The sequence below is a fragment of the Malus domestica genome, chromosome 03 (genome assembly GCF_042453785.1).
Source record: "Malus domestica chromosome 03, GDT2T_hap1".
Taxonomy (NCBI): domain Eukaryota; kingdom Viridiplantae; phylum Streptophyta; class Magnoliopsida; order Rosales; family Rosaceae; genus Malus; species Malus domestica.
The window spans coordinates 27,239,743-27,383,557 of record NC_091663.1 but is presented as its reverse complement, the minus strand read 5'-3'; the positions used below and the strand labels follow the sequence as shown (position 1 = coordinate 27,383,557).

Here is a 143,815-nt window from a genome sequence, read left to right as displayed (position 1 = left end):
GAGTGATTTCTGATTCTGAGGTTCGGGAGATAAATCCAATTTTTTTTTCTTCTAATTATCCTCCGATTTTAGAGTGATTTCAGTTACCTAACTTCGATCAATCACGATTCTGCGGATTTATTGTGATTATTTTTTATTTTTCTTCTGATTATCCTCCTATTTTAGTATCAAACGTATCCGAAATGTAGGATACTTGTATCTGGACAATACGATACGCGTATCTTATTAGTTCGATACGTATCTCTTCATTCCGATACGTATCGGGCGTGTATCCACACGTATCCTTCGCGTATCCGTATCCTCAGAGTGTCCGATACGGGATACATAGGTTTTCTCCCGTGTCCATGCATCGTACCCTTGATAACAGGACGCTTTCAATATTAAAACTCTAACAAGAAAAAGATCAGGATTTAATTCAAAGATTAAATTCTTCAACCTTATCGGTTATGTACTTACGTAAAGAATTCGGGTCATAAATTTCTATGGGTCAAATAATTTTCTACTGTTTGAACAAGTCACTGTAGCTGGAGCCTGGCGCATGCGAAAAATCTCATCACTGATCGTCCATATTGACCTTCAGAAGTCATGGCTTCAACAGTTCGCAGACATAATATAAAAATCCAGATAAATGAACGCAGATAATATTTTTCTCGTGTTGGAAAACGCAGGTAAACGTGCTTTCTTTTAAACTGCAGACCATGACCTGGTCTTTAAACTAGGACTTCAAAATTCAATTTGTTTACGAATTTTAACCCTTTACTATTCTCATGAGCAGGTACGTAGACACCATATCCCTTCCTCCCTTCCTCTATATAAACCCCATGCAATATTCCAGGAAGAGACAACTTAATTATCTCGATCGATATCAAAATTCCCAAGTTATGGCAATGAAATATTCAAGATCTTTGCTCTTTGGTGTGCTGCTACTCATTGGCTTTGCATCGACAAATAGCAAAGCTGCTAATACGGATCCACCTGTTTATTGCGAATTCCTCAATCGCAACAGTTTTGAACCAGGGTTCATATTTGGCACAGGTTCTGCATCTTATCAGGTCAATATATATATGTATTATATATATATCTTCTGGGATTATTTACCATTTTATTGGTACATTTTATACATGCAGTTAGCATCCATGCATGAATTATAATGTTGACATCTTCCTTGCGTGTGTGGTAGTACACTTACGAATATGCATGTATGTATATTTCAGTATGAAGGTGCAGTAAAAGAAGATGGAAGAGGACCAAGCATATGGGATACCTACACCCACAAACATCCAGGTCTGTGATTTAATCAATTGGTAATATGAAAACTTTAGCAACTTCATTTCAAAGGTGTGTAATTAGCACCTCATTCTTTTCTTCATGAGGACAAGTATACCTAACAAAACTCCAACCCCTCTGATAACCATGCACTTTGTTGGGAGACAAATAGTACGTGGTCATGTGATATGTACAATATATGTATATACTTCATCAATACGCACGCACATGAAGTACTTTGCATACGATATGGATTTCACCATTATGTTTTTGAATAAGTGCAGAAAAAATCGCTGATGGCAGTAACGGAGACGTTGCTATTGATCAATATCACCGCTATAAGGTCTAGAATCTCATAACTTTATTATCTTGATCGTTTATACTTGAAGGGCACATGTTAACATATTAAATTGGAGCCTTTATAAAAAGCACAATATAATGAGATCCTCAATATTTAATTTAAACTTTTTTCTTATTATGATATATATCCTTTTGTCATTCTAGGAAGATGTGGGGATTATGAAGGATATGGAGTTGGATGCTTACCGATTCTCTATTTCATGGTCCAGATTATTACCAAGTAAGTTGCTCCACATCCTCATATTTGGTTGGGACCAATGTCAATATATATTGTGCATAAGAATTATTTGTCCTACGAGAAAATTATTCTCTTTATATACTTTTAACTAAATTAATGTGATCGAGTTATCTAGTGTATAACCCTTATTTTTCTTGTTATTTTTGTTCTAATTAGATGGAACGTTAAGTGGTGGCGTTAACAGAAAAGGAATTGATTATTACGACAATCTCATCGATGAACTCCTACGCAATGGTTAATCATCCTACCTTAAACAATTATTACATGAATTTTTAGAACATCATTCAATCAGACTTTTAATTTGATTTTACTGATCATGTATATATAGGATTAAAGCCATTTGTGACACTCTTTCATGGGGATGTTCCCCAAGCTTTAGAAGATGAATATGGTGGTTTCTTAAGCCCTCGTATTGTGTAAGTGAACAAAATTTATTCTCTCAGTGATAATTTGATAAAATGAATACTGATATTCGTAACATAAATGTGTATCTACAGCGATCATTTTAAAGACTATGCGGAACTTTGTTATAAGGAATTTGGTGATCGAGTCAAGCACTGGTTCACGGAAAATGAGCCATATACTTTTAGTTACATGGGTTATGCTGTTGGTGCTCAAGTACCGGGACGCTGCTCTTCTTGGCAAAACCTAAACTGCACCGGTGGAGATTCAGCCATTGAACCATACTTGGTGGCACACCACCTTCTTCTTGCTCATGGAGCAGCTGTAGAATTGTACAAGAATAGATATCAGGTTCAATAACTTTTGTTCTTTTTTTTTTGGGGTCAGATTATTGGCTCCTAATTGAGAATTCTATATGAATCATTATTATTGAGTTGTAATACAAGAGGGAATACTCTCTGTAGTGAGATAATCTAAAGGTTGTATCTTTTTCCATAGCTCCTATTTGTTCAACCAAAATTCGTATTTTTGTGTAGGCAACTCAAAAAGGCTTGATAGGGATAACATTGGTGTCAGACTGGTATGAGCCTGCTTCGGATTCAAAGCAAGATAAAGATGCTGCCTTACGATCTTTGGATTTTATGTTTGGATGGCAAGTGTCTTATTAAATTATATATCAACCCAATTACATGTTTACTTACGAATTGAAACATTGATACTACCTAGCTAGCAGTACTCTTTATATATAATAATATAATTAGGCTAATATCCGGAATTGTCATGTTTTGTAGGTTTTTGGACCCATTAACAAGTGGTGACTATCCACACACCATGCGATCAATTGTTGGGAAAAGATTGCCCAAATTCACAAAAGAACAATCCAAGTTGCTAAACGGATCATTTGATTTTCTTGGAATAAATTATTATACTGCTAGATACACAAGTAGTGCACCCAACAACAATTCACTACCGGCAAGCTACGTAACAGATTCTCGAGCTGATCTTACAAGTGAGTGCAAAAGGAAACTTAGTTTGAATAGCTTAAGTTCTTTGTACTTCTTTGCCTAGTTTAACTTCTTAATTACTTTAATTATATTCTAATATTTACACCAATTGTATTCTAATGTTTTTAAATATTGTGGCAGCTGAGCTTAATGGAGTACTCATTGGTCCACAGGTAAATATCAAATTTATCATTTTGAGGTATTTGCATTTGGAGGAGTAGTTTTTTTTTTCCCCAATATTTATGTATTATCTTCAAATGGTGTTGCAGGCTGCTTCAGATTGGTTATATGTATATCCAAAAGGAATTCACGATCTTGTGCTTTACACAAAGGAAAAATATAATGATCCACTCATTTATATTACTGAGAATGGTATGTAATACAAACTTTTAAGCCTTGATTAATTGCAAAAGTTTCACATATTTATAGTGGTGTAAAATGAAACTACACGTTTTCTTTTAGTTTTAGAGAAAGAAACTAAATTTAATTTTTTTGTGTAATAATATGTACATAGGTGTATCAGAGTTGAATAATCCAGAACTATCACTTGAAGAGGCCCTTCATGATACCAGTAGAATTGACTACTACTATCGTCACCTGTGTTACCTTCAAGCGGCGATCAAGTAAGTAGTTATTAAAAAAATGATTAAGGCTATATACTGCCTAGCCTTCTTATGTTATGGTTATTTAATCATTATATTGACCTAACCAATTTGTACATTTGTGTGTGTGTGTGCAGAAATGGCGCGAAAGTGAAGGGATACTTTGCATGGACATTGTTAGACGACTTTGAATGGACTGCCGGATACACTGTCCGATTTGGTTTAAACTACGTGGATTATAAAGATGGCCTGAAAAGATACCCAAAACTCTCAGCACACTGGTTCAAAAATTTTCTTAAGAAGAATAAATTCAAAGAAAGCTACAGTTCATTATAAACATTTAAGTGGATAATTTTTTTATTTTTTTATGTATTTATATTCCAATTCCTTATGCATTTGTATTTCCTTGCAATAATGTAAACATTCTTTGAGATTCAATAATTCAATAAAAAGCTATAAGTGCTGTGAATGCTACAATAAAACCTCTCTCTATAAACGAATAACTTATTTGTAGTCATAAAAAGTTTTAGTCCATGTGTGGGTTTAGGAATAAATTTTACATTGTAATAAGTTATCATTTTAATAGGTCCTGTTGTAAGGAAACCCAGTTCGACATAGTAGTAATTGTTAATAGGGAACTTTAACGAAAAACTCCTGGTACTGTTCACTTTAACAAAAAACCACAATTTTACACTAAAAAGTCAATCCTTGTACTATTCAATTTACCTTTTATTTTGTCGTTATCGTTAAAGCTCAAAGTTTTTAAGCACTTTTTATTAGTTTTCCTTTGTTAATAAGGACAATAATAAGCTATGCCACAAATAAAATTTTAAGATGGAATAATTTTATTTTATTTATTTATTATTTTTTTTGGAGATAATACTACAGCTTTGAGCTTGCAGGTACGTATGTAAAACCTTGTCAATATCTTCTTGTTGAAGTCAAAATATTTCTAACTCCTCATGAGAATCATCTTTCCCTTCTTTCCTAATTGTATTAACGATTATTTTTTCAATTAAAGCGTGATCAACTTTTTACACAACTGAACACAAATGTTTTCAGTTAGCTGACTTTGCATATGACTTTGGGTTACATGACAATTTTGATAGAAGAAAAGAAAAAGTGTACGCTTGAATTGGTCGAGGATTGTATTGTACATATTTTTAAAACTTTTGCTACGTATTATAAACACCTATTTTTAATTCTTTGTTGAACATAAGGATTCTAATAGATTTTAATATATTCCACCTGTTTAACACAATTTTAAACTGATGGCACACGCGGGCTCAATTGCTTGTAAGAGACTATTTACAAATAATGTTGATGCACAAAATAAGTGAGACTATGGAACGACGTATGGTGTCAAGTTTGTCACCTTCACAAAGTTATTCCCGTCACCTAGTGAGGATAATATGTAAAGATATAGAGGGTAGATGAGTTCTTATTAATAGTGAAGAGTTTACACAATACACACGTTCAAGCATGAAATTGGTTCCAAGTGAAATATCCTGGAATTAAAATTCTATATACGCTTGACTGGCTAGTCATCAACACTAGTCAACTAAAATTCTATATATGCTTGACTGGCTATCCATCACCAACCCGTATGATTTGAGACAACATGTGGAGTTCGCACATGCAATTGTTGTAGCCATGGTGAATAATTGTTCTACTGCTGAGTGGCGTTCTAGGAAATATGTGCACGATTGTATCAAGAAGGTGGTGATGGATGAATTATTAGTAATTATGCTGTTGATGGATCAATAATTAATTTTGTGAATTTTTTTTGTTATATGTTGGAATGAATTATTTGCATATATGTGTAACATTGTAAGTATACTCTTGATGATGATACGAACAAAGAGTTGATGAAGTTGATGGAGGCGGCGTTGGAGGGAGGTTACAACCGGTGGCGCTACGACGTTAAGCAGAGTGGAGCACCATCGAAATAGTAGTTTTAAATTTTTGTTTTTGAGGACACTATTTAAATTTAAGGTTTTTTTTTTCTATAAGTTATTTATTTGGACTCAATTAGGCTTTAATTCCTGTTTGAGTTTTTAAATAATTGAATAGATTAACTCAATTAGGTTGTGCATTTCATGAGGAGAAAGAAGAAAGCCAATTTTTTTGCAAAATGACTTGTCCAAAACGACTTCGGTTTGAGCCAAGTCATTAAAAAAATTTAAAACCTCACTCACGAGTCACATGAGAACCCTCACACGATAGAGCAATCAACTTATTCAGCATTCAGAACCTTCACTTTACCAATAATATCTAATCGTCTGCCGCTCGGCCCGCTTCTATTCCTTACGGCATCGATCAACTCTTTGCTGCACTTTAGTTTCTGTTCACTATTGCACCGACGGGCGGGGCGACGAGTCGACGACATCTTTGGTGAAAATCTACATTTTTTCTCCGTGTAAAGCTCTGGTCTGGACTCTGGAGGCTAGCCGCTGGTCCTCTTCTTCTTGGTCGAAAAGGTTTGTAGTTTGTACTCTCTTTGAATCTGTCCATTAAATAATTTTGCCATCCTGTTATGATGCTGCACCTACTGATGGTGCATCAATGATGCTACACCTACTGATGCTGCATATGAATAGCATGCTTTCAGCCTAGTTGCAATTTTTACTCAAATTTTAACTGTTCTACAGTTCAAATGGATAGAGGCACATAGAGTTTTATAGTCTTATAGACCAGGCAATTAGCACTTGTTTTTTTTTTATTTGGAGCTTTTATATTGGGACCATCCTAAGTTAAAATCTTTGATCCACCACTGATCCTATATGACATTGATTATTTGTGTATAGTAGATCAGTTTAAAGTTTTGTTTCTGCCAAACTTGAATTGGGTTTAGAATTAGGGTTTTTAAATTTCGTTTTAAATTTAAGTAGAAATTATTATGCATGTGTACGGTAATTTAAATCTTTGTAATCTAACAAATTTATTTCCAATTTTGTAGATGTAATAGCTCATTAGAACCCGGAAGGCGATGAGTTTTACACCTTGATCGACGACTACACCTACTACTGCCGCCATTGCTTCGGCAGAGATGGACCATAGGTCAATGAATCCGGTTGACCCAGTTGGTCCTCCAGTCCTACTGGCACCGGCATATTCGACTTCTGGTGCTACCTGTTAGCGCCCGACGTGCTTACCGGTGCCCCCGCACTCCATACCAGATGTCGCCAACGGGATCCACAACCAATGCCTCCGGTACACAGCTAGGTATACTATCCTAATTTACTACCTCATTCCCATGTTAACTTAGTTTTGTTATTTTAGGTTCAGTTTGTTAAGTTATGTCATTTAAGGATTAAAAAGTTATCATATATATATATATATATTGTTTATTGTTGTCATCGTTCCGAACCTATTATTAAACTGTTGTGATCATTGTGTTGGATATGTATATTGTTTATGTTATTTTTAGGGTTTTGGGAAAAGTTTTCATTATATGGAGGTTATGCAGAAATTTTAGTATGATTTGTTATTAGATTTGGGTTAACGTTAATTTTTCATTTCTTTGCAGCCAAGAAAAACACCTGGGGACCTTGTCGGCAATTGAAGACGGCGAAGGTCACCCGGGTGACCAATGATCGTATCACAATCGGATATGATGAGCGACATCGGACAACACCAACGACGGAGTAGCATAGTGCATTGGCCCATGACATTGGGCACGTCATGCGGACCTTTTGCCCTATGCAGTGGAAGTCTTGGAAGGCGATGCCAGAGAAGGTGAAGAACACGGTGCGCAATCATTTGTTAGTAAGTATTTTTGCCTTTTTAATGCTTTTCATCTAAAATTTATATATTTATATTTATTAATGTCTTTTATTAATAATACTTTCATAATATTTGTTACATGTAGACAAACTACAATTTGGATGACATCAACGAGGACATGTTGACGTACCTCAATCGGCTATACTCCGAACGCTACAAGTTGTGGAAGAGTGACTTGCACCAGTATTTCGAGATGTTTAGTGATCCGCAGGTCGCTCTCGAGGAGGGTTGCCCGAACGAGCTCGAAGACCGACAAGATAATTGGGATTGACTTTGCGGTCATTTTCAGGAGCCGGGCTATGTGGTGCGTTTTTAATTAGGACTTCTTTCATGTTACTTTTTAAAATTTTTACTAATGTTTATTATGATTTTTTTAAATTTTTTATGTTCTTTAAATATTACGACTAATATGTTTATTTTGTGTATAACAGAAGAAGGCGAAGGCGAACAAGGGCAATCGGGAGAAGAAGACTCTTTTCCACCATTCGGGTTTAAGGCCTTTCTCATATAGGATGTAGGTGTGGCAGAAGGTATATATTACAGTTTTTATTTCCAATTTTAAAATGTCGCTAATAATGTTTTTTGTTTGTTTTCGTACTAACATTTTCCTTATCTTTTCTATTTCAGGAGGGTTCAAAATTCCCGGAGATCGATGTCTTTGCTAACGTTTATGTTCGGCCTGAGATGAGTTGACCGAGTTACTTCTTGCAAGTAATTTCTTATGCATTAAAGATTTATACTAATGATTTCAAATTGTTTTCTATTAATAATCCATGTTTTTTTCATAGGCGACTATGGTGGAGAAGGGTTAGTCGCTTCAGGAGTTCGCCTCCCAACTTCCCCAGGACACGCCAATCGATCTGTGGATCCCTCTGAAGATGCGGGGTTTCACATCCTTACAGAGACGTTCAACCACACTTTTGGTCGGACGCAAGGGACATATTGTCGGGGGATGGGAAATGCCAGGTGGAGGGAGAGTAGAGCATCTTCATCCTTGCAGTCGAAGGGCGAGGTTATGGCTTTGACGCAGGAAGTCGCTAGCATGAGGAGTGAGCTTGCATCGTACATGTCTTACATGTGAATGCTTGTACAAGCCCTTAGTTCCTCCGGGATCCGTCTCCCCAGTTTTTTTGCACCACGACCGTCAGAGCCCCTCCACACCGTGCATACACAGCAATCAGGCCCGTCGACCTTCGACCCCGTCCCTAACCCCACCTTCTTCTAGCAGCAAGATTACCAAGCACCTCTAAATGACTTGCGTATAGATTATTCCTTATTTTTTTCATAGTTTTTGTTCCCTCTTTCTTTTTAAACTTTGTATTTGTTTGTACATTTTTATTTATATTATAAAAAAATTGTTTTTTATTCATTAATTTGTTTTTTTTTCTTCTGAATTGTATGAAATATATATTTTTAATAATATTCCTTTTATTCTATTTATTATTATTATTTTTTATTAAAAATTACACTTGCGCGACGCATACTTGTCGTCGTGTAAAACCACGCGCGTGTTACATGTTTCGTCGTGCAAAGATTTTCGAGACGAATTTTAGACGTCTCCAGAAATTCTCATCACAAAACACTTGTACCCTTTTATATCATGCGACGAAAGCCTTTGTCCGTATACCTTTCGCGCAACGAATGTGGACTTCTTCGTCGCACGAGGTCTTTTTTCACGACCTTTGCGCAAGGATCATGTTTACCTTTATCATGTTCTATATAAAAACAACTCTTCATGCCGTAAGGATTATGTTGATCTTTATCTAGACTACTCCTTTTGCTATTGGACTTCAAATATTTTCTTTCCTACAAACCTCACCTAATTAAAGGAATCCCACCTTCCTCTCCTCTCTTGATTTATTGTATTCTCTCAAATGCTATTATAATTTCATCTCTCATATGCCAAAGGAAAATCAAGTTGTTCGTACGATCCAAGTATTGTGAGTGTACGCTTAAGATGATTATAGGTTGTTGTATCCTGGATGGTAGGGCGCCATAACCTGCTACACTGAGACATTGTCTTAGAGGGGCAAAATCTACTCTTAAGGACAGTGACTACACACCTCAACCTAAAATCTTGTTCTAATTGAGGATCGACGAAGAACGTTCTCTACCTACAGAAGTTAAGTATTTTATTTTATTTGGTTTATTTTATTTAATAAATTGAGGTGATAAAATTGTGATATACTAACATTATTTTATGTGATTTGTTGTAGGAGAAGTAGCATCCTTATCAAAAATATTTCCAACAAGTTCAAACCCTGTCGGCTCCTTAATCTAACATCTAATCTAACAAATCTATCGTTTGACCAAAAAAAAAATCTCAGGATTTTTTTTGAAGTTTAAGTTCGCAAAGTTTCTAATGGATGGTCACGATTATAACATCTAAATGGTGTAGATTGTGCCACATGTCTTGTTTTATAATTGATTTAATTTGATCATGTGCAACTCATGTGTGCCGTTGTTATTGAGGTGTGATGCCTAGAAACAGCTATATCACACGCTCCTCATGCTTTCTTTTTAACATATTTTAGAGAGAGAGAGAGAGAGAATCCAATGTAGATATATTCTTGAGAGATTACATTGGTGACCATCTTTCTTCCATTTCTCTACAATTCGACGATCACATTCTCAGTGATTTCATGAGTTAAATCCTATTGGAAATCGAGTTCATCACCCCTAAACACACTAACATGGCCTTAGAGCTAGGTTCGAATTGAATGAGGGGCATGATCTGAGAAATGTTCTTTGAGCTTTCAACCAAGAGCTCAAATAAATTGAAGAACAAAATGTCTGGATCTGGAGCTGATATTCAAGCTCTGATTTTCAATAGTGTCAACTATGTATTTTTGTGTGTCAAATGATGACTATCTTCAAGTCTCACAATCTCTTGGGTTGTGCTGAAAATGGCTATGAACTTCCCTCAGATGAGAAGCAAATGGTTGAGAAGTAGCTGATTGTTGCTCAGGATCTTATTTCCAGAGATGCAAAAGCCCTGAGGTTAATTCAAAGTACAGTGAGTGACGGAATTTTTTTCAGGATTGCGAATCAAGAGACATTTAACAAAGCTTGGGATGTGTTGAAGCAGGAATACAAAGGCGATTATCAGGTCATGGCAATGAAATTACAAGGTATTCGTCTTGATTTTGAGAATGCTAGAATGAGTAATGGTGAATCTCTATTTGATTATTGGACTAGATAGTTTGCTTTGGTGAGTCAAATGAAAATGCACGGAGAGGATTTGTTAAATAAAATTATGGTAGAGAAGTTGTACATTAGCCTCACTCCTACTTAGGTTACTATTGTATCTTTTATTGAGGGTACAAAGAAAATCAGTGAGATTGATCCAACTGAGTCTACAACAACACCCAAAGGTTTTGAGCAAAGATGAATGAGACATGCTGAAGATGGAGAGGTGAATGAAAGAGCATTTAGTAGCCTAAGTATTCAACCAAAACAGAACTCACAAGTTGGTGGTTATAAAGGCAATAAGCCTTGGAAGAATAAGTAGTAGAAGAAACACTATGTGAAACAAAATGAGAAGCCAAATGTGATTGTAAAGAACTATGGTAGTAAAGGAGATTGCAAGATTTGTGCAAATTTACATTTTGGTGAATGCTGGTTTAAATCCAAAGTGTCACAAATGTGATACGTTTGGGCATATTGCCAAAGATTGTAGGAGTAAAATGGTCAAACAGGTTCATTATGTCAAGGAGGGGGGAAAAGGCACTAGTATGTTCTTTGCTTGCGATTTCGCAACAACTATCAAGAATGAACATGTCTGGTATATAGATAATGGATACAACAATCACATGACTTTACATGAATCAATGTTGATTGATGAAGACAGAAATGTGACTACATGACTTTTTTCTTTTTAAACAACCGATATTATCTATACACTAAGGGGGATGAGGTGTGCTTATCTTCACAATGGGCTAACAATAATGAGGTACAAATTCACCTTTGGCCAGAATCAAATCTAAGACCTCTCACTGACAAGCAAGGTTCTAAAAAACGTTAGGCTTTAGTCGGGCGTCGGGCTGGAGCCTAGCGCCTAGGCGGCTAGGCGGTTTAGGTGCCTTGGCAGACTAGGTGGATTTAAGTAAATCTATTATGTTTCGTGTAAATAAGTGTCCCGTTTGCACTTAAAATATATATAATTTCATCATAAACTACAAAATAGAATGACATATAATTATGAAGTATTGGAACATAATGAAAACATGCGGAACAAGCATGTAATATGTGTTCATTTAACTATTCAACAAGTCTCTTCCAATTAATTGAAAAAAGTAAAATAGAAAATGAAAGTTATCTATTTTCTGTTTAAGTAGTCGCAACCTAAGCGGGTGCCTAGGCAAGTTTGGACGGGTTAGGCAGGTGCCTAGGTAGTCTAGGTGGGTGCCTCATCAGGTCTAGACACCCTTTCTTAATTTTCAAATGCCTAGGCATTAATCGGGGAGGCGGCTAGCACTAGATTGTAGTACTAAGTGGCACTACATGGCTTAAGATGGGAAACATACAGATATTACAAGCTGTTGCAAAAGGAACCTTGGTGATTGAAACCAAAAATAGTACAAGGCATATCAAAGAGGTTATGCTTGTTCCTGATTTAGATAAAAACTTGCTAAGTGTAGGCCAAATGTTAGAGCATGAATATTTCTTATTGTTTAGAGATGATAAAGTTGAAATATTTAAAGATAGAAGCCTTGAAAGACAAGTGGTCGCAATACAAATGACAGGAAACATATGTTTTCCTCTTATCATGAAGGATATAATGCCATCTGCATTGAAAGCAATAGCTGAAGAAGACTCTTGAGAGTGGCACAAAAGATTTGGTCACTTGAATTTTCAGAGTTTGCATATGTTGGCTGATAAGGAAATGGTATTATGCCTGTCTAAATTGAAGAAATCAAATGTTGTCTATGAATGATGCATTGTAGGAAAATATCACTGAGAGGCATTCAGTAAGGAGATGACTTGGAGAGCAAATAAGTCATTGGAGTTGATACACTCTGATGTATGTAGTCCTATGCAGGTCGCTACACTTGGTGGAAATAGACACTTTCTGATATTTATTGATGACCATACCAGAATGTGCTGACTATATTTCTTGAAGCCTAAGTCAGGCGTATTATGTGTATTTAAAAGCTTTAAAGCTATGGTTCAGCTTGAAAGTGGTTTTCAAATTAAAAAATCAAGACGTGACTGAGGAGGAGAATATACTTCTCTAGAGTTTCAAAGCTTCTGTGATGATCTAGGCCTTGAAAGGCAACTGATAGTGGCTTATTCGCCTAAACAAAATGGTGTTGCTGAGAGGAAGAACATGATCTTTATTGAAATAGCTAAAGGCATGTTACTTGATAAGAATCTACCTTATGATTTTTGGGGAAAAGCTTCTAACACTGCAATATATCTTCTAAATAGATGTCAACTAAAGCTTTGCAGAACAAGAATCCATTTGATGCATTTAGTGGTAGAAAGCAAAGAATAAAACATCTCAGAGTGTTTGGCTGCATTTGTTACAATCATGTTCCTGGACAACTGAGATAAAACTGGATAAAACTTTTGTGAAAGAGATCTCTGTTGGTTATGCGAAGTTGTGAAGGGTTACAAAGTTTGTAACTTAGCAATCAAGAAGGTTTTTGTGTCAAACAATGTTATATTTGATGGAGAAGGTGTATGGGACTAGAAAGCTGAAAATGCAATTGCCATGACATTTTCAGTGAATTTGAACCTGATTGAGAAGGAACAAAAATAATCCCATGAACAAGGTGTATGGCTGGTCACCCTCCTATAAATACCCCACGTATCCCACTAAAATGCTAAGCCATTTGCTACCCAAAAACTCCCAAAACTGAATAACAACACATACAATAACCGAAATCCGGAGTGAGTATGCTAGCAATATAGTTTTCCTGCTACTAATTTCTAGAAAGGCTTAGGACTATAAATTCGTATTACCTCTTCGAAACACATGAATTGAAAGTAACATCCTACATGTCACAGTCATACCACATGGTGTGCTCTAATTTGTGGAGTTTAAAAAAGGGAAACGAGTGAAGACTGAAGAGGTATAATTTATTTATTTTTAGTTAAACACCTAAATGGCGTTGTTTTGTTGGTTTTCCAGGGAATAAAAAAGAAACGTTGAGCGCAACAGCAACAAAGTTAGGTGCTAGTTGGACACCTGATTGGGCACTAGCGCCTAGGTGAGGCATAGGCGGACTAGACAGATTTAAGTAAATTATTATATATTATATAAATAAGTGTCTAATTACAATGAAAAAATTATACTTAAATTAGGAGTTTGGGTTTATTTAGCATACAACATATAAAAGTATTAGAATTTTTGCTTTAATTAGTGTCTTAGTAATTTGATGGTATGAGATGAAAATTCAAGTGATTACTAGTCTGTAGTGCTTTAAGAAATATTTTTGAGAAGTCTTATGAAAATTATTATAAATTTTAAAAGAATTAATGGTGTTAAACATGTGAATAAGGGATAATTTGCTATTGTTGTGCTTTGAAAAAAAATGCTTCTGCTGCGTTTTGAGAATAAATAACTGTAAAATAAAGTGTTGAGTGCTTGCTTTACCTTTTTGATAAAAGTGCTTTTAATAAATAAAAATAATATCTTAAATGACTAAACATGATATGAATATGTTAAATGACTAAACATGATATGATATTTAATGTGAGATAATAATTGTCAAAGAGAATTATGTAAGGACAATAATTGTAATTTTTTAAAATATATGGGGATGCACTTGTTATTTGAAAACTTTATTAAATAGACACCGATTATTATATTTTGAAATAAAAAGGCATTGCTTTTAGAAACATGGTAGACTTTTCCTTTCTATACTTTTTTACAATCATTGCCAACAGATATTTTATAAAAAATATTTCTTTTTTGTTTTGTCAAACACATTTAATATTTTAAATTTTTTAATAAGCTATATTTTTAAAAAAAAAAACATCACAATTTTTTTGTGATGTAGACATGCAAGTGGTAACTGATGTAATATATTTGGTGTAGACATGCAAGTGCTAAAAAGCGTAGGCTGAGTGATGTAGACATGCTAATGGTTGTAATATTTCTGGCGCCACACCTCCCGATTTTTTTGTCGGCATATATATATATATCACCTCCCAATTCATAAGGAGCCCTTTAGTGAATAGTATTGAAGGTGGCAGAAGCTCATAGGATGACAACTAAAGAAGACAAAAATGTTACTTTGTCACGAGGGAGAGAGAAAATGAGTCTCTCTGCATCATCTTTTTCGTTGGGACATGGAGGCTCCTCTTCCTTCAGCAAACCAAACCTCATTTCCGATAGAACCAGAGGTGTGGCAGCACAGAAAATCAGACTCCTGGGCTTCTTTTCCGGCTAGAGGAGGGGCGGCTGTCCTCTTAGCGCCATAATAGGTTCGCTACGATGCATGGACACGGACACAGATGCGAGGATAAAACACGATACGACACGGGGATACGTCAAATTTCTATAACCGAGAACACGATACGTCAGGAATACGACAATTAAAAAATATAAATAAATAAATATATCTAAAACATTATAAAATAAGCATTCAAATATATATGAGATAAAAAACACATCATGAAAGCATATACATAAACTTATTATAAACTAAACATTGATACCACTACACAATAATATATTATAATATGTAAAATACAATAATATTATAATAATACAAAAAGTTAAAAAGAGAAAAGCAACAGGCTTCATCAGATTCGAAGGATTCATCAAATTCGAATGGATTATGGGATGGGTAGTGGTATGAGTATTATAATATATTATTGTGGGTATGGGTAAGCCTGGCAAACGGGTCGGGTCAGTCGTGTTCGTGTAACACCTGTTATCTTAACGGGTCGTGTCGTGTCACACCTGTTATCTTAACGGACGGGTCCTTAATAGGTCGAGTCACTTTACCCAACGGGTAAAGTGACCCGACCCGTTATGACCCGTTAAGAAAAATATTTTTTTTCTTAAATTTGCACATACCACACATTGTCACATAAATATTACTTCGAAACATTAAAACACAATTGTCGCTTAAATACTACATCTACACTTGAAAATAAGAGCCTCATAAAAAATACATCCATACACTACTAATCTATTACAAATATTAAATGTGCAAGGATATGCAAAATGAAAGCGTTTTTGTTTTCAAGGTTGTAAAGCTTTTCTCAAAAGTTTAAACATTGCTAATGAAACTCAAAGCTTAATGAAAGTGACCCACTAGTGTGTTTATTCGTACTTTCATTAAGTATAACATAAGATTTTGTGGTATCCACTAGTGTAAATATTTTAAATTGAAGATCGAATTCAATCACTGTATTCATATAGGGTCAAGGAGTGTAGTTGTAAAAAACCATCAAAATCGGAGTTAAAATAACCATTAAATTGTGATTTTTCGTTTATAACCTTCGAAAAGTTTTGTCCCGTTACTTAATCTTTGAATGTTTGTTTTTTGCAATTTTTGGCGTATGCGATCTCGAACCATATACAAACAAGTATGATGGTTAGATCGTTGAAACTAGTTTCGTAGAATGCGTATCTCATCAAAACAATAGATTAACTAACACTTAAAAGTTTATTCTTACTTTCATTAAGTATAACATAAGATTTTGTGATATCCACTAGTGTAAATATTTTAAATTGAAGATCGAATTCATTCATTGTATTCATATAGGGTCAAGGAGTGTAGCTGTAAAAAATCATCAAAATCGGAGTTAAAATAACCGTTAAATCGTGATTTTTTGTTTATAACCGTCTAAAAGTTTTGTCTCGTTACTTGATCTCTGAATGTTTGTTTTGCAATTTTTGGCATATGCAATCTCGAAGTATATACAAACATGTTTAACGGTTGGATCGTTGAAACTAGTTTCGTAGAATGCGTATCCCATCAAAACAATAGATTCACTAGCACTTAAGAGTTTATTCATACTTTCATCAAGTATAACATAAGATTTTGTGGTATCCACTAGTGTAAATATTTTAAATTGAAGATCGAATTCATTCATTGTATTTATATAGGGTCAAGGAGTGTAGCTGTAAAAATCATCAAAATCGAATTAAAATAACCTTTAAATCGTAATTTTTCGTTTATAACCGTCGAAAAGTTGTCCTTTTACTTGATCTCTGAATGTTTGTTTTTTTGAATTTTTGGCATATGTGATCTCGAAGCACATACAAACAAGTTTGACGGTTGGATCATTGAAACTAGTTTCACAAAATGCGTATCTCATCAAAACAATAGATTCACTAAAACTTAAGAGTTTATTCATACTTTCATCAAGTATAACATAAGATTTTGTGGTATCTACTAGTGTAAATATTTTAAATTGAAGATCGAATTCATTCATTGTATTCATATAGGGTCAAGAAGTGTAGATGTAAAAAATCATCAAAATCGGAGTTAAAATAACCGTTAAATCGTGATTTTTCGTTTATAACCGTAAAAACGTTTTGTCCTGTTACTTGATCTCTGAATATTTTTTTTTTTACAATTTTTGGCGTATGCGATCTTGAAGTATATACAAACATGTTTGACGGTTAGATCGTTGAAACTAGTTTCGTAGAATGCGTATCCCATCAAAATAATAGATTCACTAACACTTAAGAGTTTATTCATACTTTCATCAAGTATAACATAAGATTTTGTGGTATCCACTAGTGTAAATATTTTAAATTGAAGATCGAAATCATTCATTGTATTCATATAGGGTCAAGGAGTGTAGACGTAAAAAATCATCAAAATCAGAGTTAAAATAACCGTTAAATTGTGATTTTTCGTTTATAACCGCGAAAAGTTTTGTCTCGTTAGTTGATATCTGAATGTTTGTTTTTTGCAATTTTTGACGTATGCGATCTTGAAGTATATACAAACAAGTTTGACGGTTAGATCGTTGAAACTAGTTCGTAAAATGCGTATCTCATCAAAACAATAGATTCACTAATACTTAAGAGTTTATTCTTATTTTCATTAAGTATAACATAAGATTTTGTGGTATCCACTAGTGTAAATATTTTAAATTGAAGATCGAATTTATTCATTGTATTCATATAGGGTCAAGGAGTGTAGCTGTAAAAAATTATCAAAATTGGAGTTAAAATAACCGTTAAATCGTGATTTTCCGTTTATAACCGTCTAAAAGTTTTGTCTCGTTACTTGATCTTTGAATGTTTGTTTTTTGCAATTTTTGGCGCATGTGATCTCGAAGTATATACAAACATGTTTGACGGTTGGATCGTTGAAACTAGTTTCGTAGAATGCGTATCCCATCAAAACAATAGATTCTCTAACACTTAAGAGTTTATTCATACTTTCATCAAGTATAACATAAGATTTTGTGGTATCCACTAGTGTAAATATTTTAAATTGAAGATCGAATTCATTCATTGTATTTATATAGGGTCAAGGAGTGTAGCTGTAAAAATCATCAAAATCGAATTAAAATAACCTTTAAATCGTAATTTTTCGTTTATAACCGTCGGAAAGTTTTATCTCGTTACTTGATTTGTGAATGTTTTTTTTTGTAATTTTTTGCTGATGTGATCTCGAAGCATATACAAACAAGTTTGACGGTTGGATCATTGAAATTAGTTTTGTATAATTCGTATCCCATGAAATTCAATGGTGTGTGTGTGTGTGTGTGTATATTTATTTATTTATTAAGTAGATTTAAATCTATTTATTTTGTATGTATAATTATTATAGTTTTTAGGGGTATAAAATTTAATATATATATATATATATATGTATAACTATTATAGTTAATTTAATATATATATATATATATATATAATTATTATAGTTTTTAGTGGTATAAAATTGTTAAATTATTAAATATAATTATTATAGTATTTTTTTAGGGTTATAAAATTATAAAATTAATATTTTGCTTATCGTGTATCGTGTTACCCACGTGTATACCCGAACCAACCCGTTATCTTAACAGGTGCTTATCGGGTTACCCGATAACGACCCGTTTCGTTATCGTGTCGACCCGAACACCTGTTAATTTCGTGTCGTGTCGTGTCGGGTCGGGTTATGGGTAGTGATATACATATTATATTAGTTTTTCAACTTTCGAAAAGAAAAACTGCAAAAGGCTTTATATCAGATTAAGCTTTCAATTTCAGACTTTCGGTTTCACTGTTTCAGAGATGGGTTTCGGTTTCACAGTTTAACTATAAACAAAGTGAAACTGAAAACGAAAGCTCACCACTCACTCACCAGGAGTTGTAGACAGAGACGAAGAAGACGACGGAGCAGTTGCAGACGGAGAAGATAGAGACGACGGAGATGACGGAACTGTTGCAGATGACGGTCTGATTCGTGAAAGTCTCCCAAGTAGAGTGATTTCTGATTCTGAGGTTCGGGAGATAAATCCAATTTTTTTTTCTTCTAATTATCCTCCGATTTTAGAGTGATTTCAGTTACCTAACTTCGATCAATCACGATTCTGCGGATTTATTGTGATTATTTTTTATTTTTCTTCTGATTATCCTCCTATTTTAGTATCAAACGTATCCGAAATGTAGGATACTTGTATCTGGACAATACGATACGCGTATCTTATCAGTTCGATACGTATCTCTTCATTCCGATACGTATCGGGCGTGTATCCACACGTATCCTTCGCGTATCAGTATCCTCAGAGTATCCGATACGGGATACGGAGGTTTTCTCCCGTGTCCATGCATCGTACCCATGATAACAGGACGCTTTCAATATTAAAACTCTAACAACAAGAAAAAGATCAGGATTTAATTGAAAGATTAAATTTTTCAACCTTATCGGTTATGTACTTACGTAAAGAATTCGGGTCATAAATTTCTATGGGTCAAATAATTTTCTACTGTTTGAACAAGTCACTGTAGCTGAGCCTGGCGCATGCGAAAAATCTCATCACTGATCGTCCATATTGACCTTCAGAAGTCATGGCTTCAACAGTTCGCAGACATAATATAAAAATCCAGATAAATGAACGCAGATAATATTTTTCTCTTGTTGGAAAACGCAGGTAAACGTGCTTTCTTTTAAACTGCAGACCATGACCTGGTCTTTAAACTAGGACTTCAAAATTCAATTTGTTTACGAATTTTAACCCTTTACTATTCTCATGAGCAGGTACGTAGACACCATATCCCTTCCTCCCTTCCTCTATATAAACCCCATGCAATATTCCAGGAAGAGACAACTTAATTATCTCGATCGATATCAAAATTCCCAAGTTATGGCAATGAAATATTCAAGATCTTTGCTCTTTGGTGTGCTGCTACTCATTGGCTTTGCATCGACAAATAGCAAAGCTGCTAATACGGATCCACCTGTTTATTGCGAATTCCTCAATCGCAACAGTTTTGAACCAGGGTTCATATTTGGCACAGGTTCTGCATCTTATCAGGTCAATATATATATGTATTATATATATATCTTCTGGGATTATTTACCATTTTATTGGTACATTTTATACATGCAGTTAGCATCCATGCATGAATTATAATGTTGACATCTTCCTTGCGTGTGTGGTAGTACACTTACGAATATGCATGTATGTATATTTCAGTATGAAGGTGCAGTAAAAGAAGATGGAAGAGGACCAAGCATATGGGATACCTACACCCACAAACATCCAGGTCTGTGATTTAATCAATTGGTAATATGAAAACTTTAGCAACTTCATTTCAAAGGTGTGTAATTAGCACCTCATTCTTTTCTTCATGAGGACAAGTATACCTAACAAAACTCCAACCCCTCTGATAACCATGCACTTTGTTGGGAGACAAATAGTACGTGGTCATGTGATATGTACAATATATGTATATACTTCATCAATACGCACGCACATGAAGTACTTTGCATACGATATGGATTTCACCATTATGTTTTTTAATAAGTGCAGAAAAAATCGCTGATGGCAGTAACGGAGACGTTGCTATTGATCAATATCACCGCTATAAGGTCTAGAATCTCATAACTTTATTATCTTGACCGTTTATACTTGAAGGGCACATGTTAACATATTAAATTGGAGCCTTACAATATAATGAGATCCTCAATATTTAATTTTAAACTTTTTTCTTATTATGATATATATCCTTTTGTCATTCTAGGAAGATGTGGGGATTATGAAGGATATGGAGTTGGATGCTTACCGATTCTCTATTTCATGGTCCAGATTATTACCAAGTAAGTTGCTCCACATCCTCATATTTGGTTGGGACCAATGTCAATATATATTGTGCATAAGAATTATTTGTCCTACGAGAAAATTATTCACTTTATATACTTTTAACTAAATTAATGTGATCGAGTTATCTAGTGTATAACCCTTATTTTTCTTGTTATTTTTGTTCTAATTAGATGGAACGTTAAGTGGTGGCGTTAACAGAAAAGGAATTGATTATTACGACAATCTCATCGATGAACTCCTACGCAATGGTTAATCATCCTACCTTAAACAATTATTACATGAATTTTTAGAACATCATTCAATCAGACTTTTAATTTGATTTTACTGATCATGTATATATAGGATTAAAGCCATTTGTGACACTCTTTCATGGGGATGTTCCCCAAGCTTTAGAAGATGAATATGGTGGTTTCTTAAGCCCTCGTATTGTGTAAGTGAACAAAATTTATTCTCTCAGTGATAATTTGATAAAATGCATACTGATATTCGTAACATAAATGTGTATCTACAGCGATCATTTTAAAGACTATGCGGAACTTTGTTATAAGGAATTTGGTGATCGAGTCAAGCACTGGTTCACGGAAAATGAGCCATATACTTTTAGTTACATGGGTTATGCTGTTGGTACTCAAGTACCGGGACGCTGCTCTTCTTGGCAAAACCTAAACTGCACCGGTGGAGATTCAGCCATTGAACCATACTTGGTGGCACACCACCTTCTTCTTGCTCATGGAGCAGCTGTAGAATTGTACAAGAATAGATATCAGGTTCAATAACTTTTGTTCTTTTTTTTTTTGGGGTCAGATTATTGGCTCCTAATTGAGAATTCTATATGAATCATTATTATTGAGTTGTAATACAAGAGGGGATACTCTCTGTAGTGAGATAATCTAAAGGTTGTATCTTTTTCCATAGCTCCTATTTGTTCAACCAAAATTCGTATTTTTGTGTAGGCAACTCAAAAAGGCTTGATAGGGATAACATTGGTGTCAGACTGGTTTGAGCCTGCTTCGGATTCAAAGCAAGATAAAGATGCTGCCTTACGATCTTTGGATTTTATGTTTGGATGGCAAGTGTCTTATTAAATTATATATCAACCCAATTACATGTTTACTTATGAATTGAAACATTGATACTACCTAGCTAGCAGTACTCTTTATATATAATAATATAATTAGGCTAATATCCGGAATTGTCATGTTTTGTAGGTTTTTGGACCCATTAACAAGTGGTGACTATCCACACACCATGCGATCAATTGTTGGGAAAAGATTGCCCAAATTCACAAAAGAACAATCCAAGTTGCTAAACGGATCATTTGATTTTCTTGGAATAAATTATTATACTGCTAGATACACAAGTAGTGCACCCAACAACAATTCACTACCGGCAAGCTACGTAACAGATTCTCGAGCTGATCTTACAAGTGAGTGCAAAAGGAAACTTAGTTTGAATAGCTTAAGTTCTTTGTACTTCTTTGCCTAGTTTAACTTCTTAATTACTTTAATTATATTCTAATATTTACACCAATTGTATTCTAATGTTTTTAAATATTGTGGCAGCTGAGCTTAATGGAGTACTCATTGGTCCACAGGTAAATATCAAATTTATCATTTTGAGGTATTTGCATTTGGAGGAGTAGTTTTTTTTTTCCCCAATATTTATGTATTATCTTCAAATGGTGTTGCAGGCTGCTTCAGATTGGTTATATGTATATCCAAAAGGAATTCACGATCTTGTGCTTTACACAAAGGAAAAATATAATGATCCACTCATTTATATTACTGAGAATGGTATGTAATACAAACTTTTAAGCCTTGATTAATTGCAAAAGTTTCACATATTTATAGTGGTGTAAAATGAAACTACACGTTTTCTTTTAGTTTTAGAGGAAGAAACTAAATTTAATTTTTTTTGTGTAATAATATGTACATAGGTGTATCAGAGTTGAATAATCCAGAACTATCACTTGAAGAGGCCCTTCATGATACCAGTAGAATTGACTACTACTATCGTCACCTGTGTTACCTTCAAGCGGCGATCAAGTAAGTAGTTATTAACAAAATGATTAAGGCTATATACTGCCTAGCCTTCTTATGTTATGGTTATTTAATCATTATATTGACCTAACCAATTTGTACATTTGTGTGTGTGTGTGCAGAAATGGCGCGAAAGTGAAGGGATACTTTGCATGGACATTGTTAGACGACTTTGAATGGACTGCCGGATACACTGTCCGATTTGGTTTAAACTACGTGGATTATAAAGATGGCCTGAAAAGATACCCAAAACTCTCAGCACACTGGTTCAAAAATTTTCTTAAGAAGAATAAATTCAAAGAAAGCTACAGTTCATTATAAACATTTAAGTGGATAATTTTTTTATTTTTTTATGTATTTATATTTCAATTCCTTATGCATTTGTATTTCCTTGCAATAATGTAAACATTCTTTGAGATTCAATAATTCAATAAAAAGCTATAAGTGCTGTGAATGCTACAATAAAACCTCTCTCTATAAACGAACAACTTATTTGTAGTCATAAAAAGTTTTAGTCCATGTTTGGGTTTAGGAATAAATTTCACATTGTAATAAGTTATCATTTTAATAGGTCATGTTGTAAGGAAACTCAGTTCGACATAGTAGTAATTGTTAATAGGGAACTTTAACGAAAAACTCCTGGTATTGTTCACTTTAACAAAAAACCACAATTTTACACTAAAAAGTCAATCATGATACTATTCACTTTACCTTTTATTTTGTCGTTATCGTTAAAGCTCAAAGTTTTTAAGCACTTTTTTATTAGTTTTCCTTTGTTAATAAGGACAATAATAAGCTACGCCACAAATAAAATTTTAAGATGGAATAATTTTATTTTATTTATTTATTATTTTTTTTGGAGATAATACTACAGCTTTGAGCTTGCAGGTACGTATGTAAAACCTTGTCAATATCTTCTTGTTGAAGTCAAAATATTTCTAACTCCTCATGAGAATCATCTTTCCCTTCTTTCCTAATTGTATTAACGATTATTTTTTCAATTATAGCGTGATCAACTTTTTACACAACTGAACACAAATGTTTTCAGTTAGCTGACTTTGCATATGACTTTGGGTTACATGACAATTTTGATAGAAGAAAAGAAAAAGTGTACGCTTGAATTGGTCGAGGATTGTATTGTACATATTTTTAAAACTTTTGCTACGTATTATAAACACCTATTTTTAATTCTTTGTTGAACATAAGGATTCTAATAGATTTTAATATATTCCACCTGTTTAACACAATTTTAAAACTGATGGCACACGCGGGCTCAATTGCTTGTAAGAGACTATTTACAAATAATGTTGATGCACAAAATAAGTGAGACTATGGAACGACGTATGGTGTCAAGTTTGTCACCTTCACAAAGTTATTCCCGTCACCTAGTGAGGATAATATGTAAAGATATAGAGGGTAGATGAGTTCTTATTAATAGTGAAGAGATTACACAATACACACGTTCAAGCATGAAATTGGTTCCAAGTGAAATATCCTGGAATTAAAATTCTATATACGCTTGACTGGCTACATTTTTTCTCCGTGTAAAGCTCTGGTCTGGACTCTGGAGGCTAGCCGCTGGTCCTCTTCTTCTTGGTCCAAAAGGTTTGTAGTTTGTACTCTCTTTGAATCTGTCCATTAAATAATTTTGCCATCCTGTTATGATGCTGCACCTACTGATGGTGCATCAATGATGCTACACCTACTGATGCTGCATATGAATAGCATGCTTTCAGCCTAGTTGCAATTTTTACTCAAATTTTAACTGTTCTACAGTTCAAATGGATAAAGGCACATGGAGTTTAATAGTCTTATAGACCAGGCAATTAGCACTTGTTTTTTTTTTATTTGGAGCTTTTATATTGGGACCTCCTAAGTTAAAATCTTTGATCCACCGCTGATCCTATTTGACATTGATTAGTTTGTGTATAGTAGATCAGTTTAAAGTTTTGTTTCTACCAAACTTGAATTGGGTTTAGAATTAGGGTTTTTAAATTTCGTTTTAAATTTAAGTAGAAATTATTATGCATGTGTACGGTAATTTAAATCTTTGTAATCTAACAAATTTATTTCCAATTTTGTAGATGTAATAGCTCATTAGAACCTGGAAGGTGATGAGTTTTACACCTTGATCGACGACTACACCTACTACTGCTGCCACTGCTTCGGCAGAGATGGACCATAGGTCAATGAATCCGGTTGACCCAGTTGGTCCTCCAGTCCTACTGGCACCGGCATATTTGACTTCTTCGGTGGTGCTACCTGTTAGCGCCCGACGTGCTCACCGGTGCCCCCGCACTCCATACCAGATGTCGCCAACGGGATCCACAACCAATGCCTCCGGTACACAGCTAGGTATACTATCCTAATTTACTACCTCATTCACATTTTAACTTAGTTTTGTTATTTTAGGTTCAGTTTGTTAAGTTATGTCATTTAAGGATTAAAAAGTTATCATATATATATATATATATATTGTTTATTGTTGTCATCGTTCCGAACCTATTATTAAACTGTTGTGATCATTGTGTTGGATATGTATATTGTTTATGTTATTTTTAGGGTTTTGGGAAATGTTTTCATTATATGGAGGTTATGCAGAAATTTTAGTATGATTTGTTATTAGTTTTGGGTTAACGTTAATTTTTCATTTCTTTGCAGCCAAGAAAAACACCTGGGGACCTTGTTGGCAATTGAAGACAGCAAAGGTCACCCGGGTGACCAATGATCGTATCACAATCGGATATGATGAGCGACATCGGACAACACCAACGACGGAGTAGCATAGTGCATTAGCCCATGACATTGGGCACGTCGTGCGGACCTTTTGCCCTATGCAGTGGAAGTCTTGGAAGGCGATGCCAGAGAAGGTGAAGAACACGGTGCGCAATCATTTGTTAGTAAGTATTTTTGCCTTTTTAATGCTTTTCATCTAAAATTTATATATTTATATTTATTATTGTCTTTTATTAATAATACTTTCATAATATTTGTTACATGTAGACAAACTACAATTTGGATGACATCAACGAGGACATGTTGACGTACCTCAATCGGCTATACTCCGAACGCTACAAGTTGTGGAAGAGTGACTTGCACCAGTATTTCGAGATGTTTAGTGATCCGCAGGTCACTCTCTAGGAGGGTTGCCCGAACGAGCTTGAAGACCGACAAGAAAATTGGGATTGACTTTGCGGTCATTTTCAGGAGCCGGGCTATGTGGTGCGTTTTTAATTAGGACTTCTTTCATGTTACTTTTTAAAATTTTTACTAATGTTTATTATGATTTTTTTAAAATTTTTATGTTCTTTAAGTATTACGACTAATATGTTTATTTTGTGTATAACAGAAGAAGGCGAAGGCGAACAAGGGCAATCGGGAGAAGAAGACTCTTTTCCACCATTCGGGTTTAAGGCCTTTCTCATATAGGATGTAGGCGTGGCAGAAGGTATATATTACAGCTTTTATTTCCAATTTTAAAATGTCGCTAATAATATTTTTTGTTTGTTTTCGTACTAACATTTTCCTTATCTTTTTCTATTTCAGGAGGGTTCAAAATTCCCGGAGATCGATGTCTTTGCTAACGTTTATGTTCGGCCTGGGATGAGTTGACCGAGTTACTTCTTGCAAGTAATTTCTTATGCATTAAAGATTTATACTAATGATTTCAAATTGTTTTCTATTAATAATCCATGTTTTTTTCATAGGCGACTATGGTGGAGAAGGGTTAGTCGCTTCAGGAGTTCGCCTCCCAGCTTCCCCAGGACACGCCAATCGATCTGTGGATCCCTCTGAAGATGCGGGGTTTCACATCCTTACAGAGACGTTCAACCACACTTTTGGTCGGACGCAAGGGACATATTGTCGGGGGATGGGAAATGCCAGGTGGCGGGAGAGTAGAGCATCTTCATCCTTGCAGTCGAAGGGCGAGGTTATGGCTTTGACGCAGGAAGTCGCTAGCATGAGGAGTGAGCTTGCATCGTACATGTCTTAAATGTGAATGCTTGTACAAGCCCTTAGTTCCTCCGGGATTCGTCTCCCCAGTTTTTTTGCACCACGACCGTCAGAGCCCCTCCACACCGTGCATACACAGCAATCAGGCCCGTCGACCTTCGACTCCGTCCCTAACCCCACCTTCTTCTAGCAGCAAGATTACCAAGCACCTCTAAATGACTTGCTTATAGATTATTCCTTAATTTTTTTCCATAGTTTTTGTTCCCTCTTTCTTTTTAAACTTTGTATTTGTTTATACATTTTTATTTATATTATAAAAAAATTGTTTTTTATTCATTAATTTGTTTTTTTTTTCTGAATTGTATGATATTATATTTTTAATAATATTCCTTTTATTTATTTATTTTTTATTAAAAATTACACTTGCGCGATGCAGACCTGTCGTCGCGTAAAACCACGCGCATGTTACATGTTTCGTCGCGCAAAGATTTTCGAGACGAATTTTAGACGTCTCCAAAAATTCTCATCACAAAGCACACTTGTACCCTTTTATATCATGTGACTAAAACCTTTGTTCGTATACCTTTCGCGCAACGAATGTGCACTTCTTCGTCGCACGAGGTCTTTTTTCATGACCTTTGCGCAAGGATCATGTTTACCTTTATCATGTTCTATATAAAACAACTCTTCATGCCGTAAGGATTATGTTGATCTTTACCTAGACTACTCCTTTTGCTATTGGACTTCAAATATTTTCTTTACTACAAACCTCACCTAATTAAAGGAATCCCACCTTCCTCTCCTCTCTTGATTTATTGTATTATCTCAAATGCTATTATAATTTCATCTCTCATATGCCAAAGGAAAATCAAGTTGTTCGTACGATCCAAGTATTGTGAGTGTACGCTTACGATGATTATAGGTTGTTGTATCCTGGATGGTAGGGCGCCATAACCTGCTACACCGAGACGTTGTCTTAGAGGGGCAAAATCTACTCTTAAGGACAGTGACTACACACCTCAACCTAAAATCTTGTTCTAATTGAGGATCGACGAAGAACGTTCTCTACCTACAAAAGTTAAGTATTTTATTTTATTTGGTTTATTTTATTTAATAAATTGAGGTGATAAAATTGTGATATACTAATATTATTTTATGTGATTTGTTGTAGGAGAAGTAGCATCCTTATCGAAAATAATTCCAACAAGTTCAAACCCTGTCGGCCCCTTAATCTAACATCTAATCTAACAAATCTATCGTTTGACCAAAAAAAAAATCTCAGGATTTTTTTTGAAGTTTAAGTTCGCAAAGTTTCTAATGGATGGTCACAATTATAACATCTAAATGGTGTAGATTGTGCCACATGTCTTGTTTTATAATTGATTTAATTTGATCATGTGCAACTTATGTGTGCCGTTGTTATTGAGGTGTGATGCCTAGTAACAGCTATAACACATGCTCCTCATGCTTTCTTTTTAACATATTTTAGAGAGAGAGAGAGAGAGAATCCAATGTAGATATATTCTTGAGAGATTACATTGGTGACCATCTTTCTTCCATTTCTCTACAATTCGGCGATCACATTCTCAGTGATTTCATGAGTTAAATCCTATTGGAAATCGAGTTCATCACCCCTAAACACACTAACATGGCCTCAAAGCTAGGTTCGAATTGAATCAAGGGGCATGATCTGAGAAATGTTCTTTGAGCTTTCAACCAAGAGCTCAAATAAATTGAAGAAAAAAATGTCTAGATCTGGAGCTGATATTCAAACTCTGATCTTCAATAGTGTTAACTATGAATTTTTGTGTGTCAAATGATGACTATCTACTGATTGTTGCTCAGGATCTTATTTCCAGAGATGCAAAAGCCCTGAGGTTAATTCAAAGTACATTGAGTGACAAATTTTTTTTCAGGATTGCAAATCAGGAGACATTTAACAAAGCTTGGAATGTGTTGAAGCAAGAATACAAAGGCGATTATCAGGTCATGGCAATGAAATTACAAGGTATTCGTCTTGATTTTGAGAACGCTAGAATGAGTAATGGTGAATCTCTATTTGATTATTTGACTAGATTGTTTGCTTTGGTGAGTCAAATGAAAATGCATGGAGAGGATTTGTTATTTGATTAGATTGTTTGCTTTGGTGAATCTCTATTTGATTATTTGACTAGCGGGTGCCTAGGTAAGTCTGGACGGGTTAGGCGGGTGCCTGGGTAGTCAAGGTGGGTGCCTCATCAGGTCTAGGCACCCGCTTAGGTTGTGACTACTTAAACAGAAAATAGATAACTTTCATTTTCTATTTTACTTTTTTTTCAATAAATTGGAAGAGACTTGTTGAATAATTTAATGAACACACATTACATGCTTGTTCCGCATGTTTTCATTATGTTCCAATACTTCATAATTATATGTCATTCTATTTTGTAGTTTATGATGAAATTATATTTATTTTAAGTGCAAACGGGACACTTATTTACACGAAACATAATAGATTTACTTAAATCCACCTAGTTTGCCTAGGCGCCTAGACCGCCTAGCCGCCTAGGTGCTAGGCTCTAGCCCGACGCTCGAGTAGAGCCTATCATTTTTTAGAACCTTGCTTGTAAGTGAGAGGTCTTAGATTTGATTCTCGCCAAAGGTGAATTTGAACCTCATTATTGTTAGCCCATTGTGAAGTTAAGCACACCTCATCCCCCTTAGTGTATAGATAATATCGGTTGTTTTTTTTTTAAAAAAAAAAAGTCATGTAGTCACATTTTTGTCTTCATCAATCAACATTGACTCATGTAAAGTCATGTGATTGCTGTATCCATTATCTATATACCAGACATGTTCATTCTTGACAGTTGTTGCGGAATCGCAAGCAAAGAACATACTAGTGCCTTTTCCCCCCTCCTTGACATAATGAACCAGTTTGACCATTTTACTCCTACAATCTTTGGCAATATGCCCAAACTTATCACATTTGTGACACTTTGGATTTAAACCAGCATTCACCAAAATGTAAATTGGCACAAATCTTGCAATCTCCTTTACTACAATTATTCTTTACAATCACATTTGGCTTCTCATTTTGTTTCACATAGTGTTTCTTCTACTACTTATTCTTCCAAGGCTTCTTGCCTTTATAACCACCAACTTGTGAGTTCTCTTTTGGCTGAATACTTAGGCTACTAAATGCTCTTTCATTCACCTTTCCATCTTCAGCATGTCTCATTCATCTTTGCTCAAAACCTTTGGGTGTTGTCGTAGACTCAGTTGGATCAATCTCACTGATTTTCTTTGTACCCTCAATAAAAGATACAATAGTAACATAAGTAGGAGTTAGGCTAATTTACAGCTTCTCTACCATAATTTTATTTAACAAATCCTCTTTGTGCATTTTCATTTGACTCACCAAAGCAAACAATCTAGTCAAATAATCAAACAGAGATTCACCATTACTCATTCTAGCATTCTCAAAATGAAGACGAATACCTTGTAATTTCATTGCCATGACCTGATAATCGCCTTTGTATTCATTCTTCAACACATCCCAAGCTTTGTTAAATGTCTCTTGATTTGCAATCCTGAAAAAAATTTCATCACTCATTGTACTTTGAATTAACCTCAGGGCTTTTGCATCTCTGGAAATAAGATCCTGAGCAACAATCAGCTACTTCCCATCCATTTGCTTCTCATCTCAGGGAAGTTCATAACCATTTTTAGCACAACCCAAGAGATTGTGAGACTTGAAGATAGTCATCATTCGACACACAAAAATTCATACTTGACACTATTGAAGATCAGCTCCAGATCCAGACATTTTGTTCTTTAATTTATTTGAGCTCTTGGTTGAAAGCTCAAAGAACATTTCTCAGATCATGCCCCTTGATTCAATTCAAACCTAGCTTTGAGGCCATGTTAGTGTGTTTAGGGGTGATGAACTCGATTTCCAGTAGGATTTAACTTATGAAATCACAGAGAATGTGATCGCCGAATTGTAGAGAAATGGAAGAAAGAAGGTCACTAGTGTAATCTCTCAAGAATATATCTACATTGGATTCTCTCTCTCTCTCTAAAATCTGTTAAAAAGAAAGCATGAGGAGCGTGTGATATGGCTGTTTCTAGGAATCACACCTCAATAACAACGGCACACATAAATTGCACATGATCAAATTAAATCAGTTATTAAACAAGACATATGGCACAATCTACACCATTTAGATGTTATAATCGTGACCATCCATTAGAAACTTTGCGAACTTAAACTTCAAAAAAAAATCCTAAGATTTTTTTTTTTGGTCAAACGATAGATTTGTTAGATTAGATGTTAGATTAAGGAGCCGACATGGTTTGAACTTGTTGGAAATATTTGCGAGAATGATGCTACTTCTCCTACAACAAATCACATAAAATAATATTAGTATATCACAAATTTATCACCTCAATTTATTAAATAAAATAAACCAAATAAAATAAAATACTTAACTTTTGTAGGTAGAGAACGTTCTTCGTCGATCCTCAATTAGAACAAGATTTTAGGTTGAGGTGTGTAGTCACTGTCTTGAAGAGTAGATTTTGCCCCTCTAAGGCAATGTCTCAGTGTAGCAGATTAGGATACAACAACCTATAATCATCGTATGCGTACACTCGCAATACTTGGATCGTACGAACAACTTGATTTTCCTTTGGCATATGAGAGATGAAATTATAATAGCATTTGAGAGAATACAATAAATCAAGAGAGGAGAGGAAGGTGGGATTCCTTTAATTAGGTGAGGTTTGTAGGAAAGAAAATATTTGAAGTCCAGTAGCATAAGGAGTAGTCTAGGTAAAGATCAACATAATCCTTACGGCATGAAGAGTTGTTTTTATATAGAACATGATAAAGGTAAACATGATCCTTGCGCAAAGGTCGTGAAAAAAGACCTCGTGCGACGAAGAAGTGCACATTCGTTGCGCGAAAGGTATACGGACAAAGGCTTTCGTCGCATGATATAAAAGGGTACAGGTGTGCTTTGTGGCGAGAATTTCTAGAGACGTCTAAAATTCGTCTCGAAAATCTTTGTGCGACAAAACATGTAACAAGCGCATGGTTTTGCGCGATGACATGTCTACATCGTGCAAGTGTAATTTTTAATAAAAAATAATAATAATAAATAGAATAAAAGGAATATTATTAAAAATATATATTTCATACAATTCAGAAAAAAAGAAAAAAGAAATTAATGAATAAAAAACAATTTTTTTATAATATAAATCAAAATGTACAAACAAATACAAAGTTTAAAAAGAAAGAGGGAACAAAAACTATGAAAAAAATAAGGAATAATCTATAAGCAAGTTATTTAGAGGTGCTTGGTAATCTTGTTGTTAGAAGAAGGTGGGGTTAGGACGGGGTTGGAGGTCGACGGACCTGATTGCTGTGTATGCACGGTGTGGAAGGGCTCTGATGGTGGTGGTGCAGAAAAACTGGGGAGACGGATCCCGGAGGAACTGAGGGCTTGTACAAGCATTGACATTTAAGACATGTACGATGCGAGCTCACTCCTCATGCGAGTGACTTTCTGCGTGAAAATCGTAACCTCGCCCTTTGACTGCGAGGATGAAGATGCTCTACTCTCCCGCCACCTGGCATTTCCCATCCCCCGACAATATGTCCCCTGCGTCTGACCAAAAGTGTGGTTGAAAGTCTCTGTAAGGATGTGAAACCCCACATCTTCAGGGGGATCCACAGATTTGATTGGCGTGTCCAGGGGAAGCTAGGAGGTGAACTCCTGAAGTGACTAACCCATCTCCACCATAGTCGCCTGTGAAAAAAACATGGATTATTAATAGAAAACAATTTGAAATAATTAGTATAAATCTTTAATGCATAAGAAATTACTTACAAGAAGTGACTCGGTCAACTCATCCCAGGCCGAACATAAACGTTAGCAAAGACGTCGATCTCCGGGAATTTTGAACCCTCCTGAAATAGAAAAAGATAAGGAAAATGTTAGTACGAAAACAAACAAAAAACATTACTAGCGACATTTTAAAATTGGAAATAAAAGCTGTAATATATACCTTCCGCCACGCCTCCATCCTATATGAGAAAGGCCTTGAACCTGAATGGTGGAAAAGAGTCTTCTTCTCCCGATTGCCCTTGTTCGCCTTCGCCTTCTTCTGTTATACACAAAATAAACATATTAGTTGTAATATTTAAAGAACATAAAAAATTAAAAAAAAATTCATAATAAACATTAGTAAAAATTTTAAAAAGTAACATGAAAGAAGTCATAATTAAAAACGCACCACATAGCCCGGCTCCTGAAAATGACCGCAAAGCCAATCCCAATTATCTTGTCGGTCTTCTAGCTCGTTCGGGACACCCTCCTCGAGAGCGACCTGCGGATTACTAAACATCTCGAAATACTGGTGCAAGTCACTCTTCCACTGCTTGTAGCGTTCAGAGTATAGTCGATTGAGGCAAGCCAACATGTCCTCGTTGATGTCATCCAAATTGTAGTAATAAAAGACATTAATATTACGAAAGTATTAGTAATAAAAGACATTAATAAATATAAATATATAAATTTTAAATGAAAAGAATTAAAAAGGAAAAAATACTTACTAACAAATGATTACGCACCGTGTTCTTCACCTTCTCCGGCATCGCCTTCCAAGCCTTCCACCGCATAGGGCAAAAGGTCCGCATGACGTGCCCAATGTCATGGGCGAATGCACTATGCTACTCCGTCGTTGGTGTTGTCCGATGTCGCTCATCATATCTGATTGTGATACAATCGTTGGTCATCCGGGTGACCTTCGCCGTCTTCAATTGCCGACAAGGTCCTCGGGTGTTTTTCTTGGCTGCAAAGAAATGAAAAATTAACGTTAACCTAAAACCAATAACAAATCATACTAAAATTTCTATATAACCTCCCTATAATGAAAACATTTCTTAAAACCCTGAAAATAATATAAACAATATACGTATCCAACACAATGATCACAACAATTTAATAATAGGTTCGGAACGATGACAACAATAAACAATATATATACACATACACACACACACACACACATATATATATATATATATGATAACTTTTTAATCCTTAAATGACATAACTTAACAAACTGAACCTAAAATAACAAAACTAAGTTAACATGGGAATGAGGGAGTAAATTAGGATAGTATACCTAGCTGTGTACCGGAGGCATTGGTTGTGGATCTAGATGGCGACATCTGGTCTGGAGTGTCGGGGCACCGGTGAGCACGTCGGGCGCTAACAGGTAGCACCACCGAAGAAGTCGAATATGCCAATGCCTGTAGGACTGGAGGACCAACTGGGTCAAACGGATTCATTGACCTATGGTCCATCTCTGCCGAAGCAGTGGTGGCAGAAGTAGGTGTAGTCGTCGATCAAGGTGTAGAAGTCATCGCCTTCCGGGTTCTAATGAGCTATTGCATCTACAAAATTGGAAATAAATTTGTTAGATTACAAAGATTTAAATTACCGTACACATGCATAATAATTTCTACTTAAATTTAAAACGAAATTTAAAAACCCTAATTCTAAAGCCAATTCAAGTTTGGCAGAAACAAAACTTTAAATTGATCTACTATACACAAATTAATCAATGTCAGATAGGATCAGTGGTGGATCCAAGATTTTAACTTAGGATTGTCCCAATATAAAAGCTCCAAATAAAAAAAAAACAAGTGCTAATTGCCTAGTCTATAAGACTATAAAACTTCATGTGCCTCTATCCATTTGAACTGTAGAACAGCGAAAATTTGAGTAAAAATTGCAACTAGGCTGAAAGCATGCTATTCATATGCAACATCAGTAGGTGTAGCATCATTGATGCAGCTTCATTGATGCACCATCAGTAGGTGCAACATCACAACAGGATGGCAAAATTATTTAATGGACAGAGTCAAAGAGAGTACAAACTACAAACCTCTTCGACCAAGAAGAAGAGACCAGAGGCTAGCCACCAGAGTCTAGACCAGAGCTTTACACGGAGAAAAACTGCAGATTTTCACCAGGGATGTCGTCGACTTGTCGCCCCGCCTGTTGGTGCAATAGTGAATAGAAACTAAAATGCAGCAGAGAGTTGATCGATGCCATAAGGACCAGAAGCGGGCCGAGTGGCAGACGATTAGGTATTATTAGTAAAGTGAAGGTTCTGAATGCTGAAGGAGTTGATTGCTCTAGTGTAAGGGTTCTCATGTGACTCGTGAGTGAGGTTTTAAATTTTTTTAATGACTTGGCTCAAAACGAAGTCGTTTTGGACAAGTCATTTTGAAAAAAATTTGGCTTTCTTCTTTCTCCTCCTAAAATGCATAGCCTAATTGAGTCTAAATACATAACTTATAAAAAAAAAACCTTAAATTTATATAGTGTCCTCAAAAACAGAAATTTAAAACTACTATTTCGATGGTGCTCAATTCTGATTGACGTCATAGCGCCACCGGTTGTAACCTCCCTCCAACGCCGCCTCCATCAACTTCATCAACTCTTCGTTCATATCATCATCAAGAGTATACTTACACTGTTACACATATTTGCAAATAATTAATTCCAACATATAATAAAAAAAATTCACAAAATTAATTATTGATCCATCAACAACATAATTACTAATAATTCATCCATCACCACCTTCTTGACACTGTCGGGCACATATTTCCAAGAACACCACTCAGCAGTAGAACAATTATTTCCCATGGCTACAACAATCGCATGCGCGAACTCCACATGTTGTCTCAAATCATACGAGTTGGCGGGCACGCTCTCATCCTAGTTTTTATCCTCCATCACAGCACGAACATAATTTTGAAGAATAATGATAGTAAAATGGCATATATATATAGGAAGGTTAGGGACTTTGCGGGACAAATGACATATATATAGGAAGGTTAGGGACTTTGCACGACAAATGCTTTGTCGCGCAAACATCTACGCTAAATACAATATTGATTCCTCTGATTCACATGCACTGAATTGTTGGGAAAAACTGACAATGACTTGCATGACGAATCCTTCGTCCCATAAAGATTCACCCTTCGTCGCGCATGTTTTTTGCACCAAAAAATTGCTCGCGATTTTTCTTATTGACTTTGCGCGATAAGTGTATTGTTTTCGTCAGGCAAAGTTTGTTTGCGCGACAAAGTTAAGCGTCGCGAAAAGCTGACCTTTCTTGTGCCACTAATATCCTCTTCCATCGTGCAAAACTATCTTGCGCGATGATTTTTTCGTTGTCGCGCAAGTAGTTTTTTCTACTAGTGAAGTATATTGATGTGGCCATCTCCATCATAACTGCTTACATATTTTGTAGTAAACTTTTCTCTCCGTTGTATGTCTCTACAGGTTTTTTATCTACATGCAATTGGCTTGCGACAAGCCTTTCCAACACCAGTCTTTAGAGGGAACTTAACCTCAAGGTAATAACCATGCTGAAAAATGCTTGGACTCGGAAGTTATTTGAACACTTTATATAACTGACATAGCTTCCAAAGCATTTCATTAATTTCTGATCTGTATGAGAGACCGCTGCTACTTATGATAGAGATTTGCATTATCATTATCGCTAATTTCTTTATAATTGATAGAATCACAAATTTATTACAATGGGATTCGAAATTCTCCATGTACACTTCAGGTTGGCAAACTGTCTACTGGTGACTCTAATGTCCCCACAGGATAAAGCATCAATGGTTGCAAATATGCTACCATTAAAGGTATGGAGGTAATCTTTTAACTAAACCACGTTGCTTTCTTCGTAGCATATTAGATATTGCTATCCCTACTTTTTCATGCGAAGGTTAATGGACTGTCACCTACTTGCATATTTGAAATCTAATCTATTTTGTAAATAACCTGGTAAATTAGTATGGTGATATGGATAATCATGACAGTGCTCTTGTATTTTGCAATCCTCGTTACGTTGGAACATTAATGAAGGGAGGGACGTTGAATCAAGAGACCAATCATAACACAAAATGTGTCAACATCAGAATAAAACTCGTAGAGTACCATATCAATCGCGAAAGGGAACCAAAGACTCTCCTCAACTATAAAAGACGACCATTCTCCTACAGTTAATTCCTAACCGCATAGGGCAAAAGGTCTGCCCAACGTGCCCAATGTCATGGGCCAATGCACTATGCTACTCCATCGTTGGTGCTATCTGATGTCGCTCATCATATCCGATTGTGATATGATCGTTGGTCACCCGGGTGACCTTCGTCGTCTTCAATTGTTGATAAGGTCCCCGGGTGTTTTTCTTGGCTGCAAAGAAATGAAAAATTAATGTTAGCCCAAAACTAATAACAAATCACACTAAAATTTCTGCATAACCTCCTATAATGAAAACATTTCCCAAAACCCTGAAAATAACATAAACAATATACGTATCCAACACAATGATCACAACAGTTTAATAATAGGTTCGGAACAATGACAACAATAAACAATATATATATACATATATATATATATATATATATATATATATGATAACTTTTTAATCCTTAAATGACATAACTAAACAAACTGAACCTAAAATAACAAAACTAAGTTAACATGGGAATGAGGGAGTAAATTGGATAGTATACCTAGCTGTGTACCGGAGGCATTGGTTGTGGATCCCGATGCGACATCTGGTCTGGAGTGCAAGGGCACCGATGAGCACGTCGAGCGCTAACAGGTAGCACCACCGAAGAAGTCGAATATGCCGATGCCTGTAGGACTGGAGGACCAACTGGGTCAACCGGATTCATTGACCTTTGGTCCATCTCTGCCGAAGCAGTGGCGGCAGTAGTAGGTGTAGTCGTCAATCAAGGTGTAAAAGTCATCGCCTTCTGGGTTCTAATAAGGTATTACATCTACAAAATTGGAAATAAATTTGTTAGATTACAAAGATTTAAATTACTGTACACATGCATAATAATTTCTACTTAAATTTAAAACGAAATTTAAAAACCCTAATTCTAAAGCCAATTCAAGTTTGGCAGAAACAAAACTTTAAACTGATCTACTATACACAAACTAATCAATGTCAGATAGGATCAGTGGCGGATCCAAGATTTTAACTTAGGATGGTCCCAATATAAAAGCTCCAAATAAAAAAATACAAGTGCTAATTGCCTAGTCTTTAAGACTATAAAACTCTATATGCCTCTATCCATTTGAACTGTAGAACAATTAAAATTCGAGTAAAAATTGCATCTAGGCTGAAAGCATGCTATTCATCTGCAGCATCACTGATGCAGCTTCAGTAGGTGTAGCATCACTGATACAGCTTCATTGATGCACCATCAGTAGGTGCAGCATCAGTAGATGCAGCATCACAACAGTATGGCAAAATTATTTAATGGATAAAGTCAAAGAAAGTACAAACTACAAACCTCTTTGACCAAGAGGAAGAGGATCAGCGGCTAGCCTCTAGAGTCAAGACCAGAGGTTTACACGGAGAAAAAATGCAAATTTTCACCAGAGATGTCGTCGAGTCGTCACCCGGCCCATCGGTGCAATAGTGAACAGAAACTAAAGTGCAGCAGAGAGTTGATCGATGCCGTAAGGAACAGAAGCGGGCCGAGCGGCAGATGATTAGTTATTATTGCTAAAGTAAAGGTTCTGAATGTTGAAGGAGTTGATTGCTCTATCATGCGAGGGTTCTCATGTGACTCGTGAGTGAGGTTTTAAATTTTTTTAATGATTGGCTCAAAACGAAGTCGTTTTGGACAAGTCATTTTGAAAACAAATTGGCTTTCTTCTTTCTCCTCTTGAAATGCACAGCCTAATTGAGTTAATCTATTCAATTATTTAAAAACTCAAATAGGAATTAAAGCCTATTTCGATGGTGCTCCATTCTGCTCGACGTCATAGCACCACCAGTTGTAACCTCCTTCCAACGCCGTCTCCATCAACTTCATCAACTCTTCGTTCGTATCATCATGAAGAGTATACTTACACTATTACATATATATGCAAATAATTAATTCCGACATATAACATAAAAAATTCACAAAATTAATTATTGATCCATCAACAGCATAATTACTAATAATTCATCCATCACCACCTTCTTGACACTGTCGGGCACATATTTCCAAGAACACCACTCAGCAGTAGGACAATTATTCCCCATGGCTACAACAATCGCATGCGCGAACTCCACATGTTGTCTCAAATCATATGGGTTGGCGGGCACGCTCTCGTCCTAGTTTTTTTCCTCCATCACAGCACGAACATAACTATGAAGAATAATGATAGTAGAATGGCATATATATAGGAAGGTTAGGGACTTTGCACGACAAATGCTTTGTCGCGCAAACATCTATGCTAAATACAGTATTGATTCCTCTGATTCACATGCACTTAATTGTCGGGAAAAAATGACAGTGACTTGCGTGACGAATCCTTCGTCACGTAAAGATTCACCCTTCGTCGCACATGTTTTTCACACCAAAAAATTGCTCGTGATTTTTCTTACTGACATTGCGTGAAAAGTGTATTGTTTTCGTTGGGCAAAGTTTGTGCGACAAAGTTATGCGTCGCGCAAAGCTGACCTTTCTTGTGCGACTAATATCCTCTTCCATTGCGCAAAACTATCTTGCACGATGATTTTTTCGTTGTCGCGCAAGTAGTTTTTTCTACTAGTGAAGTATATTGATGTGGCCATTTCCATCATAATTGCTTACATATTTTGTAGTAAACTTTTCTCTCCGTTGTATGTCTCTACAGGTTTTTTATCTACATGCAATTGGCTTGCGACAAGCCTTTTCAACACCAGTCTTTAGAGGGAACTTAACCTCAAGTTAATAACCATGCTGAAAAATGCTTGGACTCGGAACTAAACCACGTCGTAGCTTTCTTTGTAGCATATTAGATCTTGGTATACCTACTTTTTCATGCGAAGGTTAATGGACTGTCACTTATTTGCTTATTTGAAATCTAATCTATTGTGTAAATAACCTGGTAAATTGGTATGGTGATATGGATAATCATGACAGTGCTCTTGTATTTTGCAATCCTCGTTACGTTGGAACATTAAAGAATGGAGGGACGTTGAATCAAGAGACCAATCATAACACAAAATGTGTCAACATCAGAATAAAACTCGTAGAGTACTATATCAACCGCAAAAGGGAACTGAAGACTTTCCTCAACTATAAAAGACGACCGTTCTCCTACAATTAATTCCTAATGCCATTATTGTATTTAAACTCGTCATTAGAACTCACTCATAATGATTGTGCTTTGTGAAGTCTAGTTTTATTGTTTGGCTTCCCTTGTTAAATGTAATCAATTGTACCACACATATTCTCGTTATATTTAGGGTTGAATTGCAACTTTTGGGATCATGATGCTGGAAATATCACTGCAAGAGCTTAACTTCTCTCATCAAAGGTTTGTTCATTCATATGTATTTCATGTCATTATTTCCAGTTCATTTTGTCTAGTGGTTCTGTGTTGTTAAAACTTCTCGTTGCTATCACGCGAGCTAGGCACATACTTTAAGACAACCCACATGAGCCATATGACTACTTTTTATTGAAAATGGTTTTTCAGCCTTAGATTTTTCCAGTTTGCTTGTACACATGACACGTGGTTTTTTTTGTCCTCCGTCTTGTCTAAAACAAAGCCCACTATAAAAAATTAATCTAGGGTTCTTTTCAACTTGGCTAGGAGATTTATATTTTTCTGATTATCCAGATCATTGCATATGAGGGTAGGCATTGTTTTCGTGATTTTGATCTTTGTTTTAGGTCAAGCTTTTCTAGTTTCAAATCTTTGAGCTGACTACTTTTTGGATTCACATTAGTTTCATCTTTCAAGGGTTTGACTGGTGAAACTTACTAGCCATCAACTTCATCATATCATTTGCATAAGTTGATTTGATTTTGGTGCCATAAGATGAAGAGCTCAGGAGGAGCTACCACTTCCTGAAGACCGAAGGAATCCAGCTCGTGAAAAGGAAGGTTGCACAAGGGTACAAGTTGCTCCATAGATTAGGAACTAGGAATTGAGCTTGTGTGGTTACATTGTAAGAATGTTGATTTCACTAGTGGATTGGACTCAGTGGAAAGTCTCCAGTTTTTAACCCTAGAGTGAAATTTTTCTAGCCAAAAACATCATGTGTGTACTATTGCTTTCCTTGGATTTATTTCTTACATCTTGTATATGATAGATGTTCATCTTGACTTGCATATAGACTTGTCCATGCATCTAAGCTAATCAAGGTTTGCATTTATAATAGACTGGACCTCAGTTAACTAGGGACATTTCTGTAAACCTAGTTTTTAAATTGATTATTTCCGTTGCTGGTTAATTGACAAACGTGATCTTAGTTGACTAGTGTTGATGACTAGCAAGTCAAGCATATATAGAATTTTAATTACATGATATTTCACTTGGAACCGATTTCATGCTTGAACATGTGTATGGTGTAAACTCTTCACTATTAATAAGAACTCATCTACCCTCTATATCTTTACATATTATCCTCACTAGGTGACGGGAGTAACTTTGCGAAGGTGACAAACTTGACACTTTACGTCGTTCCATAGTCTCACTTATTTTGAGCATCAACATTATTTGTAAATAGTCTCTTACAAGCAATTGAACCCGCGTGATGCCATCAGTTTTAAAACTGTGTGAAAAAGGTGGAATATATTAAAATCTATTAGCATCCTTATGTTCAACAAAGAATTAAAAATAGGTGTTTATAATACATAGCAAAAGTTTTAAAAATCTTTAATTATTCTTTCTAAGTAAATTTGACAAATATGTACAATACAATCTTCGACCAATTCAAGTGCACACTTTTTCTTTTCTTCTATCAAAATTGTCACGTAACCCAAAGTCATATGCAAAGCCAGCTAACTGAAAACATTTGTGTTCAATTGTGTAAAAAGTTGAGTACGCTTTAATTGAAAAAATAATCATTAATACAATTAGGCAAGAAGGGAAAGATGATTCTCCTGAGGAGTTAGAAATATTTTGACTTCAACAAGAAGATATTGACAAGGTTTTACATACGTACCTGCAAACTCAAAGCTGTAGTATTATCTCCAAAAAAATAATAAATAAATAAAATAAAATTCTTCCATCTTAAAATTTTATTTGTGGCGTAGCTTATTATTGTCCTTATTAACAAAGGAAAACTAATAAAAAGAGCTTGAAAACTTTGAGCTTTAACGATAACGACAAAATAAAGATAAAGTGAATAGTACCAAGATTGACTTTTTAGTGTAAAATTGTGGTTTTTTTATTAAAGTGAACAGTACCAGGAGTTTTTCGTTAAAGTTCCCTATTAACAATTACTACTATGTCAAACTGAGTTTCCTTACAACAGGACCTATTAAAATGATAACTTATTACAGTGTGAAATTTATTCCTAAACCCAAACAGACCAAAACTTTTTACAACTACAAATAAGTTATTCGTTTATAGAGAGAGGTTTTATTGTAGCATTCATAGCACTTATAGCTTTTTATTGAATTATTGAATCTCAAAGAATGTTTACATTATTGCAAGGAAATACAAATGCATAAGGAATTGAAATATAAATACATAAAAAAAAATTATCCACTTAAATGTTTATAATGAATTGTAGCTTTCTTTGAATTTATTCTTCTTAAGCAAATTTTTGAACCAATGTGTTGAGAGTTTTGGGTATCTTTTCAGCCCATCTTTATAATCCACGTAGTTTAAACCAAATTGGACAGTGTATCCAGAAGTCCATTCAAAGTTGTCTAACAATGTCCATGCAAAGTATCCCTTTACTTTCGCGCCATTTCTGCACACACACACACAAATGTACAAATGGGTTAGGTCAATATAATGATTAAATAACCATAACATAAGAAGGCTAGGCAGTATATTGCCTTAATCATTTTGTTAATAACTACTTACTTGATCGCCGCTTAAAGGTAACACAGGTGACAATAGTAGTAGTCAATTCTACTGGTATCATGAAGGGCCTCTTCAAGTGATAGTTCTGGATTATTCAACTCTAATACACCTATGTACATATTATTACACAAAAAAAATTAAATTTAGTTTCTTCCTCTAAAACTAAAAGAAAACGTGTAGTTTCATTTACACCACTATAAATATGTGAAACTTTTGCAATTAATCAAGGCTTAAAAGTTTGTATTACATACCATTCTCAGTAATATAAATGAGTGGATCATTATATTTTTCCTTTGTGTAAAGCACAAGATCATGAATTCCTTTTGGATATACATATAACCAATCTGACGCAGCCTGCAACACCATTTGAAGATAATACGTAAATGTTGGGGAAAAAAAAAACTACTCCTCCAAATGCAAATAGCTCAAAATGATAAATTTGATATTTACCTGTGGACCAATGAGTACTCCATTAAGCTCAGCTGCCACAATATTTACAAACCTTAGAATACAATTGGTGCAAATACTAGAATATAATTAAAGTAATTAAGAAGTTAAACTAGGCAAAGAAGTACAAAGAACATAAGCTATTCAAACTAAGTTTCCTTTTGCACTCACTTGTAAGATCAGCTCGAGAATCTGTTACGTAGCTTGCCGGTAGTGAATTGTTCTTGGGTGCACTACTTGTGTATCTAGCAGTATAACAATTTATTCCAAGAAAATCAAATAATCCGTTTAGCAACTTGGATTGTTCTTTTGTGAATTTGGGCAATCTTTTCCCAACAATTGGTCGCATGGTGTGTGGATAGTCACCACTTGTTAATGGGTCCAAAAACCTACAAAACATGACAATTCCGGATATTAGCCTAATTATATTATTATATATAAACAGTACTGCTAGCTAGGTAGTATCAATGTTTCAATTCATAAGTAAACATGTAATTGGGTTGATATATAATTTAATAAGACACTTGCCATGCAAACATAAAATCCAAAGATCGTAAGGCAGCATCTTTATCTTGCTTTGAATCCGAAGCAGACTCAAATCAGTTTGACACCAATGAATCCGAAGCCATTGACCCAAAAAAAAAAAGAACAAAAGTTATTGAACCTGATATTTATTCTTGTACAATTCTACAGCTGCTCCATGAGCAAGAAGAAGGTGGTGTGCCACCAAGTATGGTTCAATGGCTGAATCTCCACCGGTGCAGTTTAGGTTTTGCCAAGAAGAGCAGCATCCCGGTACTTGAGTCCCAACAGCATAACCCATGTAACTAAAAGTATATGGCTCATTTTCCGTGAACCAGTGCTTGACTCGATCACCAAATTCCTTATAACAAAGTTCCGCATAGTCTTTAAAATGATTGCTGTAGATACACATTTATGTTACGAATATCAGTATGCATTTTATCAAATTATCACTGAGAGAATAAATTTTGTTCACTTACACAATACGAGGGCTTAAGAAACCACCATATTCATCTTCTAAAGCTTGGGGAACATCCCCATGAAAGAGTGTCACAAATGGCTTTAATCCTATATATACATGATCAGTAAAATCAAATTAAAAGTCTGATTGAATGGTGTTCTAAAAATTCATGTAATTATTGTTTAAGGTAGGATGATTAACACTAGTAAAAAAAAACACTTTGCGCGACGTACGTATATTCGTCGTGCAAGGTCAAAAATCGTTGCGCAAGGGTTTGCGCGATGCAACCTTCGTCGCGCGCTAACTATCGCGCCAAGGCAGTGACGCTAGGGTTTGTGATAGGAGCATATTTATGCGCCTTAGTTTATCTTGTTCTTGTGCATTTATAGTGTTTTTCCTTAGTAAAGTAGTCTTTTAAGCTAGTTTTATGTGTTTTCAGGTTCTAAGGACAAAGGATGCATTTTGGAGCCTTTTGAAGCAAAAGTGGGCTAAAATGGAGTTCATGCATACGAAGCACAAGGGGTGGACGAATTTGAAGGATTGATGAAGCTAGGAAGGCATTTCAAAGTTGAAGAATTGAAGATACAAAGTTTCCTAGTTGAAGTAGGAAAGGGCTTAAACGAAGGATTCCTAAATGAAGAAGGATTCCTAATCAATGTAGGAGTCCTAATTGAAGATGGATTCCTAGACGAATGAAGTTTCCTACTCAAGCAAGGGTTCCTATGTGAAGAAGAAGAGTTAAAGTCAAAAATCAGCTCAAGATAAGGAACCTTATCCAAAACCTCATCCATAACCTTATCTTAGCTTATCTTATCCAAACCAACCTTATCCTATCCTATCTTATCCTAATCCTAAACTATCCACATTCTAGCCACTTAGGAGGGTTTCTAACTAGATTAAGATGCTTAAAATGGGATTTCTAGAAGACCTAATCTTATCCTACATAAATGGCGCCTAGAACCTTTCTAGAAGCCCCTAAAAATATGCCTTGCATTATCTTCTAGAACCCTAGCCTTTGTGCCGAATTTTCTACCCTATTTCCCTTGGGATTTTGGTTTCTAGAAGCCTTATCATTTCACACTCTTTGTGCTGCACCTTATCTCCCATTCCTTTTGGGTTTTTGACTTGTTTTCCTAGTAGGATTGTATGTTATTATCCTATGCAGTTTAGGTCTTTTAAACCTTGTCCTTTGCTACCTAGGAGAGGGATTTTCTGCCTATATATACAACTCATTGCTGCACCCTTTAAGGCACCACCTCTCATACAAATTCATTCACTCTACAAATTCGTCCAAATACTTCTCCACACCTTTGCCGCACCATCCCCTTCCCCTAAACACTACTACATCCATCCATAACCCTTCTCCACCATCCATAACCCCAAAGAACCTGTCCAAAGTCCTTTGCCGCACCAAGGAGGAGGAGAAGGAAGCTTGGAAGTTCATGCAATTCAAGTTCACGCCGTTGGAATTTCTAGGTGTTTCCTTTCCTTTAATTTCAATGTTTAAACTTATTACTCTTTGTTTTGTGCGTATGAGGAACTAAACCCCCCCTTGGCTAGGGGGGGATTCGAAATACATGTTTATGCTTGCGTTATGATTTGATTACGTCTAATTGCGTTTCATAAGTTGTGAATTCAATTTACTTATCTACGTAAATTACATTGATTTGTGTGTGTTGGTTGAGAGTGCACGCTTAATTATCATGCATAAATTGAATGCTAGGATATAAGGAAATTTCACCTAATCGTTATGGACTTATATTCACAAGTAGTAAAGGTTGATGATCTCAATCGCGTTAAGTAAATTCTTGGCATAAGTTTCATGCACTCATAGTAACAAGTGCTTCGTCAATGCTTATGGTTTTCATAGAACTTAATGATTCTTGCTTGTATCTCTATTATGCAATCATGTAGGGGACTTGTGGGGAATGTTTTGGGTTGTCGTATGCAATCATCCAATTCAATAACGTTAGGAAAATCTGAAGGTTAATTTAAGCGGACCTAATTAACTTGGGGCGTTGAGAGTTCATGGTTTATTGAAAAGCAATTGGAAATCGTTTTATATGCAAGTATAACATGTGTGGAGATGAACCCCTTAGCTAGCCTTCCATCCACCCATTTAAATCAATTTCGTTTTTACAATCTGTTCTAATTTACAAAGTTTGTTTTGTTTTTAAATTCGTCCAAAACCAATCCCCCTTTGTTTTAAAGTGTCAAATTAGTTAGTAAGTGTTTTACTTTGTGTTTTTAAGTGTTTTGATTCAAGTTAAAACCCAAATTCGTCCAATTTGGTGCTTAGTGTCCAAAACTGCCCAGATTGTGTTTTTAAGGCAGTTTTGAGTGTTTTGGGGCTGTTTTGAGTCTTTTGGTTTGTTTTGGTGTTTTAAGGTTTAGTTTTGCATTCTTTGAGTCTAGTTTAGTATTTTTAAACTTGTTTTTACGTATTTGAGTCAATTCCAAGTGATTTTGCAATCCTTCCTAATCCCCGGTCTAGAACGATCCCTACTTACATACATTGCTACAATTGATAAAAAGAGGGTTTAATTTGAGTGCTTATATATTTCACATCAGTTTGCGCGACGAAGAAATAATATGCGTCGCGCAAAGACACTTTGCGCGACGCACATCCTAGGGCGTGCGTCGCGTAAACTCTTTTTTTTTTTTTAGTGAAAAATATTCATTTTTTTTAATTTTTCTGAAAAATACTTTTTTTTAAAATTTTTGATAAATATTGTAATTAAATTCTAAAGAATAATTAATTAACCAAGCAAAAGTATTTAATTATAAAATATATGAAAATGTACATACAAGATGTCCGAACAAAAAGAAAAAAAAAACTACAAGTGAACTAGGTTTAATACATCAAGCTACTGGGTATCGACAAGGCGAGGTGGCTCTGAGGTCGAAGGTGGAGCAAGATAAGATGCTGGTAGCGAGATTTGGAGGCCGGACATCTGTATGGCTTGTACAAGTTCTTGCACCCTCCCGCTAAAAAGGACAATTATCTCGAATAACAGCACCACAGCTACTAGCAACGTCGTTATGCTGCTGTGAGGTAGCCGCTCCACAATGTCACGGGTCATATGCAATCTTGATCTTGGAGTTGGTCTAACGTACGCCCTGTAACTCCTTCAGCATTCGACTAGGCCCCCTGGTGTTTTTTTTAGCTGGCCAAAAATACTTAAATTGTGAAAACCCTAAGCTTAAATTTGTATAAAAAATTCGACTCTGGATGCCGAGGAAGTCTGATTAGAAGGCTCCGGGTCGCGACGACGTCGGTGAGGCCGCCGTGCACTGAGCGACTCAACGGACACTGATGACGTCAATGAGACGGGCACCTGAGACACCGTAGAAGTAGCCTCAGCAAGGGGTGTAGGCTCCCTAATCAATGGAGCACTCACAGGTGGAGCAGTAGATGTTGATAATGCGGGAGGCACATTGGTCACACTCCAACGACGAGTGATCAACTGCGACATCTATACACTTTTTGAACCATAAAAATATAACATTACAAACTATTCATTTCTTGAAAAAGAAATAACATGAATATAAAAATAATAATAAAATAAAACTAACATGAGGAAATTAAAGTTACTTTTGCATATCCATGAGCCATTACAAAGAAATAATTGCAGCATTATGAAGTAATAGCTTTTGCTAAATTTGATCATTTACCCTTTAAGGAAAAACAAGTTAAATTTGCTATTTGCAAGCTAAATCCTTCATCTCACGCTCACGAAATTAATGATAGAATAAGCTTATGTACTCTTGGAAGAGAAAGTGAAATGAAAGACCTCTGTGTTTTTCTTTTTCCTAACATGAATTGCCAACAGACAACGACATAAACCATGAACAAATTATTCAACTTACAACCTAATATTCTACAGCCGGCCAATCACTCTTACCATACTATCCTTCCATCTGCAAGCATTTACATCTCCAATCACTCTTATAATCACATCAGCTAGGGTCCGAAATTATAATCACATCAGCTAGGGTTTTGAAACAATAAAAGTGAATATATTCTTGCGCCATGAAGTAAAGACACAGGAAAACCAAATGTACAGAAACACATGTTGGACTTCATTACTCTTATCACCCCTACCAATATCAGATCACTATCCAATGCTCAATTCACATCCAAATGTCCAATTTCCTCAAACAAAAAAATATATGATTTAAGCAAATAACCTCCAAACAAGATTCACTTTAATCAATATCGAATTTCCTCAATCACCTAAACCTTCCTTCCTCCCTAGTCCAGCAAATAATTGTTAATTAAATATCTTTTGCAGTTTTCGGTTGAAGGTTTTTCGTTTTTTAGCCAGTAACAGATTAAGATTTACTATCGCTGATTTACGGTTTATCACTTTGAAGTTCAAGTATGAGAGCTACATCAAGTCATCTAAAAAGCTTTACAAAAACTGTGTAAAATGCAAAGAAACCCATGCTCCTGAATTCATACTTTTTACAGAGTAAAATGCCAGAGTCTAGAGTCTCAAACCTTTAACCAGAAGACTGTTCCGACTTGGAATTGCTAACGAAGCAATCTGTTGAATCATTTGGATGAGGAAAGTGTTGGTAAATTGATCGAGAAACTACCATTTGAAAGAAAAACTACCATGTTGATTTAAAACTTACCCAATTAGTTAACATGTTGATTCAAAACCCACATATATAATCAACATAAGCAGACATGTATCGCTAAGCGGAAGCTGAATTAAAAAGGAAACAACCAGAGTAAAATTCCAAGAGGTATTTGGAACAAGAAGCGGAGATTGAAAATAGATATGCCACTAGGTCACCCAACAAAAAAATACGAACCACATAGAATCCTAATACATTATTATAACTACTGTATAGATATGCTAACATATGTGCGGATTTAGAACAAGAAGCGGGTTTTTGTGATTACATGCCTCTAAAAACAGTTTCACTCACTAGACATGCAAATTGACTAAAACTAGTTATCTATATATGTGTGCTCAGGTGTGCTCACATCACATAATAGCTGCAATGCAAACCAACTCATGGAGGCATGAAATTTCTCATGGATGACAGTAGAAGATGAATGATGCCAAGTTTATGATATGCAAGACAAGCGACAATTTGTAGTTGAATGATTAGAAAGCTAAGTGAAAGAAGCTTGTTTCTTACCAGTCTTCTTGGAAAACTTATAGCCTTTGCACTGACATAGGTACGTGGGGTGGGCACCAAGTGGTTCCTCAGGCGTTCCATGTGTCTCCTGAGCCAACAAAAATGTACAAAAAAATTTGTATCAATACGAAATTAATACTCTATTTTTCCCATTGAAACAACAAACCTTAATTAGTTATCACACAACCATCAACATTGCTTACAATTCCCAAGTCATTGAAAATTCTTACATAGCATATTGCTTCTGTTACAAGCTTTATGCCTTCATCCCCTCTGCATCAAAGTAAATACCCAGAAATCTAAATGGGGACGTCACTGACTCACTACTAATAACCATATAAAAGAATACTATTATAGGCATAAAATATGCAAACACTATCAAAATGCTATTAAAGGCATAAAATACTATTTGATAGCATTTTTAAGAAAAAAAATGCTACAAATGAATGCTATTACCTATTAAAGAGGGTTCGTGGTGTAGTGATAAACACACGGTGGCTCAATTCGAACTCCCCAACGATGTCCCCGCCACCAATTCATTGGTGCCACGATGAGGGAAGTCATACCACCTACTCCTAAACTGTAGAAAACTATCCAGAAATTCATGCAACGATTTATCACTAGCCACTGACAAGAATGGGGCGGCAGCAACACAAAAACTATAGAAAACCTTAATGTATATTTCATTGTTTCAAACAGTTTACAAGATTAAGCATAAATAGAAGAATAATCAGGAAAGAGAGAGGAGAGTAGGGGACAATGGCAGCTAAGCAAGTCAGCTAAGCAAGCATGAGAGTATGATGGAGTATGATGACCTCTACACTCTCTAACACATGCTTTACAGCTTATTAACAAGCTTTACACCGAAGAGGGAATAACACAGCTCACTAAACCCTAGCTAAACACAGCTTTACAGCTATTAGGGTTTAAAGAATATTCAATAATATTCAATACTCCCCCTCAAGCTGGATCGAGAGATTTTCTGGATCCAAGCTTGAAGAGGATACGATCAAGTTGAGAAGAAGGAAGGGGCTTGGTGAACACATCGGCTAGTTGATCACTGGAGCGAACAAATGCAGTTTGTAACAGCTTGGATTGGACTTGGTTGCGGACGAAATGACAGTCAACCTCGATATGCTTTGTTCGTTCATGAAAGACGGGGTTGGCAGCAATATGCATCGCTGCTTGATTGTCACAGTGGAGGAGAATTGGCTTGGAAGAGATGATGTCAAGATCATGTAGCAAACTCTTTAGCCAAATTAGTTCGCATGCAGTAGATGCCATTGCACGGTACTCAGCTTCTGCGCTGGACCGAGCTACAACAGATTGCTTTTTGCTCTTCCACGTGACGAGGTTACCACCTACAAGAGTGCAGTAACCAGTTGTGGACTTGCGATCAAGGACGTTGCCTGCCCAATCAGAGTCTGTGTATCCTTCAATGGTGAAGTGTCCGTTGTTTTGCATGAAAATCCCGGTAGACATTGAGCTTTTTAAGTATCGAAGGATCCTTTTAACTAGTTGCAGATGATGAGATGTGGGAGAATGCATGAACTGGCTGACAAAGCTAACAGCATAAGCAATGTCAGGTCGAGTTATAGTCAAATAGATAAGTTTTCCTACCAACCTTTGATACTCCGATGCATTTTCAAGCTGGATGCCTGAGGTTTCATGCTTGAAATTTGTTGGTAGAGGTGTTTTAGCAGGTTTGCAATGCATCATATTGGCTTCTTCTAAAAGATCGAGAACGTACTTTTGTTGATTTAGAAACAACCCTGTTGGAGATTGATCCATTTCGATTCTGAGAAAGTATCTAAGTCTGCCGAGATCTTTGATTGAGAATGTTGAATGTAAGGTGGCTTTGAGAGCATTGATTTCTTCTGGATTATCTCATGTGACAATGAGATCATCAACATAAACAAGTACCACCAATCTTCCATGTGTGCCAAGCCTAGTGAACATTGAAGAATCTGCATTGCTTCGTTTAAAACCGGATGACATAAGGACAGAGCTTAGTTTTGAGTACCAAGCCCTTGGAGATTGCTTGAGACCATAAATGGCCTTGTGAAGCTTGCATACTACTCCTTGTTCCTTCTCTCGTTCATGACCAGGTGGTAGGCGCATGTACACTTCTTCTTCCAACTCTCCATGAAGAAAAGCGTTTTTTACATCCATTTGATGTAGAGACCATTGTGAATTGATAGCCACCGAAAGAAGAACTCTAACTGTGTTCATCTTTGCCACCGGGGCAAAGGTTTCTTTGTAATCTACCCCGTAGGTTTGCGTGAAGCCCCTTGCAACTAACCTTGCCTTGTGCCGCTGGATGGTTCCATCTGAGTTAAATTTTGTCTTGTAAATCCATCTTGCCCCAACCACACGTTGATCTTTTGGCAGAGAAATAATGCTCCAAGTTTTAGTTTCTTCGAGTGCCTTCAGTTCCTCAAGCATAGCACATCTCCATACAGGAGATTGGTTTGCCTCTTCGAAGGATCGAGGCTCCGAGTGTTGAGATAACTTAGTGACAAATGCTGCATGAGATGGGGAGGTCTTGCTATGGTAAACCATTTGTCCAATAGGATATCTAGGCATGTAGATTTCAAAATCATCAAGCCTGGCTGGAGGTTGTCTGTTTCGAGAAGGATTCCTCCGTGGAGGAGTAGGTTGTTCAAGGGGCTCTCTCCTTTCGTGGAGGACTTCTTCATTATTTGCTTCCATATTTTCATGAGCTAGCTCTATCTCAATTGCTTCATTGTGCGGTGTTGACAGTCTTAGATCATCAAGGACGAGAGGAGTGGGAAACACTTCATATGAGAGCTCCCCTTGAGGTTCATCATCATGCTTCTGAAGAAGAAGTGTGTCTCATCAAACCGTACATCCCTGGATACAAACACCTTTCTGGTTTTAAAATCATAGCATTTGTATCCATTTTGGGAAGTTGAGTAGCCTACGAATGCACACTTGATAGCCCTTGGATCAAGTTTATCTCGGTGAATAGTTTGAATATGCACATAGCACACACATCCAAACACACGGAGATGACTTATGTCAATATCTCTCCCCTTGAGAATTTGACAAGGAGATTTAAACTTCAAGATTCTGCTAGGAAGTCGATTTATGATGTATGCAGCGGTTTGTATAGCTTGAGACCAGAACTTCTTTGGAAGGTTTGCTTGTAACATTAGTGACCGTGTTTTCTCAAGCAAATCTCGGTTCTTCCTTTCTGAAATGCCATTTTGTTGTGGTGTTCCTACACAACTAGTTTGTTGCAAGATTCCATGCTCACTTAAGTAAGTTGTCATGATTTTGGAAGTATACTCAAAGCCATTATCAGACCTTAAGATGCCAATATTAGAGTTAAAATGATTTTGAACTAAGTTATGAAAATTTTTGAAACACTGGAAAGCTTCGTGCTTGAATTTAAGTAAATACACAAAGGTAGTTCTAGAGAAATCATCAATGAAAGATATAAAGAATCTGTAGCCATGAAAAGACTCTAAGGTTGCAGGTCCCCAAATGTCGGAATGGACAATTTCAAAAACTTTGGTAGCTCTAGAGAGAGAATGGGGAAAGGGTAACCTGGTGGACTTAGATTTTTGACAAACTTCACAATCTGAAATCTCTTTACAGAAACTAGGAAAAATAAAAGACATAACATGGGAAGAAGGATGAGCTAATCTCATGTGCCACAGCTGCTCCTTGTTTACTGTGTTTGAGTTTACGTAGAAACCTTTTGGAAAACTTGAAGAGAAGTTGACATAGTACAGTCCATTGAGGAAGAAACCTTTACCAATCGTTTCCTTCGAAACTCGGTCCTGGAAAATCACACAGTGAGTGGAAAAAATTGCAAGACAATTTAGCAATTGTGTTATTCTTCCTACTGACAACAACTTGAAAGGAAAGGAAAGGACATGCATGACAAGGGATTCCTTTTTACTTGAGAAGATTTTGAGTTTTCCTATGCCTACTATACTAAATTTGGTGCCATTAGCTACGGAGACAAAAGAAGGAGTGGAGAAGTTTTGAAAATCATTTAGTAAAGATGCATCGTTAGTCATGTGATCAGAAGCTTCTGAGTCGACTATCCAAAAACCACGGCTACTACTAAGATCCAATGCAGTGGAAATAGTTGCAACAATACCTGGCACATCATTTTGTGACATTGAGCTTGATTGTTCGAGGAAGCCAGCAAACTTGCCGAGCATGGCTGCAGGATTTTCATGATTTGTTGTCCCTTGTTTCTGTTGCAAGAAGTTAGCAAATTCATTTATGAGAGTAATGGGACTAGAGGAAGAGTTCATCACATTTTTGGAGACATTGTCGCAAACAAGGTTTCCTTGAGGAGTGTAGGCAGGCTTCATTTGGTTTCTTGGTGCTCTTCCATCATCATTGAACTTGGGTTTAAGTTCTGGATGAAGAATCCAGCACTTTTCTTTTATGTGTCCAATGCCTGGACGACCTATTTTCACACAGTGAGAACACTTTAAGTCTGGTCGTTTTCCCTTGTATGGTCTGAACGAGGTGAAGGCTCTTGCTTCTGATGGCCTAAGATCTGATTCTCCAACGACAACGACTGCATTCATGACCTTCTTCCTTATTTCTTCGCGTTGAATAACGTTGCAGACCATCTGGAAGGTGGGAAGTTCAGGTGTCATCAGGAGATGACTTTTAAGGTCCTCATATTCTGGTCCGATGCTGGCAAGCAACTGGAACACTTTGTCTTCTTCAGCACTCTTTAAAAGAATGGTTGTGTCCATGGTATGAGGTCTGTAGAGATCCAATTCATTCCATTTGGCCTTCAAGTTGCCAAGATGTTGAACAAAAGAGATATTTCCCTGTTGTAATTCTGTAAGATCTTTCTTCAGCTGGAAGACTCGCGCAGCATTGTTTAGATCTCCATACATGTCTCGTACAGAAATCCAAAGGTGGTGAGATGATACTGAATAACTGAAAATCTCAGCCATCTTTGGTTCCATAGAATTCAACAGCCAAGACATGATAAGTTGATCTTGGGACACCCATGCTGCATAATCTTGTGAAGTTGTTTCGGGCATGATATCATCCTTTTGAATGAACTGGAGCTTTCCACGTCCTCCAAGAGCGAGAGAAATAGCTCGTGACCAAGGCAGATAGTTGAATTCGTTTAGGAGCACTGAGCTCAAACGTTGAATTGGGTTGGTATCCATAGTTTCGTTTTTTGAAACTTTCTCTGATGATGTTGCCATAATGGCTTTAACTGGTTTGAATTTGGTAGGATTTCGGAAGAACACAGATGCAGGTCCACGAGGGATCACTGCTCTGATACCATATAGAAAACCTTAATGTATATTTCATTGTTTCAAACAGTTTACAAGATTAAGCATAAATAGAAGAATAATCGGGAAAGAGAGAGGAGAGTAGGGGACAATGGCAGCTAAGCAAGTCAGCTAAGCAAGCATGAGAGTATGATGGAGTATGATGACCTCTACACTCTCTAACACATGCTTTACAGCTTATTAACAAGCTTTACACCGAAGAGGGAATAACACAGCTCACTAAACCCTAGCTAAACACAGCTTTACAGCTATTAGGGTTTAAAGAATATTCAATAATATTCAATAAAAACAGTGAAAATATTATCAAGAAATTGATTATTCAGTGTGAAGTTTCCAGCTTTTGCAAGTCAAGATGTAAATTCATAGCAGTAATTTTACCTTGTCGCAGAAACCTTAGGCTTAACTTCAGCATGCCAGAAAGCTCTCGGTTAAGAAGATCCACCACTCTCCGCAACTCCAGGGCGTTCAATCCGCCTTCGTCGACGCCGAGCCCAATCACCATCGCCTCATCCTGGGGCAAGTAATTTACAAAATTGCCACCCTGAGCTCTACAGCGGGATAAGTTTCAGCATTGAATTGTGGCTTGGAGATTCGCGTGGCGGCCCGTCGTTAGAACAAAAGGGAGAGAGACAACCGACAGAGTAACGATGGTGGTTGGATTCGAGATTGTGAAGAGGAAAGAGAGAGGTAGAGGATGAGCGAGAGGGAAGATTTGGGGTTCACGGGAAAGAGAGAGGGAGAGATGAGCGAGAGGGAAGAGAAAGAGGGGTTCAAGATTTGGGGTCCAAACTACAAAAATTGAAAAAACAGCGCCTATTTTTCACTATTGCAGTGCCAAAATTATCACAACTAGCGCGACGCAAGGATACAATTTGACGTCGCGCAAAGTGGTTTTGCGTGACGATACTATTAAGGCGTCGCGCAAGTTAGTTTTTTTTTTTTTAAATTATTATAAAAATTACTGAAAATGTGACTTTTCTTCTTTTAAATTCAAAATTTTTTTTACATAAACCCCACAATAATATATTTTTCTAACAAAAACCCACAATAATTTTGTTTACATATATCATTCAATTTCTTAAGTGTTATAAGTACAAAATAAATTAATTAAAATATACTTAGTAAACATATATATCATTCAATTTCTTAAGTGTTATACGCATTGTATATCCAACCATCAAACTTGTTTGTATATGCTTCAAAATCGCATATGCCAAAAATTGCAAAAAGTCGGAGATCAAGTAACGAGACAAAACTTCTCAACAGATATAAACGAAAAATCACGATTTAACGGTTATTTTAACTCCAATTTTGATGATTTTTTACAGCTACACTCCTTGATCCTATATGAATACATTAAAGTAATTCCATCGTCAATTTAAAATATTTACACAAGTGGATACCAGAAAATCTTATGTTATAGTTGATGAAAGTATTAATAAACATGCAGAGATCAAGTAACAGAATAAAACGTTTCGACGATTATAAACGACAAAGCACAATTTAACGGTTATTTTAACTCTGATTTTGATGATTTTTTACAGTTACACTCCTTGATCCTATATGAATACAATAACCTCATTCGATCGTCAATTTAAAATATTTACACAAGTGGCTACCACAAAATCTTATGTTATATTTAATGAAAGTATAAATAAACTCCAAGTGTTAGTGAATCTAACGTTTTTATGGGATACGAATTGTATGAAATTTGTTTCAAAGATCCAACTGTCAAACTTGTTTGTATATGCTTCGAGATCGCATACGCCAAAAATCGTAAAAAACAAACATGCAGAGATCAAGTAACGGGACAAACCTTTTCGACTGCTATAAACAAAAAATCACGATTTAATGGTTATTTTAACTTCGATTTTGATGATTTTTTACCGCTACACTCTTTAACCCTATACGAATACAATGAACTAATTCGATCGTCAATTTAAAACATTTACACTTGAATACCATAAAAGAAAAAGGCAATGCAAGAACCCCAAAAGAAAAGCAAAAGGACTTTGCGATTTTTGACGGTTGGATTGTTGAAACTAATTTCGTACAATGCGTTTCCCATCAAATTCAATGGTATATGTATTTACTAAGTAGATTTTAATTATTTAATTTTGTACCCATAAACAAAAGGCCAAAAAAAATAAAAAATAAAAAATAGACTTTGCGCGACTTAGGTGCAACTGCGTCGCGCAAAGCTGTTTTGCACGACGCAAGTGCACCTGCGTCGCGCAAAGTTGGCAAAAAATTGTTTGTTTGGCGCCAAGATCTTGCGCGACGAACAAAACGTCGCGCAAAATGACTTTGAGCGACGCTGAAGTTTTTACGTCGCGCAAAGATATTTTGAGCGACGCCAATCTACGTCGCGCAAAGTGTCGTCGCATAAAATGACTTTGCGCGACGTTTTGTGTTTTGCGTCGCGCAAACATACTTTGCGCGACAAAATTTGCTCCGTCGCGCAAGATTACTCGCGCAAACGTGTTTTTCTACTAGTGTAACCATTGCGTAGGAGTTCATCAATGAGATTGTTGTAATAACCAATTCCTTTTCTGTTAACCCCACTACTTAACGTTCCATCTTATTAGAACAAAAATAACAAGAAAAATAAGGGTTATACAATAGATAACTCGATCACATTAATTTAGTTAAAAGTACATAAAGAGAATAATTTTCTCGTAGGACAAATAATTCTTATGCACAATATATATTGACATTGGTCCCAACCAAATATGAGGATGTGGAGCAACTTACTTGGTAATAATCTGGACCATGAAATAGAGAATCGGTAAGCATCCAACTCCATATCCTTCATAATCCCCACATCTTCCTAAAATGACAAAAGGATATATATCATAATAAGAAAAAAGTTTAAAATTAAATATTGAGTATCTCATTATATTGTGCTTTTTGTAAAGGCTCCAATTTAATATGTTAACATGTGCCCTTCAAGTATAAACGGTCAAGAGAATAAAGTTGATGGGTGTCATGCTTGAGCACACCACTTCAAACTTCTTCAAATGCTTGTTTGGATCTTCCATGGATAGCCCATGGTATTTGGGAATATGATGCAGCAAGCTTGACTTCAACTCAAACTCATCGGTCTTTCCTTGGGCAGCCACGGGGTATTGAATGCAAAGGGGCACGACATTGTCCAATCCTGAGGCTGAAAGTTCTTTGATTGTTCGATTGTTCGCAAACATGTCTTGTTCCTCCTCTTTCTTTTCTTCAAATTCGGATTCAGAACTAGAACTAGGTAGACTTCGTTCTGGATGTCTCCTCTTTCTTCTCAACGTTCGTTCAAAGTCGTCGTCAAACTCCAATATATGCTCACGAACAGGTTGAGAACTACGAGTCATAAACGAGTACCTAAAAACAATAAAACAAAACAAGGTCAGAAACTAGGAGCAATAACACACGAATTAAACCCTCTTATTGACAATTGTATTAAAAATGTAAGTAGGGATCGTTCTGAACCGAGGATTAGGAAGGATTGCTAATCTATTTAAAACTGACTTTAAAACACAAAACTAGGCTCAAAAACTCTTAACTAGACTTATATGACTCAAAGCAAGCTAAACAACTCAAAACAGCACAAAACAATCAAATAGACTCAAACTAGACACTATAGAGTGATTTGGACGAAAATTGATTTAAACTTGACTCAAAACACTTAAAAACACAAACTAAGACAGATTCTAACTAATTTGATACAATAAAGTAAAGGGGGGTTAGGTTTTGGATGAATTTAAAGTAAAATAAGTAACTAAAGACTTAAGACAGATTTTTGACGAATTTGGGAAAAAGTATGGGTGATTAGCTAGCTAGAAGGTCCTTACATTGAAATCAAAAGATAGATTACACCTAAGAATGATCCAGCAATCAAAACTTGAATAGCAAGCATTCCAAGGGTCCTCATTCTTCTCTTTGTTGCGGCACAAGGGATGGGTGAAGGTTTGGATGGTGTATTGTATGAAAGATTGTGTATTTAGAATGGGATGTGTTGATGGATGAAAGCTGCGACCAAGAGTGTTTCTGAGTGTATTTGTGATGAAGAATGATTGGTGTTAATGGATGGAATATGGCTGAAAAGCATGAATGGTAGACAATGGATGTAGGGTGGTGTGGATGATTGATGAATCCCCCCAAATGGTACGGCAAAAAGTACTTTAAATAGAGATAGAAGAAAGCATGGCAGAGGTTAAGTAGGAGTGCAGTAGATACTAGGGGGAAAGGGAAAAAAGGATATGCAGCAAGGGGACATGGATGGAGTGTACGACAAAAGAAAGTGTGAAAGGTTGTTGTGACACAAAGTGAAAGGTTAGGGGACAAGGATGGAGACATATGGCAAAGGAAAGAGTGAAAGGTTGTTGTGACATAAAGTGAAAGGTTGCTGCAACAAGGGAACATGGGTGGAGTGCATGGCAAAGGAAAGTGTGAAAGGTTGGTTGTGTGACAAGGAAAAGGGAAGGAAAGTGGAAAGGTGGTGGAATGGCGCAGCAATGAGATAATGAAGGGGATAAGGATAATGTGCACGGAAAGGCAAGGGAAAGGTAAGTTGATGCATCCTTTGTGGCAGGGATTGTCCTTCTAAAAACATGTAATTAAGTGTCCTAAAGTATTTAGAACACCCCTTTGCAGCTGGAACATAGGTGATTTAGGATTAGGAAAGGTTTAAGACAAAACAAGGAAACTTTGGCTAACATTCCTTCTTTCTTGGGTGTATCTTTAACTTCCTTTTCTTGAATTAATTTATTCATAACTTCAGCATAATCCTAGCCTCTTTTGGTCTTCAATTTCATCCATCCACCTTGCTTCATGCATGTGATATCCATTCCAAACCCAAAAATGCTCCAAAATGCACCCAAAAAACACTTTCTTGCAACTTTAGCCCATTGGACCTACAAACACACGAAAATAGCTTAAAATACTAAAATAACTATGAACTAACAACATAAATGCAAGAAAACAAGCTAATCAAGTCGCATAAATATGCTCCTATCAACTTGTGCATCCAGTTTATAAGTGTCGAAGGTCTGGTCCTATTGACATTGATCCCGAAATGAGCAAAATCCAACCAGTTAAGCTTTTCCAAAATCTGATCACCGGACCATTCTCTAGGTCTGAGTTGATGCTCTTTTTCCCTGTCAAACTCTTTATCCTTTTCCCGCCACTTGTGGTCTCATGGTAACCATCTTTGATGACCAAGGTAGCAAACTTTTTCGGTGTGCCAACTAGATGTTACATCTTCCTTGCATACATAGCCTGCCATATAACCCCTAGTGCTCCACCTAGAAACCATTGCATATGCAGTGAAATCATTCACATTCCACATCACTGCTGCCCGCAAAGTGAAAACCTTGCCAATACACTTATCGTATATGCGCACACCATGTGTCTATAAATCCTTTAGCTCATCCACCAACAGCCGTAAGTATACATTGATTGACCTACCAGGATCCTCAGTTATTAATAGTCATCATCATGTATTCTTGTTTCATACATTTCCATGGTGGCAAATTATACGAAAATCGGCCAGATACTGTGGTGTTGGTACCTCGAACAGATTGAATTCGTCAGTGGCAAGTCCCAATCTAACGTTCCGAGGATTAGCAAAAAAACCAGGGAACGTTCGATCGAACTCTTTCCATGCTTCACCATCTACAGGATGCCTTAGGACATTGTTATCTACTCGCTTTTCGTTATGCCATCTCATGTCAGTGGCAGTATGCGTAAACATATACAACCGCTGCAACCCAGGCTTCAAAGGTAAATAACGCATGACTTTTTGTGGGATCTTCATCGATCTATTCTGAGATGTCATTTTGAACCTCGACTTATTGCATATAGGGCATTTATCCAACGCTTCATTCTCCTTATAGGATAATACACAATTGTTTTTGCAAGTGTGAATTTTTTTCATAACCCAATACGAAACCATTCAACACCTTTTGAGCGTTTCTATGGTCTTTCATCAAACAATTGTCCTTTGGTAGCATTCTCTTGAAAAACCCCCAAAAAATAATCAAAACACTGGTTCGACATACGATACTTTATTTTCCCGTGCATTAGTTCTATAATAGCTGTGAGAACGGAAAATCCCTCACACCCCGGGTATAACTCTTGGTTGGCATTTTTTTAATAATTTTTCATATTCTTCGAATTCTCCCCTATCCATTGTTGTAGGCACGTCATCTTCCACTTCCTGATTGGTATTTGTCGATGCAAATGGAAAAGGTTCATTTAAGATTTCCATGACTTATTCATTAGGATCCATATTAGGTTCAACATTGCCTACTGTTGTCACGTTTAAAGACGAAGCATTGAGTAATTGTTCCCCGTGATGATTCCAAATATTATAGGTCTTCACCATTCCATTCCTTACTAAATGAAATCGAACAATTTCAAAAGTTTCCCTTAACGTGTTGTTACACCTCCTACAAGGATACCGAATTCTAGTTGCACCCGTGTTGTGTGTACGTGCAAATAATAAAATCCTCAATTTCGTTCAAGTATTTGTTGGCGCATCAGTTCGGGTTATGCATCCACGTTCTGTCTATCATTCCTGCAACCACAATAACAGTGCAACAATCACAACAACATCTACATGATTTTCTCACCTTATGCCTCCGGTAAAGGTCCTATACCATTCAGGAATGCAAAATTATGTTACTTAATTTACAGCTACTTCGGATTAGATTTCGATGTGGAGAAATTTCGCCAACATCTCCTTACATTTCTTCAAGTGCACGACTTAGATATGAAATACCTATGTGCCACCCAAAGAACGTACGGAGATGACACCGAAATTCCCATGATCGAAACTTAATCCTTTAACCGTAAACTACGTGGCGTAACTTTGCATTCCTAAACTGTCCAAATAATGGGACAATTCAAGAATCAATTGGACCGCAATCATGTTTTCGCATCCATGCATGACATCCAACTAATCCTCAAATGGGAAACTAAGTTTTACTAAAAAAACAAGTACGAAGTTAATTACAATTAACTCCGTACATTCCAACACATATTTGTATGTCAAATACAAATTTGTACATATACAATTCAACATTAAACATAATTATAACATAAAAATTAATATAATTTAACAACTTAATATAAACAAATTTCACAACATAATATCCCTATACACAACGAAGAAAATACCTTCCAAATCGTTATCCACCGCACGCTAGTCACACACAATATCCCTATACACAACGAATTTTGCGGTGTTAGTATGAAGTGATATTGATAATTTTAAATGAAAATAAGAAAAATATAACCCTTACCAAACACAACGAAATACGTCAATCAACCTAGAGATTTAGATGGACGAAGTTTTAGAGGAAGAAATTGCGAGAAAATGGGACCGACGGATCCCAAATTGAAGAAAAATGAAGGGAAAAATTGCAAGGGAGAAATCTGCATAAAACTGCATTTTTCTCCCTCTGCAACTAATGTCAGGTTATCAAGATTACTTTTGGAAGAACCACTTTGTGCGACGAACATAATTCGTCGCTCAAGTTTCCTTCTATCGATGAAACATTATGTTCGTCGCGCAAGTATCCTTTTTTTTTTTTTTTTTGCAAAATTCTCTTTTTCATTTCCTTTATAATTTAATAATGTAATCTATTTGCGCGTCAAACACTATATTCATCGCGCAAGTTACTTTTTTTTTTCGATTTTCTTTCTTAATGTAAATTTGATTCTATCCAATTAAAATTATCAAACCAAATTATATATTACCAAAACATTTATTAAAACTAATTTATTAACCAAAATATATATTATAACTAATGTCAACTTGTGCGCACTCTGCAGCCCGTTGTACATCGAACTTCCACTTCGGAACTACTTCTTGAAAAGCTCATCCACATACTTCCGCTGTTTCTCATCGGTTTCATCAACATCCTAAACAACCTGTAATGGCAATAAAATTAAATTAAATATCGCAAAAATATTATTTTTAAACAAAACAATTACACATTCTTTAATATAAACTTATTGATAATTGTTGCACCATGAAGTTCTTCATGTCCACAGGCACCATTTTCCAAGAGTTAAACTTGATACAACACTTCTTCCGCACCAATCCCCCTATATCGCAAATAAGTTCGCCGTAAGCTTCAGCCGATCTTTTGTCAGCAAACGCTTACATCAGTACCTCTATAATGTCACCACAGCTTTCTTCATTTTTTTCCTACCACAAAAATTAAAAATGTAATAGCCTATTAAAACAATAATTTCAACCATATCAAATGTAAAACAATTAACTCAACAATAATTTTTTTTTTTACCTTTCCCTTCACGAGAGCCTTCTTCCTCCCAACCTTTCGTTGACTCTAAAGCCGAATCTTCCATCATTTGATATAAAACATTTGCAAAATTATATATACTAAAACTCAGTTGATGAACACTGTTCATTAACAGTGATTTTACGTTTTAGCCCCTGTTTTTCTGTTTGTTTGCCCTTTTATTTTTCGATCTTAACAGTAAAATGACAGTTTTGCCCGTTCTTTCCACGCGTCAGTCATCGTTGAGCTCTTCACTTCAAGAGTCTTCTTTTAGGTTTAGCCTTTTCTTTGTACTGGTGATTCTCTGATTTCGTCTCTTCGTCTCGCCCTCTGTTTTTTCTCAAATCCTCCATTCCTCTCAAATATTCCGTTCTTTTTTTCACAAAATATTCAGGAGAAAGTTCCTGATTTTCGTGTTTTAAGGGATATAATGATTTGGTGTTGTTTATCTCAAACAGCGGGCTTGCAGGTAAAATGTTAAGCTTTATGTCCAAAGCGATCTTTCTCTGCATGCTGACTGTGTGTTGATTTGAAGTGGTGGTTTAGTGAATGGGTGCTTCTTATTTTTGGCCTTTCTCTATTATCATATATGTTTCTCTATTCTCAGGTATCAGATCATTCGAAACAAAAACATTTTAACTTTATTTTTGCAAGTTAATGTTGGGTTTGAGTCCAACACGATATACACTTGAACAGAGTAGAGTAGAAGACAGTATGCAAACATGATTTAGGACACAGTTTACCTAATTGTAAACACTCTGAAATATTATTAGTTATGAACATCCAATTTGAATCCCCCACATGCTAAATTAGGTACTATTAAATTAGTTTTATGTCTTTTTTTTATTTGAAAGCTGCTTCTTATTTCTCCGTCTTTATTAAGATTCTGGGGTGTGCTTTGGATTTGCTACATATGGTCATATTTTTTGTCATTGGCTTTTTGTTCTGCTTAGTTTTTTTTAATTGAGTGTTTTATCTGGTATTTCATTTTGTTTTGTTTATTTGTTTCCTTTTTATGTTTAAATGTTTTTTGTTCTTTCTAAATTTGGGCTTCTGGGAAATTCTTGCTCACTGTTTGGATTCCAAGAAAATTTAGGTGATGTCCAGTAATATTCACATCCTGAAAACTCAGTGAAAATAGATACCAATTTATGTGCAGCTGAAAATTTTGTTATCTGATTCTGTTCTAAATAACATGATTTATTTGTTTTTTAAAATTTTAATTATTTCGTATTTATTTTGTGATTGCAGATGTTTAAATGATGGAGAGGTTCGCAAAGCTGTTACTCGGAGGAGACATGTCTGGATGAGGGAAAGGTGTCTACACTGCCCTTGCTATCTCAAATGCCATCACCAATCTCTCTGGTTAGTCACATTCCTCTTGGAATATGCATATTCTTATGTGATGTTGGCTGATACCTTGGTGAATCAACTTAATAAAAAATGTGAGATGGGCAAATTGAAAAGTCTACATTCTTCTAATATGCATCCTTTAACATATGTCAGTTTTAATTATTGATGAGCAATTGAAAATTTAGTTTTTCTTCTCATGGTACACTTACATTGGTAGTTCAACATATGTTTGTTTTTAACAGATCTTATTAAATGCATTTGAGAATCGATTGAAGAAACTATTCAGTTCTTTTAGCAATTAAGAACAAGGTAAACATAGTTGTAAATATGTGTAAATGAGATAGGAATTTTGATGAATTTATGTTTTTTCCTCTGTTTTTCAGTGTTTTCAGGCATTGAAGCTAAATATGGAGAGGGTTTTGAGACTTTTAGACCTATTGGACCTCTCAAGGTTTGTGTGGTAAGGAGTTTATGGAGTTATACGTATAGTAGGCATTATATTTTATGTTCTATTGAATTTAATTTAATGGTTATACTTTATGCTAACTCCGCCGTGTAAGTTTATCTTACATTGCCGGTCCCAAGCCCGGATAAAGGAGGAGGGGGAGGGCGTCAGGTAGTCGACAGCCGGCACTCCATGATTACGTCGAATCCTTATGAAAATGAATCCAGAATGAAATCGCGCTAAAGCTAGGGCGTCACCCGTAAGTGGCGCGTTGTGTGGCCCGAGCACAGTGATAAGTGAGCAAGGGTCACTGTATCTCCATCGGCACCCGGATGCAGTGTTAAATGAGCAAGGGGGCTATAGAAACTTCTTTTCGAACGACTCCACTCAAAGTTGTTTGGGAGCATATGCTCCTATCAACTTTACACGGGACACACAAAAGAAGTACTTTGATCCTATTAGACAGGGAAGGGTGAAGAAGCTAGGACAGAAGGGTAGAGTTCAAGAGAGCAAAATGCGTTTAGGAACGTGGAATATAGGAACCTTGACGGGAAAATCTATGGAAGTAGTAGAAGTTATGGTGAGGAGAAGGATAAATATTATGTGCCTACAAGAAACTAAGTGGGTTGGTCGTAAGGCAAAGGATCTAGAAAACTCAGGGTTTAAACTATGGTATTCGGGCACAAATAGAACGAGAAACGGTGTTGGCATCATCGTAGACAAGACCTTGACACAAGATGTTGTAGATGTCAAGAGGGTAGGAGATAGAATCATGGCAATCAAGATTGTAATAGGACAAGAACTTATCAATGTGATTAGTGCGTACGCACCTCAAGTAGGGTTGGATACGAGTTCGAAGGAGAAATTTTGGGAAGACCTTGGAGACTTGGTGCAAGGAATTGCCCAGACGGAGAAATTATTTATAGGAGGAGATTTAAATGGACACGTGGGCAGGGAGACAGGCAACTATGGAGGTTTTCATGGTGGCCATGGTTTTGGGGAGAGAAACAAGGATGGGGAAGCTATCTTGGATTTTGCAATGGCATATGATCTCTTCTTAGCCAACACCTTCTTTAAGAAGAGAGAAGAACATGTGATCACCTACAAGAGTGGGTCGTCAAAAACACAAATAGATTTTCTTCTAATGAGGAAAGGGGATCGTATAACTTGTAAGGATTGCAAAGTTATACCAGGAGAGAGCATGGCTAATCAACATCGCTTGTTGGTGATGGATGTACATATCAAAAGAGTGAGAAAAAAGAACAAGACTTGGAAGTGCCCAAGGACTAGATGGTGGAATCTAAAAGAAGAAAAACAAGCTATTTTCAAAGAGAAAGTAATCACCCAGTGTGTGTGGGATAGAGAGGGGGAAGCTAACCAAATGTGGGATTCCATGGCTAGTTGTATCCGAAAAGTAGCAAAAGAGGTATTAGGAGAGTCCAAGGGCTTTGCCCCACACCAAAAGGAATTTTGGTGGTGGAATGAAGAGGTACAAACAAAGGTGAAGGCTAAGAAGGAATGTTGTAAAGCCTTATACAAGGATAGGACCGATGAAAATGGTGAAATATATAGAAAAGCGAAGCAAAAGGCGAAGAAAGCTGTGAGAGAAGCTAAGTTAGCGGCTTATGACGATATGTATAAGCGACTAGATACCAAAGAAGGAGAGTTGGATATCTATAAACTAGCTAGAGCAAGGGAAAAGAAGACAAGGGACCTAAACCAAGTGAGGTGCATCAAGGATGAGGATGGAAAGGTTCTTGCTAGAGAAAATGCGGTTAAAGACAGATGGAAAGTTTATTTTCATAATCTTTTCAATGAAGGACATGAAATGAGTGCTTCTTTAGGGGAGTTGAGTAACTCAGAAGAGTGTAGAAACTACTCTTTTTATCGTAGAATCCGGAAGGAAGAAGTGGTTGTAGCTTTGAAGAAGATGAAGCATAGAAAAGCAGTAGGCCCAGACGATATACCAATCGAAGTGTGGAAAGTCTTGGGAGAGACAGGTATAACATGGCTCACTGACCTTTTCAATAGGATTTTGAAAACGAAGAAGATGCCAAATGAGTGGCGAATGAGCACTTTGGTGCCTATCTACAAGAATAAGGGCGATGTACAAAATTGCATGAACTATAGGGGTATTAAGCTAATGAGTCATACAATGAAGCTCTGGGAAAGAGTCATTGAGCATAGATTGAGGCAAGAGACACGGGTTTCGGACAACCAATTCGGGTTCATGCCAGGGCGCTCAACCATGGAGGCAATCTATCTCTTACGAAGATTGATGGAAAGATATAGAGATGGGAAAAAGGATTTACACATGGTCTTTATAGATTTGAAAAAAACGTATGATAGGGTCCCAAGAGACATTCTTTGGAGGATTTTAGAGAAGAAAGGAGTACGAGTAGCATATATCCAAGCTATACAGGATATGTATGAAGGAGCAAAGACTGCCGTAAGAACTCATGAAGGACAAACCGAAAGCTTTCCCATAACTGTAGGATTACATCAAGGCTCATCCTTAAGTCCTTACCTTTTTGCGTTGGTAATGGATGAGATAACAGGACATATTCAAGATGATATTCCTTGGTGTATGCTTTTCGCAGACAATATAGTGTTGATAGATGAAACTCAGGAATGGGTAAATGCAAAGCTTAACCTTTGGAGAGAAGTGTTGGAATCTAAAGTTCTTCGCCTAAGCCGATCAAAGACAGGATATATGGAGTGCAAGTTCAGTGCAAATGGAGGCCAAAACGAGTTAGGGGTGAGGATCGGAGATCAAGAAATACCAAAGAGCGACCGTTTTCGTTACCTAGGATCTATCTTGCAAAAGAACGAAGAATTAGATGGAGATCTCAACCATAGAATACAAGCTGGATGGATGAAGTGAAAGAGTGCATCCGGCGTGTTGTGTGATCGCCGTATGCCACTGAAGCTCAAGGGAAAATTTTATAGGACGGCCATAAGGCCGGCGATGCTGTATGGCACAGAATGTTGGGCGGTGAAGCATCAACACGTACACAAAATGGGTGTAGCGGAGATGAGGATGCTTCGTTGGATGTGTGGGCACACGAGAAAGGATAAGATTAGGAATGAGGATATCCGGGGTAAAGTAGGAGTAGCCGAAATTGAAGGAAAGATGAGAGAAAATCGGTTACTGTGGTTTGGACATGTGCAAAGAAGGCCTACTGACGCTTCGATTAGAAGATGCGACTATGGGACAGAGGTTCAGGGCCGAAGGGGTAGAGGAAGACCTAGGAAAACTTTGGAAGAGACCCTAAGAAAAGACTTAGAGTACTTGGATCTAACGGAGGACATGACACATGACAGAACACAATGACGTTCTAAGATTCATATAGCCGATCCCACTCAGTGATTTGGATTTTCCAAGTCTCCAACCGAGAAGTTTTCCTCACTCGGGAAATTAAGGGCACACTACCTCAACCTACATGCTCCACTCACAAAGCTTCAACATACAAGCTTCAACAAAAGAAAATTCAAAGAACTTAGCGAAGAAGGCTTTGGTGTATTTAACACAATACGTTGAAATGAAGGAAAACTTATTTATTGATATCCCCGATAAGTTACAAATATGTACATATACTTGAGTCAAAATAAACAAACAAGAGGGAGCCTTCACAAAGGTTGCTTAGGAGAAGTCTCAACAGTCGGTAAAGCCCTAGAAAGAGAAGGCACTAGAGGGGGATCATTCGGAGCCTCAGTACTGGACAGAACCCTAGAAGGAGGAGGCATCAGAGGTTGATCATTTGGAGCTTCATTACGCGGTACAGCCCCAGAAGACGAAGGCAATAAATGCCTTTAGAACAAACCCACAAATCTCTGATGATCCAGTAAAACCTGACCATCAGATTCCTTCATCTGGTCAAGCTTCCTCTTCATGTTTGTAGCATAGTCATGTGCGAGCCGGTGCAACTGTTTATTCTCATGCTTGAGCCCTCTAATCTCCTGTTTGAGACTCATCACTTCAGCCGCCAATGATTCAACTTGGCGGGTTCGAGCAAATAGGCGTTGGGCCATATTAGACACAGAACCTGCACACTGAACACTGAGAGCCAGAGAATCCTTAACAGCCAACTCATCAGACCGTTTGGAAAGTAGTCTGTTATCTTTGGGAGTGAGAAGGTTCCTGGCCACTATCGCAGCGGTCATATCATTCTTCATCATGGAATCCCCAACGGTAAGAGGACCAGTAGGGGAGACGAATGATGGGCGCCATATGTTGTCTGGAGAAGGCGGGGCTGCCTCTTCAACAAGGTTCAAGTTAAAACGACGGTCGGAGGGGCCAGACATTTTCAAAGGTGTTGAAGAGAGAAGAGGTTGGACAAATCAAGATCTTAGAAGTGCAAGAATTGAGCTTCTACTGGTGGATATTCAAGTGTGCTTTGGAGCTTCTACTGGTGGCCGATCTCAGAAATCGAAGAGGCTTGCTTTCTCAAAAGCTGGGCTGCTCAGAGACCACGAGGGCCGATCTCAGAAATCGAAGAAGCACCTACTTTTCCAGCCTTGTCAGCACCTGTCACACGCACACTCAGCTTTGCGGAAATTACGGGCATTCTGTCGAAGATTTCTGGCGAAGTAGAAAGAACATGAATCGTACTATTCAATCACCCACTTCCCACACGCAACAGTAGCTTATGGGTACCACAGATAACTTTGCCAAAGTTCTCTGACAAAGTTGAGACACGTGAAGCTTGCAGCTCCCACTACATCGCTCTGACCAAGAAGGGTAAAAGAATAGCAAAGAAACAACACTAACAAAGTTTAGACACATAAATTTTGAAGGTCTAGCTACCATATTATTATCCACAAGGGTAAAGGAACAGTACCACTGCTGGATAATTGGAAAGTCCCGGTGTGTCAACCTCTGTGCTTCGTGGCAAGGTAGACTAGCAAACATGCCCAACCTTTACTCACATTCGAGAAAACACTCCCAACAAGATTGCTTGCTCCAAAATCGAAGAGGCACCGCCCTCCGAATCTCGAGAGCCAGACTCCCAACATGATTACTTTCTCAAAAATCGAAGAGAGGGTAAAGGAACAGTACCACTGCTGGATAATTGGAAAGTCCCTGTGTGTCAACCTCTGTGCTACGTGGCAAGGTAGACTAGCAAACATGCCCAACCTTTACTCACATTCGAGAAAACACTCCCAACAAGATTGCTTGCTCCAAAATCGAAGAGGCACCGCCCTTCGAATCTCGAGAGCCAGACTCCCAACATGATTACTTTCTCAAAAATCGAAGAGACACCGCTATCCGAATCTCGAGAGCCAGACCCCCAGCAGGATTGCTTTCTCAAAAATCGAAAGGGCATCGTTCTCCGAATCTCGAGAGCCAGATCCCCGACAGGATTGCTTGTTCGAAAACCAAAGAGGCACCACTTTCCCAACTTCAAGAGCTGGATCTCCTTGGATAAAGCTTGTCTGTAATCTTCACACGCAACATCAGCTTTCCAGATACCACAGACCACTTTTTCAAAGTGCTCTGACAGAGTTAAAACATGTGAAGCTGGCAGCTCCCACTACCGTGCTATGACCAAGCAGGGTAAAGGAATAGCATTATTACTTGATGTTAGGGAGACTCCTATATATGTCGACCTCCATCCCCAACGGACAGGCAGACCTGCAAAAATGCTCAACCCTTCCTCTTATCTGAGAGGGCACTCCCAAAGAAGCCTTTCGAAATATTCAGCTTTCTTTCCCCCCGATAATACCTCTGTAAACAAGCTATACTAGAGCAAGAATATCTCATATCATCAGGGTTAAAAGCAAGAGTATCCCATATCATGCTTTTTTCCTGTCTTTTCCTTTGGCCTTGTTCTTACCTGCAAGACAAGGAGAAAGAGAGCAATCAGTCAGCACTTGGAATCAAGCTTCCAGCCAGGAACTGACTGCCTGGAACCCCTTACCTGATTACTTACCTGGCATTGCTCTCGAGTACTCATCTTCAACATCTTATGCTTCCAGGGAAGATACCGCATCTGCCTGAGGAACAGATAGGGCAAGTGAGAAGGATACAAGGAAGCATGTGGAGACAAGCGTACCAGCACACGTGCCGATACATCCACTACTCTGTCAAAAGCAAAAGTATCCCATATCAGCAGGGTCGAACGTACTCTAGATTGTTGGAAATGTGCCCTAAAACCAATCATATGATGATACTTTACGGACATTTCAAATGTTAAACTAATCTAGTTTAACATATAAAGGGCAAAGATTATTGTTTGAGCCGTCTCATATAAATGTTATATGCTTAAACGATAAAGTCCAAGGAATATGTGATTGGGAGAATGCAATCTAATGAAGTTAGATTAATGAGACCATTCTTTCGTAGACACATCCTAAATGTTCCTGATCATAGGATTACCAATTGGGCATTGACAGTCCGTTAAGATCAGTACGTACTGTGTCTTCTCTCAGGGAGAGTGACTAGTCTCGAGTCATTGGTGTGTGTGACATCAAGACAAGTACGTAGGTGCTCAATAAGAGAATGAGTTCACTGAACGTGATCAACGAAGAGTTCTTATATTCCATGTCACATGAGAACTCATGGTTGGGATAATGCAAAGTAGTCCTTTGACCTGAGGCATCACAGTTGTCTTGTGGTTAAGTCCTTAATCTTTGATTATGTCTAATTCACCCCCTAGGGGTGTCACGGCATCGTTGGGGTTAAGCCACTTAGCTATGGAGACAAGTAAGTGCGCAACAAGGGATCTCTAACCTTCAAACAGTTGAGGGAGAATACTCTATGATATGATTTGGAATCTCTGGCCAGAGTATGAATGAGATTGGGGAATGCGTTCCAAATCACATTCAAGGAAATCATATAAGCAAACGATTCACATTGGATAGTAGACATGAGTAAATAAACTATCATACCAAACAATGTGGTCAAGAGTATTAGATTAGAGAAGGACCGTATTGCATTTGTAATCCCGAACTGAATAGGTTCTCTAACCTCTTCTGATTAGCTTGGGTAACCATGACATGCTGCTAGGCGTCAACCATGGTTTGTGGAAGCCCTATACGTGTATAACCACTAAAGGGAGAATTGAAAATTGTTTCAATTCACAATCGATGTAAAATTGTTTTAATCGCCCACTGCCTCGCTAAAAGGAACCTAATGGATCGCACACCATAAAAGGTAGAGATTGAAGATTAAACGGAAATGAGTAAGAATGATTAAATGGTTTAATCATTTATTTATGGCAAGGATTAATTAATATGTTAATTAATCAAACGAATAAGTTCGTTAAAGACTTCGGGATAGTTTTGGACCTTAAGGCCCAATGGGCTTCGAACGTCAAGCCCATTAACTTAAGTTGTATGACAATTTAATGAATAAAGATTCATTAAGGCCCAAAAGCCCAAAACTCCCTAAATGGCCGGCCATATGTGTATGAATTAGGGTTTTGGTTGTTTAGGTCACTTAAAGAAGTGACTATATAAATGACTTTATAGCCAAATATTCATTAATGTGATTAAGGGTTTATTTTGGGTGAAAATGGGTGAGAATTGTCTCTCCATTTTCTCTCTAAAGAGGCCAACACCTTGGAGGGTACATCTAGCAATCCTACTACTCCAAGGTCACTCATTTCTTCTACAATCAAACCTTGGTGAAGAGACTTACAGGTTCTCAATTTTGGGAACTTGGAGAACCTATTCTTCCATCCAAATCCATGGATCTAAGAAGCAAGGATTGAAGGCCCTATCTCTTTGGGTGATTAGCCTTTGCTTATGCAAAGAGGAATCTACAAAGGTAATAATTTCAACTCACTTTGTTTTGAGTTGATTATTGGTTCACCAATCTACTAGGCTTTGAATTTCATGGTAATGTTTTGTTTTTGAGTGCATGCAAGCATGATTCCGCCTTTAATTGTTAATTGCATGTTATATGATGTTGCTCAAATGAACATGTTTTTCAAAATAAATCCTTCATAGATTTGATGGACTTGTTTTGACCCTCAAATTCTTCAGTCGGCCTTATACTCTGGAGGAAACCAGAAAACCCTCCAGCCCAGTTCAAGAATAAGCCTGTGGAAAGTTACTTCTTCAAAAGCAAAAGTATCCCATATCATCTCTTCTCATTTTTCTTCTCTTTATCCTTCATGCTGCCTGCAAGATAGGGAGAATGTGAACAATCAGCCGAAGCTCTGATTGCTTACCTTGTCTGTCACCTCTTTCAGCAGATCCCCTAACTCGGCGACTTGGGGGACTCCTACTACATGGTTTGTATCGCGCTTGACCAACAAGTAAGCTTCAAGTGAAATTGATACATTACCTTGTGCATCTCCACCAGTTACAGATACCACCCTTGGATGGAGGAAAAGTACTTCTAGAGAAGATGCCACATCTACCTATGAGACAGATGAGGCAAGTCAAGACGATACCACACACCGGTACTTAGAAGTTTCGTGGTTACGAGATCATTCTCCCACAATATTTCCTAATGTCATTTGTACTAAATCATTCACTTGTACTCACTAAAGTAGAGCTTGAACCTATGTACTTGTGTAAACCCTTCACAATTAATGAGAATTCCTCTATTCCGTGGACGTAGCCAATCTGGGTGAACCACGTACATCTTGTGTTTGCTTTCCTATCTCTATCCATTTATATACTTATCCATACTAATGACCGGAGCAATCTAGCGAAGATCACAAAATTATTTTAATTATGTGGTGACCGTTTTCACTACCTAGGATCTATCTTGCAAGAGAACGGAGAATTAGATGGAGATCTCAACCATAGAATACAAGCTGGATGGATGAAGTGTAAGAGTGCATCCGGCGTGTTGTGTGACCGTCGTAGGCCACTGAAGCTCAAGGGAAAATTTTATAGGACGGCAATAAGGCCAGCGATGTTGTATGGCACAGAATGTTGGGCGGTGAAGCATCAACACGTACACAAAATGGGTGTAACGGAGATGAGGATGCTTCGTGCGATGTATGGGCACACGAGAAAGGATAAGATTGGGAATGAGGATATCCGAGGTAAAGTAGGAGTAGCCAAAATTGAAGGAAATATGAGAGAAAATCGGTTCCGGTGGTTTGGACATGTGCAAAGAAGGCCTACTGACGCTCCGGTTCGAAAATGTGACTACGGGACAGAGGTTCAGGGCCGAAGGGGTAGAGGAAGACCTAGGAAAACTTTGGAAGAGACCCTAAGAAAAGACTTGAGTACTTGGATTTAACGGAGGACATGACACAAAACCGAGCGCAATAGCGTTCTAGGATTCATATAGCCGACCCCACTTAGTGGGAAAAGGCTTTGTTGTTGTTGTTGTTGTGTGGTTATACTTTATGCTCCTATGAGTTATTATTGTTATGTTTACTCTGAGTAGGATTTGTTGAACGACAAACTGCAAGGAGGTTTTCTTAAACGAATATGATATGCTATGAAACCGAATGAAGCTTACGGTCTTCTATTCTCTTTTGTTAATTTCGTGGTAAGTTTCTATAACACTGATTAGTTATGTCTTCGAGGTTCTAATGGCTAGAAATGCTAATGTAATGAACTATGGAATATTGTAATAGTTTATGGTCAATGTGATCCCATATCTGTTTGATTGAAATATTGTTCTATAACAGGTTTAAACTTTGTTTTTCCAATACCTTATCACAAAATAATTCCACCTTGGACAAATTACAAGGTATGCTGCAACATGTGCTTTGATTAATTGCATTCAAATTGATACTGCATAAGAATGCATTTGAACATGTTGAATTTCACGCCCGCAGCATCGCGCGGGCAATATTGCTAGTATAATAAGGTTCTGAAACTGTGTTTATATAAAACTCGACACACTTTGAGCGACGAATCCTTGGTTACGCTAGGTTGTTATAACTGCCCGCTGTAAATGCAAGCATTTAATGTGTGACTGATAGTCTGACCGTGTTTTGTGAGACGATTACAGTTGTTCGTCACGCAAACTAATTAAAATCTTAAGTAATTACAAACAAATATTTAGTTATAATATTTATTCTACAAATAATTGAAACCTTAAATAAATTGAATTAATCCATTCAATTATTTAAAAACTCAAACAGGAATTAAAGCCTAATTAAGTCCAAATACATAACTTATAAAAAAATAAAAAATAAAAAAACCTTAAATTTAAATAGTGTCCTCAAAAACATAAATTTAAAACTACTATTTTGATGGTGCTCCATTCTGCTCGACGTCATGACCCCACCGGTTGTAACCTCCCTCCAACGCAGCCTCCTTCAACTTCATCAACTTTTCGTTCTTATCATCATCAAGAGTATACTTACACTGTTACATATATATGCAAATAATTAATTCCAACATATAACAAAAAAAATTCACAAAATTAATCCTTAATCCATCAACAGCATACTTACTAATTCATCCATCACGACCTTCTTGACATTGTCAGGCACATATGTCCAAGAACGCCACTTAGCAGTAGGACAATTATTCCCCATGGCTACAGCAATCGCATGCGCGAACTCCACATGTTGTCTCAAATCATATGGGTTGGCGGGCACACTCTCATCCCAGTTTTTATCCTCCATCACAGCATGAACAGAATTGTGAAGAATAAGGATAGATGAAGGGCATATTTATAGGAAGGTTAGGGACTTTACACGACGAATACTTTGTCACGCAAACATCTACACTAAATACAACATTGATTCCTCTGATTCACATGCACTGAATTGTCGGGGAAAACTGACATTAACTTGCGTGACGAATCCTTCGTCACGTAAAGATTCACCCTTCGTCGTGCATGTTTTTTGCACCAAAAAATTACTCATGGTTTTACTAACTGACTTTTCGCGACAAGTGTATAGTTTTCATATAGCAAAGTTTGTTTACGCAACAAAGTTATGCATCGTGCAAAGCTAACATTTCTTGTGCGACTAATATCCTCTTCCATCGCGCAAAACTATCTTGCGCAACGATTTTTTCGTTGTCATGCAAACATTTGTCGCACAAGTAGTTTTCTCTACTAGTGAAGAATATTGATGTGGCCATTTCCATCATAACTGCTTACATATTTTGTTGTAAACTTTTCTCTCCGTTGTATGTCTCTTCAGATTTTTGATCTACATGCAATTGGCTTGCGACAAGCCTTTTCAACACCAGTCTTCAAAGGGAACTTAACCTCAAGGTAATAACGATACTGAAAAATGCTTGGACTCGGAAGTTATTTGAACAGTTTATATAACTGATATAGCTTCCATATGATTTCATTAATTTCTGATCTGTATGAGAGACTGCTTCCACTTACGATAGAGATTTGCGTTATCATTATCGCTAATTTCTTTAGAATTGATAGAATCATAAATTTGTTACACTTCAGGTTGGCAAACTGTCTCCTGGTGACTCTAATGTCCCCACAGGATAAAGCATCAATGGTTGCAAGGGATGCTACCGTTAAAGGTATGGAGGTAATCTTTTAACTAAACCACACCGTTGCTTTCTTCGTAGCATATTAGATCTTGGTATCCCTACTCTTTCATGCGAAGGTTAATGGACTGTCACCTATTTGCATATTTGAAATCTGATCTATTGTGTAAATAACATGGTAAATTGGTATGGTGATATGGATAATCATGACAGTGCTCTTGTATTTTGCAGTCGTCGTTACGTTGGAACATTAAAGAAGGGAGGGACGTTGAATTAAGAAAAATGATTGAAGAATTGTTATTTTACAGGTTCATAGGTTATTTATCACTGTCATATTCCCCAAAGTTTATGTTTTGGACCGTTTAAATAGTTCGAGTTAACTGTAGTTGTGATCTTGTCAATTTTGGCCCATATTATATGGATTCGAAGGGAACAACAAGATTTACAAAAGTAAATGAGCATAATCGAAATTAGGCAAAGTAATCTCATCTAAATAGATAAAATTGAGATTTAAGAGCTTTATGAAAATTTAATATTTGTTGTTTGTACCATACTTCATCACTCACGAAACTAGCGAGCACAGGTCAACTCCGTACCTTCAAGGGCCCAATGAAGAATTCAAGTAGAGGCACCCATGCAGAAGCACATGAGTTCCTCTCCAATCAAGAGACCAATCACAACGCAAAATGTGACAACATCAGAATAAAACTCCTAGAGACCCATATCAATCGCGAAAGGGAGCCGAAGACTTTCCTCAACTATAAAAGAATACCGTTCTCCTACAATTAATTCCTAATGTCATTATTGTACTTAAACTCATCATTAGAACTCACTCATAATGATTGTGCTTTGTGAAGTCTAGTTTTATTGTTTGGCTTACCTTGTTAAATGTAATCAATTGTACCACACATGTTCTCCTTAGATTTAGGGTTAAATTGCAACTTTTGGGATCATGCTGCTGGAAATATTACTTCAAAAGCTTAACTTCTCTCATCAAGGGTTTGTTCATTCATATGTATTTCATGTCATTATTTCCAGTTCATTCTGTCTAGTGGTTCTGTGTCGTCAAAACTTCTCATTGCTATCACACGAGCTGGGCACACACTTTAAGACAACCCACATAAGCCATTTGACTGCTTTTTACCAAAAATGGTTTTTCAGCTTTAGATTTTTCCAATTTGTATTTACACATGACAAGTGGTTTTTCTTGTCCCCCGTCTTGTCTAAAACAAAGCCCACTATAAAAATTTAATCTAGGGTTCTTTTCAATTTGGCTAGGAGATTTATATTTTTCTGATTTTCCAGGTCGGCATATTAGGGTAGCATAGTTTTCGTCATTTTGATCTTTGTTTTAGGTCAAGCTTTTCTAGTTTCAAATCTTTGAGCTGACCGCTTTTTGGATTCACGTTAGTTTCATCTTTCAACTGTTTGACTGCTGAAATTGACTAGCCATCAACTTCATCATAACATCATTTGCATAAGTTGATTTGATTTCGGTGCCATAAGATGAAGAGCTCATGAGGAGCTGCCATTTCTTGAAGACCGAAGGAATCCATCTCGTGAAAGGGAAGGTTGCCCAAAGGTACAAGTTGCTTCATAGATTAGGAACTAGGAATTGAGCGTGTGTGGTTACATTGTAAGAATCTTGATTTCACTAGTGGATTGGACTCAGTGGACAGTCCCCTGTTTTTAACCCTAGATGTGATTTTTTTCCGGCCAAAAACATCTTGTGTGTATTATTGCCTTCCTTGGATTTATTTCTTACATCTTGTATATGATACATGATCATCTTGACTTGCATATAGACTTGTCCATACATCTAAGCTTATCAAGGTTTGCATTTATACTAGACTGGACCTCAGTTAACTAGGGACACTTCTCTAAACCTAGTATTTAAATTGATTATTTCCGCTACTGGTTAACTGACAAACGTGATCTTAGTTGACTGGTGTTGATGGCTAGCCAGTCAAGCATATATAGAATTTTAATTACAGGATATTCCACTTGGAACCAATTTCATGCTTGAACATGTGTATTGTGTAAACTCTTCACTATGAATAAGAACTCATCTACCTTCGTGGATGTAACCCAACTTAAGGTGAATCAAGTACATCTTGTGTTTGCTTCCCTACCTCTATATCTTTACATATTATCCTCACTAGGTGACTAGAGTAACTTTGTGAAGGTGATGAACTTGACACTTTACGTCGTTTCAAAGTCTCACTTATTTTGTGAATCAACATTATTTGTAAACAGTCTCTTACAAGCAATTGAGCCCACGTGATGCCATGAGTTTTAAAATTGTGTTAAACAGTTCGAATATATTAAAATTATTAGCATCCTTATGCTCAACAAAGAATGAAAAATAGGTGTTTATAATACATAGCAAAAGTATTAAAACTCTTAAATTCTTCTTTCTAAGTAAATTTGACAAATATGTACAATACAATCTTCGACCAATTCAAGCGTACACCTTTTCTTTTCTTCTATCAAAATTGTCATGTAACCCAAAGTCATATGCAAAGTCAGATAACTGAAAACATTTGTGTTCAGTTGTGCAAAAAGTTGAGTACGCTTTAATTGAAAAAATAATCATTAATACAATTAGGAAAGAAGGGAAAGATGATTCTCCTGAGGAGATAGAAATATTTTGAATTCAACAAGAAGATATTAACAAGGTTTTACATATGTACCTGCGAGCTCAAACCTATAGTATCATCTCCAAAAAAAAAAAACAAAAATTATTCCATCGTAAAATTTTATTTGTGGCTTGGCTTATTATTGTCCTTATTAACAAAGGAAAACTAATGAAAATAGCTTGAAAACTTTTAGCTTTAATGATAAGGACAAAATAAAAGGTAAAGTGAATAGTACCAGGATTGACTTTTTAGTGTAAAATTGTGGTTTTTTGTTAAAGTGAACAATACCGGGAGTTTTTCGTTAAAGTTCTCTATTAACAATTACTACTATGTCGAACTGAGTTTCATTACAACAGGACCTATTAAAATGATAACTTATTACACTGAGAAATTTATTCCTAAACCCAAACAAGGACCAAAACTTTTTATGACTACAAATAAGTTATTCCTTTATGGCTAATTATACAAAATAGTCCATGAGATTTGCATGATCAATAGAAATGGTCCCTGAGATTGAAAATAAATAGAAATGGTCCCTGAGATTGAAAATCAATAGAAATGGTCCCTAATATTGTCCACCATCCATGATTTTGGTCATTCTATTAAAAGCTCTTTGGGCAATTTTCAAAGCTTCGTAACTCAATCGATTGTTAACCAAATTCGACCCATAATATATCAAAATGAAGATAAGAAAGTGTAGAACACGATTATACCTATGTGGAATCCCAATGATTGACAGCGATGGCCGGAAAATAGCGTGAAAGGTGACTGGTCTGCGGGAAAACTGGAAAACTCGCCGGAAACTGGGTAAACTTAAAACATTCATAACTTCTTCAATACTCAACGAAATCGAGTGATTCAAAAACAAAAATCATACTTCCAGATGAGACAAAGAGAATGGAATCTTTTTTCTTTTTTTTTACTGCTAAATGGCCGTGGTTTGGCCGGAAAATGGCTCGAAAGTGTCTAACTCGAAAGTGTCAATTTTACATTGGGATCGTTCAGTTTGTTAATATTTATTTGAAGATCATCTAAACAAAAAGAATTATTCGAATTTGAGATCGTTTAGTCATCTAAATATATGAATCATATCGACGGTGTAGATACCAAGTAAAATATTTATAATGAACTATTCATTCTATTGATACATTTAAATGATTAAACAGTCTTCAATTTGAACAGTGTTTTGTATATATGATATCCAAATTGAGATTAAGAATAGGTAGGACTTGTGATTATGTGAAAAGTAAGATAATGTACACAACTCTTCGATCGATCTCATCTTAATTTGAAATGGTCAAATATCCTTGACTTTTCCACAACAACAACAACAACAACAAAGCCTTTTCCCACTAAGTGGGATCGGCTATATGAATCCTAAAACGCCATTGCGCTCGGTTTTGTGTCATGTCCTCCATTAGATCCAAGTACTCTAAGTCTTTTCTTAGAGTCTATTCCAAAGTTTTCCTAGGTCTTCCTCTACCCCTTCGGCCCTGAACCTCTATCCAGTAATGACATCTTCGAACCGGAGCGTCAGTAGGCCTTCTTTGCACATGTCCAAATCACCGGAACCGATTTTCTCTCATCTTTCCTTCAATTTCGGCTACTCCTACTTTACCTCGGATATCCTCATTCCCAATCTTATCCTTTCTCGTGTGCCCACACATCCCACGAAGCATCCTCATCTCCGCCACACCCATTTTTTGTACGTGTTGATGCTTCACCGCCCAACATTCTGTGTCATACAACATCGTTGGCCTTATTGCCGTCCTATAAAATTTTCCCTTGAGCTTCTCTTGCACGATAGATCTTAGGTAGCGAAAACGGTCGCTTTTCGTGATCTTCGCTAGATTGCTCCGATCATTAGTATGGATAAGTATATAAATGGATAGAGATAGGAAAGCGAACACAAGATTTACGTCACCCAGATTGGCTACGTCCACGGAATAGAGGAGTTCTCATTAATTGTGAAGGGTTTACACAAGTACATAGGTTTAAGCTCTCCTTTAGTGAGTACAAGTGAATGATTTAGTACAAATGACATTAGGAAATATTGTGGGAGAATGATCTCGTAATCACGAAACTTCTAAGTATCGGAGTGTGGTATCGTCTTGACGTGCCTTATCTGTCTCATAGGTAGATGGGGCATCTTCTCTGGAAGTACTCTTCCTCCATCCAAGGGTGGTATCTTTAACTGGTGGAGATGCACAAGGTAATGTATCAATTTCACTTGAAGCTTACTTGTAGTTTCAGGCTTGGTCAAGCGCGATACAAACCATGTAGTAGGAGTCCCCCAAGTCGCCGAGCTAGGGGATCTGCTGAAAGAGGTGACAGACAAGGTAAGCAATCATAGCTCCGGCTGATTGTTCACAGTCTCCCTATCTTGCAGGCAGCATGAAGGATAAAGAGAAGAAAATGAGAAGAGATGATATGGGATACTTTTTCTTTTGAATAAGTAACTTTCCACAGACTTATTCTTGAACTGAGCTGGAGGGTTTTCTGGTTTCCTCCAGAGTATAAGGCCGACTGAAGAATTTGAGGGTCAAAACAAGTCCATCAAATCTAGAGTACGTTCGACCCTGCTGATATGGGATACTTTTGCTTTGACAGAGTAATGGATGTATCGGCACGTGTGCTGTTACGCTTGTCTCCACATGCTTCCTTGTATCCTTCTCCCTTGCCCTATCTGTTCCTCAGGCAGATGCGGTATCTTCCCTGGAAGCATAAGATGTTGAAGATGAGTACTCGAGAGCAATGTCAGGTAAGTAATCAGGTAAGGGGTTCCAGGCAGTCAGTTCCTGGCTGGAAGCTTGATTCCAAGTACTGACTGATTGCTCTCTTTCTCCTTATCTTGCAGGTAAGAACAAGGTCAAAGGAAAAGACAGGGAAAAAGCATAATATGGGATACTCTTGCTTTTAACCCTGGTGATATGAGATATTCTTGCTCTAGTATAGCTTGTTTGCAGAGGTATTATCGGGGGGAAAGAAAGCTGAGTATTTCGAAAGGCTTCGTTGGGAGTGCCCTCTCAGATATGAGGAAGGGTTGAGCATTTTTGCAGGTCTGCCTGTCCGTTGGGGATGGAGGTCGACATATATAGGAGTCTCCTTAACAACAAGTAGTAAAGTTATTCCTTTACCCTACTTGGTCATAGCACGGTAGTGGGAGCTGTCAGCTTCACATGTTTTAACGCTGTCAGAACACTTTGAAAAAGTGGTTTGTGGTATCTGGAAAGCTGATGTTACGTGTGAAGATTACAGACAGCTTTATCCAAGGAGATCCGGCTCTTGAAGTTGGGAAAGTGTTGCCTCTTCGGTTTTCGAACAGGCAATCCTATCGAGGATCTGGCTCTCGAGATTCGGAGAACGATGCCTCTTCGATTTTTGAGAAAGCAATCATGCTGGGGGTCTGGCTCTCGAGATTCGGAGAGCGGTGTCTCTTCGATTTTTGAGAAAGTAATCATGTTGGGAGTCTGGCTCTCGAGATTCGGAGGGCGGTGCCTCTTCGATTTTGGAGCAAGCAATCTTGTTGGGAGTGTTTTCTCGAATATGAGTAAAGGTTGGGCATGTTTGCTAGTCTACCTTGCCACGAAGCACAGAGGTTGACACCCAAGGACTTTCCAATTATCCAGCAATGGTACTGTTCCTTTACCCTCTTCGATTTTTTAGAAAGTAGTCATGTTGGGAGTCTGGCTCTCGAGATTCGGAGGACGGTGCCTCTTCGATTTTGGAGCAAGCAATCTTGTTGGGAGAGTTTTCTCGAATGTGATTAAAGGTTGGGCATGTTTGCTAGTCTACCTTGCCACGAAGCACAGAGGTTGACACACAGGGACTTTCCAATTAACCAGCAGTGGTACTGTTCCTTTACCCTTGTGGGTAATAATATGGTAGCTAGATCTTCAAAATTTATGTGTCTAAACTTTGTTAGTGTTGTTTCTTTGCTATTCTTTTACCCTTCTTAGTCAGAGCGATGTAGTGGGAGCTGCAAGCTTCACGTGTTCAACTTTGGCAGAGAACTTTGGCAAAGTTATCTGTGGTACCCATGAGCTACTGTTGCGTGTGGGAAGTGGGTGATTGAACAGTAAGACTCATGTGATTTCTACTTCACCAGAAGTCTTCGACCGAATGCCCATAATTTCCGCAAAGCTGAGTGTGCGTGTGACAGGTGCTGACAAGGCTGGAAAAGTAGGTGCCTCTTCGATTTCTGAGATTGGCCCTCGTGGTCTCTGAGCAGCCCAGCTTTTGAGAAAGCAAGCGCCTCTTCGATTTCTGAGATCGGCCTTCGTGGTCTTTGCGCAGCCCAGCTTTTGAGAAAGCAAATGCCTCTTCGATTTCTGAGATCGACCCTCGTGGTATCTGAGCAGCCTTGCTTTTGAGAAAGCAAACGCCTCTTCGATTTCTGAGCAGGCGCCTCTTCGATTTCTGAAGCTCCGTCGAGTGGAGATTTTTATAGGGGCTGGCATTAAGTTCCAAAGCACACTTGAATCTCCACCCGTAGAAGCTCCATTCTTGCACTTCTAAGATCTTGATTTGTCCGACCTCTTCTCTCTTCAACACCTTTGAAAATGTCTGGCCCCTCCGACCGTCGTTTTGACTTGAACCTTGTTGAATAGGCAGCCCCGCCTTCTCCTGACAACATATGGCGTCCATCCTTCGTCTCCCCTACTGGTCCTCTTACCGTTGGGGATTCCATGATGAAGAATGATATGACCGCTGCGGTGGTGGCCAGAAACCTTCTCACTCCCAAAGATAACAGACTACTTTCCAAACAGTCTGATGAGTTAGCTGTTAAGGATTCTCTGGCTCTCAGTGTTCAGTGTGCAGGTTCTGTGTCTAATATGGCCCAACGCCTATTTGCTCGAACCCGCCAAGTTGAATCATTGGCGGCTGAAGTGATGAGTCTCAAACAGGAGATTAGAGGGCTCAAGCATGAGAATAAACAGTTGCACCGGCTCGCACATGACTATGCTACAAACATGAAGAGGAAGCTTGACCAGATGAAGGAATCTGATGGTCAGGTTTTACTTGATCATCAGAGATTTGTGGGTTTATTCCAAATGCATTTATTGCCTTCGTCTTCTGGGGCTGTACCGCGTAATGAAGCTCCAAATGATCAACCTCTGATGCCTCCTCCTTCTAGGGTTCTGTCCAGTACTGAGGCTCTGAATGATCCCCCTCCGGTGCCTTCGCTTTCTGGGGCTCTACCGACTGCTGAGACTTCTCCTAAGCAACCTTTGTGAAGGCTCCCTCTTGTTTGTTTATTTTGACTTATGTATATGTACATATTTGTAGCTTATCGGGGATATCAATAAATAAGCTTTCCTTCATTTCAACGTATTGTGTTAAATACACCAAAGCCTTCTTCGCTAAGTTCTTTGAATTTTCTTTTGTTGAAGCTTTGTGAGTGGAGCATGTAGGTTGAGGTAGTGTTCCCTTAATTTCCTGAGTGGGGAAAACTTCTCGGTTGGAGACCTGGAAAATCCAAGTCACTGAGTGGGATCGGCTATATGAATCTTAGAACGCCATTGTGCTCGGTCCTGTGTCATGTCCTTCGTTAGATCCAAGTACTCTAAGTCTTTTCTTAGAGTCTCTTCCAAAGTTTTCCTAGGTCTTCCTCTACCCCTTCGGCCCTGAACCTCTGTCCCATAGTCGCATCTTCTAATCGGAGCGTCAGTAGGCCTTCTTTGCACATGTCCAAACCACCGTAACCGATTTTCTCTCATCTTTCCTTCAATTTCGGCTACTCCTACTTTACCCCGGATATCCTCATTCCTAATCTTATCCTTTCTCGTGTGCCCACACATCCAACGAAGCATCCTCATCTCCGCTACACCCATTTTGTGTACGTGTTGATGCTTCACCGCCCAACATTCTGTGCCATACAGCATCGCCGGCCTTATTGCCGTCCTATAAAATTTTCCCTTGAGCTTCAGTGGCATACGGCGGTCACACAACACGCCGGATGCACTCTTCCACTTCATCCATCCAGCTTGTATTCTGTGGTTAAGATCTCCATCTAATTCTCCGTTCTTTTGCAAGATAGATCCTAGGTAACGAAAACGGTCGCTCTTTGGTATTTCTTGATCTCCGATCCTCACCCCTAACTCGTTTTGACCTCCATTTGCACTGAACTTGCACTCCATATATTCTGTCTTTGATCGGCTTAGGCGAAGACCTTTAGATTCCAACTCTTCTCTCCAAAGGTTAAGCTTTGCATTTACCCCTTCCTGAGTTTCATCTATCAACACTATATCGTCTGCGAAAAGCATACACCAAGGAATATCATCTTGAATATGTCCTGTTAACTCATCCATTACCAACGCAAAAAGGTAAGGACTTAAGGATGAGCCTTGATGTAATCCTACAGTTATGGGAAAACTTTCAGTTTGTCCTTCATGAGTTCTTACGGCAGTCTTTGCTCCTTCATACATATCCTTTATAGCTTGGATATATGCTACTCGTACTCCTTTCTTCTCTAAAATCCTCCAAAGAATGTCTCTTGGGACCCTATCATACGCTTTCTCCAAATCTATAAAGACCATGTGTAAATCATTTTTCCCATCTCTATATCTTTCCATCAATCTTCGTAAGAGATAGATTGCCTCCATGGTTGAGCGCCCTGGCATGAACCCGAATTGGTTGTCCAAAACCCGTGTCTCTTGCCTCAATCTATGCTCAATGACTCTCTCCCAAAGCTTCATTGTATGACTCATTAGCTTAATACCTCTATAGTTCATGCAATTTTGTACGTCGCCCTTATTCTTGTAGATAGGCACCAAAGTGCTCGTTCGCCACTCATTTGGCATCTTCTTCGTTTTCAAAATCCTATTGAAAAGGTCAGTGAGCCATGTTATACCTGTCTCTCCCAAAACTTTCCACACTTCGATTGGTATATCGTCTGGGCCTATTGCTTTTCTATGCTTCATCTTCTTCAAAGCTACAACCAATTCTTCCTTCCGGATTCGACGATAAAAAGAGTAGTTTCTACACTCTTCTGAGTTACTCAACTCCCCTAAAGAAGCACTCCTTTCATGTCCTTCATTGAAAAGATTATGAAAATAACCTCTCCATCTGTCTTTAACCGCGTTCTCTGTAGCAAGAACCTTTCCATCCTCATCCTTGATGCACCTCACTTGGTTTAGGTCCCTTGTCTTCTTTTCCCTTGCTCTAGCTAGTTTATAGATATCCAACTCTCCTTCTTTGGTATCTAGTCGTTTATACATATCGTCGTAAGCCGCTAACTTAGCTTCTCTCACAGCTTTCTTCGCCTCTTGCTTCGCTTTTCTATACCTTTCACCATTTTCATCAGTCCTATCCTTGTATAAGGCTTTACAACATTCCTTCTTAGCCTTCACCTTTGTTTGTACCTCCTCATTCCACCACCAAGATTCCTTTTGGTGTGGGGCAAAGCCCTTGGACTCTCCTAATACCTCTTTTGCTACTTTTCGGATACAACTAGCCATGGGATCCCACATTTGGCTAGCTTCCCCATCTCTATCCCACACACACTGGGTGATTACCTTCTCTTTGAAAATGACTTGTTTTTCTTCTTTTAGATTCCACCATCTAGTCCTTGGACACTTCCAAGTCTTGTTCTTTTGTCTCACTCTTTTGATATGTACATCTATCACCAACAAGCGATGTTGATTAGCCACGCTCTCTCCTGGTATAACTTTGCAATCCTTACAAGTTATACGATCCACCTTTCCTCATTAGAAGAAAATCTATTTGTGTTTTTGACGACCCACTCTTGTAGGTGATCACATGTTCTTCTCTCTTCTTAAAGAAGGTGTTGGCTAAGAAGAGATCATATGTCATTGCAAAATCCAAGATAGCTCATTTATCTGCATGTTTATATTATGTCTGCGAACTGTTGAAGGCATAACTTCTGAAGGTCCATATGGACGATCAGTGATGAGATTTTTCGTATGCGCCAGGCTCTAGCTACAGAGACTTGTTGAAACAGTAGAAAATTATTTGACCCAATAAAAAAGTAGAAATTTATGACCCGAATTCTTTACGTAAGTACGTAACCGATAAGGTTGAACACACTAGATTCCATAATCAAAGCTTATTTCATAACCCACGATAATATATGTCAAGGCTCAATAGCAGATGCGATATATATTTCCTCGACAATGGAGTAATGTTTGTTTATGGGGGACCTTCGTGCTTCATGCTGTATAGGAATATAAGTTGGAAATAAAGGATTTATGAAAATATGAGTTCTGTACAATCTCTTATTTCTCAATTAACAATATTAATACTTTATTCTTCTATGTAAGGAGATATTTATAAGATTATAAAGGAGCAATACTAGGAAATAAATCAAACGATCATTTGTTTACAAGATAAGGAAACCTAGACCAAATCAAATCATACCAAAACTATAATTAAATTAAATCCCTAAAATACTTTCGTTTTTATTTTCCAACACTCCCCTAAACTCATGATGAGAAATCATAAGTTTGACAAGAAGGAAATAAGATCTAATTTGAAACTATCAACGCCTCCTTCATGTGTGACCACGCATCAAAGGAGCCTGCATGAAATCTTGACTGGCATGCTGAAACTAACACCAATCTTTTCGAAGGCTCAACAAATCACAATCCGTCAAAACTAATGTCTCTTTTCGGATGCCCAACCCGAACTAACACCAATTTTTTTGAAAGCCCAACTAGAACAAACGTCTCCTTTCGAAAACCCGACTGCCAAATCATAATCCTCATAACTAACGCATATTTTCAAAAGTTCAGTTGGAACTAACACTAATCTTTTCAGAAGGACTGCTTCCAATCCTACTGAGGTGGAAAAGAAGTTTCCTTCACGGCTAATCCATACATTGCATACGGTGAATTATACACTCCAATTCAATCCTAGCCACCAAACGAGTTCCCCACTGAAATAAAACCTCACATGCATCTATATATTCCTGTTTTCAAACAAGCACAGTGCAGAATTCATGAGAATCTGCTTAAGAGAGCATACATCACATTTGCTAATCTTTGACGGAGCCAGTTTCTACGTTTAAATGTATGAGATAACAAAGCTGGTATCCCTAAACCCCTGACCACATCAACACAAGTTCCGCATGCCTCCGGTGCACAAACTGATTCACACCAGTAAGTATAAAGGTTACACAGAGTTTTGCAGAGAGTTCGAGAGTTTTCGATGCATTTCAGATTTGTCTCAGGTTCGAAGTGAAGAGGTTTTCTCTCTGGTGTGTTTAGAAGGGTAACTGTTTCCTACAACTCACCGATTCAAATCGGAGTAAAAACTGGCTACAGTTGCTGCACGCGTGAGGATGGTTTATAAGTTTTCATCTGAATCCCCCATTTTAATAGAACTTTTCCAGTCCATCCATCTAGTTCCTGCTTCCAAAACAAGCAATTCTACTTCATGGATGAGAAAGTCGGGTTATTTCTCATGCTCTGAAGGCATTCCCCTCGCCTGCAGTAACATGAGTTTAACTAAGCAAAGAAAACAATACAAAAAAAATGCGAGTGTATCTCATTGATTTGATTAAAAGTACGAGGAACGCAAGGTACGAAAACAACATTTTGTATAGATTAACGTAGTATCTCGTGACAACACAGTATAGTATCTTGTGATATTATATCCATTAACAATTTAGTGAAATGAAATATGGGCATCTGGATGAGTGTAATTTAGAGTCAGCTTATACGTTGTGGAAAGTAGTCCTCAAATACCATCACTTGGTCTTGGCCGGGATATGGTTTCCACCAGTTGCAATTTTGTACAAATAAAATCCGGTCATGACAGCGCTGCAACAAAACGAAGAGGTTAGCTTTAGAAACTTCAAATATATGTCATATAACTGTTAGGAGCTCCAATTGAAAGGTTTTAATCATACGTAAATTGTGGTCTTCAGTTTGGATTCATGACAATGACAGAAATGCTACTCGGTTACTACAATACGATAACCAAAGATGACCTTATAATCTGATAAAGACACATCGCCTTCCCTTCTTTATGCACAACCAAACAAGAAATAGAAGACCCCTTTCCCATACTGTTTAACCATATAACAGGAGCAGGAATTAGATGACATTCCAACTCTCTGTTGGCACTGATTGTGCTGCAACATATATAGGATCTGAAACTCTCTTCAACTAAATTTCTTAAAAAGGTTTCAACGGAGCAGATCAACCTTGTTCTGACAATTCGATATCCAAATGTGTATTCAGATGAACATTCAATAGAGCCAAGTTTTACCTAAAATTATAAAATTTGAAGGGCTGCAAATTAGCTGTTCTCGAGACAAAAATTATGACATCTGCCAATCATTGACAGAACTACTTTATACTTTTACATGTCTCTGGGAACAAGAACCTACCATCCCCAAACCACTAACTGCAATGAAACATGTTCCGCATACCTCAGGTGCTCAAACTTACTCAGACCAACGAGTAATAGTTATCTTTTTCCAATTAATTATTTAACAGTGCCAGCTATGAAGGGGAAGGAAGATATTCTAAACAACCAAATTGAATACGTTAACTGGAAATAAAATACAGGGACTGCAATGTACGAAACAAGTCATATGCTGCAATAAAATTCAAATCACATGCATAAGGTACTGACCGTACATCTCATGTTTAACAATCAACAGACTGATGGCACACCAAATTTTAGATTAGCAAATATATATCCAACAGCGGATTAATCTGAACTCACCTGATACCAGCAACAACACCAGCTGGCATGATCTTAGAAGTTTGCATATAGCGCTGTCCCATGACCCACGTAAGAAGAGCAGCACAAACTGTTACAAGGCACACCAATCAATTCCAAAACAACGTTTCGAGTGAGTGAGCATCAAGGTAACAGGAGCAGACCATGAAAATAGACAAAATACAAGGAAAACCAAAGAATGTGACCTTATAAAAATATAATCTTTCTCAATCTCCTCAATTCATACAATTCTTAAAATTTGATAGGCAATGATGAACACATAACACCTAAATGCACTTCTTTCAAATCGCCCTACCAAATCGAAACTTACTGCATTGACTAATGCATAACTCTTTAGTTCTGTGACATAAATAAACCTTAGAACGAGCTTAGACATAAACAAATGAAGTAAGTGGAGAACCATAACTTTGGGATTTACTTTGGTGTGTATAGCATTACTCTACACAAAAAGTGCCTCTCTCTTTACATACAACGGGGACGCTAAGGTGGCGATATCCAAGCCTATACGCACTGCCGTGTTTTTAACTTGCTCACATGGCCTTCCGTGATTAATTTGGGATATCGCCACCTCCGCTCCCAGTTGCATGTAAGTTTTTCTCCATAACGACATACAAAAAACAAAGATTAAACGACAAACCTATAAACAGTTTTAACGAGTCTTCCACCTTTGCAGAAGCACAAAGCTTCCAGATCATTAGAGGGAACAAAATAACAACCTCAACAAAACAAAACAAAAGTCAAATTTCCAACATAACTATCAGCAAAGTTAATGCTACCAAATACATCAAACAACAAAAGTTACCTAATTTGTGATCCAGATTATGATTTGCTTTGTTTATTTTTATTTATTTCCCCTTTTAACGTCTTATGATCTTACTAAAGTATCGTTACAAATCTGGGATCCAGACCCACCAAAATTCCAAAATCCAAATAAATAAATTGTACCCGTTTCGAGAATGAAAGCAGGATACGAGTTCTTCTTCCCCTCGAAGGCTTTGAGACTCATATATCCAGCAAGAGTGAGGAGCAATCCGATGCCCGCTCCTCCAGCCAAAGAAGCCGTGCTCCCCTTCCTGAAATACCCAAAAACTCCTCCGCCGATCAGCACCAGGCCGTAGGGGATCGTCAAGCAGAAATCGTGCATTTTCTCCAAATGGGTTTCCGGGAAAACTCTTAGATTCTCGGGAAAATTACGCTAGTTTATCTTATCCCTCACAAATCAAAGAAACAAAAATTTTAAAGGCAAAGACTTTCGTGTTGTATTGGCGCGTGGAATCAGTCAGTCAAAAAACTCATCTAGCCAATCATTACCAACTCCTGAGTTTTGATTTTTATTTTTCAACCACTGAGTTTGATTTGATCGTTTCAAGATTAGCTGTTATGATATTATAATGGAGGACCTTTCATCAAATCCATTAAATCCACAAAATCCTTGGAATTTGATCTAACAGTTAAAATTATTATAATTTTTAAAGAAAACCCTCTTTTTAGCCGTTGAATCAAATTTTAAGAGCTAGATTGGTGGATTTGGTGGAAGGGATTCGAAGATGATCAATTTCCTTATTATGGGAATCTTAATGAAACATTCCTGGTACTGTTCACTTTTAACGAAAATGATATTTTTACTTTGAAAAGTCACTCATGGTACTATTTATTTATATCTTTATTTTTTTCATTTGATTAAAACTATAGTTTTTGAAGACTTTTCGTTAGTTTTCCTTATTATAAAAAGGAAATTATGTTACACCTAAAATTAATTGATAAAATGGACTACCTCTTCTTACTACAAAGAGAGTAGCTTGAGCCATGACATTTCATCTATTTAGGAGTCGAGAAAACTCACAGAAGTATTTTAACCTCATTATAGTCACTATCGTGTGATTCATCAGCGCGAAAAATTGAATTCAGAACATGTTGTATGATCTACGAGCTAAGAATTCGCTCTCAAGTATTGAGCCATCCCGTGATGGTTGTGGACTATTTTTTTTCAAAATTGCTTAACTTGTGGCTACTCTTTGGTGAGCTAGCTTACTATAATAAAAGTATGATATTTATTTGGTCGTTATAATTAAATTGAAATGAATAATTCACTATATTCATGATATATTAAAGTATGATATTTGTTCGATGATAAGGATACTTATTTGTTATTAAAAAGAAATTTATGTTATACCCAAATTAATTTATAAAACGAGTGATTTACCTCATTATGAATTTTTATAAGATTTATGTACATATCACGCATGGCAGTCAAATTTTTTTGGGTCGAAATGACTCATCAAGGCATTTCGGCTCCTCTCTAGTCACTATTGTGTGATTCATAAGCGTGAGGAATTGAACTCAGGACATGTCGTGTGAAATATGGTCAGAAATTCGTCCCCAACTACTGAGCCACTTCATGATGGTTGTAGCTCAACTATTTTTTCAAAATTGCTTAAACTTCTTGTGGCTACTCTTGGATGAACTAACTTATTTTGAAAGTATGATTTTTATTTGGTCTCTATGATTGAATTGGAATGAATAATTCATCATATTCAGAATATATTAAATGCTGTAGGGAATGATTTTTCATATCGAAAAAAAAAACTTAAACCACTCTTATAATTCCATTTTGGAAAAGTTCAAATAAAATAAATTTATTTACTGAGTAAAACATTGCCATGTGTAATAATCCAATCTAATTCTACATATTCATTAATGACTTTATATACTCTTTTATAAAACGAGACGTCGTCTTGTAAAACATTAAGCTACCCGTCGTCTTATCACTGATCGACTCAACTTTTTCATTTCCTACTATGGCCACTCGAACCTATTGATGCTTGTTCGGTTCTCGGACCCGAAACAACAATTTCTGCTCACTTCTCCAAAACCCTTCCTTTCTCCTTCAAACCCTAAAAATGGTGACTACTCAGCCCGCTTCCAAACGACCTATATGCCCGTCGTGCTCCAAACCGGTCCGGCTCTGCCTCTGCACTCGGATTCAGAACCCTGGGCTCCATAACTCTGTAAACGTCACCATTCTTCAACACAGCCTAGAGAAGAACCACCCACTTAATTCCGCTAGGATTGCTGCATTAGGAGTCAAAAATCTCAGTGTAGTTACTGTTTATGATGTTAATTTTGAATCCCGGTTCGTTATCCGGTCGCCAGGCCCGGTTTCTCAAATGGGTTCGGACCGAAATGGTTTGAAAAGTTCAGGGTTTGATCAGCTTGTAGAAAGTAGAGAGACCCAGAAGCTGGTTTTTGTGTATTGTGATGAGGTGAGCGCAGGGAAAGAAAATGTAGGTAAGTTGCGTTTTGGGTTATCTGCAAATTTGGCAAAAGAGAGAAACAATAGTAGTTTGATTGATGGTGAGAAATGCAATTTTGATGGTGTTGGAGAACAATTCAAAAATAAATAAAAATAACATAACTTGAAATTCTAAATTTTTATTAACGAAAAATACTTGCAATAGAGAATGAAATAATATAAATAAATACATGAATTAAAATGGTCCTAACTTGATTGAATCGCATATAGAGGCCAATGCAAATGCTATGTCCTTCGAATAGTATTTCCATCTCACTTTTGTGCTTGTAGTTCTACGACGTCTGCTCGACCAGGATAACTATCTAATTTTACAACCTGCATTGGATTACATAATTCTGGCGAATTGCTTTGAGTGTTTAATCTCTAAGGTTTTGTATGGGAGAGATATAAAGGAAAAAGATGATGTACGATAGAACTGAAAGTCTTTAGTTATATAGACTATTTCATACCTTTTGGATGTACTAGCAGGAATGCCCGCGCTCTGACGCGGGATTTGAAACCGTCTCTACCATCAACCAAAATAATTCTATAATTTAAACCATCCAAACTTGTTTAACATAGTTTTTTGTCTATCATTATATATTTCCTCTCACAATTTTTATGGAATAAAAATGTAAACATTAAAAAATTTAAACAAAATTTTGCAAATAATCTTTGCATTTAAGCACGTTCAAAACCAGTGGCTCTTTCAAAAAAATTCTAAACAAAGAAAAGGAAAAGTGTTCATCACTGATATTGTGCATCCAATGTACTGGTTTCTTGTCCACCTTCTCCTCCTAACCCTTTTATCAATAACCCATCTCATTATGTCCCTCAGGGACTCGAAACCCAATTCCAACGGTCCATTTAACACCTCCTAATATCAATTCCTAACAAAATAAATACAAACGCAAAATCAGCAGCGCTTTCAAATATTTTAAAGGGAAAGTGGGAAAATATTATCAAGAAAGATGCAAACGAATTATATTCATCACTGATATTGAAGAGAAAACGAAGTGTATTAGTATATTCATCTTTCCCCATTCCTTGTAAAGTTGAGGAATTTTTTCTTAACATCTGAACGAAAAGTAAAATAACTCTAACACACTCAATTACAGCACACATAAGCTCGTGAACAAATTATCATTTCCAAACTGCGATGAGAGTTTACTAATCATAAATCTATGTAGAAGTTGAAATTCAATCCAAAATAAACATTAGGCACATCATCAAAAAACTAGCAGCACAACTACCCTATTGAAAAATGCCTATTTCACAAAACATTTAATGAATATTTTACTTCAGAAATTTCTGCAAACCACAATTGAACACACCGATCTCTATTTAATTCAGGAACCAATCAAAGCAGTTGAATACGCATGGTAAAATAAATGTTTCAGTTTGATTTTGTATTCTATAAACTTTACATTAACGAAATACATTTAGGGATTAGTACTACAATGACATTGCTCCAACATCAATTACAAATCTTTTGAGAACAAATAAACAGAGTAGTGAGAGCTCGTACCCGAAGTGAGGCATATGATCACACCCTCCTCAAGTGCTCAAGAGTAACTGAATGGCGGGGCAGCCCCTATAGAATGTTTTTAATCGATTCGGTAGTTAACACTGACCAAATGCACAATACATATCTTAGAAACTATTGTCAGTTAACTTCTAAAGAAGTTAGAGCAAAAATTACCTCCAATCTTTGTTTCTCTTGTACTTTGGTATTGTGGGGTTAACTTGTAAACGGTAATAGAACTCATGTAAGCCGAATAATAAAACGCCTTTTTTTAGTTAACTAAAAAGCACTTGTAAACGGAGTGAGATATCTGGTAACCAAAAAATGAATCTTGGAAAGCAGACATAAACAAACTTCAATCACAATTAATTTAATACATTTGGATATCGAGGAAAATTAGATTTATTCAATTTCGATATAAAGAAAATTAATTAATGCAGGTACAACATTTGTGCCTCAATGACATGAGAAGTACTCAAAACAAACATTGTTTTCTTTTTGTCTTTAGGCAATCTCTGCAAATCGCAATGAGTTCTCTAACTCATATACATTGATAATCATATTAACTAATTAACTTACTAACCCCTCTGTTAATTTCACACTTATGCTCCAAACAGATTTTGTAACTAATATCCCAAAAAGGGGGGAAAAAGAGAATAAAAAACCTTTGTATGGTATACTGCAGTGTTATTTGTCCAGACGGTCCTATAATAAGAACTGCACACCTGTCCTATAATTTGGCCAGACGGGCATTTTGCTACCGAGGCAAAATTCTCAATAGCCCAAGCATCAGCCTATCAGATGAAGAAATATTCATAAGGGAAAAAGTAAGCTTAAACAGGATTTCATATATATTAACTCACTCCTTAATTACTTGTCCTATTACCAAATAGCTATTGGAAATGGTTTGAGTTATAAAACCTGACTCTAAACAGGCCTGATTCTTATCAAATAGCTCTTGAAAATTTGATATGCAAAAACTGTAACAAAGAAATAGATCCCAATCTCATCCCACAACGAACAATGAACCAAAGTTACATGAACAAAAACAATGTCAACATTTCAAGCTGTGCAAAACTAAACCTATTTAGGAGAGCACAAAGTCATACATCCAATCCTGTCTCATTCAAAATTCCAATACTCGATTCTAAAGAATAAAGGATGCAATAGCACTCAAAATCAATAATTGTAAAGAATACCGAGGGCAATAACATTCAAAATCAATAGTTCGCAAGTCTCCAACCAGCATAGCAAAATGCAAAGAGAGCAAGTCTCCAACTCTCCAACCAACGTAACAAAATGTCAAAAATCAAAATGCCTTATGGCATTAGTACAACATAAAGTTCAAAATATTAGCAATACATTTAAAAATGCCTTATCTAATATCATTGAGGGCATAAGTTGGAAGATAAGACAAAAACCAAAAAGGGGTTGATGCAGGCAGTATAAAAAGCATAAGAAAGGAAAGATACCCAAAATCCATCACAAATCATAGTGAAAATTTGTGTTATAGCAACCTTAAATTCAAAAAACTTCTCTAGTTTTCCATGTTTTCTCATCAAACAAACAACAAATTCATATAAAATCAGAAAAGTAAAATTACCAGCAGCAGCGTGCTCCGGGGCTCATATGATGGCGTTCCCCCGCCAGCAACGGCGTCGAGATTGTTTTCTGAGGCAAGGATTACACAGGAAGTCCGTAAAATTCATGGACATCTACAAGAAAACAAAACCACCGAAAGTCAGAGATTTCCAAAACCGAAAAGAAATGAGAGAGAGAGAGAGATTGGAGTACCGTAAGTGTATAAACATATTGGGAAAAAATTGCACGGCAATTACTACAATCTGAATAAAAATTCCACTGTTAATTACACAGTGCTTTGGAATTGTGTAGGTAGAGAAAGAATTGGAGTTCTTACAAAGTGTTGGCGAACTGAATATCAGCTTCGAGCACCTTGAGAGATTCATTGAAGGACTTCGTTTAACATTTATCAAATGTCAGTAAATTCTGCAACGTACATGGAAAAATCCAGAAAATTAGAGATGAACAAAAATAAGTGAATCAGACGACCATAATTTTGAAATATCATCTATTTGCTAATACGACCTTTTTCCATCAAAACGACATAAATCCCAAAGAAAAAATGGAAATTGGGAACGACCCATAATCTGAAAATTTACAAAAATTAACAGAAACGGATGAAATATGAGAGAGAAATGGAGTTCTTACAAAGTGTTGATGAACTTTCAGAGAAAGAATTCGATTTTCCTGATCGTTTTTATTCTTTTCTCATCCCTCCCATCAAAAATCCTAAACACTCATTCACTCCACCCACCTCAAATCCTCTCTCTCTGAATATAGCAAAAATATACGACCCTTTCTCTCTTTGTAATCTGAAGAAAAATCTGATCAAAATTTATAAAATTGGTTTTTGGTTTTGTAGAAGTGTGGACAGTTAGAAGGGAATTTCTAGAGAGAAGAAGGGTAACCTTTTCAGTTAGATGGGAAGCAAAGCCATATATGTAACTCGGTTCGTTCAGAACCAACGATCATCCACACAAAACTTTGACTTACACAAAAACCGATTAAAAAAACCAAAACAGATACCCAAAATTATAACCAAACAATCAAAACCCACAATAAAAAAAATCATATAACAATGCTTTCACAGAAAAATCTCTAAAAAACCCCACAAACCCCAAAAAAAAATCATGCAAAAATCTCACCACAGGGTAAGTCTAAATATGTCAATTTTCATGCCACGAAATTGTGATACATTACAATCTAAAATCACACATACACATACATCAGAGGGGAGGAAGCAAAAAATTTCAACAAACGCGACGGAATTCCTTGCCTGGGAAAGGTTTGGCCCGATGATGTGTACCACCCAGACTTTGCACATCCAGAAAGTGAAAAATATTGCGCCAATGAGATGCAAATATTTCAAGAAACCTACCAAGGAAATCAGACCATGCATGTGTTAGGTTTATCATTTGTCTATCAAAATGCGCAGCAGAGACCAAAATCAAATAGATCGGTGTGTTTTACCTCTGGACTTTCCAGTTTCCAGACCGATTTGCAGTGGTGGACTGCAAACGAAGTTGCAGGCCTTCTTGATTTTCTTTTGCTTAACGGGATAAAAGGAGGCTCTGGGTTTGTTGGGGAGATGATCGAAGCCTATAATTTTGAAAACAAAGATAGACGAAGCTCTCGAGTTACAGAAATGGAGGGCAGGTTTGTGTGGTTTTGGAAAGCAAGAGTCGATGCTATTACAGAGATGGGCTCAGTTTTCGGGTTCTGGCTGCTAGGGTTTGAGCAAGGGGAAAATGAAGGTCGGGTGTGTTTCTGTCTCTCTCTCCCATCCCTCTCAATCTCTCAATCACTGACACCAACCCTTGATTTGAGGAGAAAAAATCAACCCTAACCCCACTTTTTGGCAGCCTCACTCCTCTCTCTCCCTTCCCCTCCCTGCCATCCCACGCCTCTCTCCCTGAAAACCCTCCACACCACAGCCGCACACACAGTGACAGAAATGTAAATAATGCAAAATTGAGGGCCCATTTTAGAATTATACTGGTAAAACCGTAAATATATCGAAATACTCATACCTTTTGATAATTACCCTCCAACCAGCCCCATTTGGCTGTGGCATTGTGGTAAATAGCGTGAAATTGAGTAGCAAAGGTTTTCCTCAATTTTAGAATAGATAATTTGAAACCACACAACTCTTTCCAAACAATTGTGTCTATTAATCAAAATGTTTTTTGATTAATTTAATTAAAAACTTAATTCAAAATTAAAATTAATGAACTCTGAATTCAGTAGTGAAGAAATTTGTAGATTTTATAGAGAAAGAACATGAGTTCAGTAGTGAAGAATTCACTGGTGGCAGGAACGTAGATGGGCAATGCAATGTCGATGAGGGTTCAGCTACTACCGCATTACCCGCAGTATCAAGGGTTTCTGATGTAGTTCATGGCTCGGGTGAAAGTGTCGAAATGGATAATGGTGCACCTGTTATAGCTGCTACCATTGGCAAGCATGGTGTCATGAGCTCTCTATCCCACATTTGGATGCCTCAAACGCGTGAGGATAAAAAGTTTGATACGATTTTACACATCGCAGATGCGCGTAATGCTCTGGCAGAGGGGTTCATTGCGCGGAAGTTGCAAAAGCCGTTGAAGGGAAGTTTGGAGTTGGATGAATGTGTAGAGTTTGAGGTAGAGGTTCCTCCTGGATCTGTACTCGTATTTCCATCTGAAGAAGCAGTCAGTGCGGACAACCTTGAGGCGATGAATGTTAAGGTGAACAATCTGGTAGTGCTGGACGGAACATGGGCAAAGGCAAAGAGAATGTATGGGGAAAAACCCCTTGTTCAAACTCTTGCTGCACTTGAAGTTGAAATTGAATTTGGACAAGATGATCTTGTACAGTGAAGTGAGGCTGCAGTCGAAGCCGGGATTTCTGTCCACCGTTCAGAGCATTGTTTATGCCCTGAAGGCAGTAGGGGACAGCCCTAAGGGGCTGGACTACCTCTTGGATGTTTTCGAGTCAATGGTGGAGGACCAGATTCGATGTAAAGAGGAGAGATTAAGCAATGTCTCGCCGGGGCCGGACTGAGTTTTGTCCTCCACTTTGCTTTAGCACAATTTTGCATCATCTCGAAACCCAGTGATGAAGAAAGCGATATTGAGATGTGTATTTTTGTATTTTGTGCTAGAGATAAAAGTGAAAGTATATGGGAAAAATGAAGGACAAGAAAGGGAGGATAAATTTTTAGCTGTGACGGAAACACAAGTGGTATACCACGTGTTTTAATAGGATTGGTGAGATATCTTATTTTTTAAGTTATTAATATTTTAGCATACATATCTCACTATTTGTATAGTAACACGTGGTGTACCATCTTGTATACCGATCCCACTAAAAAATCTCTTGGAAAGAGAGTAATGGAAGAAGAGTACGTCCCTTTTTTTCTGTGCATAGCATCTCCTAGGTGCTTTTACTTTTTACTAAAAACATTTTAAAAATATTTGTTAAATGATCATTTTTATAAAGAAAAACTAAAGAAAATAATTTGAAAACTTTAAGATTTAACGATAAGGATAAAATAAAGGATAAAGTGAATAGTATAATAATTAACTTTTTAGTTTAAAAATGTGGTTTTTCGTTAAAATGAACCGTATCAGAAACATTTCGTTAAAGTTCCATTTTTATAAACTTAAACGCTTTTATTACAATTAGTAATCATAGGCCTTAACTTAAACTAAAATACAAATTATTTGGCGGCACATTATTTTAGCAAAAAAACTGGTCCACAAATTTAATTTGTCTAACATTATTTTCTTCTTAATCACAACAAGTGGTTCAGTGGTAAGGACGTGGAGTGCAATTATTCAATAAACAAAAAAGCGTTGAAGGTTGTTTGCCACCAATTATCTCTTTTTTTTCGTCCCACATAGTTTTTTTTATCCATAGTACAAAAATAATAATTAAAATAAAATAGGCATCAAACGAATCTTCAAATTTACGGTCCATGATGTGAACACACATCAAATTATCTCTATCTTGTAAAAAATCTAGCAACAACATATGTTACGTTTTGTGTTGGGACTAATTTTCATTGAACGAGGAAATATAGACGACATGCGTATTGTACTGCGGCACCGAAATTACGATATTATTCCTTCATTTGCACCGCTAAATGACAGTTCTGCCCATTTCTTGAACACTCTCTCAATGCCAAAGTATCTGTTTAGCAACCAAACCAAACTTCACTCTCTGCTGCAATGCTGAAGCTACTTTCATGGCGTCCCTTATCTCACAAAACCCTAACCCTAGACCCGACCAAACCATTCCTCTCCCTCTCCCGCCTTCTCAGTCAATCCCTCATCGAAGACCCATATGAATACGACCCTCCGTTCTCTCCGATTTCCAAACCCCCAAAGCCCAAGAAAACCAAAACCCAGGATAAAGCTCCAGACCCGAAGAACGACCCGACCCGTCCTCTCAAATCGGACCTGCCCTTCGACTTCAGCTACTCGTATTCGGAAACCAACCCGGCGGTCAAACCTATTGCGTTCCGGGAGTCGCCCAAGTTCTCTCCTTTCGGACCCGGTCGGCTTGATCGGAAATGGACCGGGACTGTTGCCGCGGTACAACAAGAAGTGGACTTGGACCGGGTTGCGGAGGAGAAAAAACGGGTTCTCGGAGACCCGCTAACGGAGGAGGAAGTGGCGGAGCTGGTGGAACGGTACCGTCATAGTGATTGCGCCCGGCAAATCAATATGGGTAAGGAATTTGGGATTTAAGGCTTAGGATTCTGAAATTGATCATGCATTGCATTGTACTATGAGTAACTGTTTATATATGCTCAATGCTGGTTTGATTTTGTAGTCATTGAATTGATGGGAAGGGACTGAAGGATTAAATTGTTTGTGTCAGGAAAGGGAGGAGTTACACATAACATGTTAGATGATATCCACAACCACTGGAAGCGAGCCGAAGCGGTGAGGATCAAGTGTTTGGGAGTGCCAACTCTTGACATTGACAATGTTTGCTTCCACCTTGAGGTTTGAACTTAACTCAGGCTGTCCATGTATCCATAATACGTTGAATTTCGGTGTTCAGAGATTATTAGCTGATGGGGATAGTAGTGTATGTGCAGGACAAGTCCGGTGGGAAGGTTATTTACCGGCATATTAATGTCCTCATTTTATACCGGGGTCGAAACTATGATCCGAAGAATCGACCAGTAATACCTGTAATGCTCTGGAAGCCGTATCCTCCGATATATCCAAAGCTTGTAAAGAATGTTGCTGACGGCTTGACATTTGAAGAAACGAAGGAGTTAAGAAACATAGGACTAAACTGTTTACCTCTGATGAAGCTGAGTAAGTGTCGTATTTTAAAATTAGTGAACTTGGTAAGTGAATTTGAGTTTTGGATGTTTCAGATGATGCTCTTTTCTCTTATGTCAATTTTGTTTGTCCGCAGCGAGAAATGGTGTGTATGTGAATGTTGTGGATAGAGTTAGGGAGACCTTCAATACTGAAGAGGTAGTGAGACTAGACTGCACCCATGTTGGTACCAGCGATTGCAAACGGATAGGCGTGAAATTAAGGGTACGGTTTGTTTTGGTTAAGTTAGATGGTTTAGTAGTAGTTGTGGGCTTCAAATTCATCCCTAAATTTATCTTTTTTCTGAACTTTATATATTCAGGATCTAGTACCTTGTATCCCTCTTTTGTTCAAGGATGAGCAGATTATACTCTGGAGGGGGAAGAGGGATCAAAGGCAAGACTCCGAGTGCACAGATAGTAGTAAAATGTCCGCAGATGCTTAAGTGCGGCCAGGTTTGGTATTCAATTCTTGAAAAAAAAAAATCTCCGATGCAAATTCCAGTGCTCTATTCAGCAAGTTATAATCTCAAAAGTTTCACACTTTGTGCTTGAATATTGCATGCCAAAGACGAAAAATTAAATGTCATCTGACTACATTCCCTTGTCAGCCTTCATTCTTCCAGCATTTACTTACCAGTCTTCCCGTACTAGTTTTCCTTTTGTGTTTTGGCCCTTTTGGCGGCTTCAAAGCTTGTTGTAGTTTTGGGGTGCGCAGGCTTGGAACTCTGTACAGGGCCCGAGTGCGCAATGGCTTTATAACCCGACTAATCGAGTTGTATAGAAATTTCTAACAGTTTAGCTTAGCATCATCCAAGATCCAACGGTCAATAATTTGAAATTTCAAATTCTGAAATTTGGTATACAAGAATCGCATAAAACCAGTGAAGGGATCAAGAGTTTATTCATCGTCTTAGGGTACAATTATGAGTTGCAAGGCCTGAAATAATAGGCAACAATGTGAAACAACTGAATTAGAAGATCTAACTTTCTGGTTTATTCGTAAGTTCCTTTTTGTTTTAAAATCTAAACTTTAGTTCATCTCCAACCTCTTCGAACAATAGAGTAACAAAGCCCGAAAAGGAGTGATCTTCGGATTATGGTTGGTTGGATAATAGAGGAACAATGTAGTTAGGAGGAGAATGGTGGTGAAAGCAGCAGTAGTAGTTGGACCTTGTTCCACTTTGCTTCTAGATCTTTATATTATAAGATCAAATGTTTAACTTTATGAGGCAACAACCACTTAGTACTACAAATATTCTTATTTTGTAAGTGAGAAGTCTTAAGGTTTGACTCTCGTAGTCGTAGATAGGGCTTTCAAAATTAGTTATTATGACTAGCTCTTTTAGTGCAATTCCCTTGTCCTTTAGTGTAAATATATCGTTGTATTCAAAATAACCTAAATTAAACAGACACATTCGTTACAAAACTAGGCGCTCACAGAGGCAACCTTTCTCTTCCTAAATAGACTAAAAACTTCCTTCTCTAACTCGTATTCATTTTTCGATGGATCATGTTGTGTTACTTGGGTTGTCCTGCAGGGGCTGACGATGATGTCAGTGACGAAAGGGTTGCTCCGTTCTAGAGCAACTTGAATGCTCTTGCCAAGGAATGGGACCCTATCACGAACATGGCACCTGAAGAAGACAGGTGATATTTTCTAAGCATTTTCCAACCAATACCCTCTCCGGGAGGGTCGGATTATAGGCTTTTTGAAATCTTCCAATGCTAACACTCTTAATAAAGATAATCTCCACTTGAGTTTGTGTGGGCATACGGATGACGTGGTCCTCTAGATGGACACAAAAGTTTCACCTCTTAAGAGTAGTTATAAACACATGCTCTGTAGGATACAAGTGTCTGCTCCTCCTTGCACTTCGAGGGATATCCTCTGCTCCGCCCCCATCTCAGCGCTCCGCTCTCTTCACACCTCTCCACCAGTGTCGGCATCGCCATATTACCTCTAGTGTCCTTGATCTCCACCTCCGGTTCATGAGGTTGTAGAAACTTCAAAGAAAGAAAAGAAAATCTAGGAAGGGTCTCAATGCTCTCCCATTCTAGATTACTCATTGCTATGAACTCATTCGTTTCATTTGTAATGGTTTCACCACTTAGAGTATCCAAGTTCATTTATAGTGAAATGTGACGGGTTTTTCGGTGAAATTATGGAAGTTACATAATTAATCGTATCTACGGTTGAGATATAGTTCACCTTATTACATAAATCGTATTCTCTTTTAATTGAGTAGCCTAGTAACTATCCTACCATTAAATATTTACCCTACCAATGCTTTGTAATCTCCCTATCTAAGGGGCTCCAAATGTATCTTTAAAGAACCCAATTAGTGAATTAAAAAAATTAATCTAAGAAGAGACTGAGTTTTCTCATCCTTAGAATCAAGTGTGAGACTTGGTCGTGTTGAGTGAATCCACAATTAGCAACGTGAGTGATTCTATTGCTCCTGGCTAAGTGATTCCCAGGTTCTATCCTCCGTTCAGAATGTCTAAGGAAGCAATTTGGAAATGCCATTTTAACCCGAGTGTTGTATAACCGAAGCCTCGGTTCTAAATGTATAACAAGAAATACATAATATATACTACCAAGAACAACATAAAGGGAGAATCTTACTATATATGGTTCCGTAAGTATCTATGGTTCCGTAAGTATCTTCGTTAGTTCAAGTGTCTTCTCAGCAACACATCCTGAACTAACCAACGAGGTTATCCAGACCTGATCGGACCTAACAGGCTCGTCGTCATCATTCCTATGCCAGGTCCAAAAGGCATGGGTTGAATTCACTATATTCAGCTCACCATGACCAAAACTTGCTTCCCGGAAAACTGACCACTCGGGTGGTGGGTTTTTATACCTGCCAATTTGTGAGGAATTGGAACAAGCAGGTAGTAACCAATGCCATTGAGACTCATATTTGCCAACAACTACTAGCTATCATAGGGACAATATAAAATTCAAATGTCCAGAACTCATCCCATGCAAACCGATTTCAGGATTGTTTTTTCCAAGCACATGAGAGTTGAACAAACATTCTATTTTCCTAAATTGCAATTTGAAAATCTTTTGAGCGCAGAGACATACTTGTGAGCCAAGCCTTCTTTGTTTCCGCCATCACCAATGGTTATGTGGACAGCACCGCATCTATCTGATTTTCCATTGTTCACGCGTTTCTGTCAAACAAGACATCATGGATTAAAATTGAGTGCTCTATATTTACTACAAAAATATGTGCCAATTTAGTATAGCTTTACCGTTCGTTCATAAGCATGAACATGACCAGCAAATACTATATCCGCACTGGCAGCATAAAGCAATGGCTCCATTGCTGCCATCATGCTGTTCCCTTCACCTTGATGAGCCTTGTTACTATTGTACCAGGGAACATGAAAGAGCACGAGCAACCAAGGTGTCTTCTGTCGGTCAACCTTTGAAAGATCAGCCTGTTTCACAAGAACGACTACTTTATTTTATAAAAAGACTGACACAAGAGAGGCAGTGAAAGAAGAAAATAGTTCCAAATGCAAGAGAGATAAAAGAAAACAACTCCAATAGTACATCTAAATTGGCAGTGATTGTAATAATTCTTGAAGCCAATGCCTCGTAGCTATATTCAAATATGGACCCCTCATTGTTCAAGGCCTGCTTTAAGACTGAGGTGCCATAGGCCACACTGGGAACAACACCCCAACGAGATTTATGTTAATAAATTTCCTTTTTATATGTTTCTAATTCCTCAGATGAGGCTCCATAGATTTTCTGACCCTCCCTAACTTGTGTACCAACTTACTTTGTGATGGATTGTTAGAATGGGTTCACTTAGTTATTGTGCATGTACACGTATATTACTACTCACTATGGACCAACACCACCACCACCACCACCACCACATCCGTGACACCCAATGGGTGCCCAATGCCCATCCCTTCTACCCAGGATTGAAATTTCCAAGTTTCTGACGAGGAAATACATGAAGACATATGGAAGGCATGTCATGTGCACCCATTATCTAGAAAATCAGACAAAACTATTAGCCTCCAACAGCATAGGAGGACCTATGTGAATATGTCACATAAACTATGACCTATAACAGAAACACATACAACAGATGGCACGTACCGTAAACATTTACAAGATCCAAGAAGCTACTGATAAAGAGTAAGAATGAATATTACTAATATACTGTGCATTATTTAATGTAGCAGAAAAAATCTGTTCCTTCTGATAGGAGAAGAGAAATTTGACTAACCTTCAGCCACCTGTATTGATCTGAATACTCATCACTATCAGTATATGAACCGAGCATGATAGCATGGACACCTGCAACTTCGAAGGAATAGTAAAGATTTGAACTTGATCCACTTTCTTCATACGGCATTTTCCACCTGGAATTATAGGATTGAAACCCATCCTTTAACAATGGTATATTTTCCTTTTCATGGTTCCCTTGGGTTACCATCCATGGCCTTGCACTTGCAAGTGGCTGCACCAGCTCACCAAATGTATCCCAACGAGACTGAATGTAATCAGCATATGAAAGGTCTCCAGGAAGTAGATGCACATCATATTTGCACTGGTCAATGTGGTCAAGCGTTGACTTCGTCCATCCAGTTTGTCCAAGATCTCCAGCCACAGCAAAAGTAATCGGAAATTGAGCTGGAGGGGTCTTGAACTGAAACTCAGGAGCTTGGCCTCCACATTGGTAGAAGTAAACGGTGTCATGTTCAAGAGGCCCAATGACAGTATGGTGTATCTTTCCTGACCTATAGAGCATATAAGTATAGGAGGTGCTTTCTCCTTGAGCTACAGAACTGTATTTCCCAGATGATGTTCCATATTCAACAACTGAAGGAGCAGATTTATCATCAGTGACCCACGTCACCCGCAAGTGCTTGTCTCCTGCAAAAGAGATGTGCACCTGCAATAGGCCATTTTGCAGAAAACGATATATTTAGGGTATGCTTAACATTAATAAACCCTAAAGAATGTTACGGAATTGGGAGTCAATAAAGATAAAATATCAGACAAAGACCTAATTCGTACAAATTACTTGCCCTGAATGCAAATTAACATAGGTTATGTCACTATCAATGATAATAATGTCACCAAGCAATCATAACATCCAAGAACTCCAAATTTAATATAGTGAGTAGGAATTAACATAACAATTATACTTTAGCAATAAACTGCACTTGTTTTTCGGTTTAGCACAGAATGCATGCATCCAATTAATTGGCCAGAAATCTTTTCATATGAAGTATGTTTGTTTCTCCCATATCAAGCCATGAGGGCTCATGAATTAAGATCATAAATGGCCAGATCCTTGAGACGAAATCACGAGGCTTAATTGACTAGAGGCATTAGCAAGCATGGCCCTAGGCAAAGGCATCAGAATTGGCTGAATATGGGGATGTGGAGGTTATATGGTGCTGGTTAAGGTAGCCATAGGAACAAAATGTGCTGTGCAGCTCAGGGCGCAACACAAAATGATTCGGTCGTAGGTTCAGTACCTAGTGTTTGAATGAAAAATAACAGAAAAATCGAGTGGACAATGGTCAGTCCAATGACTATCAGATGGAGATAGGTTGCTTTGGTCAGAATGAATTTGATTGTTATTGGGACTCGATTTCGCCTACGGTTGAACATGACAGTTTGGAATAAGACCTGTTAATCTTAAACTACCACAAAACTCACAACAACAAACAAAAACTAGCATTACACTCAGCAAACCAACACAATGACCCCTCTCGATTTCGATAAATTTCCAACCATGCTATGTTAATCTGACACTAACGGGCTCTACACATCGTTTAAATAGCAACAAAATTTCACAACTTTTTTCTTTTTCTGCAATTCAATCAATTAACAAAGCATAAACCAGTAATAATCAAGTTACTAAATAAACCAACAAAAATACAGTAAATAAAAAACATAGCTTAGACAGAAAGGAAAGTATTTTCTGGCAAAACAAACAGAACCCAGGTTAAAACGGAGCAAAATTTTCCAGCTTTCGATAGAAAATCTAGCTGGGATCCAATTTTTTATCCCCAGAAACTCTTGACTTTCCCAGAAAGTGAAAGAGACGGAGCAGCGAGAAGATGAGAAGGTGATGGTGAACTCACCTGCTGGGGAAGCGAAGAGGGTTTTCGACTCCATGGGAAATGGAGGGCCTTGCGAGGCGGTGGTCGGACGTATTCTTGGGCGGCGATGACGGTGGCGGAGATTAAGAAGAGGACCGTGATTATCGGCTTTGGGTCCATTGACTCCTGCTTGGCCTGCAATCATTTTTTGTGGGAGTTGGTGTTGGATATCTAGTACCCAGGTTTCCGCCGTGTGTCACTGTGTTCTTTTTGGATTGTCGTTGTGGAATGACCAAACTACCCATGTCCTTTTCGTTAACTTCTATTTCTAATTTTCTAGGGAGGGTGCATCTGTAAAATTGTAGTTTGTATATTATGTTTCTAAATGCAAAAGAAAAAAAAAATGTACATATATATATATATATATATATGTGTGTGTGTGTATGGGGGTAAATTCAAAATCATTAGGATATTTATTTGTAATGATGAAAATTGACGAATACGGTTGTACAAAGAAACATTAAACTCTTAATCTAACGATTATATTGTTTCAAATTTATGTAATTTCTTATAGATATGATCTTTAAAGAAAGACCTAAAACTTAAATACATTACCGAGTGGACCCCAAGAACATATGTCAAAGTTTTTATAAAAAAATTGATGCTACGGATCCATCTCCATATATGTATATAAGTATAAATAAGGGTATAATTAGTCACTTATTTATATATTCTTATTGTTATATAATAAATTTAATTAAAAAATTTAAAAAAAAAACTAACATAGCCTAAGCCTAACACCCGACTAGCACGTTTTTTAAAACCTTGAAGTTGGTAGAATATAAGGCTATGGCCCTCACATTTAGTATCATATATAAGGGTATGGCCCTCACTAAATTAAAGAGAAACTAATGAAAAAAAATTTAAAACTTTAAATTTTAATTAAAAATATTTTAATAACTTTATTTAATGTTACGATAAAAAGAACAAACGTCACATTTTACACGTCACATGCACAATGACACGCGGGCTCTTACACATACTGACACGCACATCGTACAAACTGACACACACGCTTTCTTTCTCTCTCATCTTGCACACGGCTTTTTTCATCTTTCCCACCATCCAACTTATGTCTCTCTTTTGTTACCGAACTCTCTCTCTCTTCATCGCCCATGCCCCCCCTCTCTCTATCCTCTTAAGCCTTTTCACCCGATTCTCTTTCCTCTTTCCGTTTTTTGATGTAGGACAATATTTAGGTGAATTTCTATGAATGAAGCACTTTTAAAATTGATAAGAAATGACTCATGAAAGAAAAACTTCACTCAACAAATATGGCGTTAAAAGAGGAAGAAGAATATTTGGTTGAGATTTTTGGGTTGCTTGAGAATGGACCTAAGGAAGACAAGAACGCATATTTAATGTCCGATCTCTGTTTTGGCCCATGATATATTTTTGAAAAGAGCGTGGCGTCCTAGTTCAAACACACTGCTTTACTATAACATATGGTAATTTTAATCATCTAAGACGGTTTAGGCTTTCAAAACCGCATTTAAAATTGCAGGCATTAATTACCAAATGCTATCATCAGTTGCAGCTGCCCTTAGTCATTTGCTTTCCATGGCTGTGTTTTCACAGATCTCATGATTTCATTAGATTAGTTATGCATATGGAATGTTACAGTTGAGTAGCATAGACATAAATGTTAATTTGGAACTTAATGGTATTTAAGCAGGGAATAATAATGAATAATGTTTTAAAATGTGAAAGCAAAGTCAAGGTGTTTCATGCATAACCTCTAGCAAGCATGCCAAGCAATCAAATATTTGACTTATTGTTATTTCTCTAATTCACATTATAATGTCATATTAAATGTTAGAAACGTAAAATTAGCATGAATTTTATAAAACCTACCCAAAACGGTGTCATTTTGGGTGGGCTGTTTAAAATAATAAAAATAAAATTCAAATGCCCACGTCGCCAAGCACCTAAGGCGATAGCCTAGGCATTTAGGGTGCGTTTGTTGCACCGGACTATCTCGGACTGGACTAGTTTCAGGAACTAAGCTGGACTGGCTTAGAATATACTAAGCTGGATTAATTTAGTGAAGCGTTTGGTGCAGTGTCGGACTAAAAACCAAGATAATGAAAAATAGTGAAATTACAAATTTTAACGATAGAATTACATCCAACTCAACTGCAAAATACCCTCAGTCAAATCAAATGATAATTACATTAAACTCAACAACAATTGCTTGGAAATGAAAGAAAATATTGAGTTTTTGTGCATTGTAGAATTGCAATTTGCAAAAACAAACAGCGCTTTCCTACAACTTAGGAATTTAGAATCAGTACATCAAACTTTCTGACTTTTTGGTCTAAAATCGCTTTAAGCCTCTATATAGAGAAATCTATAAACATTCAGCAACCCAAAATTGTTAAAAACTCAAACTTATCAGACCACAAATTTGGAGGAAGAAAATTTTGATTTCTTCTTCATAGCCTCCCAAAATCCATGAATAATACCATATTCATTCATCCTAATGTTAACATACAATTGTAACATCACTATCTGACTTTGCTAAATTTGATAGAGAGACATCCTTTGCACTTTGAGCGTAGCTTTCAATACAAAACAATTGAATTTTACTACTCATGTTTAATGATTTCATCCAAAGAATAAGTTACAACAATTGAATCAAACAACGGCTACAATACAACATGAACGATACATTCATGGCACAACCAACACAGCAATTACCCCAAAAAAGCAACTCCAAGAATTGTGCTTCTTTGTACACTTACTGACGATGTTGATTGAAACATCACCAATGCTACTGCTTTTCTCTAACTTGGTGTATTAGTATAGTTTGCAGACTCTGCACTTCTAGCGGGGCAAACAGAAGAATATTGACAGAACCTGCATTTCCATCCCTCATCCTTAGGAGTGTATCTTGCTTCTCGCTCTCCTAACCAGAACTCAAGACAACCCTGTATTTGATTCTTGACCCAATCAGAGTCGTATGCAAACTCATCTTTACCAAGTAACGAATGATCTTTCTGTAACTCATATCTAACTCAAAAATAGTCATATCAGTATCTTCCCAAAAGTTATTGTGACCAAGAAAATGTAAAAGATCTCGTGTATAAATTTTATACTCACCTCAATAGCAGCTGGTCATGTGTAGAGGGCAGCATGCTACATATGTTTCTGTAGTATCTCACTATGTCATCAAGGGTCTGCACAACCAAGAGAAATTGTTTACGTATACAAATTACTAATAAACAAAACAAATTTTGTTTATGAAACAAATTTTTCACCTATGTCATCAGTGGTAATTATCTGAAAAATCTATGTCACACAATTTTGTTTATGAACTAATAAACAAAACAAATTACTAAAAAAAAGCATCCTTAATATCAAGTGATTGGTTTTTGAAGCAAGTATAGTGATAATGGGAACATCAAACAATAGAAAACCCCGAAAATCCTAATTTCCTAGACTAAATGTATCAAATAATTCAATGGAGAGACTTTACCTCTACTGGGAACCTTGAGTTAGCAGCCATCTCTCTGATTTCTTCATATAAGATACCATGAGGATTTAAGGAAAAAAAGTGAAAAATTTCTTTGATGGGAATTTATCAGCAACTAAATCATCCCAAATGTACTTGTAGCACATTAATTGAAGCCTGCCATAATAGAGTGTGACTTAATTCTGGTGCATTTCCTCATCAATGGCAACTTGGCAACAAAAAATCAGCCCAAAACAGAAGCTAATAAAGGTGCATACCTTCCATTTCTTCGTTGTGGTTCAACAGTAAGTGTATCTTTCACACGAGTCCTTGTGTCAACTAATATTGGGTTTCGGTTTGTTTCTATAACAGGCATTCGAATCTCATCAATCACGCCCATCATCCATACCCCTTTTGCAAAACCTATTATGATATCATAAGAAAATATAGCCAATTATTGAAGGAAAGGAGGTTAAGGAGATCAATGCTCCGATATCATCAATTCTAAACAGAGAATTGGCTGTAAGAATAAAGCCAAAGAAAGAGTGTGCCTATCTGACGTACCTATATATAAAGGTAGGATGTTTTTCTAAGACTTTCTCAATCATGTTTCATTTTCAGTACTGATGTTTCAGGTATCTAGAGCATTGTCTCATTTGGTCCCAAAAACTACATTGGATCACCATCAGCAACCAGTTGTGCTTATTTCATATTATTTCAATCAAATACATGACAAGCTTCAGTTAAAGGGCACCATAATCTTACAATCCAGGATTCATGCTTACATCCAACCCATACAAAATTTCCAAACAAAGGAACAGAGCTGCAAGCTTAATCCAGACATCACTCCTTACAGATGATATTAATAACCAATTAACTACTTTATGGAACAACAATGATCCATATGATCCATTTATTAATTGATTATAATGCTAAATAAGCCCTAAGAACGCCTCTATCTAACTCATTATGACAAAATTCCCCCCAAAGATAAATTAGTAAATTGAAAGATAAACCTTGGACCTCGCATAGATTGATAGATACAATATCAAGTAGCTCTATGTAGGAGGTTAAAAGCCACCTAAACAATGTATCAGGAGTCAAAGATTGAATCAAGAGACACAGATGAATTAACTTACAGTGGCAGCAAATGGAATTTGCAATTTCACAGAAGCAGAAATCAAATCCATACAACTACATCATAAAATACCCAGAAGCAGAAATCATTGAAGAACAAGCAATTTCAAAGCATAAGACCAACCCAGATTTCACAAAATCAAAGCAATCCAGATTTCACATAATCAAAACAACAAATGGAATTTGTAAATGACGAGTGAGAGAGAGACTGACGATTTCTTAGCCTGCTCGAGCGAGCGAGCGTGGCCGATGTAGTTAGTCGAGCGATCAGGACGATCTAGACGAGCATGACGAGTAGGGCGAGCAGGACGAACACGAAGAGCGAGCGAGCAGGAGGACGACGATGGTCTTAGCTAGTCCGCTCGTATTTGGGAGGTCTCGCTTGGACCACTTAACGAAGGAGTTAGTGAAAGCGAGTCCCACTTAATACCATTAAACTTAGTCCTGTCAGCCAACAAATAGAGGATTATACTAAAAACTAGTCCAGTTCAGTCCAGGTTAGTGAAGCCAAATAAACGTGCCCTTAGGGTAGTCTCTCGCCGGGAAGAGACGTTTCCTTCATAGCCCTGCCCGCAAAAACCGACTAGGCAAGTCTTAAAACTAGTTTTATTTTTTTTTATTTTTTTTTATTTTTAAACACTAATAATGAATAAGAATGCTCAACTGATCCCATGGCATGCTCTCCCTGGACACCTTTCCGGCAAAGTGCCTAAAAGCTGGGCTGGAAACAGAAGTCTTCTCTAAAAAACTGAACCAGATTGGGCTTGAGTTGCCCCTTGTATAATCATTCTGGATGTGTCTAGCGGGTCAGACATTGGGCTGATTTTGTGAAAGAAGTGCCCTTTCAGCTGTATTTTTAAGTGCTCAGTAAGAACAATTGAAAACACATATATGAACTTCTAGTTATGTAGGCTTACTTCAAGAATTAGCATACAAGTCGTAGTTATATTTTATTTTGGTCATGAACAAGCTCATCGATTGTAGTTGCGGAGGTATGATGTGTATTTTACGTAGCTTTGTTCTAGGTTGTCATAGAAACAGAAAGATGATTCAATCATGCAGAATCGTTTTCTTAACTGGTGTTTAAATATACAAACCTTGATTTGATAAACTTCATGTGATTATAAGTTCTATGGTTCTGTAAGTATCTTCCTTACTTCGTGTGTCTTCTCAGCAACACATCTCGAACTAACCAACGAGATTATCCAGACCTGATGGCCCGATGGGACCTAACAGGCTCATCATCATCATTCCTATGCTAGCTCCAAAAGGCATGCGTTGAATTCACCATATTCAGCTAACCATGACCAAAACTTGCCCTTTCTTTCAAACGGGATGGACTTGTACAAAAGCAATTACTGTTTTCAGTGAATAGTAAGGACAATTTTATTGTCATTGCCCTCCAATTACTATTGCCTTCCACCAACTTGTTGAAATGCTCTAAGGTACCTTGAATCCCCGAACTCCCGATTGTAGCATGCAGCTGTGAGGCATATAGAGAGAAACAAGTTTTTTGGATTATAATTAGACTGGAGGACAAAGCAGGCTGTCTTTACAAGTATATACCCAATCTGGTTCGGAGCCCTTAGACAACTATAATCCGGTATCTTTAATTTTATTTGTTCCATAGTGTTAGAGAGCAGTAATAGATAAAATCATCGAGCAGTAATATTAGCAAATGAAGTTTGTTATCAGATAAAAATAAAACCAATTTGAATCATAATAAATCTACCTATGTTGTTTCTTATAGTATTTTATAGAATAGTCCTGCATGATCCTTACAACTATCTTACACATTTAATAAGGGAACTTTAACGAAAAGCATCCGGTATTGTTCACTTTAACGAAAAACCACTTTTTTACACTAAAAAGTCAATCCTGATACTATTCACTTTACCCTTTATTTTGTCCTTATCATTAAAACTCAAAGTTTTCAAATCATTTTCATTAGTTTTCCTTTAAAAGGAACCATATTGAATAAGAAAATACATGAAAATAACATGAACGTATTGATGGAAGGAAATCATGCAGTATTATTATTAGTTTTCTTACTTTTAGCTACGCCCCATGGGCCTTAGCAAGAATATGTAGTTTCTTTTTAATTTGCTTATGATATTATGCATGCTTGAATATTTTGAAGTATTAATCATCGTGTTTGAAACTATCTAATTGTCTTAATTATTTGCGACCAATATGATGTTTAGACAAGTAATTTGATGCAATTTTTGTTGGAACATCACCCTGAAGTTTTCTTGTGATTGATAATTGTAATTTCACTTAAGGCGAACATCATGCTTTTAATAGTTGCATGGTTTTTCAAAGCTTGCATGTTTATATTTGATTTGAACATCACAGATAGATTGTGTATGTTAGATATACATTCTTGCTTGAACATCACGAGGAGAATGTGCATTACGAAAACCTAACTGTCAAAGCATGTGTATGGTAATTCATAAGTAATTTATAGAACTGCATATGATTGTTAATGGTGACGGTGAAACCCTAGTGCCTTTTAAACTTAACTTTCAAAACCGTTTTCTTTTATTTCTTTATTCTTGCCAAATTCTTTAATTGATTTTACTTAATTGTTTTTGTTCTTTCAAATCTTTTTCCAAATTTTGTTTCAAACAATTAATTAAGAATAGAAACATAAATTGTTTCAATAATCCCTACGAAAAACCATGACACACCTCAACCCAAAATGTCTACCTGGACTCTGAATCGAGTTGTGCTGGTTGACACCAGGAGGGTGACGAAGCCATAAAGTGTAATGATGTGGAAAATGTGAGTAAATTTAAACCTAAAAGTGCCTAAATCCAAGAGTGCGCATGTGAGTGGGATTGAACCCAATTCACCTGTGATGTTAGAGTATAAGTAAAGTGCAGTAGAGGTAAAATAAGAATTATACCATCAAAGGTAATCTCCTACACCAACATTTGCCAAGGTTCATCGTCGACACGAAAACTCTGCCACTAAAACCTGGATGGGCGAAAAATAAGGGTGACCAACCTAAAAATAAAGCTTTGTAAAATATTTTTGAAAATGTAATAACCCCTTGCCGTAAAGTAAGTATAGTTTTCAAAATCATACTACATATAGGTATGCAATCATGCAAGTATTCCAACAGTATGCCAAAACCCAATATCTCAACAATAACATATAATATCATGTGCTCATTAAAATATGCTAACACACAAGCCATATAGGAAGTAGCTACATGGACAGGCTGGATGTAAAAGAATCTACGCTCTAGTACTACATTCACGTGAAGCTGACGCTAAGCTTGTCACATACAAGACATAGTTGCCTATTGCAGTCTAGTACAGGCTAGCACCTACAATAGATCCAAAGTGAGCATAATAGTGCGATGTGAACATACACTTGAATCTGGCCCTGGCCCGGGCAAGTACAAACACCGGGTGTAGCATTTATGATGAGTAGTAACATAAGTATTGTCACGCCCCAATCCCGACATACGTCCAGTATCGACATGTGACGTCACTAAAAACTCGTATCCCAACATACCCCGCCTCCGGAATATGGCAAATCACAACTCAAGAGTTGAATTCGCATAGAAATTTTTCGTATAGTTTATGGCTGCATCTAACATTTTCGTTAGATTGCCTACGTATCATCAATAGGGATCAAGCCATTCGTAGTTCAACTTCGCTATAACTTGACATATAACAGGGTCCGTTCAAGCTAAAAGGCATAACATTCCTCAATCAAACATTTGGACTTTACAAGCATGAATTATTCTATTCAAGCTACATAACAACCCACATGACAATCAAGGTTTCTATTTCATCCATCATATAAATCATTATGTTTCACATAATACCGCAAATCGTAGTATATAACATATCAAAGAACCAATGAAGCACAATATTATTCTCAATTCACAATGATCACTGATCTAATCGTATTAATAACAATCATATTCAACATCATTCCACAATCACCTCAAGTAACCCATTCCATGAAACAAGGATGCATGATCTAAACATTTAACTACGTTAATCAATCAATACGATAACATATCTTTTCACGAATTTAATTAAAGAACTCTACATAATTCCCTACTTGGGTTATGAGCAACAGTTCGACAATCTATATTCACAAAGTCTAATGTGAATAATTCTCATTCACTTGAATCTAGGGTTCTAGACTAACCTTTTGGAAATGTGCAAGAGTAAGGATTCCGGACCACTCAATGGAATCCCACCACGTCGGGTTCCGGACCACTCAACGGAACCAAAATATCAATCGGTTTCTCATAATCTACCCAGACCTGTTGCATGTAAAATTAGTGCCATCGATCACAGTTTATAAATCTCAAATATAAGTTCGTAAATATGAATACATCGTCAAGTCTCTAATAACTCCAAATGAGTCACCCAGACATCCAACGACCTTTTTAATTCAAACCACAAGATTCACAAAATTCATCGTTCATATGTACATTAAAAACTAGGGCTAGAGGGACGCAGTTCAGCCGAAGTCTACATCTCTGAACCTATCTCAATCCAAATTCAATAAACCCTAAGGTGAACACGATCCCGGACCATCTCTCAACGGAATCGCAAAGTAGAAGGGATTTTGGACCCTTATAATGGGATCCAAGTGGGTACGATTCCGGACCATCACTCAACAGAATCACGGATTACAATGCATAATCACCATTAAATGAAACCCAAGTTAGATACGATTTCAAAACATCACTCAACGGAATCGCAGAGTAGAAATGATTCTGAACCATCTCTCAACGGAATCCATATAGATACGATTCTAGACCATCACTCAACGGAATCCAAACAAGCATATGATTCCCCCATCAAATGTACCAAGTACAACTAATCCTCCTCACTTCTAGAATGCATATGGTCCCCTAACGCGGATTAACCAAGCGCGATCCATATATAGTATGGTCCCCTAATGCGGATTAACCAAGCAAGACCATCCATGTACCACTGCTACATGGTGCAGTAAATTCAACACACATTATACATAGTTGTACGCATACACGCTATCGATTCCACGTATCAACTAAGCACCTAGTCATATGGAGCATAACACAAGAAATTCCCTTAATTACTATTTCTACTTAAAAACTAATAAAGTACTTGACTCATCTTCTGACTTTCATCTCTATCCCACACTAGGTAGTAATGCTAAGTTCATATAGGTATTCAGTTGGCAATCATATCCAAATAATTATCAAAGAATATTTAGATCCCAAATTAATACAAATAATAAAGAATAATACTTATAATGGAGTTTCCCGAGAACCTCCTACCTCGTGTTCGACTATCTTTGTCAACACAAGTCCTCCAAACTTTCCAACACAACAACTAAACCAATTTACAAACACATGAACAAATGAAAACAAACACAAGTAAATGCATATTAGCAAGCATGGAAGCGAGTAATTACAAATTATTAACTTGTGTAGCTTAGACATTATTTTAGTGCAACTTATACTTCAAATAACGACACTAGTATAAATCAAAAGTAATTTAAAGAAAAATAGGAGAATGATTGAGTACTAAAGAAACAATACTCCTCCACATAAGCTGCATAAAAACTCCTTTGATCAACCAAATTGAAATTCACTTTTGAAAGCTCAATCCTGAACTAAATGGTATGAACTTAAATGTTTTTGGAGACATGTTTTGTATAATTTATAACCACATAATGTTGGTAGAAAACAGAGCTCTAAATTGGAAGTAATGCCAATTATAAAATGGATCCCAAAACTAGAAATGTAGAACTTGCTGTCTGGCCGCTTAATGAGTCAAATTTGATCATAGTTTTGGTCAACCAAAACTCAATGGAATTAAGTGAAATCAGATGGGTTTTGATCATGGACATGTCTATTTTCAAAACACACAATATTAGTTCAAAAGAGCTCACAAGGACATAGAAATCAAGAGCCAAAGTAGGCTAATTGAAACATAGTTTCTCTTTGCAAAATGAATAAGTTTTCTGCAATGTAAAACCCATACTAGTTTAATCCAATTTACAATTTCAGGGCAATCCCAAACTATCCAGGAATCATATTCAACTTCTATTTCAATGTGTTAGCTTACCTATAACATGCTTAATTCTTCATCTTTTAGCCAAAGACTACAAACAATTCAATAAAATTAAAGTATGTACCATTTTTTGTTCTTGTCCTGCCCTCCAAAGTCGTTCATCAATCTCCACTTAGCTACTAAGCTCTTGAATCAATGTTACCACCACAACTCCCCATCAAGAACACCAGAAATTCAAGTTAAACACATAAATCTCAAACTTGTGGGAAAATAAAACTTGAAATTCAGAAGATCCACTTACATATCCTGGAAGCACATGAAGAGAGGAGTATTATTCCCTCTTGGGTCAGGACCTATCTCCGGCGAGGTTAGCCGAAATCGGCAAAAAAACCATAAAAGCCGTTGAAGCTTCTAGGCTTCAAAATATGGGCACGTTTGGTTCCAGCATATGGGTTTGGTATCAATTTGAAGAGCGCTTCGCTACGAATACATAAGCTTCGACTGTGCATGATTTCGTTGCCGTACAAGAAAGTTATGATTCCATGAAATTTTTTGGAGTGAAGGAGAATTATAGGGTAGAAGAATCAGCAGCCCCCTTGGTTTTTCACGCAGGAAAGAAGAAAAAGGAAGTCCTTGGCTTCCAGAAAGTTCCACTTGAATTTACTAAAATGTCTGTAATTATATCGTTATAATCCGGACTCGCAAACGGCTTTCCCCTAAACATTCGTGGTTTCAAGATCTATTCAAAAATATAAATTGTGACCTCAAAAGGTCTACATATTTTTAAATAATTAATTTCCAAACTTCAAACTTCGTAACTGGTTTAATTAAAATCTAAATTCAAACAAATTAAAATAAGTTTTCGAGAAATAATATAAAATCTAAATAATACAAATACGTAGATTATAACAATGAAATCCAAGAACAGGATTTCACAAGTATAATCATGCCATAGTAATTTGATAATTCTAGTCAATATAACATTATTCATGGCCATAAGTATAATTAATGCATCCTATAATAGTACGCATACTTGTGCATCTCGTAGGATTATTTCATGAATTCCATCAATCCACTAAGTCTTATAAACGTTAGTCTAATCTAGACATAACGTAAAAAATTATTTATTAAATATATATGAAAACTAAATAAATATGAGATAATTAAAAGCAAAGATCCACTCACAATTATTTGCGAGATCACATCCGTTCAAGAGAGGAAAACCGGAGTCTTCAATAGTAATCGCATTGAAGCATAATATTGGAAGCCATTAGTAAAACTCAACTAAAACGATTAAATTTGGGAAAACAAAATGTGGATTTGAAATCAGGGTGTCGAAATACCCTAAGGAGGGTCCTAGGCAAATTTTGTAAAAAGTCAACGACCAACTAAAATGTCAACTGAGCTGGCCCGGCTGTCAACTACATTAAAATTTTGAAATTTCACTACATGGATGCTAAAAATGGACTCGAGGGCATCAAAATTAGCCTAGGAGGGTTTCCGAGAAAATTCCAAAAAAGTCAACAAAAGTCAACTAACGATCAACGGTTAACTTTAACGGAATATTCCCCTCCAATTTCAGAAATGGATCCGGGTCGAGTCAAATTGGTTAGTCGGAAAACCCACCGGAAACTAGGTTTTTTGGTAAAAAATTTGGATAATTTTCAAAGCTTCGTAACTTCGTTGTTTCTTAACCAAATTTGACCCATAATATATCAAAACGAAGATTGGGATGTGTAGAACAAGATTAAATCTGTTTGGAGTTCAAAAAGTGTCTGGATATGGCCGAAAAACTCTTATAAAGGTGCGGAGGTCGCCAGAAACTGGGAAAGTTCAAATGGTTATAACTTCTTCCATACTCAACGAAATTGGGTGATTCAAAACGAAAATCATACCTCTCGACGAGATGAAGAGAATGGTACCTTTAGTGACTGCTAACACGCCATGGATCGACCGAAAAAGTCACGGCCCGATTAAGTTTCGATCCTGACGACCTGGAAGGAAGTTCGAGGTGAGGTTGGGTGTTCTATGCTCGTGAGGACGAGATAAAGCTTGTGGTGCCCCTAGTTTGGATGGTGGTGGTCTGAAATTTGTGCACCTTGTGTGCACATGGAGAAATTTAGAAAGAGAGAGTGGGAGAGAAGTGAATGTGAGAAAAGAGATTGAACCGAGAGGTGAGGGAGACGGGAGAGAGAGAGAGAGATTGTGGGCCCTAGTGGCCACCAAAAAAATATCCTACCTAAAAAATTAATATAAAATTAATATAATAATTAAATAATTAAAATAGTAATTTTACAAAATATCTTTCTGATTCGTAATTTCATAAAATTTTCGTCGTAACTCCGATGTCCATTCCGTTTGTGCCTGTGCGTTCGTACCGTCGAGTAATTCGAGAATACGGTAAAATAATAGCTCATACGCGTCACGAAATGAAGGTCTACGAGAGTCAACAATCTCGCATGTAGGGCATTTTTGTCAATTTACTCTTTTAAAATTAATAAAATCATAAAATTAAGGATGGGTTGTTACAACCATCTTGCTTGAGTTATTTATACTAGAATTACATTGCTCTCTTACAAGTATTATAAGTGTTTTTATCGCTACTTTTGCAAGTGAAAAAGATTCCCTCAAGAAATTGATTTTGGACTGATTTTATTCCTTGAAATCCAATTTTCGTCACTTTACACCCAGAAACTCTATTTTTTATTATCAATACCATTTTCCGTCAAATCCGTCAATAAAACTGTTAAAACTGAGACACGGCATGTTGAGGCCCCCTTAATATTCTTACGCAACTTACCGATCACCTCTCAATCCTCACCTCCAGTTTACAAAAAGACATTGTCTAGACTGCCCTTGATACGAAATCACTTCCCAATAAAATTGACATTCCATAAGGAGCCTGCGATAAATTTTTCCTTTGTGCTGATAATACAAGTGATACATCATGTGCTACTATATAAGCGATGATAAATTTTCTTTTTTATATTATTAATTTTTTAACACAAGAATCTTACCACTTGTATCGAGACATGTGGTATACCATCCCGTGTTCCTAGCATTTTGAAAAATCTCTCCGCGCCTGCCTGAGAAACCTTCTATAGCGATTGGCAATATCTAAATCCCGGAACTATAATACGAGTTGAAACCATAATATGCTACAACAAACACCAAGTGCTCAAGAAGAGCAATGCTCCATCAACATATACATTTCAAAGCCACCATAGTTCATGATACTTCTCAGAACTGTTTGCCCCCATTAGTCGTATGGATTTTTGAATTTCTTCAAGAGTTCCGGGATATCATAACCCAGCATTTCATCAACGGCATCTATCATCTTAGGTTTTAACTTCTCGAAGTTGTCAATGCTGTAACCACTCAAGATGTCCCTGTAGCGGTTTACGTCCGGGAAATCCCCTGGAGGTAGATGGTGCTCCCCCTGAACCTGTATAGTACGTCAAGTGTGAGCAATATAGAGTAGAGAGTGCGCATACGCAGGGGAGGGAGGGAATGGTACCTTTTTAAATTCGTCTTCCAAATTATCAATAAGCTTCTGTTGAGCCGTAGATTTCCAAAACATGGCAGGCATCTCCGCCTTTAAATGGCTAATTATGCATGCATGTATCTTGGCAGCTCTGGCACGCTTCACAAATTCGTTGATCTGCGAAAAACAAAGGTCATCAAAATTCCATTCCATAGGAATCTGCAAGAAACATTCAGTTTAAATAAGGGGCCTTAACCTAATATCACCTCTACAAGAAGTTTATAAGTTTGCAAATAAAACCAGAGAGCATCTTGGTAAAGTAAAGATTCGAGATACGTAAATATAGCAAACTCACTTTGCGCTCACAAGCCTTCTTTGGAATATCGTTTAAATCAGACAGAAGATCTCCCAGTTCCTTTTCAAAGAGTTCTTTCCCGACTGGACCCGTAGCAGCCTCATTTACAGTTTTGTCATTGAATGAGCTGCAAAAGGGAAACTTAGCTTGCCAGGATCGAACCACGGTATTTGCTAGGAAACATTGGAATATATTTGAAACTATAGGATTTGCTTCCAAGGAATTAATGAATGCAAGGATGGAGAGGCTACCCGATATAAACTCGCATGACCTCGGGAGTATTAAAAACCCTCCCAAGTGACCACATCAACGCTCCATAAACCCTCATCAACTGCATACCAAGAATGAAAAATGATTTGAGCGTAACATCCAATGACCTAATTAAATTCCCACAAAAATATGTAGAGGGAAAATAATCAAAGAGATCCATGTATTGCCTATGCTTACTTGTTGAGTATCACTTTGATCTGCCTTGTTCAGAACAACACGAATTTTATCGTCATGGCCATGTAAAGATGAAATAACACGCTTGTACTCATCACTAACATCAAGTTTGTGAGGATCAAACAGAAGTAGAATGAGGTCACACTTCGCAGCAAACCACGAAGTTACCCCATTAAAATCATAGGCTCTTTGCGTCCGTTGCTTCTCTCCAGATAAAACTCCAGGAGTATCCACAATAGTAATGTGTTCTAGCAGCTTGGATATAAAAATGTGTAAGCTTTGGGTGTTTCAGTAGACAATTTGGAGAATTTCAAGGTGATTCTGAAAGACAACTCACAGAATGTGGCATTTGAGCACACTCAAACTTTGACAAGAAAGCTGTTCCAAAAGTTGTAAGACCGCTAAATGGCATATCAGCTTGGACGGCAATAGTATTCCCAGGAATACTTCTTTCATCAGGCCCAGACTACATGCAAGAAGAATTAGCTAGTAAACAATAATAATTTCAGAAGCATTAACAGAAAACAAAAAACTGCAAATGGAATTTGGAAAAGTTTAATGTCTACAAACAGCAACAGAATATATATCTTAACACTAACCCTATCAACTTTCTTAAGAAATATAAGGTAACAAATGAAGAAATCTCTCTAAGACATCATGTTTTTTGTACTAGTGACACCCAAAAAGCAAAAAGGAAAATGCACATGTACAACTGCTAAGCGTCGCAGAAGCATTTCCAAGAGATGCAAGAAATATTGTTAATTGTTTTATTGATCAATGACCACAAACACAAAATGTCCCTCAGTTTGTCTCCAAATTCCTAGAACTAGGCTAATAATAAGCTTAGTACCCTATCCAGACTCTTGGCATTCTGCCACGCTACACTGCAATCTGCCTTCCAAATTCCTGGCTCATGACTGATATGAGAGACTATTTCAACCAATAGAAACCAGACAAAATACAACTTTTTCTATTGAAATTTAAAATACAAGTCTCTAATATATAGGCCAAAATGCAAAGTTACATTTTCAAAATGTGCCAACCCACCCTAGTTTGGGAGTTTTAACGAAAAGCTCACGGTACTGTTCACTTTACCGAAAAATCACATTTTTATACTAAAAAGTCAATCCTGATACTATTCACTTTACCCTTTATTTTGTCCTTATCATTAAAACTCTAAAGTTTTCAAGCATTTTTTTATTAGTTTTCCTTAGTTTTTTAATGGAAATGTTAAGGGATATAAACCCCTACTGATAATTACTAAAAAGGACGACACATAAATATAAAGGAAAGGTTTCTTTAAATCAAAACACAAAAGTTTAGAGCACTTCCACCACTAAAAAGCCCCATGGCCAATAGGCAGTTCAATCCCCCTAAATGAATAGTAACAGCTGCCCTATTGTATCTCCACCCCTAAGTGAATAGTAACAACTGCCCTATTGTCTAGGGTATTCTCTTCCATGAATACCCTAGACAATTCGTATTTTCAACTAATCTCGTCAAACCATGTGTAATTTTCCAAAAGGTACAATTTTTGTGGATAGAGTTTTAAGTTTATTTGGTGTATTTATGAAAACTTTGAGAGAGATTGGTTGAAAGTATTTGAAAATATTGAAATTTGGTGTAAGGTAGAAGATAATGGTTAGGTTTTTATTAAAAAAAAATACAATTTTTTTATGTATTTTTTTATTAACTTAGTTAATCTAGATTGTTGGATTACAAAAAAATTGAAATACAACAACCCAGATTTTGACACATGGCCCAACTATAACATTTCTGATTTTTTGTCATATTTTTTTTAAAACTGAAAAACATTTTTAGATTTTGACACATGGCTAACGATAACATTTCTAGATTGATTCGACCTCATTAGTGCTGTTGCCACACAAGCTGCAGGCTATGGGAAGCACGCACTTGTTTTCTACTTGCTTGGCGCAAAAAAAAAAAAAAAAAAAAAAATAGAAATTGAGACCCGACTAACGTCAGCCTTGCGTTATATTCCTTAGGGACTAGGCCAGTTGATTTTTGCCTGGGAGAGAAACTGGGCACTATCCCCTAGGGGATTAGAGAGGGTTGGAAGTGCCATTAAGGCAAGTCATGGATGGCTATTTGTGTAAGAAGCTTAGTTTCTATATTCTTACTGAGTCCCTGTAAAGCCTTATTATATTACTTTTTAACTTGCATACAACCATATAAAACATTTACTTTAACTTTTAATTGCTAAGCAATTCAAGACTGTCTTAATGACAACATAAAAGGATATAAATTGACAATTACCATAACAACGACAAATCGATCGGTTGTAGGCTCAGGACCAATGTGAGCTCCTGTCAAAAGTGAAGTAAGATAGGGGATGAAATAGATGAACAAGCTTTCTGTGCAAGACAAACTACACAAAGACACTTTCCCAGAGGATAACTTACCTGGATAACTACTTTTAAGCAAATGTTTAATGAATGTTGTTTTCCCAGTGGAGTATTGACCCAAAAGCATAACCATGGGTTTGGCATCAAAATCACCATTTGTCTGCGAAATAAAGCAACTAAATATCAATTGATAACTATAGCATGCCACAATTAAATAGATGTTTGAGAAGATTGAAATAAATCTGAGGGAATGATACTCACTCACCATTAATGGGGATACAAAATTGTTGAACTTATAAGTAACTTCTAATGGCTTCAGCTTCTGAACATACAGTCTCTTCAACCCATCAATAATTGATGTTACAGAAGAAAGCGGTATCTAGAAATATGCCAAAGATTTTTTATAAGGTGAGTGCACAACTCATGTCTACCCAAGAGTATTGCAAATTTCATTCTGTATGCACAGGAAATTTTATCAACTCTGTCTGTGACATATCACGCATAAAATAGTAATAATAATAAAAAAAATAAAATAAACACTCCTAAAACTGACGTAAACAAAGCTCTTTTCGTTCTTTTTCACTATGTAAAATGGCCTCTCCTGGCCTTTGTTGTGGACAGAGTCCTAACGGACTCATAATTTCGCATGATCATTGATAAACTTAACCTAATAAAAACACAAGTATTTTTGCAATCAGCTTGAAGTATAACAACTCAGAGAGACTGGAATGCAAAACTATCATAAATTTCTCACGAACAATGAAAAATAAACTCAACTTATCAAAATAAGAAAATTCAAGTTAGTATCAAATAGAAACAGTTTTACGATAAATCCTTTTTTTCTGACTATCATGAAAGCAAAAGGGCAATTGCCTCTTAAAATAAGAAACAACATATACCTTTTTTGATGATTCTGGAGAAAACCAAAGTGCTGAAGGTGATTGCTGCACCACAGCAGTTCCTGCGTCACAGATTATATGTAAATAGACAGCAAAAACCAAAGGTAACAGTACACATCTCGTACTTAGAGAAATTCCTCACCATTTACTTTGTTTTCATTTGACTTGGGTAAATGCTTTTTATTCTGAATAAATTAAGTACACGAAATCAATTTCTTCGGCCATATACAACGAATTAATTAAAAATAAATAAATCCATGACAATGAGTAAAATAAAAATAAGAAAGGTATAAAAAGCCTACGTACCGCTAATAATAATGCATCCAAACCCTCCATAACAGGAGGTTTCAGACTTTCCAAGCCAACTAAAACAAAGCACTCAAAGTTTAAGTAAGAGCGTGCCAAACAAGATTTTAAAATTAATAAATAAATAAATACTTGTGTGCCATTCATATTTATTAAAAAGCAGGTATTACAAGTATTCAACTTATACATGAGATTCTACCAATCCAAGCATGCATTCCAATAAAAGTCAAACAAAAGAAACCCACCGTTGCTATTCAATAAACCGTGTGTAATATCATGTCCAGCTTGTGCATGAGAAACTAGCTGGAAATGAAAAAGTAACAACATGTCAGATTCCTATCAATCAAAATATTTGATTTTTGCTATATATATATATATATCAAAAATAAAAATATCAGTTTATAAAATAACCTGCATAGCGGCAACGAACTCACTGAAGCCAAGATATCCCTGCCTCTTTGAATCGGCAATAGCCCAAACCTTAAGAAAAGGAACGAATAAGGCTGGAAGCCACTAAAAAAATGATATTTGACAAATGTAAACCCAAAATTCAAGTAACAAAGTTTAACCAAAGAAAAAAAAAAGAAAAGGAAGGGGCTTTCTGCTACAAATGTAATGTAATGTTTGGCATAGATCATAGTCTTAAGCTTGAGTTTATCAAAGTAACCCAATCTGTGCCAACTTCCACGGCTCTACTCGCATATTAAGCGTCACAATAACTATGCATTGCTCAACGGAAATACAAACCCTCAACTCAATCCTAACAAAATATATTTCAAAAATGACCACGCGTTAACTGAGCTTACACTAACCTCTGCATCAAAAACAAATTCACCAAATACTAATAGTATTGAATTACAGCAAAAACAAGAAACAAATGAAAACGAGACGCACTAATTTGATAAAAGAAAATAGGGTAAATTACATTTGCACACCTCAATTTTAAGTCATATAACAAACTCATATCTCATATTACGAATTGATTGAAATGTCAGACATCCGTTAAAAAATTCGTCTATTTTTTTATTAAATGCTTACGTGGCAGGCATGGTACCCACCAAATTTGACACGTAGACTGACTGACAAATTAAATTGATTAATAGAAAATCACAAAATAAAGCCTCTCTGTTCTCTTTTTCCCTCTCTTCGAATCTCAGCACCGACTGGGGCTCTCGCTCTGATTCGCCCTTGTGCGCACCTGGAGGCGGAGAGCTGGGTTCAAGCCACGGCGAGATACAAGTTCGTGGTTGGTTGCAGGCGAAATGCAGATGCAGCTTACATGCAGGTTGCAGGCGATATGCAAGTGCAGCGGAGATGGATTTCATCGAAGACCAGATAAAAAATGGAAAAAGAGGAAAAAGAAAGGCAAAAAAATACAAAAAGAAAAAAAAAAGGGTTTGAATGTCAGTCCACGTGTCAATTAATGGAGGATCCACGTATCACATTTGCCATGTCAGTGATGACAGTCAATTTGACTGATTTTTTAACATAAATTTGATATTACAATAAATTAGTAAGTTAATGTATACATTGTTCGAAAGATAAAGAAGAATCGGTTTGTTATGTGACTCGGTTGGCATTACCCAAAAAAAAATATCAAATAAACAAAATAAAACGCAAATTAACCTGCTTGAGCTCCTCCCGATTCAGATTGGCCATGCCGAAGAACTGTATAGTATCACTCCCGGTGATGCGGCCATCAGCGTCTGAACAAAACAAAACCGACACTCAATTTACAGTTGCTCAATTTTCTCGGGAACCAAACAGAAAACTAAGAAATTTTCCCTGAAAAAAGAAATGTGAAGAAAATAAATGCGTGTTTGTGCGGAACAGTGTAAGTATGTACCTGAATCAACGAATCGAAACCATTCCTGGTAGATTTTCTGATGATCTTTCGAGCACGAACTGATCGGAACTGAAGAAATAAATTTTCATAAATCGTAACCAAAGAGAGAATAATCTGATCGAAAACTGGGATTTTTCAGATTTTAATTTTTCAAAATTTTTAAAACGGAAACGCTCTTGGAGGGTTTGTTTTTGTTTCTCCTTCCACCAGGGTGTCCTCCGTACCGACGGAAAGGGGGTTAATTCGTAGCTGTAGCCTGTATATATCATAAGTGGCGCGCGAAATAATAGAAAGGATGGACTACTTGTCAATCTGTAACATCCTACACAACTTTGTGATAGTCACTGGTTTTTAATCCCCTAAGACCAAGCATTTCAAATTCAACGGTGAAATCGAATATAATCTAATCTAACGATAAAAAATAGATTTAACGACCCATAATTAAATTTAAAGCTAAATCAATTAAAATTTTATTTAAATCAAAATTTACCCAAAAATTCTATATATACTTGTGTATTTATTTAAACATCCATGCAAAATTCACTTTCCTCATAACAGTTATTCCATTTTTTTCTTTCTACCCACTTCCAAAACTATTTCTTCCCATTTCCTAATTTTTCGAGCCTAATTGGTCAAATAATGAAGATGTTGCTTTGTGCTTGGCATGAGTTTCTATTAGTGAGAAGATGGTGTCGTCAGCACAGATAAAAAAAAAATGGCGTGTGAGCTAAAATAGTGGACAAATCAATTCCGACTCCACAGGGCCGGTCTAGAGATTTTTGAGGCCCGGGGCGACGTAAAAAAAAGTGCCCTGACTTCATGTAAGAAAATTATTTATTTTCACACATAAGACATCGAAAAAATTATACTTAGAAAAACACTTCAAACTCAATAATTTAGAAACACATAAAGACTAATTTATTTTGTATTGAGAGAGGGAAACAAAAAAACTTCAGGCTTACAAGTAGATAGATGATGAGTTTTGTTTTTCATCTGAACTTTGAATGTGTTTTTGAATAAATCGTGAGATGTTTTTTTTCTTATTTACTAACCTTGTCAATATGGGACTAAAAAATAATGATGTTTTCGAGTCTTTAATTGATATGTATTATTAATGAATGGGCACTAAATTAAACATTTTGATGACACGTCATATAATTTGCAAATTTGGTTTACATATTATTCTTTGTTGAAGATTAGACTTGAATTAAAACGAATATTTAAAAATAACAACCAACATAGCTACTAGATAGTAACTAAAAATAAATTAACAACCAAACAAAAATTTGTAAAAAATAAACATGCACATAGCATTTCGAACTTAGGACCTCTTGTTAATTTTAAACAACAAAAATCATTGTTTCTAATTAAACTTCTTGATCTTTTAACCAAATTTTATAAATTTATACTCTTATAAAAAGAAATTTGTAAAAAATGGAAGGTAAATAAGCACACATGGTGTTTTGAACCCAAGACCTCCTCATTATTTTCAAATGACAAACCACCACTTCTAGTTAAATTTCTATGTCTTTGAACCAAATTTTATAAATTTATACTCTTATAAAAATATATATAAATATACCGCCCTAATAATTTTGGTGCCCCTAATTTTTTTGGACCCTGGACGGTCGCTTTGCCTGCACTAGGCCTAGGCCGGCCCTGCGACTCCAACACCAACCAAAGGGAAGGTGGTGGTGTTCACGATCGGTGGAAGATTAAAAAAAAAAAAAAAAAAAAAAAGCGTGCACTTTGTGGATGTGAAGCTTGGGGTGAGCCGTAGTTGGCATGGCTAGTAGAATGAGCACCAAAGAAGTGGTAAGTGTCTACCTTCATAGTTTATTTTTCATGTATACAATCTTATTTTACAATTAATTGATCTTTATTTATTGCTTGCATAAGGTGAGAAAGCAATGGCGATTTACAAGACAAGAACTACACCCGAAAACCAAACTTTTAAGTTGCATCATGCTTGGGACATCCTCAAAGATTATATGAGGTGACCAACTGATGCGGACCAACGATGGGCAAAATTATTTGCTCATGAAGGCTCAAGTGTTAATGTTGACAACGCTACTGACGAATCGGTGACCCCATCTCCTACTATTGCAAGGGCGTCGGGACGAGATAAGCAAAAGGAAGCAAAGAGATAAGGAAAGATGTAAGATCCGATTGGTGCCAAGCTTTGTTTCGGAGTTGAAAAATTAATTGAAGGCCAAGGGTAGATCAAGGAAGAAATGTTCAAATGCGTTTACTGGAAAAATAAGGATGCAAGAGACTATTTAGCGCAAGAAAGGATTGAATTTGATGTAATGAGGGAGGACCCAACAAATACACTCCCAATAGAAAGAAGTTCTTCTATGAGAAGCAAGCAAATATTATAAAAATGAATGCCACAAGGAATATTTTTGAGGATGATAATCAATTGATCCATCTAACGTTTGTTAGTCGAGTCCGCCACAAAATCCACTACCAAGTCAAGGACAAAGTCAACCAAATGATGATGAATATTATTAGCATTAATAATTGTTATGATTTTTTTATTATCCTTTATTAATTTTTATTTATTGTTTGTATTAGTAATTGTTAGAAGATTGAAGCATATTATGTAGGTTTAGTGTTTTTCATGTTGTTCCATGACTTTTATGTTTCATTAGGTAGGTTTAGTGATTTTTCATTATTTATTGGAATTAAAATGTTTATAAAAATAAATTAAGATAATCTACATAAATTTTATTTTAAAAAAAGTTACTGAAAAAAGAATAGGCTAAAATTATTCTTTAATAATATTGGCTAAAATATTAAGCCAAAACCAATGGAGAAGAAAAGTTATTTATAGATTAGAACCTTAATTTTCTTGGCTAAAAATTAAATTTTAACCCGCACCATTGCACATGGTCTAAACCTTACAAATTATTGGCAATGGGGACACCTATATTAGGATGATCAAACTTGGAAAGTTGTTCAACAACAGGAGCACAATTATGCTACTAATTTTTTTATTATTCGTATTGGTGGAAGGCAACCCGAAGACCCAACCCAACACAATCAAGCTAACTACAATAGAAACGAAATGAAACTCGATTGAAAAGGGTCATGGATTACAAGACTCTCACAATGGTGGTCCGGGGCAGAGAATGACCAAAATATATAGGACCATCCGCCCGATGGACACATGACTATATACAGTTTGTTGTTTGCCCTTGATGGAGGACACATTCTTGTGTAAAAGAACTCGGATTGGGGAGAATGAGAGAGAGTGGGACCACAGTAGGATAAGTGTGGGCCTCAAAATGAAGGGGTGGTCCGGTCCAAGTACCGCATAATTCCTCTTGACGAAGACTCTCAATTCCTTTTTAGTTTCTCTCACCTTATCAATTTCCTCCTAGCTAGTCTTTCGCTTATTGCCACTTTTCTCTCCAAATCTCTAAACCTTAGATAGATCAACCTCAGTACCCTGACTTCTTTTCCTCACTACTACAATACAATTGTAATTACAACTTGCAAGATAATATAAATGGAGACTTTGGATGTGATTCTTAACTATTAATTTTCTTTGACTTAAAACCTTGTTGGTTTTCAGTTTTTTATCGAAGTTCCTTACATTAATGTAATAATGTATTTTTATGTAGGTTATTATATTTTTTAAATTCAAAATTGAAATTTGTAGTTGTTTATATTAATGAGATTTTAAATAAAATTGATAATTTGTGGGATTAAAAATATTAAAAGATAAATTATACTCTCCAATATATATAATATATATGGGTATTTCATCAAAATTAACCAAAAAAAAATTGTACCAAAACATGTACCACCACAAAAAACAAAGATATTAGGCTTTAGTAAATTTCTTCAATTAAATTGACATGGATCCATTCTCAAATCAACCAAAAAGAATGTACCATATAAGTTTAAAATTTTGGATTAAATTGAATGAATTTTATATTAAAAAAGGGTACATTTTATATATTTTTTTAAAAAGTACATTTTACATATAATAAAATGGTACATTTAAGATTAAAAAAAATTAAAAAAAAAGTATACAAATGGGTACATTTAAGGTTAAAAATTGAAAATCTTTTTATAAAAAATTAATGGGTACAAACTTATTCTATTTTTTTTATTTTTTATTTTGGAAATGTTTTGAATTTAAAATTAATTATGAGTTTAATAAAGGTGCGAGCAGTAAAACCCTGAATAAATTACTATTTTTCATTTAAAAAAAATAATGTAACTCACATGTAAATTCATTAATACATTAATGTTAGGGATTTCGATCAAAATTTGAAAACTAATAAGATCTCAGTCAATTAAAATTGGGAACGAGTGATTAGATACTAATTTAAAGAAATAAGAGAACAGCTAGAAGGGGAGAATTACAGACAGTAAGGAAAACTAAGGGAAGTATTAGACCAAGTATATACATCTCCTAAATGCACCCTCCAAACTCCAAAACTCTAAATCTTTATCCAAAACTTCATTGGGTTGCAATAATACACAATCCTACAGTTTCTGTTGGACCATTGTCTTAAGAAATTCCAACCGTTTTACCCAACAACCAAAGAATGGCGAAAATTACTGCATTGACTAAGGCATAACTCTGTTGTTCTACGACATAAATAGGCCCTGCTTAAAATGAGCCTAGACATAAACAAATGAAGTGAGTGGAGAACCAAAACTTTGGAATTTACTTTGGTGCCTCTAGCATTACTCTATACCAAAAAGTGTCTTTCTCTTTGCATACAACGGGAACATTAAGGTGATGATATTCAAGTCTATCACGCACTTTTTGTGTTTTTAATTTACTCACATGACATTGCGTGATTGATTTGGTATATCGCCACATTCGTCCCCGAGTTGCATGTAGGTGATGATATTCAAGTCTATCACGCACTTTTCGTGTTTTTAATTTACTCACATGACATTGCGTGATTGATTTGGGATATCGCCACATTCGCCCCCGAGTTGCATGTAAGTTATTCTCCATAACAATATACAAAAGACAAAGATTAAACTACAAACCTAAAAACAATTTAACAAGTGAAGTCTTCCACTCTTGCAGAAGCACAAAGCTTCCAGATCATTCGAGGGAACAACTCACATTTCAGCATAATTATCAGCAAAATTAAATCTATCAAATTAATCAAGCTACAAAAGTTACCTATTTGTGATCTCAACAAACAAAGATCCAGATTATGATTTGTTTTTTTTATTTTTATTTATTTCCCCCTTTAACGTCTTATGATCTTAGCAAACGTACCCGTTTCGAGATTCAAAGCAGGATACGAGTTCTTCCTCCTCTCGGAGTCTTTGAGATTGATATATCCAACAAGAGCGAGGAGCAGTACGATGCCCGCACTTCTAGTATACGCAAAAACAACGCCGATCAGCACCAACCCGTAGATGATCGTCATGCAGAAGTCGTGCCTTTTCTCCAGCTGGGTTTCCGGGAAAACTCTCAGATTCTCGGGAAAATTACGCTGGTTTATCTTTATCCCTCGTAAATCAAAGAATTTTTTTTTAAAGGCAAATACTTATGTGTTTGATTCGCCCGTGGAATCTGATGCGGCAGCGAGCCTAATGCAACTTGAAAATTGCTCACATGCATTTGGAATTGGAATAATAATGACAATGCACTTTTAATAACTTAGAGCATCTCTGATATTCATGTACCTAAAAGAAAATTAGGGATTCCAACTACCACTTTTCATGATTTATTTAGGGACTTTAAAGAATAGTGTACCTAAAAGAAAATTAGCTCCAATGGGAGTGTTCTTAGACCTACTCCAACCTTTAGAGTAAAACTTAAATTTTAGGTTCTAAACCTACTCCAACTTGCTCTAACCCTTGGACCAAATATAAGTTTTAACCCAAAACTTCATTTTTTGAGGCAAATTTAGCTCAGAATTTCTTTTGGGTTAGTAGGTTGGCTCACCATATATGTGTACTTTTTTGTTAGTTTTATCTTTATAAATTAATTGAATCCAAAGACTGAAATCTAATATGATTAAAGCCAACGGTAAAAAAACAAAGTATAATAGTCTAAATATATAAATCCAACGACTAAATAATTAAAAAAAAATCTTTCATGCATTTCATATTCTTTTACAGTATTCCACTAGTTTCATGGTATGAATTTAGTGATTTTTCAATATTTATCGGAATCTAAATATTTTTATGTTAAAATGTTCATAAAATTAGTTAGGATAATCTACATAATTTTGTTTAAAAAAAAGGTTACTTTAAGAAAAAAAATTTATCCTATATTCATTCTTTAATAATCTCGGACTACAAATTTAACCTAGAATGGTGGAACAGAAAAACTGTTTCGGAGTTAAAACCTAAATTTTTTGCATTAAAAATTTTAGATTTTAAACTAAGAGTTGGAGATGGTCTTATAGTATAGTCCTTAAATGTAGGGACCAAAAGATTAAAAAGTTCCGGGAAAACTATCAGATTCTCGGAAAAATTACGTTGGTTTATCTTTATCTCTCATAAATAAAAGAGTTTTTTTTTAAAGGCAAATACTTATGTGTTTGATTCGCCCGTGGAATCTGATGCAGCATCGAGCATGAAAGAATGCAACTTGAAAATTGCTCACATGCATTTGGAATTGGAATAATAATGACAATGCACTTTTAATAACTTAGAGCATCTCTGATATTCATGTACCTAAAAGAAAATTAGGGATTCCAACTACCACTTTTCATGATTTATTTAGGGACTTTAAAGAATAGTGTACCTAAAAGAAAATTAGCTCCAATGGGAGTGTTCTTAGACCTACTCCAACCTTTAGAGTAAAACTTAAATTTTAGGTTCTAAACCTACTCCAACTTGCTCTAACCCTTGGACCAAATATAAGTTTTAACCCAAAACTTCATTTTTTGAGGCAAATTTAGCTCAGAATTTCTTTTGGGTTAGTAGGTTGGCTCACCATATATGTGTACTTTTTTTTAGTTTTATCTTTATAAATTAATTGAATCCAAAGACTGAAATCTAATATGATCAAAGCCAACGGTAAAAAAAAAATATAACAGTCTAAATATATAAATCCAACGACTAAATAATTAAAAAAAAAATCTTTCATGCATTTCATATTCTTTTACAGTATTCCACTAGTTTCATGGTATGAATTTAGTGATTTTTCAATATTTATCGGAATCTAAATATTTTTATGTTAAAATGTTCATAAAATTAGTTAGGATAATCTACATAATTTTGTTTAAAAAAAAAGGTTACTTTAAGAAAAAAAAAATCCTATATTCATTCTTTAATAATCTCGGACTACAAATTTAACCTAGAATGGTGGAACAGAAAAACTGTTTCGGAGTTAAAACCTAAATTTTTTGCATTAAAAATTTTAGATTTTAAACTAAGAGTTGGAGATGGTCTTATAGTATAGTCCTTAAATGTAGGGACCAAATGATTAAAAAGTTCCGGGAAAACTATCAGATTCTCGGAAAAATTACGTTGGTTTATCTTTATCTCTCATAAATAAAAGAATTTTTTTTTTAAAGGCAAATACTTATGTGTTTGATTCGCCCGTGGAATCTGATGCAGCATCGAGCATGAAAGAATGCAACTTGAAAATTGCTCACATGCATTTGGAATTGGAATAATAATGACAATGCACTTTTAATAACTTAGAGCATCTCTGATATTCATGTACCTAAAAGAAAATTAGGGATTCCAACTACCACTTTTCAGGATTTATTTAGGGACTTTAAAGAATAGTGTACCTAAAAGAAAATTAGCTCCAATGGGAGTGTTCTTAGACCTACTCCAACCTTTAGAGTAAAACTTAAATTTTAGGTTCTAAACCTACTCCAACTTGCTCTAACCCTTGGACCAAATATAAGTTTTAACCCAAAACTTCATTTTTTGAGGCAAATTTAGCTCAAAATTTCTTTTGGGTTAGTAGGTTGGCTCACCATATATGTGTACTTTTTTTTAGTTTTATCTTTATAAATTAATTGAATCCAAAGACTGAAATCTAATATGATCAAAGCCAACGGTAAAAAAAAAAAAATATAACAGTCTAAATATATAAATCCAACGACTAAATAACAAACAACAACAACAAAGCCTTTTCCCACTAAGTGGGGTCGGCTATATGAATCCTAGAACGCCATTGCGCTCGGTTTTGTGTCATGTCCTCCGTTAGATCCAAGTACTCTAAGTCTTTTCTTAGAGTCTCTTCCAAAGTTTTCCTAGGTCTTCCTCTACCCCTTCGGCCCTGAACCTCTGTCCCGTAGTCACATCTTCGAACCGGAGCGTCAGTAGGCCTTCTTTGCACATGTCCAAATCACCGGAACCGATTTTCTCTCATCTTTCCTTCAATTTCGGCTACTCCTACTTTACCTCGGATATCTTCATTCCCAATCTTATCCTTTCTCGTGTGCCCACACATCCCATGAAGCATCCTCATCTCCGCTACACCCATTTTGTGTACGTGTTGATGCTTCACCGCCCAACATTCTGTGCCATACAACATCGCTGGCCTTATTGCCGTCCTATAAAATTTTCCCTTGAGCTTTAGTGGCCTACGACGGTCACACAACACGCCGGATGCACTCTTACACTTCATCCATCCAGCTCGTATTCTATGGTTGAGATCTCCATCTAATTCTCCGTTCTCTTGCAAGATAGGTCCTAGGTAGCGAAAACGGTCGCTTTTTGTGATCTTCGCTAGATTGCTCCGGTCATTAGTGTGGATAAGTATATAAATGGATAGAGATAGAAAAGCAAACACAAGATGTACGTGGTTCACCCAGATTGGCTACGTCCACATAATAGAGGAGTTCTCATTAATTGTGAAGGGTTTACACAAGTACATAGGTTCAAGCTCTCCTTTAGTGAGTACAAGTAAATGATTTAGTACAAATGACATTAGGAAATATTGTGGGAGAATGATCTCGTAATCACGAAACTTCTAAGTATCGGAGTGTGGTATCGTCTTGACTTGCCTTATCTGTCTCATAGGTAGATGTGGCATCTTCTCTGGAAGTACTCTTCCTCCATCCAGGGGTGGTATCTTTAACTGGTGTAGATGCACAAGGTAATGTATCAATTTCACTTGAAGCTTACTTGTAGTTTCAGGCTTGGTCAAGCGCGATACAAACCATGTAGTAGGAGTCCCCCAAGTCGCCGAGCTAGGGGATCTGCTGAAAGAGGTGACAGACAAGGTAAGCAATCAGAGCTCCGGCTGATTGTTCACCTTCTCCCCATCTTGCAGCAGCATGAAGGATAAAGAGAAGAAAAATGAGAAGATATGATATGAGATACTTTTGCTTTTGAAGAAGTAACTTTCCACAGGCTTATTCTTGAACTGAGCTGGAGGGTTTTCTGGTGTCCTCCAGAGTATAAGGCCGACTGAAGAATTTGAGGGTCAAAACAAGTCCATCAAATCTAGAGTACGTTCGACCCTGCTGATATGGGATACTTTTGCTTTTGACAGAGTAATGGATGTATCGGCACGTGTGCTGTTACGCTTGTCTCCACATGCTTCCTTGTATCCTTCGCACTTGCCCTATCTGTTCCTCAAGCAGATGCGGTATCTTCCCTGGAAGCATAAGATGTTGAAGATGAGTACTCGAGAGCAATGCCAGGTAAGTAATCACGTAAGGGGTTCCAGGCAGTCAGTTCTTGGCTGGAAGCTTGATTCCAAGTGCTGACTGATTGCTCTCTTTCTCCTTGTCTTGCAGGTAAGAACAAGGCCAAAGGAAAAGACAGGGAAAAAGCATGATATGGGATACTCTTGCTTTTAACCCTGATGATATGAGATATTCTTGCTCTAGTATAGCTTGTTTGCAGAGGTATTATCGGGGGGAAATAAAGCTGAATATTTCGAAAGGCTTCGTTGGGAGTGCCCTCTCATATATGAGGAAGGGTTGAGCATTTTTGCAGGTCTGCCTGTCCGTTGGGGATGGAGGTCGACATATATAGGAGTCTCCCTAACAACAAGTAGTAATGCTATTCCTTTACCCTGCTTGGTCATAGCACGGTAGTGGGAGCTGCCAGCTTCACATGTTTTAACTCTGTCAGAGCACTTTGAAAAAGTGGTCTGTGGTATCTGGCTCTCGAGATTCGGAGAACGATGCCTCTTCGATTTTTGAGAAAGCAATCATGCTGGGGGTCTGGCTCTCGAGATTCGGAGAGCAGTGTCTCTTCGACTTTTGAGAAAGTAATCATGTTGGGAGTCTGGCTCTCGAGATTCGGAGGGCGATGCCTCTTCGATTTTGGAGCAAGCAAAAGTGTTTTATCGAATGTGAGTAAAGGTTGGGCATGTTTGCTAGTCTACCTTGCCACGAAGCACAGAGGTTGACACACAGGGACTTTTCAATTATCCAGCAATGGTACTGTTCCTTTACCCTCTATTCGATTTTGAGAAAGTAGTCATGTTGGGAGTTTGGCTCTCGAGATTCGGAGGACGGTGCCTCTTCGATTTTGGAGCAAGCAATCTTGTTTGGAGTGTTTTCTCGAATGTGAGTAAAGGTTGAGCATGTTTGCTAGTCTACCTTGCCACGAAGCACAGAGGTTGACACACAGGGACTTTCCAATTATCCAGCAGTGGTACTGTTCATTTACCCTTGTGGGTAATAATATGGTAGCTAGACCTTCAAAATTTATGTGTCTAAACTTTGTTAGTGCTGTTTCTTTGCTATTCTTTTACCTTTCTTGGTCAGAGCGATGTAGTAGGAGCTGCAAGCTTCACGTGCTCAACTTTGGCAGAGAACTTTGGCAAAGTTATCTGTGGTACCCATGAGCTATTGTTGCGTGTGGGAAGTGGGTGATTGAACAGTAAGATTCATGTGCTTTCTACTTCACTAGAAGTCTTCGACAGAATGCACATAATTTCCGTAAAGCTGAGTGTGCGTGTGACAGGTGCTGACAAGGCTAGAAAAGTAGGTGCCTCTTCGATTTCTGAGATCGGCCCTCGTGGTCTCTGAGCAGCCCAGCTTTTGAGAAAGCGAGTGCCTCTTCGATTGATTCGGAGAACGATGCCTCTTCGATTTTTGAGAAAACAATCATGCTGGGGGTCTGGCTCTCGAGATTCGGGGAGCGGTGTCTCTTCGATTTTTGAGAAAGTACCCATGTTGGGAGTCTGGCTCTCGAGATTCGGAGGGCAGTGTCTCTTCGATTTTGGAGCAAGCAATCTTGTTGGGAGTGTTTTCTCGAATGTGAGTAAAGGTTGGGCATGTTTGCTAGTCTACCTTGCCACGAAGCACAGAGGTTGACACACAGGGACTTTCCAATTATCCAGCAATGGTACTGTTCCTTTACCCTCTCTTCGATTTTTGAGAAAGTAGTCATGTTGGGAGTCTGACTCTCGAGATTCGGAGGACGGTGCCTCTTCGATTTTGGAGCAAGCAATCTTATTGGGAGTGTTTTCTCGAATGTGAGTAAAGGTTGGGCATGTTTGCTAGTCTACCTTGCCACGAAGCACAGAGGTTGACACACAGGGACTTTCCAATTATCCAGCAGTGGTACTGTTCCTTTACCCTTGTGGGTAATAATATGGTAGCTAGACCTTCAAAATTTATGGGTCTAAACTTTGTTAGTGCTGTTTCTTTGCTATTCTTTTACTCTTCTTGGTCAGAACGATGTAGTGAGAGCTGCAAGCTTCACGTGCTCAACTTTGGTAGAGAAGTTTGGCAAAGTTATCTGTGGTACCCATGAGCTATTGTTATGTGTGGGAAGTGGGTGATTGAACAATAAGATTCATGTGTTTTCTACTTCACCAGAAGTCTTCGACAGAATGCCCATAATTTCCGCAAAGCTGAGTGTGCGTGTGACAGGTGCTGACAAGGCTGGAAAAGTAGGTGCCTCTTCGATTTCTGAGATCGGCCCTCGTGGTCTCTGAGGATCCCAGCTTTTGAGAAAGCGAGCGCCTCTTCGATTTCTGAGATCAGCCTTCGTGGTCTTTGAGCAGCCCAGCTTTTGAGAAAGCAAACGCCTTTTCGATTTCTGAGATCAACCCTCGTGGTCTCTAAGCAGCCCAGCTTTTGAGAAAGCAAACGCCTCTTCGATTTCTGAGCAGGCGCCTCTTCGATTTCTGAAGCTCCGTCGAGTGCAGATTTTTATAGGGGTTGGCATTAAGTTCCAAAGCACACTTGAATCTCCACCAGTAGAAGCTCCATTCTTGCACTTCTAAGATCTTGATTTGTCCGACCTCTTCTCTCTTCAACACCTTTGAAAATGTCTGGCCCCTTCGACCGTCGTTTTAACTTGAACCTTGTTGAAGAGGCAGCCCCGCCTTCTCCAGACAACATATGGCGCCCATCCTTCGTCTCCCCTACTGGTCCTCTTACCGTTGGGGATTCCGTGATGAAGAATGATATGACCACTGCGGTGGTGGCCAGGAACCTTCTCACTCCCAAAGATAACAGACAACTTCCCAAACGGTCTGATGAGTTAGCTGTTAAGGATTCGCTGGCTCTCAGTGTTCAGTGTGCAGGTTCTGTGTCTAATATGGCCTAACGCCTATTTGCTCGAACCCGCCAAGTTGAATCATTGGCGGCTGAAGTGATGAGTCTCAAACAGGAGATTAGAGGGCTCAAGCATGAGAATAAACAGTTGCACCGGCTCGCATATGACTATGCTACAAACATGAAGAGGAAGCTTGACCAGATGAAGGAAACTGATGGTCAGGTTTTACTTGATCATCAGAGATTTGTGGGTTTGTTCCAAAGGCATTTGTTGCCTTCGTCTTCTGGGGCTGTACCGCATAATGAAGCTCCAAATGATCAACCTCTGATGCCTCCTCCTTCTAAGGTTCTGTCCAGTACTGAGGCTCCGAATGATCCCCCTCCGGTGCCTTCTCTTTCTGGGGCTCTACCGACTGCTGAGACTTCTCCTAAGCAACCTTTGTGAAGGCTCCCTCTTGTTTGTTTATTTTGACTCATATATATGTACATATTTGTAGCTTATCGGGGATATCAATAAATAGGTTTTCCTTCATTTCAACGTATTTTGTTAAATACACCAAAGCCTTCTTCGCTAAGTTCTTTGAATTTTCTTTTGTTGAAGCTTTCTGAGTGGAGCATGTAGGTTGGGGTAGTGTTCCCTTAATTTCCCGAGTGAGGAAAACTTCTCGGTTGGAGACTTGGAAAATCCAAGTCACTGAGTGGAATTGGCTATATGAATCTTAGAACGCCATTGTGCTCGGTCCTGTGTCATGTCCTTCGTTAGATCCAAGTACTCTAAGTCTTTTCTTAGAGTCTCTTCCAAAGTTTTCTTAGGTCTTCCTCTACCCCTTCGGCCCTGAACCTCTGTCCCATAGTCGCATCTTCTAATCGGAGCGTCAGTAGGCCTTCTTTGCACATGTCCAAACCACCGTAACCAATTTTCTCTCATCTTTCCTTCAATTTCGGCTACTCCTACTTTACCCCGGATATCCTCATTCCTAATCTTATCCTTTCTCGTGTGCCCACACATCCAACGAAGCATCCTCATCTCCGCTACACCCATTTTGTGTACGTGTTGATGCTTCACCGCCCAACATTCTGTGCCATACAGCATCGCCGGCCTTATTGCCGTCCTATAAAATTTTCCCTTGAGCTTCAGTGGCATACGGCGGTCACACAACACGCCGGATGCAATCTTCCACTTCATTCATCCAGCTTGTATTATATGGTTGAGATCTCCATCTAATTCTCCGTTCTTTTGCAAGATAGATCCTAGGTAACGAAAACGGTCGCTCTTTGGTATTTCTTGATCTCCGATCTTCACCCCTAACTCGTTTTGGCCTCTATTTGCATTGAACTTGCACTCCATATATTCTGTCTTTGATCGGCTTAGGCGAAGACCTTTAGATTCCAACACTTCTCTCCAAAGGTTAAGCTTTGCATTTACCCCTTCCTGTGTTTCATCTATCAACACTATATCGTCTGCGAAAAGCATACACCAAGGAATATCATCTTGAATATGTCATGTTAACTCATCCATTACCAACGCAAAAAGGTAAGGACTTAAGGATGAGCCTTGATGTAATCCTACAGTTATGGGAAAGCTTTCAGTTTGTCCTTCATGAGTTCTTACGGTAGTTTTTGCTCCTTCATACATATCCTTTATAGCTTGGATATATGCTACTCGTACTCCTTTCTTCTCTAAAATCCTCCAAAGAATGTCTCTTGGGACCCTATCATACGCTTTTTCCAAATCTATAAAGACCATGTGTAAATCCTTTTTCCCATCTCTATATCTTTCCATCAATCTTCGTAAGAGATAAATTGCCTCCATGGTTGAGCGCCCTGGCATGAACCCGAATTGGTTGTCCGAAACCCGTGTCTCTTGCCTCAATCTATGCTCAATGACTCTCTCCCAGAGCTTCATTGTATGACTCGTTAGCTTAATACCCCTATAGTTCATGCAATTTTGTACGTCGCCCTTATTCTTGTAGATAGGCACCAAAGTGCTCGTTCGCCACTCATTTGGCATCTTCTTCGTTTTCAAAATCCTATTGAAAAGGTCAGTGAGCCATGTTATACCTGTCTCTCCCAAAACTTTCCACACTTCGATTGGTATATCGTCTGGGCCTATTGCTTTTCTATGCTTCATCTTCTTCAAAGCTACAACCACTTCTTCCTTCCGGATTCGACGATAAAAAGAGTAGTTTCTACACTCTTATGAGTTACTCAACTCCCCTAAAGAAGCACTCCTTTCATGTCCTTCATTGAAAAGATTATGAAAATAACCTCTCCATCTGTCTTTAACCGCGTTCTCTGTAGCAAGAACCTTTCCATCCTCATCCTTGATGCACCTCACTTGGTTTAGGTCCCTTGTCTTCTTTTCCCTTGCTCTAGCTAGTTTATAGATATCAAACTCTCATTCTTTGGTATCTAGTCGTTTATACATATCGTCGTAAGCCGCTAACTTAGCTTCTCTGACAGCTTTCTTCGCCTCTTGCTTCGCTTTTCTATACCTTTCACCATTTTCATCGGTCTTCTCCTTGTATAAGGCTTTACAACATTCCTTCTTAGCCTTCACCTTTGTTTGTACCTCCTCATTCCACCACCAAGATTCCTTTTGATGTGGGGCAAAGCCCTTGGACTCTCCTAATACCTCTTTTGCTACTTTTCGGATACAACTAGCCATGGAATCCCATTTCATATTTTTTTTACAGTATTCCACTAGTTTCATGGTATGAATTTAGTGATTTTTCAATATTTATCGGAATCTAAATATTTTTATGTTAAAATGTTCATAAAATTAGTTAGGATAATCTACATAATTTTGTTTAAAAAAAAGGTTACTTTAAGAAAAAAAAAATATCCTATATTCATTCTTTAATAATCTCGGACTACAAATTTAACCTAGAATGGTGGAACAGAAAAACTGTTTTGGAGTTAAAACCTAAATTTTTTGCATTAAAAATTTTAGATTTTAAACTAAGAGTTAGAGATGGTCTTATAGTATAGTCCTTAAATGTAGGGACCAAAAGATTAAAAAGTTCCGGGAAAACTATCAGATTCTCGGAAAAATTACGTTGGTTTATCTTTATCTCTCATAAATAAAAGAATTTTTTTTAAAGGCAAATACTTATGTGTTTGATTCGCCTGTGGAATCTGATGCAGCATCGAGCATGAAAGAATGCAACTTGAAAATTGCTCACATGCATTTGGAATTGGAATAATAATGACAATGCACTTTTAATAACTTAGAGCATCTCTGATATTCATGTACATAAAAGAAAAGAGTAAATTTAGCAATGGTCCCTCAATTTTAATCAAATTGGAGCAATGTCCCTCAATTTAAATTATATTACTATTGATCCCTCAACTCATCAAAATGTATAACTATAGTCATTTTCTTCAACTTCGTCAAAATTTTATCAAAATAAGTTATGTTGGACATTGCTACAATTAGGGTTCCTTAACTTATCAAAACGTGTAGTTATGGTCATTTTCGTCAACTTTATTAGAATTTTGTCAAAATGAGTTATGTTTGAAGGACCATTGCTACAATTGAGTTAAATTTAAGGAACTATTTCTCCAATTGGATTAAAGTTGAGGGACCAATAGTAATAGATATTTAATTGAGAGACCACATCTGCACGTTTTGATGAGTTGAGCGACCAATGGTAATGAATTTTTAG

At 37.0% G+C, this 143,815-nt stretch overlaps 9 protein-coding genes and 2 long non-coding RNA genes across 17 annotated transcripts; 5 read left to right on the top strand and 6 right to left on the bottom strand.

Annotated features, from left to right (window-relative positions):
* The first annotated feature begins 840 nt into the window (after window positions 1–840).
* LOC114823638 (beta-glucosidase 12-like) lies at window positions 841–4,287 on the top strand. Its single transcript, XM_070818598.1, has 13 exons — window positions 841–1,052; window positions 1,215–1,284; window positions 1,551–1,609; window positions 1,771–1,846; window positions 2,021–2,098; window positions 2,193–2,280; window positions 2,362–2,617; window positions 2,803–2,918; window positions 3,058–3,275; window positions 3,412–3,443; window positions 3,540–3,642; window positions 3,785–3,893; window positions 4,010–4,287. Exons 1-13 carry the CDS (start codon window positions 882–884, stop codon window positions 4,206–4,208), a joined length of 1,575 nt encoding a protein of 524 aa, XP_070674699.1. The 5' UTR covers window positions 841–881; the 3' UTR covers window positions 4,209–4,287.
* Window positions 4,288–19,893: 15,606 nt separating this feature from the next.
* On the top strand, window positions 19,894–23,400 carry LOC114824019 (beta-glucosidase 12-like). The gene is made up of 13 exons (XM_070818597.1): window positions 19,894–20,105; window positions 20,268–20,337; window positions 20,604–20,662; window positions 20,815–20,890; window positions 21,065–21,142; window positions 21,237–21,324; window positions 21,406–21,661; window positions 21,848–21,963; window positions 22,103–22,320; window positions 22,457–22,488; window positions 22,585–22,687; window positions 22,831–22,939; window positions 23,056–23,400. Exons 1-13 carry the CDS (start codon window positions 19,935–19,937, stop codon window positions 23,252–23,254), a joined length of 1,575 nt encoding a protein of 524 aa, XP_070674698.1. The 5' UTR covers window positions 19,894–19,934; the 3' UTR covers window positions 23,255–23,400.
* A 19,403-nt stretch (window positions 23,401–42,803) lies between these two features.
* Window positions 42,804–47,697, bottom strand: LOC114824012 (beta-glucosidase 12-like). Its single transcript, XM_070819690.1, has 7 exons — window positions 47,517–47,697; window positions 44,241–44,328; window positions 43,923–44,159; window positions 43,411–43,484; window positions 43,243–43,274; window positions 43,044–43,146; window positions 42,804–42,901 (listed from the first exon to the last, which is right to left on the bottom strand). Exons 1-7 carry the CDS (start codon window positions 47,695–47,697, stop codon window positions 42,804–42,806), a joined length of 813 nt encoding a protein of 270 aa, XP_070675791.1.
* A 15,617-nt stretch (window positions 47,698–63,314) lies between these two features.
* On the top strand, window positions 63,315–74,520 carry LOC114824011 (uncharacterized). Its single transcript, XR_003772237.2, has 5 exons — window positions 63,315–63,453; window positions 64,236–64,349; window positions 64,721–64,797; window positions 74,138–74,242; window positions 74,385–74,520. It is a non-coding gene; the product is annotated as an uncharacterized lncRNA (long non-coding RNA).
* A 13,831-nt stretch (window positions 74,521–88,351) lies between these two features.
* LOC103434707 (protein FATTY ACID EXPORT 5-like) lies at window positions 88,352–90,904 on the bottom strand. The gene is made up of 3 exons (XM_008373056.4): window positions 90,468–90,904; window positions 89,505–89,592; window positions 88,352–88,591 (listed from the first exon to the last, which is right to left on the bottom strand). Exons 1-3 carry the CDS (start codon window positions 90,664–90,666, stop codon window positions 88,519–88,521), a joined length of 360 nt encoding a protein of 119 aa, XP_008371278.1. The 5' UTR covers window positions 90,667–90,904; the 3' UTR covers window positions 88,352–88,518.
* A 2,442-nt stretch (window positions 90,905–93,346) lies between these two features.
* Window positions 93,347–97,937, bottom strand: LOC108173651 (uncharacterized). Of its 2 annotated transcripts, XR_011579402.1 has the most exons (7): window positions 97,391–97,937; window positions 97,197–97,294; window positions 96,258–96,346; window positions 95,943–96,054; window positions 94,517–95,133; window positions 94,343–94,408; window positions 93,347–93,704 (listed from the first exon to the last, which is right to left on the bottom strand). It is a non-coding gene; the product is annotated as an uncharacterized lncRNA (long non-coding RNA). The 2 variants fall into 2 exon arrangements; XR_011579401.1 differs by having other exon boundaries at window positions 94,517–96,054.
* Window positions 97,938–98,340: 403 nt separating this feature from the next.
* On the top strand, window positions 98,341–98,962 carry LOC139194777 (uncharacterized). The gene is made up of 2 exons (XM_070819689.1): window positions 98,341–98,696; window positions 98,776–98,962. Exons 1-2 carry the CDS (start codon window positions 98,341–98,343, stop codon window positions 98,960–98,962), a joined length of 543 nt encoding a protein of 180 aa, XP_070675790.1.
* A 1,066-nt stretch (window positions 98,963–100,028) lies between these two features.
* Window positions 100,029–103,465, top strand: LOC103434708 (CRS2-associated factor 2, mitochondrial). 2 transcript variants are annotated; one of them, XM_029100171.2, is made up of 6 exons: window positions 100,029–100,633; window positions 100,787–100,914; window positions 101,010–101,235; window positions 101,339–101,466; window positions 101,564–101,696; window positions 102,782–103,465. In XM_029100171.2, the coding sequence occupies exons 1-5, from the start codon at window positions 100,132–100,134 to the stop codon at window positions 101,684–101,686; spliced, it is 1,107 nt and encodes a 368-aa protein (XP_028956004.2). In that variant the 5' UTR covers window positions 100,029–100,131; the 3' UTR covers window positions 101,687–101,696; window positions 102,782–103,465. The 2 variants fall into 2 exon arrangements, with proteins under 2 accessions (XP_028956004.2, XP_070675321.1); XM_070819220.1 differs by lacking the exon at window positions 102,782–103,465 and having other exon boundaries at window positions 101,564–101,850.
* Window positions 103,466–103,764: 299 nt separating this feature from the next.
* On the bottom strand, window positions 103,765–107,589 carry LOC103434709 (purple acid phosphatase 18-like). The gene is made up of 5 exons (XM_008373058.4): window positions 107,376–107,589; window positions 105,503–106,171; window positions 104,508–104,696; window positions 104,338–104,426; window positions 103,765–104,110 (listed from the first exon to the last, which is right to left on the bottom strand). The coding sequence occupies exons 1-5, from the start codon at window positions 107,511–107,513 to the stop codon at window positions 103,891–103,893; spliced, it is 1,305 nt and encodes a 434-aa protein (XP_008371280.3). The 5' UTR covers window positions 107,514–107,589; the 3' UTR covers window positions 103,765–103,890.
* A 2,362-nt stretch (window positions 107,590–109,951) lies between these two features.
* LOC103434710 (exonuclease V, chloroplastic-like) lies at window positions 109,952–118,635 on the bottom strand. Of its 4 annotated transcripts, XM_070819217.1 has the most exons (6): window positions 112,198–112,541; window positions 111,412–111,516; window positions 111,126–111,270; window positions 110,872–111,024; window positions 110,496–110,572; window positions 109,952–110,405 (listed from the first exon to the last, which is right to left on the bottom strand). In XM_070819217.1, the coding sequence occupies exons 4-6, from the start codon at window positions 110,899–110,901 to the stop codon at window positions 110,180–110,182; spliced, it is 333 nt and encodes a 110-aa protein (XP_070675318.1). In that variant the 5' UTR covers window positions 110,902–111,024; window positions 111,126–111,270; window positions 111,412–111,516; window positions 112,198–112,541; the 3' UTR covers window positions 109,952–110,179. The 4 variants fall into 4 exon arrangements, with proteins under 4 accessions (XP_070675318.1, XP_070675320.1, XP_028956002.1 ...); XM_070819219.1 differs by lacking the exons at window positions 111,412–111,516; window positions 112,198–112,541 and adding an exon at window positions 118,144–118,635; XM_029100169.2 differs by lacking the exon at window positions 111,412–111,516 and having other exon boundaries at window positions 112,198–112,555.
* Window positions 118,636–120,979: 2,344 nt separating this feature from the next.
* Window positions 120,980–133,405, bottom strand: LOC103434014 (EH domain-containing protein 1-like). 2 transcript variants are annotated; one of them, XM_070819216.1, is made up of 17 exons: window positions 132,980–133,405; window positions 127,720–127,788; window positions 127,500–127,579; window positions 126,285–126,353; window positions 126,119–126,176; window positions 125,874–125,932; window positions 125,710–125,752; window positions 125,568–125,629; window positions 124,934–125,047; window positions 124,726–124,828; window positions 124,580–124,629; window positions 122,640–122,768; window positions 122,306–122,557; window positions 122,110–122,189; window positions 121,859–121,985; window positions 121,537–121,680; window positions 120,980–121,464 (listed from the first exon to the last, which is right to left on the bottom strand). In XM_070819216.1, exons 1-17 carry the CDS (start codon window positions 133,131–133,133, stop codon window positions 121,279–121,281), a joined length of 1,779 nt encoding a protein of 592 aa, XP_070675317.1. In that variant the 5' UTR covers window positions 133,134–133,405; the 3' UTR covers window positions 120,980–121,278. The 2 variants fall into 2 exon arrangements, with proteins under 2 accessions (XP_070675317.1, XP_028956000.2); XM_029100167.2 differs by lacking the exon at window positions 126,285–126,353 and having other exon boundaries at window positions 132,980–133,274.
* Window positions 133,406–143,815: the final 10,410 nt, after the last annotated feature.

Excerpts from the sequence above, each read along its gene's own strand:
- LOC114823638 (XM_070818598.1), top strand. The coding sequence starts at position 882 with ATGGCAATGAAATATTCAAGATCTTTGCTCTTTGGTGTGCTGCTACTC. Across the intron at positions 3,444-3,539 it reads GAGTACTCATTGGTCCACAG|GCTGCTTCAGATTGGTTATA; the intron begins GTAAATATCAAA and ends ATGGTGTTGCAG. Across the intron at positions 3,894-4,009 it reads TACCTTCAAGCGGCGATCAA|AAATGGCGCGAAAGTGAAGG; the intron begins GTAAGTAGTTAT and ends GTGTGTGTGCAG.
- LOC114824019 (XM_070818597.1), top strand. The coding sequence starts at position 19,935 with ATGGCAATGAAATATTCAAGATCTTTGCTCTTTGGTGTGCTGCTACTC. Across the intron at positions 22,688-22,830 it reads CATTTATATTACTGAGAATG|GTGTATCAGAGTTGAATAAT; the intron begins GTATGTAATACA and ends ATATGTACATAG. Across the intron at positions 22,940-23,055 it reads TACCTTCAAGCGGCGATCAA|AAATGGCGCGAAAGTGAAGG; the intron begins GTAAGTAGTTAT and ends GTGTGTGTGCAG.
- LOC114824012 (XM_070819690.1), bottom strand. The coding sequence starts at position 47,697 with ATGTCGCAGTTGATCACTCGTCGTTGGAGTGTGACCAATGTGCCTCCC. Across the intron at positions 43,485-43,922 it reads CATGGAGCAGCTGTAGAATT|ATACACAAGTAGTGCACCCA; the intron begins GTACAAGAATAA and ends TTATACTGCTAG. Across the intron at positions 43,275-43,410 it reads TTCTCGAGCTGATCTTACAA|CTGAGCTTAATGGAGTACTC; the intron begins GTGAGTGCAAAA and ends ATATTGTGGCAG.
- LOC103434707 (XM_008373056.4), bottom strand. The coding sequence starts at position 90,666 with ATGCACGATTTCTGCTTGACGATCCCCTACGGCCTGGTGCTGATCGGC. Across the intron at positions 89,593-90,467 it reads TGCTTTCATTCTCGAAACGG|TTTGTGCTGCTCTTCTTACG; the intron begins GTACAATTTATT and ends GCCTTGTAACAG. Across the intron at positions 88,592-89,504 it reads GGTGTTGTTGCTGGTATCAG|CGCTGTCATGACCGGATTTT; the intron begins GTGAGTTCAGAT and ends GTTTTGTTGCAG.
- LOC139194777 (XM_070819689.1), top strand. The coding sequence starts at position 98,341 with ATGGATAATGGTGCACCTGTTATAGCTGCTACCATTGGCAAGCATGGT. Across the intron at positions 98,697-98,775 it reads TGGGCAAAGGCAAAGAGAAT|TGAAGTGAGGCTGCAGTCGA; the intron begins GTATGGGGAAAA and ends GATCTTGTACAG.
- LOC103434708 (XM_029100171.2), top strand. The coding sequence starts at position 100,132 with ATGCTGAAGCTACTTTCATGGCGTCCCTTATCTCACAAAACCCTAACC. Across the intron at positions 100,915-101,009 it reads ATGTTTGCTTCCACCTTGAG|GACAAGTCCGGTGGGAAGGT; the intron begins GTTTGAACTTAA and ends GTGTATGTGCAG. Across the intron at positions 101,467-101,563 it reads GGATAGGCGTGAAATTAAGG|GATCTAGTACCTTGTATCCC; the intron begins GTACGGTTTGTT and ends TTATATATTCAG.
- LOC103434709 (XM_008373058.4), bottom strand. The coding sequence starts at position 107,513 with ATGGACCCAAAGCCGATAATCACGGTCCTCTTCTTAATCTCCGCCACC. Across the intron at positions 104,427-104,507 it reads TTCATGCTTATGAACGAACG|AAACGCGTGAACAATGGAAA; the intron begins GTAAAGCTATAC and ends CTTGTTTGACAG. Across the intron at positions 104,111-104,337 it reads AAAGAAGGCTTGGCTCACAA|GTATAAAAACCCACCACCCG; the intron begins GTATGTCTCTGC and ends ACAAATTGGCAG.
- LOC103434710 (XM_070819219.1), bottom strand. The coding sequence starts at position 110,901 with ATGGCTGCTAACTCAAGGTTCCCAGTAGAG. Across the intron at positions 110,573-110,871 it reads ACTCAAGGTTCCCAGTAGAG|ACCCTTGATGACATAGTGAG; the intron begins GTAAAGTCTCTC and ends TTGGTTGTGCAG. Across the intron at positions 110,406-110,495 it reads CATGACCAGCTGCTATTGAG|ATATGAGTTACAGAAAGATC; the intron begins GTGAGTATAAAA and ends TTTTTGAGTTAG.
- LOC103434014 (XM_070819216.1), bottom strand. The coding sequence starts at position 133,133 with ATGACGATCATCTACGGGTTGGTGCTGATCGGCGTTGTTTTTGCGTAT. Across the intron at positions 125,630-125,709 it reads AAATGAAAACAAAGTAAATG|GAACTGCTGTGGTGCAGCAA; the intron begins GTGAGGAATTTC and ends TCTGTGACGCAG. Across the intron at positions 121,681-121,858 it reads AGAAGGCTTGTGAGCGCAAA|ATCAACGAATTTGTGAAGCG; the intron begins GTGAGTTTGCTA and ends TGTTTTTCGCAG.